Below are 121,896 nucleotides of genomic sequence, written 5' to 3'. Positions count from 1 at the left end.
GCATGAGTATCGTGTGTGGAGTTTCCTCAGGGTCTCGGGATTACCTTTCTCTGGGCAGGGAAGCAATGTTGGGTCATGCACATATGGGAAACGTCACACATGCTCAGTGATATGTTCTAAGTTGTGGCCATTTAGATACAAACACGGGGAAGGGGGACAGTCAACAAATATTTCAGGTGGACCTTCAAAGCGTGTACTGTGCGGAAACTGGCTGGATATTCTCCAGGTCAACACCAGATTTCTCCGAGTTGTGCCATGACTCCACTCCCTGCCCATTTCCCCATTAAAGGGAGGTGTTTCCCGCAATGTCAGCGGGAACGGCCACTTACATCAGTGGAAACACCCCCGACGTCAGTCGGCAGTCCTGGCTACGTCCCACAAGGGTAGGCTCCTGGAAGCCAGAGCCCACAAGTTCCCAGGTATGGTCATTAGGGCTACCATGTTATCCCCACTCTGGCCCTGGTAAGAATGTTGGAACAATGCACTTGGACCAACCAAAAGCATAATTGTACATTAAGAGAACATAAAGATCCTAAGTCCAGAAATTCAGGATGCTGATAAGAGTCAGATTGTTCTACATTTTGAAAATCATACTAGACATGGCAATGCAATAATAAGTGTTATCTCTACTGCCCCTTGAACTTTTGTACTGGGATCACCTATATTCCACAACATTATACTGAAGACGTTGTTTGCGTGTTCCAGACGTCTCATGCACTAATAAGACCAACTTTCCTTTTCTAAAGTTCCGGCTCTTTTACATCCTCCTCAACAATGAATGCATATTAAAGGGCCTTCAAAGTAAGAGGCAGGGAATCGCTCCCTGACCGGCTGGTGGTGATTATAACGCACTTGCACAGTGGCAAGCAGGAGATGTGTTCGCCAAGAGGCAGGGAATGGGGCAAATTCATAGGGGCATCCTGCTGAATCCCTCCATGCATTTTCAAGGGTAGAAACAATAAAGGGAGACACACTTCTCACATGCATTAAAGTGGCTGGAGTGTCCCTTAACAAAAGGCGTTATATAAGTACTATTTCTTGTCAGGAGTAGGATAAATATACCGAATTGTAGGGATTTCAGCTGTGAAAAGCCAGTGAGAAAAGCATACCTCCCAAGTGTCCCGCTGACTGGTCCAGGGACCTTCTAAATCAGCCATCATTTGCACTTAATGTCATCATATCTGGGAACCTCCAAGGGCAGGCTACACGCATTTGCCTTCTTTCCCGCCTAGCAGCTCCTAGACCTGGCCAAACTCATCTACTGGCTTTCAGAAGAGTTATATGGGGTCTACAAGACCCCCTAATTTATTTGAGTGGAAGCGTTTCCCTGCCACTGATTGGCTTCATGAAGCAGCCAAAAGTATTGTGAAAACACGACCATGGAGGCAATGGTGCGCTGCAGCTTCTCCTAGAAGTCATTTTTTTTCTCTACCAGATGCTTTGTAAGTACTTTAGCACCAATAACCAAAGTTATGGTGGGTAAAGGTGATGGAAAACCCTTCCACTTAAAATTAAGGGGGTAGTAGAAGCATTATTAAACACTCATCTACAGACACCAGACAAGATGTAAGTACTTTAATATCCATTCTTCATTTGGTGGGCTGTATGAGACGTTGGAATGTCCTTTTTATCAAGCAGAGGATGATCAGCCAGGAAACGCAGGTATACGGAGAATCATTATGGGTTTCAACAAAGGTGCAATGGAGGACAATCTACCTAAATAAATAATTCTGGTTTACACTGGTGAGACAACATACATAACTACAAACTCTCCGAGGTCTCTCATCGGTTTCTTCTTTCTCCATGCGAGGTAGCAGTGTTTGGCCAAGTCCCCCCCACCACCTGCAGCTTACCAGCTTTCCTCCCGCTCCTCACCCACTAAAGGCTGTCTGGAGCTAGCCTTATGCCTACATGCAGCTATGCTGCCCCCTACGCCCAGCATTGGGAAATTCTCATGAATGCCAATAAGACTTACTAGATCCGTCACCTTCCTCTTTCCTCTGAAGGTTTAATCACCTAACAACAGCACAGGTTTTTGGAATAGAAACTAAAAAAAGGCTTCTTGAAAGTCCCTGTAAGTGCCTGGCTTTGCATCATGTCACAAATTCTGTATGTAGCACAATTTTACACAATGAAAGTATTATTTCCGGGCATGAAGTAGTACAGGGGATGCTGTCGCTAGTGCTGCATTCAGTTGCGTGTAAGCAGAATACCTTTAAACCATTTGGTATTTTTCAGCCACAGGTACTCAGACCACCAGCACATAAAAAAGGATGTCTAAACGCTCCCATCGCAGACTCGTGCTCCCATACAGAGTCTGCGGCTCATCACTTGCTGACACCGTAATATGTAAAATCACAGGTGCGCTTTTATACTATCTCGACGTTCATAAAATAAGTACCCTTAGGACAAACTCCTGATCCATGTGTTATAGAACCTACCCTGATACTCTTAACCTCTTACTTACTCAGGATCTCCCCTACTTATTCTAACTGTAATGCTCACTAAAAACCCAACTGTTGAGAGAAGTATACAATCAATCATCTTAATATGCCATAACCAGCATTCTAATAAGAAACCACATTAGAGATCTCCAGGCCATTGACTTCTCAACTTGACCTTTGCTACAATCACAGCATTCTTACCCAAACATTCTCTCATCTTCTTTCCCATTCTCCCTCGAGCTCCTAATAGACTGTAAGCTCTAAAGAGCAGAGCCGCCTTCTTCTTCTCTACCAGTATGTGTTAAGTGTTTTCATGGTATTGTTAATTTCGGATATTATCCATTTTAATATTATTTTTAATTTTGTTTTCTTCTGTAAATGATATCGTAATAATGCTATGATGGATCTTGCCGGCGTTGTATAATCAAAATCTAATAATTCAGCTCTTATCTTTGGCTCTGATTATTTTTGGTGCTTCTGTTTGGTGGAAAGTCTGTCTCATCAATGTAGATGACCAGAGGCATGTGGCTTGTTAGGCAAACACAAGGTATATTATGTATTAAACAGAAATAAATGCAGTGACTGGAAAGCCTGGACGTTGGTCGAATCCACATGAGTCACAGAGCAAGCAGAGGTTACAGAAGCAGTACATAGCACTAGCAAGTTATTCCGATGGAATTTGTCCTTGTCACCCATCCCAGGCCATGCTGAGTAGCGAGGAGCCCAGGGGACCAGAGGAGGGATGAGGAGAGGCAGCTGTCTGAACCTTGTTCAAACCTGTTTATCTTCAACTCTACACTCAATCTTCTTATTCTTCCGGCTCCCCTGCCAAGTTTCCACTGGTTGCGCTTTACACACAAACTACTAACCCTTTCACAGCTGGCATTGTTACAGTGACGTCCTGTGTGTCCGCATAATGCACCAAGGTCAGGGCTGGACTAGGGATGACTAGGCGCCCCTAGCACTTTAAGGCCAGCTGCCACCAAATGATGTAAGTGTGGCCGCTGGCCGGATATGCGCTGCCTCATTTTACACTTCTATCCTCACGCAGGGCGCAGCTGGGCATATCCGCAGCACCATATCTGCAGCCAGAGTGGCAGATGGCGATATGTGGGGTGCTGTTGACCAGTAAGCCACTGGGCATGTGTCCAGTGTGCCAGATGGCCTGTCCAGGCCTGACAGAGATACTAACAGGAACACGCTATAAGACCAATGAGGTGGAAGTGAATCCCTCAACTGAAGACCTTGTAATGTAATAACAATTCATTGTGATAACAATTCCCATCGTAATTATAGAGAGTCAGAATATAGGCTTGTAGTAACCCTAAAACTTATATACTTATAGATACATAGAATTTGTAGATAAGAACCATTTAGCCCATCCTTTCCGGCTGCTTGTTTTCAGGTGCAAAGACTTTACTCAGTCCTTCAGTCTCGCCTAAGATTCAGGGTAGCCTTATGTCTATCCCATGCATATGTAAATTCCCTCACTGTATCAGCCTATACCACTTCTGCAGGGAGGCTGTTGCACTTATCCACCACTTATCCCACCCTTCAGACCATGTGACAGAAGAATGCACTCCATTAAGTTTGCCAGGAACCTACTGGCAAATAACGCCCGGCATGGTACACACATGTGCTGCTTTGCTCATTATAGAGGCTTGCTCCAGCTCTACGTGTTCCAGACGCATGCATCTTTCTACTTCCACTCTGTGTTTGGCGAACCCAAGCCCTCCATGCCAGAGAGAATGCTTCATGCATGGACGGCTTTCGCAGTGCTGTGCGAGGAGCGGGAGGCTCTCCCAAGGCTTTGCCGCGTGTCTTTCTCTATGTTGGTCCATGGAATGTCCAGATGTTTCAGCGTTGAAGTGTTAAATCACCAAACTCATCCATAAGCCCTGACCCTCAATGCCCCTCACTCTGCATCAAGCAAAATCCTTCCTACTCCCTCCTTCCTTAAGTGTCCCAGGCAGCTTGATACTAGGATCTCCGCTGCTACAACATGTATGTATCCTGGAGGACTCAATAGGTCCCTGTCCAATCTGGCCCTGCATGAATGTCATGTTGCCCCTCATTCTCTGATAGCCTCCTGTGCTCATTAAATGCCCATCGTACACTTTTTATGGTCTTAAGCTATTTCTCTCCAAAATATCCTGATGGACTTCTTAGAAAACTGTAATTGTTTAAAATACAAAAAATTTGTGTCTCAAGTGTCTCACGTACACAGAGTACATGTGGTGTTTATAAGAGCCCAGAAAAGAATCTGACAGCGATAATCTACACAGCCTGTTCTCCGGCGGATTCCGTGCAAACTTCTGTCCTGGGCTTTCTGCCTCCCCGAAAACAAAAAGTTTTTTTCTTCGGCAGCGTAAATAGCTAAGTACATCATTTTGAAGAACGTATTTTATTTATGCCATTTTATTTATAAAGGCATTCTCTGCGGTTTTTAGACATAGACTTTTATGGCTGTAGAACACACTGGATACACTCATTCTGAGTTCCACAAATAGAGGGACGTCAGGGAAGGAAAGAAGGATGGGGGGGATTTGCATCCAAAAGAGGGGCTTGTCTTTCTGTACAGGCAGATTTAAAGGGGCAGATTCCCATGCTGTATCACTAGTGAAGAATAAGTTACTTTAATATGTAAAATATGTATACATTGAACCTGTAAAAAAAATACATTTAAGTGGAGCTGCCACCCAGCTGGTGTGCCACTGCCACTGCTCAATCGGCTGGTTACAAAAGCGAGATCTTGTATCTCCCCAACCTTTCCATTTACAAAACAAGGGCTGTGCATGACTGGCACAGCTTCCCGATACTACTATAAAAAATAAGTCATATACCGGCGCTGCCCAAAAAAGATGGCGGCCATGAAGGGGGCGGCTGGGGGAACATAAATACGTCCCTGGCACAAGCAGCAGGAGACATCTTCAACATGCCAAAGAGCTGTGGGCAGGGGGGCAGAGAAAGGGGCAAATGCATATGGGAAGAATCTGCAGCGGAGACCATTAAACATTCGTTAAAGGGACCACTCAGCTATCCTATGCATTAAAGCGCTCATAATAGCTAGAGTGTCCTTTTAATTCATAGGGCTGCCATAAGCACACACTGTAATGATGTCTCTTTATGGCCCCTCCACTTACCCAGGCAGGGTTATAGGAACTACTTGGGCAGGTGGGCAGCACACACCATGCCGCGTATTCCTGTGTATTGTGTATAAGGGGATTGATTCACTCGCAGCGCAACTCTTTTATTTATTGTATGTTATCATATTTTATAATAATAACACTAAGCATTTAAACAGCACTTTACACAGTAGGTAGGTAACTAAACTGCCACACTGATACATAAATATATACGCAACCACATAGTACATCTTTATAAAAGTGTTATACATTTGAATTCTATTTTAACATATATTATATTTGTATTACAGTTTAGTATATATTATATTTGTATTACAGTTTAGTATATATTATATTTGTATTATAGTTTAGCATATATTGTCTTTGTATTATAGTTTAGCATATATTGTCTTTGTATTATAGTTTAGGATATATTGTGTTTGTATTATAGTTTAGCATATATTGTCTTTGTATTATAGTTTAGCACATATTGTCTTTGTATTATAGTTTAGCATGTACAGATTTTATATATTGACTGTTAATGCATTCTTTCTCACCAACATTCCTTTGCCACATACAGATCAGTGTGTGTTTGTGTGTATATGTGCTTGCATGGTCAGTATGCACTGTATTGCAGTCTATAGGGGCCATACTATGTGCTACAGACAGACACAATGGTGGCTTTTGTTCCAGAGAGAACAGGGGGGCTAACAATTAACCATTTAGCTGCTGGCTGAGCTATTTCACAGTAACTGGCAGGGATCGCTGCACATAATATCCATTAGCTCACCCTCAATAGCTGGGATGTCTGAGTCTGCTGGGGGCTGGAGAGGAGAGGAGGGGTGGAGGGGTGAAACAGACAGAGGGAGGGAGGGAATCCAGTGTGTTCAAAAAGTGTGCAGGGAAGAGCTAGCCGCACATCAGGGAGCCTCCAGCCCGCAGCCAACTTCAGGGAAGAACGAGTCCCTACCAGGAGTGAGGGCGCACTCAGCCTGGAACTGCAGACCTGTAAGTGTCACTCATACCTAGAGGGGGAAGAGATTCATACTGGGAATGGAGGGGGGGTAGATTCTGTGCTTTGGGGGTCTGTGTTTCATTACTGCCGGGTAATGGGTGGGTAAGGGGGGTTTGTTTAGTGACAGTCCTGTTAGTGATGCTGCACAGGTCATTGTGATGGAGGTGCCTTGGGTGCTGGCATCTGATCTGTTCACTGTCACTCTGCACACATGATCCAGGCTCTTCCATAAGAGATCCACTTTTTCCTCCAAGAAGCTTCTCTTCTTCTTGTGTTGTTGGAGTTCAACCCCACAAATACGTGGAATCTGACATTCCATGTTCTAATAGCTTGGTCTGCCAGAGGATCCCCAGCTCTGCCCATCACCCTCAGCCAGATGAAGGCTATTTGTTAGCTTTATAATACATAAACTTCAGGTCAAAGCTCTGGCGTAGACTGCTTAATGTGGAGCAATCAACAGGAACATTCTCTTAGTTCCCATGGTGACTGCTCCATATTTAGCACTGGACTGTTTATCCATAAAATTCCAGCCTGGAGCAGTTTGTTTATAACCCCTATCATGCTGAGCCAGCCATAGATACCTTGCAGGCAGTGTTAAATAATAAGTTATGAAGATTTTTTTTTAACTCCCCACAATGAAATCGTGTGCTTGTATGTACAAGTACAAATCTTGTTGGAACGGTGACAATTCCTATTATTACACAACAGAGCATTTTGTGTTTAAAAAACAACAGCATTGAGAGATGTGAAAATAGCATTTAATAGCAAAACATATAAAACTGCACATTTTCCCATTACTTTGTGTTTTAAAGGAAAAAACAGTTATATGGTGAGTTTGTGCAGCGCTGTATCTTCATAGCAGTCTGTAGAGATACTCAGCACTCATATATATATATATATATATATATATATATATAGTGCACAGTGTTATAGAATAAAGCTGAAAACTGAAAAATATAACTATTCTACAGTGCAACAATTTCATTCTGGGTCTACAAATGTATTTGGCATTATTATTATACGCCGCATTATGTACTGTTTAGAGATACTCAGCAGAGCTATAGGGTGCAGTAAGCCTGCCATGAGTCTATTATAATAGACTGGTGGGCTGTAGGATAGCCAGCTTGATATCCTTTGTACTAGATTGGAGGTCATTTGCTCCAGCTGTTCAGGGGGTGTCTGTCCAGCCAAATGCTGCTTGGGAGTGCATCATGGGAGTTGTAGTTCAGTGACACCCGGTATTAACCATTCCACTAACACTAAATGTTCAATATAAATCCTATGAGGCGCGTGAGAACTCAGTGTCATTGTACAGCCCACTGTGTTCATTATCTATATAATGAGTCCTGTAATCTCGGTCATACTCGGCACCATTAATCAGCGCAGAATGTTCCTAAATCATACGGTAACAATTCATGATCTCCTCATGTCCCTCCCTGGGCACACATACATGGACCTCTGGTTTCTCCATTAGGGTTACTCCCTGCCTCTGATGGATTTTCCTGCAAACTTGACTTTTTCCATGTTAACCGCCTCATTACTGAGAAATTCATAATGTATGCATGTGGCGTCTCCCATGGTTGAGGAACCGCAACTCCCATCACACTTAAGGCCCTGTTAATGATGGTAGCTGTAATGCCACATGTGCTAGAACCCCATCTTCTCAAATAGAGTCATGGCAGCAGGGTTAGGCATTCAAAGGGTTACAATGTTCCTTTATATGATGTTTGCGCCGCAGGAACAATGTACTTGGAAAAGAAATCAGACTTTGTACCAGAACAGCTTCTGTAATTCTCATCAGCTCGTAACGGCTACAAATTCTCTTTCGTGATTAAGAGTGCTGGTAGCCCGACACAGCTGGTAAACGATAACCACTAACTTGCTGGAGAAGTGGTTAACACAAGCAGAACTCATAGCAAGAACTAGCTAATTCCACAAGATTTTCTAGTATTTCTGTTAATATTAGTTAACTTTTTTTTTTTTTTTTAAATATATGTGTATTATAGAATGCTGAAGAATGCCTACGTTGTCTGGGGTGGAATAAGTTCTGGTTGTGGAGGTAGCATGCAGACTGTCAGACACCTTAGGGAGCATGATAACATTTATATTAAATATTTATATATTATAGTCATTACAGGTGTAAAGGAGTTAAAGTGATCTGACCTAACGAAACACATTTGGCCCGTTGAATTCAGGCAGGCAGAAAGGACAGACGGAGACTTTTATTTAAATACTTATTATTTGAGCTACATGGTTTTAAAAAAATGTCCTAATTTCCCCAAAATACATACCCATTTCCCGACACTGAAGATATCCCAGATGGCCCATCTGAAACAGAACCTCTATGATTTCCCCGTGTTGCTTGAAAGCTTACACAGGGGACTTTGAACACGATGTTGAATTTGTAGAGCTCATGGAGGAAAATAATGATCAATGACCACAGGGACCACCAAGATTAGTTATTTGATTATTCCTCCAGCATAACAACTCTCTGTACAGCAAGATTGCCACATTACCCATTGATACATAGTGTTATTACATGGTATAGTAAAAGATGTTTTCTTCATAAACTAAAATAAGTGTTTTTTTAATCTTTTAATTTTTCTCGATGCAGCATTTTGCAGATATTAACTCTTCTGTGCTGCTCAGACATCAATGCAGCCCTGCATTACACATATCCTATGTGTCCTCGATACCCCAAAATACAACACCCCCCATAATCTTATTATAGTATACTAACAGGGCCAGCCCTAGGGAAAGATGTGCTGAATGGTCCCTAAAAATGAGTACACGGAAGGCAGGAGATCTGTGCCGGTGATGGTGGTGTCTACATGTATGTAGCAGCTTGTGTATGTATATGATGCTCATTCCGGGTACATCAATATATATGAGTGTATGCATTAGTACACATATATAGTCACAGTCCTGTATGAGGGTGCCCATGTGAATATATAAGGCATATATGTGTGTTTCTGAGTTTTGTGTAGATATATACTTGTTACTCTTGATGTTTTTTGGGGGGTTAGATTAGAGGAGTCACTCTAATGAGATCTTCTTAATAAACATGTCATTAACATGTCATTATTACCAAGCACTCTGAAAAGTGACATCCTAAAGGCTGTCGTGTCTGCTGCTGCTGATTTACACCCATTGGTTACTTTGCTTTAGCATTGATAATGTCATTCTCTTTTGGGGCAAAACCTGCATAAGAAAAATACATCCCTGTCTTGACCTTGCCTCGTGTATTAATTTGTCCTTCCATAGCCACCATCTTACACCAGTGGGAGGAATGATCATTCAAATGTTCCTATAGAATGTTCAAAAATGACTGTCTAGAAGGGATGATCCTGGAGCAGGCAACCCCTGGGCCAATGATTTCACGAGTGCAGGCAGCTCTTAATGGGGCAGTTGGAGAAATTAGATAACTCTCTTAAAACTGGCCCAATTGTAATGCTGAGGCCCCAGCGCTCTACAGAAACAGTAGAGGAGAAGGTCCTCCTTGGCTCGGTGGGTCTATGGAATGGTTTGGAGCACTCCTCTAGGTCAGGCCTAAAGCAGCAACCCCATAAACACCACACTGACATTAGGTGTTGGCCTTTTGAGCACTATTGAAACACGTCTATAAAATTAAATGTAACCTACAAAGAAATGGTGAAGACTTGCTACGTGTTTAGGATAGTCTTGATGACACTACATGGAGCTTATGCCATTTTCCTTTCAGCTTGATGGGTGCCATCGAGCTAGAACCATAATGGCAGGCTTCAATGCATCGAGAACACACGTCGAGCAACTGCGAACGTGTGTGCATGCACAGTACACATAGCAGTTAGTGAACTAAACAAGGGGCATTTCATTTACTACAAACCCCCCACTCTTCTCCATATCAGGTTTCTCCACTAACTTTCACCTCCTTTCAGCAGCACTCCCTTTGCTTTCTCCCTTCCTCCACCCTTCTGTCTCTAACTTTTCAGGAAGCTGTTATGGGTCCCTGGAGGTCTTAAACCGGGCCTTAATTTATTGTTGGTCTGCCTGTTGACACCTGGTGCTGCTGAGCCACAAGCTGGACTCTCAGTAAACATGTTACTTGCACATTCTATGTTCTCTCCATAGAAACAAAATTATCTCTAATTACCCTCCAAGCGCTTAAAGTTCCCTTAACCTGTAAAGCACCCTGGGCAGAGGTCAGCAACCCCTTTATTAGTGTAATTGCAGAATCCTTTCTTAATGTGTTACTAAGATGAACTGATACATTAGGTAGAGAGAGGGCCCGGCTCGCAAGCTTACAATCTAGAGGGTATGGGGTAAAGAAAAGCATTAGGTATGGAGAAAGAAGAGGTGGTGAGGATGTTGATTGAGTGGCGGTAGTACTAGTGGTTCTAGCTAAAAAGTTGTACACTTCTCTGAAGAAGTGGGTTTTGAGATTTTTCTTTATTATTGAGAGGGACGGTGGAAGTAAGTCCTAGAGGTACCGGGCAGCACAAGTGAGGTCTTGTAAGCAAGAAAAGGAAGTTGCTATAAGCGAGGAGGAAAGCCTTAACCCACAGGAAGAAGATAAGGATTGAGTAGGGGACTATTTTTTATACAGGGTAGAAATGTATGGCAGGAGCAGTATTATGGAGGGCTTTATGTTATTACTATTATTATTATTTATTATTTTGTATAGCGAGCCAGTGGAGGGCTTCACAGAGTGTTGTGTAAGGAAGATAAGCCTAGCAGAAGCATATTCGAGAAATGCTAACCAGAAGATGAGAAAAGTGTTGCAATAGCCGAGGCGGGAAAGATAAGGAATGAACAAAGGTTTTTGTGGCTTCTTGAGTAAGGAGCAGGCGGATGTGAGAGATTTTTTAGGCGGAAACTGCAGGATCTGGTGAGGGACTGAATGTGAGGGATAAAGGAGAGGTTTGAGTCAAAGATGACCCCAACACATCGGGTATGGTTAGTGGGAGAGAAAGCCGAGTGGTTTATGGAAATAGACAAATCAGGCAGTGGAGTGAAGATAGAAGGAGTGAAGATAATCAGTTCAGTTTTAGATAGTTTAAGTTTCAGGGAGTGTTGTGGCATGCATGAAGAAATAGCAGACAAGCAGCTGTAATATGGGACATGAGAGAAGGAGAGAGATGGGGGAAGAAAGCTCTGGGTATCATCTGCATATAGATAATGCTGGAAAACAGATAGATGCGATGAGATGCAGAAGAGAGCAGTATCTCATATACCTATAGAAGAAAGCGAGTCAAGAAGAAGGTGGTGATTGGAAGTATCCAGGAGTATCTAAAGGGGGAAGTGACCATTGGCTGTACAAAAGTGCAGGTGTGAATATACACAGATACACTTACACATGGAGTCATGGATTTTGAAGGCATACAGTTAGTTGAACGATTATGCCAAAGAGGTGCTAATGATCATCAAATTAATATGTAGGTTGGAACACAATCATTAAATGAAAGAGAAACAGCTGTGTAGGAGGAAGAAAACCGCGTGAGGACAGTCAAATTCACTAACAAGGGAACACTGAGCACAGCAACAAGTTATACTATATGTGTATGTAGTGGTGATCCGGCTATTGTACCTCTTTCCTGGGCTTTGTTTAAAGACTGCCTGGTACCGCGGACATTTGCCCTCAATGGATCCAAGTATAAAGTGGATATAGAGGCAAAAAAGGTGATCATTGTTAACTTTACATATGCCGGTTTCGTATTAAACAGAATAGGCATGTGCCAGATTCATTTGTTACTGGAGTTATTAAACAGAATACAGGGATAGTCGCTGGATGTCGCCTGTAGGACTGGAACCGGAACTACCGTGTTTCTCACTCTTGGGGGAATCACAGGTGTCATTTATTTAACTTACATAGGTAAGTAGTTTGAGATATATAAAAATATATGCACCATATATAAATAAAAATATATGCACCTCTACATGATTTTCTATTTAAAACTATATGGCCTATGTCTACGCAGATAGAGGCAAATATATATAGTATAGTAGACTTTTACAAATTAGGCCCTTTCTGCACCAGTTCTGTTTTTGTTTGTAGGGTGGTGGACGTGGTCAGTGGAGTAACTTATCTTTATCGGGGGCTCCTTGACACTATGGAGGAGGCTGTTCAGAAAAAAAAAACGCATAAAGTTCACTTATTTATTATAATGTCGTTGATTTCCTGTGTTTTTAATTTGTGTCTGTTTCTCATAAACTGACAAAAGATGTTATCTTCCTTAGAGTTCAGCAGCTTGAAGCTTCATTTGCAACAAAAACATGGCTTTAAAATGTTTCAGTCTCTTAGTTATAACTGTTTTTGTGAAATGCGGCACATTTTTTTGTATTCACCCCTACGTTTTCTATAATCACCGTAAATTAAAGTAAAGCACCCTGTTCCGGGTTACCGTTAAACACCGCATTTTGGAATGTTCCTTCTGATAGCGTTTTCCCCGGGAAGCAAGTTCCTTCTCCGACGAGGCTAAATTGGCGCTTGGCACTAAAATGTGAATTTTACATTTTTTCATGGCGTTTCATAAATTTAGTCCGTAGTGCTGCAGGGTCAGGCCATCTGGATTCTGAATCTCCGCAAAGTACATTCTTTAATTGCCTCTGATCACAGATACCTCTGTGTCTGCCCCAGGCCTGAGCGCACTTACGGCTCCCCTATAATGTGACCGAGCCTGTGCCTTCTTGTTCCTGGGAGTGTCGTTGTATAACCATTATTATACTTTTTTTTTTTTTTTTTAAATGTATTTATTTTTTTTAGCTCAAAAATTCTATTACAGAGGAATCAATTGAAACAACTTTAACCCTCTACAGCAACGACTGCACTATGACACCTCAGCTATAAGGATCACTTTCCGGGGCACATATAAAGTGCTGCCCCACAGTATGCCGGCGAACTCACAGAAGGGAGTCAGTGACATCCGACATATTGCAGGACAGCACCTCATATGAACTGGAAAAAATGGCTGCTATATTCCTCACTATTTACGTTGGGCAATGCCCTAGGCCTGACTCAGGGCAGCGTCACCAACCACCCCTCCACGGCGGCCGTCCTCGCTGCAGAGTGCTGAAACATGATGTCATATGCCGGCTCTTAAAGGCGTCTACGCTTTTCAAATAGTCTATGGCGGTTGTTCTGGCTCTGTGCAGCCTCCATAGTGTAAATAGGACGGTTGCGGAGGTCCGACAATTCTTGCCACTCATTGGCTACTTGAAGTAGAACCCCACCTATGCATTTGCAAGGGGAACACCGTGGACCCTTTAAAGGGTATACTATACATTAAAGTGAATATGATGGCTGGAGTGTCTCTTTAAACCCAGCAAATGGTACAGAGCTTCTAATGGCCAGTTCCAGAAAGTTAATTATCTCACAGATGTCAATCAGGTATCCAGTCAAATATTATCAATAGATGGGACATACAGCTTTAAGGCTGCTAGGACTTTAACAGTCTTACTTGTAATAATACCCCAGGTCAGCTCTGGAATGGAAGCAGATTCCCGGGGGCTCCAGGCGGGTGTAACATTAGCCGGTTTTGTATGTTTTGTGGCTGATGGAGCATCGTGAGGGTTAGAGAGCAGTCTGCTGCCCCGCTATGAGCATGTTCTACAGCAATGCTTTGCAATCCATACATGACTGGGGAAGGACTGTGCAGAGATAGGAATAGAGAATAGGGAATAGGGGGAAAACAGAGGAACATATGGCAGTAATTATTACCATTATCCATCGAACTTTTCAACTCCCTCACTTTACTATGCAGGATGAAGGGTTAGCCCTGGTGAGCCTCTCCTGCAAGAAGGGACGAGCTGGCCCTGTATAATGCATAGTTAGTGTAGAGGCAATTATTGAGTCATCTCACTGATGGGAATCATCTCTTCTCACTGTATCACTGAACATAAGCAAGGGAATTTCAACCAGATAGTCAGCTTCTCTGTCACGTCCACAAGGAAGACTAAACGTTGGTCAAAGCAGCCCCTTCAGAGGATGTGGCAGAGGTGAGACGTCCTTTTACTTAGGACCCCTAAATCCCCGACTAACCAAACAGCACTCGGGGGTTTATGGGACATCTTCAAGTCTGGTACTTTGTGGGCTTTTTACACCAGAGTTGGAGATCTCTGCTTCTAGATTAATACACAGAGGGGATTTAAGAATGCATGAGTGTGGGATATACGTCTATACAGGACACAAGGCTGCAACGGAAATATAAACTGAATAGACGTGTCAAATGGTTCTTATTTGGTGATAAAGACCGTGGTTCTGGACATATTTTCATAACTCCCAAGTGTCCTTCTTTAAGAGTGTCAGTCTTTCTTTGCCCCCCAAACTCCTTCTGTCCCTCTTTCCTCATTTGATGTCTCTCTTTTGTAGGATCTCAGAATGTTTGCTGGTTATGAGAGTATCACAGGGTTCTAGAGCCCTAAAAGTCACATAATCTGTGTTTATAAACTAAATTGTGTAAACAAACTAATTTGTCTTTGATATAAACTGCTATCAATAGATGGCAAAGACCCATAAAAAGTCCTAATAAAGCCCTAAGGACACAATGAGCCTCTTTATGTGGATATTTGAGAATCCCGCCGGATTTATTACTGGTCTGAATCCCACTTCCCCATTACAGGGTTTCCTTCTGCTTGGGTTCAAGGCACAGGTCTGAGTAACCCTCCTCCCAAAACCTCATAAATGTCTGATCTCATGTACCAGTTATGTCTGTGGCCGGGGAGAGAATGGGGAACGAGATGAACAGATTAAAAGAAGTAGAGATGGAACAGAGGAACCGGTGCAGGCTGCGTAACCGGTATCCGGAAATGTATTAGACTGCAAATATATACAAATATATATTTATACACATACTGTATATATATATATATATATATATATATATATATATTTACTCACAGAGTCCATTGCACACCATTCCAAATATTCCAAGCCCGGTGCTAGTAACCAGCAGTTTCCATATAAAACACTTTCAAAAAGATGGTCAGCACTCTAGGTCTTTAAATTGACAATTTCATTTTATTCAAAGTCAAGTCGACGTTTCAGTCATTACTGACTTTCATCAGTAATATATATATATATATGCAATGTGGGACTCAGGCAGGGCAGGGGTTAAATGAATAGAAGTCTAGCAGTCATCAGCGAGTTGAGTGGCGAGTGTGGAGGCAATAGTCTGCAGCTCTCAGGAATTCAGGTGGATGTGCTGTGCAGTTTTTAGCATGGCAGCTTAGGGTCAATGCTGGGGTATCCCTTTACTTAAATGATGTCATTTGTGAATGACTTCACCTTGGAAATATTCAGCCCACACAGCACCCCCCCCTCCGCTCCGTACACAGAGGAGTCTGGGAGAGTCAGACAGGGAGGGGAGAAGGAGAGAGTCCTGGATGTCTTGGGGGAGGAAGTTACAGAGGAGTTTGTATTGCTGGATATTTACGCGCACTTCACATACAGCTGGATGAGATCCTGGACCCTCATAATGTGAAAACACGTTGGAACAACCAGCGGAATGTTCCTGCTGATTTGGACATTTCAAGATTATGGTCATAAGACCACTAATAATTATTACCCCCCCCCCCCGATAATAATTAGCACACACTTAATAACTTATCAAGTGACAATAAAATAAATCCACCAAAAACAACACAAAGTATCCCACACAAAAAAAAAATATTTAATTAATTGTTAAACAGGACATCCATCCGTTTTGTAGCAGGAACATTTCATTTCATTTAGAACATGGGGCCATAATCTAAAACTAGAGAATCAGAGGCTTAGATGTAATGTAAGGAAGTTTTACTTTACTGAGAGGGTGGTAGATACGTGGAATAGCTTCCTAACAGAAGTGGTAGAGGCTAATACATCAAGGGAATTTAAACATGCAAGGGGCAGACATATGACAATCCTGTTTCTAACAACTGATTAAGGTCTGAGTCTTTATATCAGGAAAAATGGGTGGACTAGACGGCCGAATGCTTCTTATTTGCCATTCAATTCTATGTTAAATTCTGTCTCCAACATTCTGGGGAATGCATCTTCTCCCATCTATTGACCCAGGGATCCAGGAGGCCAAATTCTTTCTCTTTATACCTCCTCCAGCTTTCATTTCCACTCTTTCCATGAGAAGCTCACTAACACTGTGATTCTTAGGCTAAGGTGACCATATTGTCCCCTTTAACCGGGGCCACCCATGAAAATGCAGCTAGCCGGTCATTGTTTTGTGTACCCGATCACACGCATGTACCGCTGTTAATAACATATATGAGTAACTGGTTGGCGGACTACTTTTGCAGTGTATATGTAACGCTCCTGTTGTCATCAGTATCATTTCTCTGTTTGATTGCAGGGCCCAAGGCCGTTAGAAGATGTTGGCAACACACGTGTTCCTTGTCTTTCTCTCCTTCTCCATGCCCACCCTGGGGCAGTATGATCACTGGCTCTACTACCCCGAATATCATGAGCCTCAAGCCCCCGAGCCTGTACCCACTCAGCCACCCAGCAGCCCTGCTAAGATCCATATCAGGCTGGCAGGGGAGAAGCGCAAGCACAACGAGGGGAGAGTGGAGGTTTACTACAACGGAGAGTGGGGAACCATTTGTGATGACGATTTCTCCCTGTACAATGCCCACATAGTGTGTAGAGAACTGGGCTACCTCGAGGCGGTGTCGTGGGCACCCAGCTCCAAGTATGGCAAAGGAGAAGGTGAGTAGGACGTCCCCCGAGGAACGTATGCACAGTATGTATATACATGAAGCTTCATGTTAGTGCTGCAACTGGCAGCCTGGAACCCTTTAGCTATTGTTAGACTGCAGTCCCCATGATGTTCTATAAATCACAGCTATTAGGTGCTGCAGTCCAATGAAAGGTAAAGGAGGACATGGTGACCCAGTACGCTACTCTTATATTTCTGGTGATGTCTTCACAGGCAGGATCTGGCTGGACAATGTACACTGCACGGGGCGAGAAAGGAGCATTGCGTCCTGCAGCTCCAACGGATGGGGGGTTACGGACTGCAAACACAGTGAGGATGTTGGAGTGCAGTGCAGTGATCGACGGCTCCCGGGATTCAAATTCAACAACGAACTGGTGGGACGCTTGGAGGTGAGGTGACGGGTGGGATCCAAAGAAGAAGGGGTTGGCAATGGACAGGGCGTAATAAGCAGGACTACATTTGCAATATACAAATCCGTAGAGCACTACAGATAAAACAAAGCAAGAATTCGGAGCATACTGTCACACCATACGGCCATATATTGCTTAGCCCTCCACTACGTCAAAGTACCCCAAATTTGGCGAGTCCTATCTCATGGCTATATTGCTAACCAAGGAGCTGAATCAGTGGGACTGCCCTGCATTGCATTTAACCCACTGAGACTCCTACAATTGCAAAGCTCTGCAGAGAAATTCACAATCAATATAAAGGTCTTATATCGGTCTGCTGCTTTCTGCCCCTACAACGAACAGATACCAGGGCATAATTTGGCAGAACACTGCATATACTAAACACATATTTGTAGACCATAATATACCTGCAGAGTGGGCACTTATATTAAGACCTGTAGCGCATTTTACATCATGTAAATATTGCAAGGTGGCAGGTTAATGCCACACTGCTGCCCCATGATAGTCCAAATATTGCAGATGTCCCCAGGTCCTCTAGGACTGCAGGGCCCCGTGTTACACCCCCAGGACGCGTCTAGACTCTCTGACATTAATCACTCGGTAATGTCAGCTTTTTCCGTTGAACACCCAGCTGTCACACACACCCTCTGTACACACTGCCTCTGTATCATCCACCCAACGTGCGCTCATCTGCCCTATCATTACCCGTCACATAGCCATAAAGCCCTGCTTCACGTTAATCATCATCATTAACATGACATATTCAGACTTGTACATGATGGAGGGAGCTAACTGTGTGTTGCGATTAAAGCTGCAGATGTTAATAGTGTGAGGGAGTTCAGTAAGTATGGGGTAAGCGTATGGCGAATCTAAGACAAAACCAAGGGCTGATTATGGTTTAATTCTTTACAGCAGGGATAGTGGGTAGACTAAATGGGCTTTTTACTCTAGTGCCTCACACTGTCAGTCTGCTCCTCACTCCAATATCTCACACCTCCAGTGTGCTCCTCGCTGCTGTATCTCACACACCCAGTGTGCTCCTCACCCCAGTATCTCACACACCTAGTGCGCTCCTCACCCCAGTATCTCACACACCCAGTGCGCTCCTCACCCCAGTATCTCACACACCCAGTGTGCTCCTCACCCCAGTATCTCACACACCTAGTGCGCTCCTCACCCCAGTATCTCACACACCTAGTGTGCTCCTCATCCCAGTATCTCACACACCTAGTGCGCTCCTCACCCCAGTATCTCACACACCTAGTGCGCTCCTCACCCCAGTATCTCACACACCCAGTGTGCTCCTCGCTGCTGTATCTCACACACCCAGTCTGCTCCTCACTCCAATATCTCACTCACCCAGTGTGCTCCTCACCCAAGTATCTCACACACCTAGTGCGCTCCTTACTCCAGTATCTCACACACCCAGTGTGCTCCTCACCCCAGTATCTCACACACCTAGTGTGCTCCTCACCCCAGTATCTCACACACCTAGTGTGCTCCTCACTCCAGTATCTCACACACCCAGTGTGCTCCTCACCCCAGTATCTCACACACCTAGTGTGCTCCTCACTCCAGTATCTCACACACCCAGTGCGCTCCTCACCCCAGTATCTCATTCACCCAGTGCGCTCCTCACCCCAGTATCTCCCACACCTAGTGTGCTCCTCACCCCAGTATCTCACACACCCAGTGCGCTCCTCACCCCAGTATCTCACTCACCCAGTGTGCTCCTCACCCAGTATCTCCCACACCTAGTGTGCTCCACATCTAGTGTGCACAATACTGTTTCATATTTCCTATCCCTGTCTATGCATGGCCTCCTCCTTCCTCTCCATGCCCAAGCTGAGCCTGGTCAGTATGCTTTGTTCCCAGTCTGTACAGACTGTTTGCTCTGTGCCCGCGCTGTGTCACTGTTGTGTGTGCCCATGCGTGGTTCTTTTACCCTGTGTGCAGACTTTAGTGTCTGGCGTGCCCAGAATGGTTGGTTTGGATGCCCTGGGAAGCTTCTGGTTCACAAGTTCACTGTCTGTTCTGCATGAAGGAGCCGTGTTTACTGAGTGTATGGTGACAGCTAAATGTGGACTAGCATTTACCAGACATCCCACAAACTATGTGTGCGTATCCGCACAGCAGCTGTGTGTATGTGTGTCCTTTAAAACACCTGCACGTTGTGCATTATGTACAGGCAGTAGGGTATTTTGAGAGCGCGACCATAGCTCTGCATAGAAATACGCAGTTATATCTGTGATAGAATTAATTACTGGTTATTCCAATAATATCCAAACTTGTTAGAAAACCTAACCTTCTGGGGTTTTTAAACTAAACTTGTTAAAGTTGTTGACATTTTTTATGGGGTATAGATGGAGCAATCTTCCATCAAACCTTGGTTATCTAAGGGTTAAGTGGATATTTATTTTAGTAGTACCTAATGGGTAAAATTATAAGTATGATCTACCACCTTATATATCTGAGTACTATTATTTTTATTATTAATTTTTAATTAATCCAGTCAGCCGAAATGTCCAAACGCGGGGTAAGAATATTACTTTCAGTGTTTGAATTTACATTAAAAAAAAATGTATATTTGAATGTTAATGAAAACAAATAGTGCTGAATGTTTAATTTGAATCCAATTTTTAAAATGGAAAAAAAATAAACAAAACCAAAACAACGAAAAAATCTTACATATTCTCTCACTGTGCTGGATACTCATAAGAATTATGTTACAACATTTTTGTTGACAGCTATTTTTCTTTATCTAGCGTGTAAAGTTAGTTGTAATTGAATATATGGGAGAACCAGTAGTCAATAGTTGGATATTTTTTATGGGATTAAATCAATCAGAAAAAGTTTTCGTTTTCTGTTAGTCTCTTATCCAGAAAAATGATGATTTACTACACTTTTAAGTGCTTGTGTGAAAACTTGATGTTGGATTTAACAAAACCTATCCATTACCCACTACAAACATTAGAAACCCACTTCATTTTATGACAGTACAGTGTGAGGTGAGAGGGAGGTTAGACAAACTGACAGCTCCTTTGGAAGAATCGTAGGCGCTGAGTGTTCTAAATTAGAGCTTTATGTCCTGAAGAAGGTAATTGGGAAGTAAAGTAGACGTTGCGTCTCCCATTGAATGCACATTTTTTTTTTGCCTTTTCACTTTTTCCGCCACTCTCCAGTAAGGGAGAGTGGGATTCCAGGCCTCGCACCTTTCATTCAGAAATGTCTTCCCAACCCCAAGTCAGTCCTCAGATTGTAGAAGAGCTTCCATGTTAGCACGCGTTAAAGCCGTATGGCTGTGCGTGTGCTCCATATTAGTCCCAGTCCTTTTAAATTGCTCTGACTTTAGTGTTGGCTCATGCTGGGTAACGTTCCATTTTTCCCTGGATAGATTTTGTTTCCAGACATAGCCTATTATTTCCACCCTACTTACATTTTCAGCGTGAGATATTAACCAGACCTGCATTACCCTAAGTTCCTCTAAGACATTTTAAATAATCTTAGTTTTAATAGTTATGGCACGTGCAGTGTAATGAAAGTTCCTTTGATTCCTTACTGGCTTCTGACCGTACCTCCACGCAGAGGAACCTCTTAGCACTAAAAGACTTTACCTTTAGTTAGAAATAGCAGATGATCTTTGAGTTGATGCAGCTTATTAAATTACTGCCCTGTGTGACTCCAGTGCCAGCCTTAAAATTTGGTAAAGGGCATTCAGGAACCACCTATCTATCTATTAGATATAGTGGGATAGCTATTGACTATTAGACGTCTTTCTGATGCCCTGATCTACTTATATTATCCATTTGTATTGGTCAGCGTTTAGACCGTTCCAGTTGTTCCCAACTCCCAGGCCCTGAGGAATGCAACCAAGTCAGGAATTCTGCCTAAAAAAGGGAATTTGATCATTATAAGTGCGATCTCGTTGCTCAATCTGCAGTATCCAGAAATGGTGGCCTGCTTGAGGCCATCAAGGCCACTAGACTGGGGATTGAACACATTGGTTTTCTACAAGTGTCATTAAAGTTCCAATGGGTTCTTTGAGTGCGAGTAGGGAGAGTTGTTCTGGAAAGCTGGTAGAGAATACATACAACAAGAAACCCTTTTAGATATTCCACTCTTATTAGTGCATTGACATTGGGTAAAATCCTGGCATGTGTAGGGTAACCAGCTAGCTGCTATTTTACTGGATGGCCAGAAATCTGCTTAAAATCTGCTTATGGCCGGGAAAACCCTATAGAAGCTATCAAACTGCCTGTCAGAAACCCCAAGGGTTAGCATTTCAGTGGTATGACTGGTCAAGTTAAATTCCCAAAATGTTTCTATAGAAACGTATCATTCTCACCCACGTTTACAAACTATCAGTTTCCCACAATGTGACAAGTAAAAAAAAGTTACAAGGGGAAATAAAACAGGTGGGCGATATATATATATATGTATCACATAGGATTTTAAAGCATGTTGTGAGGTTGCGCTGTGAGGATATGTTCTGGACAATATTCTTGCCCTACCCATACAATATAAGGTTTTATAGACATGTAGACATTTGATTAAAGGGTGCAGACCAGGAGGAGGTGGTATTACGTACCTCAAAGCTTAGATCGCTTCACTGAGAGGTATTTATTCATAGAGGTGGTGTGTAATTAGGACGGGGAGTCCACATATGGCGACCTTGGTGTGGAATTGGAAGGTCCCCAGTAGGCTCATCCCTGTAAATACATTTTAGAGGTAAGCGGTTAGAACATTTCTCTGATCCAGCTTGTAACATTACCGATCTACATCAAGGTTAAAAGCAGGGGTATTTTTATATGCCCCCCCCCCAACACCAACATATGGTTTTCTTTGGAAGTTTAGAGTTGGTAGGATAGTTGTAGTTTAACTTGCTTACTTCACCATTCGTAATGAAGAGCAAACACTAGCAGGCTACTCCAGCACGAAGAGCTGACAGAGCTGAGTTGGCCCTGCATAATGTATAATTTAATTGGTGAGGAGACTTTGAAGACATCCCACTGATTTAACTATACATTGTACAGGGACAGTCAAGCTCTCCCCGCTGCAAAAGCTCACTGGAGCCGGCCCTACATCATGTATAGTGAAGTCAAGAAGCTGAAACCAGGGCTCTCCTACAGACTCCCCGGACAACTCTACCTTTAGTAAGTACATATAGACTCTGATCTGTAGTCCAAACCATCTCCTTTAAACTTTAATATTGCAGAACAGGTAGTGTATTTTCTTATTTAAAAAGTGTACTTTGTTTCTGAAAAAAATGAAAAAGAAATGTCACCTTTTATTATTACAGCCAAATTTGTCATGTGTGTATATACTATACAAACCTCTTATATACACAATTAGCTGATAGAGATATAGAGCAATTAAATTAGAACTATATTAACCGGGATTAATTATAAAAAGTAACAGTACTGCAATGTAATAATATTTTTACTTCTAGTTAAGTGAAGTTATATGGAAATCCATACACACAGAACTCCATCTTTTGCGGTATGCAAAAATCTCTTTGTGATGAGAGCATTCCTAAGAAATGTAATTTTTTGGGAGGGGGGTTGTACTAGGTCTATCCTTAGCAATGAAAGTGTTAAAAAAACATCTGGATAACCCCCCCTTCCCTCGTCATGCCTCGCCCATTACACTGCTTTGGTCACGTAGAATGGAACATTTGGCGTGAGTCATTCGTGGTGTACATGAACGCCACCGTTAAAAGGTTTGGGGTAACTTGTAAATCTCGTTGTTTTTGAAAGAAAAACAAATTTTGTCCATTAAAATAACATGAAATGGATCAGAAATCTAGCACAGACGGTGTAAATGACTGTTGTAGCTGGAAACGGCTGGATTTTAGTGGAATATCTTCATAGCCGTACAGAGGCCCCTTATCACTCCTTTATCACTCCCATCACTCCTATGCTCCAATGGCACGTTGTGTTCACTAATCCAAGTTTAAGTTTAAAAGGCTATTTAAAAACCTTGTCACCAGAAACAGGGGCACAAAAGGGAACCGAAACCTTGGATTATTACATTTTAAAAAAACTCCAAAAAATGAATATAGTACTAGTAAAATTTAACCTTTATTAGTTTATTCGGGAAAAGAGAAAATACCAATGATGAGTAAAGTTCTTAACCTGGCGTCCTAGGGGGTTAATCATGTTATTTCTCAAGTCTCCCTGACGAAGATGTGTTTCCCTTTTGTGAAATGTGCATGGGGCTTTTATCCTTTTTAATTCATATCTATTATAGTTTAGAAATCAGAATGTGGAGATTAGATAAAGGACAACTTAAAATCTAATAGCACCAAGTTCATTACTGAGGAGATTGGAGGCGTGAGCAGGATATATGAATAGACAGGAGTTTAACCCAAGGTGAGACAGCCTGCAGGGAAGTGCCGATAAGCAAGGGGTTAAACTGCTGGGAGAAGGTCCAGAACTGTGGAAATGTATTTTATGTCTCCATATATGATTAACCCTAGGACTTCAGGTTAAGAACTTTACTCACCATTGGTTTTTGGTTTTTTTTAGAATAATTATAATATATATAAAATTTTAATAGTATTTTTCTTTTATTTTTTTTGAAAGTTAAAAGGCTAATTGATCGTTTGAAATGTCCTTATTTTCCATAAAAACAGCAAAGTTAGCCCAAACTTTTGAACAAAAGTGCATACGAGGGAGGCTGTGTGTAGGTTTTACAGAAGAGCTGACATTCTATCTTACTGCTTTATACTATAGCGGCCAAGACATTTTCATACGCGGATTTCATAGACGTACGCATTTTTTAACTACATACTCCTTAAAAAATAATTTCCGCACTGACACTGCTCACCCTGCCAGAGAGTTCATTAACATTATTGCTTATTCTGCCCTAAAGCCCTTTCTAATGTTCCTTTAATGACCCCCGGGGTCAGCGTGTCACGGCCCTTACAATTTACCTGTCTTGGCTTGAGGCTGTAAAAATTCTTCTGGCAGGGTTACCCAGAACACCTTCAATGGTTAATCTGAAGCGTGCCTAATAGGGTATTATACAATACCAGGGTTAACTTCAAGTTTAACTTTAAGTATGTGTCATAAGAAACTGTATCTAAGAGTACTTTGGGGAGAAAAAAAATATACTGGAGTTATGATGAAGTATTGTGCAATATATGGATAATATAAATTCAGTGGTGTTAGACGACCTTTAATGTTAGTGCATTACAGAGTCTGGCTGAGGATGATGGTAGTTAAGCAACAGCTTTTTGATGAAGCGATGGAGAGGTCTTGTGTCAGGGATTGGTTATTAATTGAATGCATTATAATTTGATGACAAAGCTCCCCCGTGTGGTCAGGCAGAGTAAGTGCAGTTAGAAATGGCATTAGTTCTTCCAGTCGTTTATCCTGCACCTCTCTTACCTCGCAGGAGTTGAACATTCAGGTAGAAGATGTGCGTATCCGTCCCATTCTGTCCGCCTATCGCAAGCGAGTGCCAGTGACGGAGGGGTACGTGGAAGTCAAGGAAGATGGCGTTTGGAGACAAGTATGTGACACCCACTGGAACAATAAAAACAATCGCGTCGTGTGTGGCATGTTTGGCTTCCCAGGAGAGAGAAAGTATAACCACAAGGTCTACAAGTAAGTACCTACTCAGTCTGCCTTTCTCTGCCCAACCAATTACACTCACGTGATGTTACCTAAAACCATGAAGAAATCATTGCCATGGTAGATTTAGTTATGATAACCTAGTTATGACATACTCAATATGAAATAATAATAATGATAATAATAATAAAAGCTTGCTTTTTGAGGTATTGAGTAATGACACTACATGAGTACTTTAGTTTTTGTCTTTGATTACTGCGCATAAATCAATTCCTCGAGCTATACCATAACCTCACAGAGTACATTTACAGAACATGTGCTCATAATCCCGTGTTTATTGTGAACGTTGCGGTTAAAAATAGGAAATTTGGAATCTGTGTACTTTGTGAAGAATTCTTTTATTGATCCAAAGCAGTTTCACACGTTTCCGGCAGCCTACATGTTTTCTTAGAGCGGATCTGATTTTTCCAGATGCTACATTTTACAGTTTAGTACACTAAAAATATACAATGGTGTTTGGAGATGAAAATAATATATATATATATATATATATATATATATATATATATATACAACCGTTCGAAAGTTTGGGGTCATTGTTTTTTGAAAGAAAAAGAAAAATGGATGAGAAATCCAGCGTTAACGGTGTTAATGTTGTAAATGATTATTGTAGTTGCAAACGGCTGATTTTCAATGGAATATCTATATAGGTATAGATATAGAGGCCCTTTATCACTCCCATCACTCCAATGGCACATTGTGTTTGCTGATCCAAGTTTAAGTTTAAAAAGCTAATTTATTGTTACAGAAAGTAATGTCCCAAATCTTTTGAACAGTAGTGTATATTATATTGTATATTATATATATATATATATATATATATAAATATATATATTATATATATATAATATTCTCCCATGTACACCACATTGTTAAGTTCCTGATTCTCATTGACTGTTTTTGGAAGCTTTTGTAAGAGATGGCCATTATTACAGAAAAATAATTGATATGGATTTGTCACTTTTTCATACATTTAATAACATATCGAAGCTCCCTTTCCTGTAGTTCATTTGGGCCAAGCGAGTAATGATTTCTATTCACTATCTCAGGATGTTTGCGTTGCGTAAGAAACACACGTATTGGCAGTACTTTCCAAACTGTACGGGAAACGAAGCCCACCTTTCTTCATGCCGCATCGGGGGCACTCTGTCTCCTGATCCCAAAACCAACGAGACCTGCCAAGACGGGGCCCCTGTCGTGGTGAGTTGCACCGCCGGAAGAGCCTTTGCCCCGGGTCCTGCCTCAGGCTTCAGGAAAGCATTCCGTCAAGAGGTAAGTGGGGACAAGAATGGGTTAAAATAAGACGCAAGGGGCTTTGCACTGTGGTTTGGGCAACGCCAAAAGTGGGATCTACATAATGTTTATTTATTGTTCCCACAGCAGCCGCTGGTGCGACTCAGGGGAGGCGCTAACATTGGAGAGGGACGTGTTGAGGTGTTGAAAAATGGAGAGTGGGGAACAGTTTGTGACGATCAATGGAACTTGGTGACGGCCAGTGTGGTCTGCAGGGAGCTTGGGTTTGGCAGTGCCAAGGAAGCCATTGCAGGGGCACGGATGGGCCAAGGTAAGGTCAAAGACTCCTGCCACTTTTGGGCATTTAACACAGCTGGCGTTACAGTCACATTATGATTTTGTGCTCTTAGGAATGGGCCTCATCCACATGAGTGAGATTCAGTGCACCGGGTTCGAGAAGTCGCTCACAGATTGTAAATTTAACGCCCTGTCCCCGTCCTGCAACCACGAGGAGGATGCCTCTGTGAGGTGCAACGTGCCAGCCATGGGCTTTCAGAACCAGGTGAGACCTACGCGGAGAGTCTGAATATGGCGTGCATCGGCCGGACACGCGTTCCCCGTAACCTGGATGTATTAAGAAATGCCGTTGACCAGTCTGTAAGAAAAATGACGCATTGCGAATATTTTCCATTGCAGGTGCGTCTCGGCGGAGGGCGTAATCCCTCTGAGGGGCGAGTAGAGGTGCTGATGGAGAGGAATGGCACCCTCCGCTGGGGGACAGTGTGCAGCGAGGACTGGGGCGTAATGGAGGCCATGATTGTGTGTCGCCAGCTGGGATTGGGTTTCGCCAGCCACGCTTTCCAGGTAAGCAAAGACCATTTACAAGGATAGTAAAGCTTGTGTGCCAGCAGGGCTTCCCTTAATTACAAAAAGAAAATATACCAGATAAACGTAGTGTGTGCTTAATAAGGGATGTTCTTTTTGCGGTGTGATGTGCGTACATTTGGGAGAAAATAATAAAAAAGTAAATGGCAAGTCCTGGGCAAAGAATTTAGGGTATGGGGGGGTATCTTAGCACATCATGCTGTTCAGGGGAAATTACAACAGATAAAACATTTTTTGTAGAAAATAAAGATTCTCTCTGCGAACAATAAACTAGACTTTTTTGTCTGGTTTTATTGGAACGTAAATCAGCAGAATAAATCACATGGTAAAAAAAATACAATTGTCGTGGAAGAGAAGAGTTATCGTTTGGCGTAAATTACAGCTGTTACGAGGATGAGAGAAAGGGGGTTATGTATGAAGAGCAATTCTGGTACAAAAAGTCTGTACCATAGAAACCAATGGAATGTGCGCCTCTTTTACCACTTTTATGTGTGAAGGACAATTCTGCTACAATTAATGCAGAAAAAGCTAATATTGCTGTTCGACCTCTGCCAGAATGTGGCAAAAAGGTTATTGGATCGTCAGCGGTTAGTAGGTTTAAAACCCGTGCTACGTGCAAGGATTACAGTGTAATGAGGCATGGATCCTAAGCAAGGGTACTTTGTCCTGGAAAGCCAGGTCTAATGGCAGCTTACATTATCATACTAAGATCTACTACTTCTGCTGGGATCCACTGGGATCTTTTCTTATTAATTTACCCTCTTTATGGTCTAGAATGTATGTGGCATTCGTGCATTGTCCTTTTTCTTGATGTAACAATGATTCCACTGTTCCTCTAGAAAAAGATAATTCTGGATAATGTCTGCATGCAGTATTGTGTCCCCAGTTAACACTTGGATAAGTGGGTTAGTGGGTTTACCCAACCCATAATTCTCCAGATGTAGAATCACTTCTCCCACCGTGCTTTACCCGCACCCTAAGAATAAAGAAGTGGATTGCCAAGCACCATAGGAGTTGTAGTTCTACAATAGTTGAAGAGCTACCTGCTGAGTAAAATGTTTGACAGTAGGGTTCCAAGCCCACCTTCAGTGGATAAGTGGGTCACTACATGATATCATCATGTAGGGCTATTTAGTGCACTTCTCACCCTTCCTATTGCTTTTGCAGGAGACATGGTATTGGCAGGGTGATGTCATGGCTGATGATGTCATTATGAGCGGGGTGAAGTGCTCTGGCACAGAGATGTCACTGTCACACTGCAAACACGATGGGGCCAACATTAACTGCCCAAGAGGTGGAGGACGGTTTGCTGCTGGAGTGTCTTGTGCGGAGAGTGAGTCAATTATACCTTTTTATTGGTTTTATACATCATGTATGGGATAGGAGTCCAGCGCTGCCTCTCTGTATTTGGTTTAGCGGGTAAGTTGAGCCTCCCTAGGCTCATCCCTGGGGCTCTCCATATTTTATCCCTTATGATAAATGTGAGGAGCAGGGTCAAGTAGGGGAAGCAAGGCTAGCGGTGCGTGGAGATGGGACCCCTTAGAATGGAACCTGCATTAAGTCTGATAGTAACCATCTCCACCCAGCACCTGGAAGCCTGCGTGAGTGCGACTACATACGCCACATTTACCTCTACGTCTTCAGCACTAATATCTTGGAGTAGCAGTCAGTAGGAAAAAGCCTGCTGCGGGCCCTGAGTATGGTTGGGCTGCAACTTTTGACCATCAATTTATTGTTAAACAGAGAAATTCTAGAACTTTTAGGAATGTGTGCCAGGCAATGTATTTGGCCGTCTCTTTTAGGTTTTCACACACATGTTCTACATCTACACACATGGACACATGCACAAGTTCAGTAATACCGCTGCAGAGCATGTCAATAACGTACAAAGAAACTTAATATTAAATCTCTACATAGCAAGACCATGGTTATAAAACCATCTTAAATAAAAGACAGACCCATTAACAGACATTGCATAAGGAAAAGCTGCAGGCACAGAGATTGGGGGTCGGGGGGGGGGAATTCCTGGTATCAAGAACAGATAGCGCATTAAAACAGCTAGGTCGGTGGAGTGCTGCAGGAATCCAGATGATCGGGCGTTTGAAAAGCACATGAAACAATATATCACTGCCTTAATTTAAGTGGTAACATATCTGCAGAGCTGTAGAGAGAATGTAATCCTAGATTCCAAATGTAGAGGATTTGGTTTAGAAGGGAAACAATGTTTCCTAGATCCATGGCAAACAATATAGCATGGTTTAGGACCATTAATTATTATTATCATTATTTGATATGGATATAGGAAGCACTGTTTCCCTTACAAACCAGATATTTGGCCAGTCTGTGATTCGGTCAGTTTGATATGACTTCATCTGGGCTTTCTTTAATGCAGCCATGTTGTCTGCGCAGCTGAGTGTTCTTGGACGCGTGTGGTTCTATGTAGACGGAAAATCTAAAAGGAGTTGTATGGACTGCCTTTGCAAACAGTGACGTATCCTGGCCCAGGCCAAACTACAGGAGGCAGTCCCTTGCCTGCAAAACTGGGGGACAGATCGCCCTCTTGGACAATTAGGCCCCCTGGTGTGCCGTTGCTCAATGGGCTGGTTACAAGGAAGATCTCTGATCTCCCCAACGAGTACTGTGCCTATTTGGTTTTCGGTTTGTAATGTGTTGTTCTGTTTACATTTACCCTCTCAGCTGCCCCTGATCTTGTATTAAATGCCCCTCTGGTGGAGCAGACCACATACCTGGAGGACAGGCCTATGTTCATGCTGCTGTGTGCCCACGAAGAACGCTGCCTTTCCTCCTCTGCTGACCGCACCAGTCCTACCACTGGCTTCCGTCGCCTGCTGCGTTTCAGTTCTCAGATACACAACAATGGACAGTCTGACTTCCGGCCCAAGAATGGGCGCCACTCATGGATATGGCACGACTGCCACCGGTGAGCACTAACCTAAACCAATGATAAAACATTTGGGGTTTACTCAGTAAAGTTAGTCACCACTCACTATGAATAGTGTAGATCCAACCAACCTCTCCTAGCAGAAGATCACTGGGTTGGTCTCTCAATGGTGAGGCCATTAAGTTGGAAATGCAGCTCTCCTCGGCAAAAGTGTTGAATAAACCCCATTATCTTCTTCGGAACTGGGTAATTGCCGTTATGTGGATCTAAGGGGACGATAGCTTGGATCTCACTCAACCAAGTTTCTTCTCTGGTTAAAAAATACCTCTGTCTCGGAAGTATCTGCATTCACCTCCCTTGTATTTGTGCCGGTTCAAAATTAGGTTTTCTAAATTCTAAATTTAAAATGTTAAGGCTTAAATATAGTACAAGTAGTGTTGCACCAGTCAGGTATCTAATATTTTTAGCCTCTAATTATATGTACCAGAAACCAATAAATGGAGTGTCCCAGACAGAAGGGGAACAGACCTAAAATAAAGACAACTCTGTGTAGTGGAAGTGACTTCACAGCTCTCAGATGGTACCGGTGTCTGTAAATAGGTGAAGTCAGGACTCAGGAGGTGTCTGGGTTCGAGAGGACATTGTGTACAGAGGGCTAGGAGACCGCATTATAAGGAGATGGTGGGCTACTCACAAGTGGAGTTGTTTGGCTAAACAGGAGCCGCGACTTTATATAATAATCCTCAGTGGATCCTACAGATCCAGGATTAATGAATAGTGGGAATATTTACATAGACAATGTCCTATAGCTTCTATATCACGGTAAGCCTTCAGTCGTGTTAACATTCTGCTGGGCTCAGTATTATAGTAACGCTCTCCTGTACGCTCCCATAGAATCAGTATTATAGTAACGCTCTCCTGTACGCTCCCACAGAATCAGTATTATAGTAACGCTCTCCTGTACGCTCCCACAGAATCAGTATTATAGTAACGCTCTCCTGTACGCTCCCATAGAATCAGTATTATAGTAACGCTCTCCTGTACGCTCCCATAGAATCAGTATTATAGTAACGCTCTCCTGTACGCTCCCACAGAATCAGTATTATAGTAACGCTCTCCTGTACGCTCCCATAGAATCAGTATTATAGTAACGCTCTCCTGTACCCTCCCACAGAATCAGTATTATAGTAACGCTCTCCTGTACGCTCCCACAGAATCAGTATTATAGTAACGCTCTCCTGTATGCTCCCATAGAATCAGTATTATAGTAACGCTCTCCTGTACCCTCCCACAGAATCAGTATTATAGTAACGCTCTCCTGTACCCTCCCACAGAATCAGTATCATAGTAACGCTCTCCTGTACGCTCCCATAGAATCAGTATTATAGTAACGCTCTCCTGTACGCTCCCATAGAATCAGTATTATAGTAACGCTCTCCTGTACGCTCCCATAGAATCAGTATTATAGTAACGCTCTCCTGTACGCTCCCACAGAATCAGTATTATAGTAACGCTCTCCTGTACGCTCCCATAGAATCAGTATTATAGTAACGCTCTCCTGTACGCTCCCATAGAATCAGTATTATAGTAACGCTCTCCTGTACCCTCCCATAGAATCAGTATTATAGTAACGCTCTCCTGTACCCTCCCATAGAATCAGTATTATAGTAACGCTCTCCTGTACCCTCCCACAGAATCAGTATTATAGTAACGCTCTCCTGTACGCTCCCATAGAATCAGTATTATAGTAACGCTCTCCTGTACCCTCCCATAGAATCAGTATTATAGTAACGCTCTCCTGTACCCTCCCATAGAATCAGTATTATAGTAACGCTCTCCTGTACGCTCCCACAGAATCAGTATTATAGTAACGCTCTCCTGTACGCTCCCATAGAATCAGTATTATAGTAACGCTCTCCTGTACGCTCCCACAGAATCAGTATCATAGTAACGCTCTCCTGTACGCTCCCACAGAATCAGTATTATAGTAACGCTCTCCTGTACGCTCCCATAGAATCAGTATTATAGTAACGCTCTCCTGTACGCTCCCATAGAATCAGTATTATAGTAACGCTCTCCTGTACCCTCCCATAGAATCAGTATTATAGTAACGCTCTCCTGTACGCTCCCATAGAATCAGTATTATAGTAACGCTCTCCTGTACCCTCCCATAGAATCAGTATTATAGTAACGCTCTCCTGTACGCTCCCATAGAATCAGTATTATAGTAACGCTCTCCTGTACGCTCCCATAGAATCAGTATTATAGTAACGCTCTCCTGTACCCTCCCATAGAATCAGTATTATAGTAACGCTCTCCTGTACGCTCCCATAGAATCAGTATTATAGTAACGCTCTCCTGTACGCTCCCATAGAATCAGTATTATAGTAACGCTCTCCTGTACGCTCCCACAGAATCAGTATTATAGTAACGCTCTCCTGTACGCTCCCATAGAATCAGTATTATAGTAACGCTCTCCTGTACCCTCCCATAGAATCAGTATTATAGTAACGCTCTCCTGTACGCTCCCATAGAATCAGTATTATAGTAACGCTCTCCTGTACGCTCCCACAGAATCAGTATTATAGTAACGCTCTCCTGTACCCTCCCATAGAATCAGTATTATAGTAACGCTCTCCTGTACCCTCCCACAGAATCAGTATTATAGTAACGCTCTCCTGTACCCTCCCATAGAATCAGTATTATAGTAACGCTCTCCTGTACGCTCCCACAGAATCAGTATTATAGTAACGCTCTCCTGTACGCTCCCATAGAATCAGTATTATAGTAACGCTCTCCTGTACCCTCCCATAGAATCAGTATTATAGTAACGCTCTCCTGTACCCTCCCATAGAATCAGTATTATAGTAACGCTCTCCTGTACGCTCCCATAGAATCAGTATTATAGTAACGCTCTCCTGTACGCTCCCATAGAATCAGTATTATAGTAACGCTCTCCTGTACCCTCCCATAGAATCAGTATTATAGTAACGCTCTCCTGTACCCTCCCATAGAATCAGTATTATAGTAACGCTCTCCTGTACCCTCCCATAGAATCAGTATTATAGTAACGCTCTCCTGTACGCTCCCACAGAATCAGTATTATAGTAACGCTCTCCTGTACGCTCCCATAGAATCAGTATTATAGTAACGCTCTCCTGTACCCTCCCATAGAATCAGTATTATAGTAACGCTCTCCTGTACGCTCCCATAGAATCAGTATTATAGTAACGCTCTCCTGTACGCTCCCATAGAATCAGTATTATAGTAACGCTCTCCTGTACCCTCCCATAGAATCAGTATTATAGTAACGCTCTCCTGTACGCTCCCACAGAATCAGTATTATAGTAACGCTCTCCTGTACGCTCCCATAGAATCAGTATTATAGTAACGCTCTCCTGTACCCTCCCATAGAATCAGTATTATAGTAACGCTCTCCTGTACGCTCCCATAGAATCAGTATTATAGTAACGCTCTCCTGTACGCTCCCATAGAATCAGTATTATAGTAACGCTCTCCTGTACGCTCCCACAGAATCAGTATTATAGTAACGCTCTCCTGTACGCTCCCATAGAATCAGTATTATAGTAACGCTCTCCTGTACGCTCCCACAGAATCAGTATTATAGTAACGCTCTCCTGTACGCTCCCATAGAATCAGTATTATAGTAACGCTCTCCTGTACGCTCCCATAGAATCAGTATTATAGTAACGCTCTCCTGTACGCTCCCGTCCGGTTAGTATTATAGTAACGCTCTCCTGTACGCTCCCATAGAATCAGTATTATAGTAACGCTCTCCTGTACGCTCCCATAGAATTAGTATTATAGTAACGCTCTCCTGTACGCTCCCATAGAATCAGTATTATAGTAACGCTCTCCTGTACCCTCCCATAGAATCAGTATTATAGTAACGCTCTCCTGTACGCTCCCACAGAGTCAGTATTATAGTAACGCTCTCCTGTACGCTGCCATAGAATCAGTATTATAGTAACTCTCTCCTGTACGCTCCCATAGAATCAGTATTATAGTAACGCTCTCCTGTACGCTCCCATAGAATCAGTATTATAGTAACGCTCTCCTGTACGCTCCCATAGAATCAGTATTATAGTAACGCTCTCCTGTACGCTCCCACAGAATCAGTATTATAGTAACGCTCTCCTGTACCCTCCCACAGAATCAGTATTATAGTAACGCTCTCCTGTACGCTCCCACAGAATCAGTATTATAGTAACGCTCTCCTGTACGCTCCCACAGAATCAGTATTATAGTAACGCTCTCCTGTACCCTCCCATAGAATCAGTATTATAGTAACGCTCTCCTGTACGCTCCCACAGAATCAGTATTATAGTAACGCTCTCCTGTACCCTCCCATAGAATCAGTATTATAGTAACGCTCTCCTGTACCCTCCCATAGAATCAGTATTATAGTAACGCTCTCCTGTACGCTCCCACAGAATCAGTATTATAGTAACGCTCTCCTGTACGCTCCCACAGAATCAGTATTATAGTAACGCTCTCCTGTACGCTCCCGTCCGGTTAGTATTATAGTAACGCTCTCCTGTACGCTCCCATAGAATCAGTATTATAGTAACGCTCTCCTGTACGCTCCCACAGAATCAGTAATATAGTAACGCTCTCCTGTACTCTCCCATAGAATCAGTATTATAGTAACGCTCTCCTGTACCCTCCCATAGAATCAGTATTATAGTAACGCTCTCCTGTACACTCCCGTCCGGTTAGTATTATAGTAACTCTCCCCTGTACAGTCGGAATGATAGTAATAGTCTCCTCTCTTCACCCACACAGTCACTACCACAGTATGGAGGTTTTCACCCACTACGACCTGCTGAGTCTAAATGGGACCAAGGTTGCAGAAGGTCACAAGGCCAGCTTCTGTCTAGAGGATTCAGAGTGTGAATCAGGTAAGAGAAACATTACTCATGTTCAGTGATGGTGAAAGAACATTATGAGATTCTGTTATATGCCACAAGAATGTATTTCTTTAAACCTTAAATACTTCTCTCTGCATTCCCATCCTCAAACCTTTCCAACTCTATTTCTATCCCACCTCCTATAGCCGGTTTTAAGCAACCTCACGTTAACTCTCCATCTTTATCCGCTTCACTTTATGTCTCTCATGCCTCACCTCCTTACTTTATTGATGTCCTCTGTGTACTCATATAATGCGCCATCCCAGCTTTAATAACCTCTTTTGTCTTCCACAAACCATCTCTCCAGAGACCCAGAAGCAGTATGTATGCGCCAATTTTGGGGAGCAAGGAATTAGTGTAGGCTGTTGGGACGTCTACAGACACGACATTGACTGCCAATGGATCGATGTCACAGATGTGGCTCCAGGGGATTACTTCTTCCAGGTACAGGAGGCTCCTCTCATTCCTCTATGGAATCTTTGAAGTATATAGTGTAATTTTCTAAGTGAAAAACACCTTTTAACATGTTTTTGGATGCTATTTAGGATTAAAAACAGGGGGGGTTAAAGATTAATCACATTTAAATGCAAATAATATTTGTTAGTAACTACACTTTCAATGTGAAAGGTTTGTAAAAGTGTAGCGGAGGAACAGCACCCTCTAGAGGTGGATAACATACTGCAGCTCAGTCCAATATAATGGGAGTCGTACTCAGGCTTTCTAACATTGTGTATTGCGTTCTTTTACATAGAAACATTTTGCATTTCTTGCTCGCTTTAGGTCATAATTAATCCCAATCAGGAAGTGGCAGAGTCCGACTTTACCAATAACATCATGAAGTGCCGCTGCAGATATGATGGCCAACGAATATGGATGTACAACTGCCATATAGGTGAGAGGCTGCAAACACACACGGTGCTAGGGCAGAGTAAAAGACGCACAACACAGCGCCAGGGTTAGGTAAAGACTGATCACGTTGTGTTGGGGCTGGGTAAAGACATACCACACGGCTTCAGACTCACCACGCGGTGCCAGGGACAATTAGGCAACCTGATAATCAGAGAAGTCGACCCTTGTGATAGACATGTTTCTTTCCCCCACGTATTATTTTATTTGATGTAGCTTACTTACCCGTACCTTTAATTAGCCCCTTGGTTTAATCGGAACCAAACATGAAACCCACACCAAAAGCATAGCATCAGCACCTATAGACCCTGTCTGTGAGAAGCAGGAGACAGGTCCATCATACACTTTGACAAGTAGCTTCTGACATGGTCACAAGAGATAGTAGTTCATAGGGGTACAGCTTCTACAAAGGCCAGTACAACCTACCTGGTCCCTTCATAACAACAGTATAGCGAAGTCAGACAGTTTAAAGACCGACTCTCCTGCTTTAGTGAATAAAGCCCAGGTTCTGCTCTGTATAGTAATGTCATTATCCGCTGTGCTTCTCTCTTAGGTGGATCATACAGCACTGAGACGGAAGAGAAGTTTGAGCATTACAGCGGGCTCATCAATAACCATCTTTCTACACGATAAAAAAAAATAATTAACCTCTTCTTTACCGGGAGGATAAAACTAGTATCAATTTGTTCCCACAACCAGCAGGGCCTTGGGGACAACCACTGCATGGTCCACGGCATTATCCCCTGCTTGTACCGCAGGAAACAGATGTGCAGTGGACTTTTCCAGCTCATTTTACATTCCCTCGACACCAAAGACAATGACCCAGATGTGATCAGCAGTTTGAATATGTGTTGGCTGCCTGCAGACACTCTGCCCTTTACATTTCCATTGTGTAACCGTTCATATATCTCCTGTTTAACTCCTTAAGGACAATGGGCGGTCCCTAAACCCATTGAAAACAATGCATTTTGAGCCTGTACATGTACGGGCTTTGTCATTAAGGGGTTAAATTTCTGGGCATTGTAGTTTCCCCAGGGAGACTTTGCAGCGGAAACAAAACCCTAATTTATTTGGGGCGGTTACGCAGGAGTTCATTCACACTCCCTGAATGTGCTGATTTCACAACCTCCAAGGAAAAAGCCATATAAAGGGGTAGAGCTGCCATCTTCTAACTATCGGTGTCATTACCGCGAGACAGTCTCATGACATAGTGCAACGGCAAATAACATGGTGCTAGCGAATCTCATCTACGGGAGGAATTATTAGGCCCATTCACATCATTGCTGGTCTTGCTCCCCTCTCCCTCTTTACTGCCTACTCACAAAATGGGTATCCACTTGGTCGTTGGTGCTATAAACCTCTTCCCTGCCCATGGTGCCCACGGCACTTTGCTATTATACAGATTACTGTTATATGCTGTGCTTTAAATATCATTTGTGTTTTAAATTGTCCTAGTTATCAATCTGGTCAAGATCTGTTTTGGATTGGGGGGGGCAGTACTGGGTTCTCATTGTAAGCCCCAGTTTGTAACATGTACCTCCTTTGTGTGTGGGGGGGCACATGCTGCTTATAAGTGTTGGAGCAGCCTCATGTCGCTAGAAGGTTGCTAGGTACATTGCAAGCCATACTTGTGTAGCACTCAGAGGGTTAAAGAGCCATTTCTCTGATATATCATGCTGCAGCGGTGCTCTTACCTGGTACAGAAGCCTCCTTGTACGTTTAGAAATAAATTATAACTTATTACTATTTTATCAGTTGTTCTGTTAATCACTTTGTGCCAATGTCAATCAATGTCAATGTCAATGCCGCCGGGGTGGCAATCATAGCAGGCAGACCCACCCATTCTGTGCATGCACAATACCCCTAGTGCTTTATTCACTAGTGACACGGTCCCTGAAGGCATCCATTCACACCAATGCTCTGCTAGTCTGATATACAGGCCAATGTGCCGGCAAGCCTAAAGGAGCAGAGCCAAGAGACATCATCAGACCTCAGTTAGCAGCGAAGATTATCATAAGAGAAGGCAGAAGACAGTCTTTTATATGTTAGATTCTTCTTTACAGAATTTAAGTCATATCTTTCCGACTATAATTCGTATTAACAAGCAAAAAAATTCAACTAAACTCATCCAGAAGGAAGAGAACAGATATAGGGCAATCCATGTTCCACAAATAAATTGTACAAAATATATAACTTGGTGCTCTTTCAAACACTATAACAAATCGTAATAAACTTCTTTCTCCATTTATACGGTTATTCCACCGGATTATTCAGCTATTTTGATGCAAAGTTTTAAAACGGATCGAATCCTCCTAGCAGCCAGTGGGGTCTTCAGGATGATTAAGTGGCTGCTAGACGATAAGACTACGTTTAAAGTTTTGCACCAAGATTCTCTTGCGTATAGAGTGGCATCCCTCCTGAGAGTAATGAGATTTTCTCATGAAACTAATTATATAGAATTTTGAAGCTATAACATGGACAATAACAGCAGCCTGACAAGGGAACACCGAAACAAACAGAGAGAAAGGATGAAGATATTGCATTCTAGCAGATGTGGAATGCTCTGCCACGCGCCCAGCACCACTTGCTGATAGATTTTCATGCATAGTTCTTCTTGCCTTCTTCCTAAATCAGGGACATGCCGGTCACTTCCCCATCTCTTACCCAACAAAGGATTTTAGAAGAAAGTGCTAAGCGAAACTAGATGCGTCTCTCTCCTTGTGAGCGGCCGAAGAAGTAACTCCCAGCCACGTGGCAGATCACTCCACCGCTGGAAGACGGTCTTGCGTCGGCAGCCCCAGGGCTCTGTTCAAAAGTCTCTTTGCAACAGAAACATCCGTTTGAGGTCTGTCCTTGGTGGGCAGCAAAATATCTGCAAAGAGAGAGAATGATGGGGTTTATGGCATGTATCCATGTGCGCTTCACTTATACAAGGCAGTCCTTAAAGAGAAGCGTCAGAGAAGCGTGAGAGAAAATCTCAGCCAAGGCATTCCATGAAATATACCCCCCGTTTCCCATGATCTCTCCGTAGATTGCGTTGTAACGCCTAGAAACCTACAATTTTTTTTCCACTGCAGGTAAGACCCATTCGGCCGTCTAATCTGCCCATTTTTTCCTGATGTAAAGACTCAGGCGTTCATCAGTCCTTGGTCTTCAGAATATATGAAGTTTTAAAGCTAATCTTCCTAGTTACTGGTGGAGTGTTCATGTTGATTAAGGGGTTAAAGACACTATTATAACAATACATGCAAATCCTCAACATTCTATATATACATTATGGTCCAGCTCGTTATAATCGACAGCTCAGCTTTGTTAAGGAAGAGGACGTGTTTAATTTATCTTTTACTCTGCCTCACCTCCTATTTCTTATAATAAAGGGAGAAATAGTTTCCAACAAAGGCTGCTTTCTCAGTGTACGTCTGTTATCACCAGCCTCGTATTTGCAGGGACTGTAGCGATAGCGGCTCTTGTGCTGCTAGTAAGATTTTTTACTACAAAGAACATCGTATGCGAACACAGTAAAGACCCGCAGCTTTCCACGTCTGTACAGATGTGTAGCAAACCCAGAAAGGTATTTAGTGGCCGCTGGGATCTGTGAGACTGGATGACAGATGGAAGCAGATGAGTGAATATTTGTGCCTCCGTCTCCCAGGCAGTTCCCTATATAAATACTATATAATATAATAATAGTTTTACTGTTTCACTGCCTTAAGTAAAGTGCTAAGCATAATTTTGAAGTGCGTGGTAGTGGATGCGGTGCAGAACAGGGCATGATTGCTAGGTGTACGAACCTCGATCTCACCCATGGGCACTTCCACTTCCACTTGCCCCCCTCCCTCCAATTTTTTTTTTTTATTTTTTTTTAAGATTTCAATTTTGCACATGAATCGATAAAAAGTGGACATTTTGAATAATTCATTTGTCCTATCCTCCCGGTCTGGACAACCCACACAAGGAGAGGAATAAATCTATTTCCACCTCTCCTGCCTCCGATTATCAGCGAGGGGCGGCAGCGTGCGCCTAGACGTCATACGGCGCGACATCACTCTGCACACGCACAGCATTGCCTTGCATGTCTCACCATGAGATCGCAGCGGAGCACAAGGCTAGCCCGGACAGCAATAATAATATATTCCTTATTTAGATCCCGAGTGTGGCCCTCATAAGCCCACCATTCTTGCCAGGAACCTTGTGTAAATGTAACAAAAAGTAAGCTGCTAGATGGCAGCTCACAGGCCGGGTTCTCGGCCCCCTTCGTGTCCGCATGTGTAAATATATATTTGTTACGGATGTGTACAACCGTTCCATTTAAATTACAGCTCTACATGATATGTTGGTGCTTAATACATAAAGGATAATCTTTTTAGGAGTCCCTGAAATGAAATCCAGCCTTACCTGCTTTCTCGTGCGCGACAATCTTAGACTGGCGGCTGCCTTGAGACAGAGGCCGGAACTTCATGGCGGAGTGCGTCCTGCAGGAGGCGGCATAAGCTGGGAACAAACAGGGGCAACGCAACCATTAAACCAAAGATTAGAGGCAAAATGAGCACCTCAAGTGCCAATATCCCTCATATTAAAGGGGCCGACCTGTTTTATTTCTCAACATATTGCGTAATACTCGGCTACGGAGACAGTCAAGACTCCGCTGGGCCAGACGCTTAACATTCTCACGATATAGAGTGAGGACTTAGTGCCGATTATGTGACTAACCAGGCGAAAAGACGATGAAAGAAAAGTATCAGGAAGTGAGAAAAGGGAAAAGACAGCTTCACAGCCATTCAGATTCACCCATAGCCACACAGTAACACACACACACACTGCTAAAACACTCAATGACCCATAGGCATTGCCTAAATGGGCCCAGGGGGTGTAGGCTGCCCCCAGCCAGCTCCTGCCTAGCAGGCTTCACTAGTGCCTTATGATCTTATGATCTGCATTAACAGATTCTAGTTATAACAAAAAATAACACGAAGTTGTTAAATTTGCCAAGTGAATTCATAGAGGCTAGGATAACGCTTTACCGTCTTCTGGGCTGGAGAATATTCCAAGGGCATGAGACTTATCAACCCACTGCAGGCGGAAACCTCGGTCTCTGGGAAAAGAAAATTAAAATTATCTGCAAAGTCTATTTACAGGCAATACATACAACTACATACCCTCGGCCACAATGCACAAACCTCAAAAGGTAACATAAAACAATACTAATAGCGCACTTGATAGATGGTTTTGAGAAAAATTGGGTAATGGGTTTATCGGACTTGAGAAACTCCTTGCATAGAACAGTTATGTGCGGGCGGATGATCCTCTTGCAAATTACCTGTACTCCACAAACGGTTCCATTAGATCGTCAGTACAGAGATCAGGCGAAAAACCATACACCTCAATAACATGGCCGAATCTTCCATGGTCGGTCTGAACCTCTGCAAACTCAGAGAAATCCCCAAGGAGAGGCTGAATATGCACCTCTTTCTCAGATAAATGGGTGCGGATCTAGTTAAAACAATACATCGTTACGACCTACAGCAGCAAACACGTTTACATCCGCCATAGTGTCCTGAACACTCAACTGCATTATATGCAGAGACCAGGGCTGTAAAAAGGGGCAATTTATTTTACACAGTGTACCGAAATATAGAAATACACAGAATTTCTTCAATATGAATTTAATGGCGCCAACTGGCACTACCCAAACATTACCACTAGGTGGCACCACAATATTAAGGATTTACAGTTGTCATAACTTTGTATAATCTGTAATTTGTGTTACAATCACACATCTAATGGTTCTCTACTCAATTCTAGCTACCCTGGGCTCATCTAGACCCTGCGCAAGATTTCACTAGGGGTTAGCTAGCGAACACATCCTTCTCACACCATCTCACCTCATTCAGGATCAGCTCAATTGTGTTATCTGGGTTTTCTGTTGCTGGTGGGCTTTTATAGCAGGCTGGACCCCCTCCTGTCACGTTATTTTCTTGTTTGCTTTTATACATTTCCAAAGCAGGTTTTTCTGTGGTCACCAGACACTCACCCACATCAGTTCTCGGCTCCGGAGTGTGGTCAGGGGATTCAGGTTTTAAGGGATCTGTTACAACGAGCCCAGTTTCTTGGTCCTCAACAATCTGCTTATTGTCTGTATTCTGTGAACCTTCAGTTTGCGTTGATGCATAATCAGTCGCTGCTAAACTCTTATATTTCTCAACGCCCACAAGGGATGGTTTAATGTCACTTCTGGTGCCATCTAACTCTGGCATTTGTTCCATGCAATCATCTAGCAGAGATCCTGCAGAACTGACCTCAACCAACAGCTTCACCTTCATTTCCGCATTTAAGCTCTGGCTCCTATTTTCAGCAATTCCTGAATCCACCTCCTGACCGTCATTTTCACCAGAACCCGACTTACATTTCCTTACTTCTTCCGATTCAACACTCTCAGCACTGAAACTCTCATTTTTCACCTGCTCAGTGTCCTCTGTCTTCTCTAATTCCGACCTCTCTTGCCTCTTTGCATTTCCCACCTCAGCTTCTGGTGACTTTTCATTGTTCTTTACATGTTCTGTATTCTTTATCTCTTCTTCTACACCTTCAATGTTCTCCAACCCACAACTGCTTGTTTGTACTGCCTCCAAACCACCAACACTACACTCTTCTTCCACTTTCTGTCCAGCTCCGAATTCACTACTATACTCCCCTTGATCCAATCCATCGCTCTTCTCTTTTCCATTTTTCTCCTCTCCGTGTCTGCTTCCCTTTCGTCCTTCTCCCCATCTCCCTACCTCTTCTAAATCCTCTCTTCTCCACTTTCTCTCTTTAATATCCTCACTCATGCCCCTTCCTCTTGCTCGTCTCCCGTTCATCCCCCACGGAACATATAAGGCCTTGTCTGGTCTCTCATTCTTTCGCTGTCTGTAGTTTGCTCTCCCTCTCCCCGCCTTGTTGTATGAATTGCCCCACCAACTCTGTCCGCGATTAGTTTCACGAGTGCCGGGTACAGAATCTCCTTCGGGCAAAGTCAGCCTGGAAATACGATGGGACATGGCAAGATTTACAACAATGTACTGAAATACAACAGATATATTACAAACACCATAACAACAGAGACTTAGTTGTTCTGGAAACCAAAGTTGATGCGTAAGAATTAAATCAGTGGTGCACAGCTCCACTCCATAGGGCTATAAGCAAAGCCATCATGTCAGAACATCCCATCTCCAGGACAGGCATCTCAAACATTAATTAGACTACTCATTTTCAGGCAAAGATACATAAAATTGCAGGCTTGTTTGTGGTCTTCAAGGACTGGACATGTGATGAATCTCATTTACAGTCTTAAACTACACATGTAAGGCACTATGCATTATATATGAGTAGACTTAAGTCAGGTTAAGTCACCAAAACCTTATATTTTTATTCCTGTACTCTTCTTGCACATGCACCGCAGTCTTCCCATGGAAAATAATGGAAGAGGCAGCCAATACCATGCATGTTAGTGGAAAACCACTTAAACACGCTTCCTACTTTCAGTAGAGCCAGCCGACATTAAATGCGTTTGAGTCTAAGCTAAATGAAACTCAATATGCAATTTCCTTAAATACATCGGTAGAATAGGCTACGGGATTCTACTAAACGTTCCATAGCATCATAACCTTCATATTCAGCTCTTGGACAATCTTACAATCACCTAAACAATGTTTCATTGTGCAGAACCTACATTTCCAGAAACAATATAATTAATTCCACAATCTTGCTTGCAGCAAGCAGAGCATGTCTACATCCTCTTGCTGAAGGGCACAGACAGGCAAGACATTTCGCAATAATATTTTATAATACACTCCTGATGCACACACTTGTTGGCACTACATACGCTTACCGTACATCCGCGTGGCAGATCACTGTGCGCCTCTGCCACCCCTCGCCTACCGAGAAGCTGCTTAGGGTTTTGCGGGACTCTGTGAGCCGATGGATAAGGAAGCGCAGGCGGCTGGAGACCGGTGGGAAGAGCAGAACCCTGCGGTAATACAAAGAGAGTCAGACCCATTAACATGCAGGAAAGACAGATGCTGGGTGGTAACCTGTAATACACAAAAAACACAACCAGCTTGTCTGCAGAAAATCTCGATCAGCTTAACCCCTTAAGGACAAAAAGGGCGTGACATGTTTAAAGTAACAATAAACTTTAATTTCGCCTTTAAGAAAACAATTGAGTAAACTTTACTTATATAAAAAGTAAGAGTAAAAAATCCACATTACTTACAGCAGATCACTGCCTGCTCCCTCTCTCCGACAGCACAGGCACCAGCAGTGTCCATGACGCACTGTTGGATCCTCGCTGTCGGAAGGGATGATCTGACAGCCAATAATGTCAGAGAGACAGCGGGAAGTAATCGTCGTCGAGAAACACTGTTTTTCGTATAAGGTTTGCACTGGCATAACTACAGGGGTTGTGCCTCTAGGGGGGCGGAGCGACCCCTTATTCCTGTCTCCTCATACCGATTCAAAATTGTTTAGAAAGTACCCTTCCGACTTGGACCGCACCGATCCAGGTCAGAAGGGACTTTTCTAAAGTATTTTGAGCCGGCACAGGAAGATGGGAATGTATCGCGGTCACATTACCTTGTGCGACCCTGCGGTGAAACCGAGACTGCTTGCACAGTGCAAGCAGCCGGAGAGAAAGCTGCAGGAGCAGTGAGAGGTAAGCAGGGGCATAAAACAAACATATGTATGTATGTATGTGAGCATGGCTGTGTACTTGTGTGCGTGTGTGTGAATATGGGTGTGTACTTGCGTGCGTGTGTGTGTGTGTGTGTGAGCATGGCTGTGTAATTTGTGTGAGTATGAGCATGTATGTGTAAGTGGGAAGAGTGTGTTAGAGAGTATGAGTAAGTGTGTATAATTTGTGTGTGTGTGTGGTATGTTGGAAGGGGCAAAGAAGGCACAGACAAGTTGTTTGGGGGCAATGATGGCACAGACCAGCTGTTGAAGTGCATCGTTCAGTAAGTGAGGTAACTTCTAGAACATCACACTAATTTAACGTATCATCACACAGGGCCACCTCAGCTCTATGCTATTGATGTAGAGGTTTTGTAGGGTTGGCGATTCATAAATCATGCAAACCTGCTCCTGAATTAAAGTAAACAAATGTCAAAAACTAGTGGTCATTTCTGTTTCAAACCATAAATACATGCAAGTTAACAGACTGCTCACTTTCTGCGGTCCCCCACGTGCTCAAAATGGTCCAGCTCTGCGGCCACCAGACCGTAGAAATCATTCTCCAAACTGGAGAGATACAACCCGTCCACGCAGTGCTCTTCCAGGATGCCGTTTACTTGCCACGAAGCTCTGAATAATTGTCCTACAGACAAAGTATCAAGAAATTAGTTATTAATGTTTATATATATATTGACACTGGATTGATACTGAGCTATTTTTTTTTTTTAATTTATTTATTTTACAGATCAAGCTTATGGAAACCGTAACCCGATCAACACATCAATATGGAAAAACATTTTTTTTTTTAAGTATAAAGAGTAGTAGCGGTAGTATGTCCGCAGCAATCAATGGAATGTTCCTGACGAGGAGACTATGCCGCCGGTTGCTACGGTAATAAGACCACTTTCCAAACTTTACACGAGGATCGCTTTTCATACATACCCTACAGCACGGGAGCTGCTATATTAATTTCTGGGACTTTAACGGATTTATTCACTAAAGCGGGAGTTTGCGGGGGACTTTCAGTCTTTACTCGCTATGCATTAAGAAGGGCCGCACCATGAGAGCTTCACTCCTAAGAAGCTCCATAATGCAGAACTGTAAACGGGGCTCTTGGCACCTAGGCCAGTGTCAGTTTTACAAGCCCTCGCTGACTTTATATCTATTCCTGGAAACAGAAATGGGCCCAGGGACCTCCGACCGGCTCGTGCCCCTTACCTTGAGGTGCAACTGCCCCTCTTACCCCATGGAAATTGGGATTCTGGTTTAATACATATGGTTAAAATATGCTATAAAACTATAACTATACAAACATCAATGTATGGGTGCAGAGACTGACAGAGCCCTGGGCTGCACATTAGTATAATACAGCATATAATGTAATGGTCACTATGGGTCTTCATTACTTCTGGACTGTTACTATCCAAATAATATTACACAAGGCGGGCCTGTCTCTTACAATTTGGAATCCCGCTCAGCCTATGCTTTCCTTCCCGCGCGGTCTCTTGCAGTTGGGCTGTCTCTTGTAACCACTGAAGCAAACTCCCAGCCCGTCTCTTCGCATGCAGAATCTTCCCGTCTCGCTCACGTGTCTATCATACCGCCGGTGACAGACCGGCGCTTCTGGGCTGCCTACCTCTCCCCCAGAGCCACTTCTGCACAGCGCCCTCTGCTGGCTCCTTCTTTTCCGTTTTTGGCGTGTTGATGCTACCGCAGCGACACCTAGTGGCTGCGAGAAGGAAAGCGCTTGAATGTTTTTTAATGGTTACTTATGGATAGAGTTAGAATCGGACAAATGCTGCCCAGAATTAATGTAAATCCATACACAGCATTCAGTCCTTTACATATTGCTGGGCATTATCTGTCCTGTAAGGTGTAGGCATCAAGTTTGAAATGGCAAAGGTGGCAATCCTGTTTGGACATGCCAGTATGCCACTATAGGTGCCAGTGAGTCCACAATACGTGTCAGTTTCCATCATTCTGTTGAGCTTTGTTTGTCTGCAACAATAGGGGAAGCTGCAGCGTCGTGTGGCACGGGGGCCACGTTGCAGACATTGTAGGCCACCAATGCAGGCTGCCACACTCTCGATCGTTCTTCTAATTTGCCATTTGCGTTTTTACACGCGGAAAGTCTACCCTGTTGCAGACCTTTGTATCTTCTGCAAAAAGTCATACCATACCATTAAGACTTCCTGTAATATTACTAAAATATTAAAAAGTATGGGTCCCAATACTGATCCCTGAGGTACCCCACTAGTGACACATCCTACCTCTAAATATAAACCATGAACTACCACCTTCTGCCTCCTATCACTCAACCACTGCCGTATCCATTCAACTATTCTGGCATCCACACCCAGAGTTTTGTATGGGCGACAGTGTCGACCGCTTAATGAAATCTAGTCTTTTTTCTTAGTTACCCAGTCAAAAAAAAGAAATTAAGTTAGTTTTCAGTCTGGAGGCAAATGTTAGGACCTGCAGGAGTGCAGCTTCCCCCAGAAGAGGGGGTGTGAGGAGGATCTAGGCATCTATATATGGGGGTCTAGTCTTTACTTATCAGACAAAAGTAAAGGAGATCAGTAATTTTCCCTGGAACGCAAATGGGAACGTGTGATCCTCAGTGTGCACCATACTGAACCACAGCAGGGAACTTAAGCCCAGATAACGCGGTGATAGCCCAAAACTGGTTCAGCTGGCACCTTCTGTTTTTAATAAAAACAACCCATCCTTATATTATAAATGACTGACAAAGGCCAGATCCGAGCCAAGCGGACGTACCCTCAAAGTCTATGCTTCGATGTAAGGGTGGCCTGGCTGAGGTTTGGGTGTAGTGACTGTCACACCATGCCGTGTAAAAGGATCCTGCTGATTCCAAAGAGTTTGAGAGAGAAATAATGGCTCCCTTTATGTGTCGCTGAGACACGCACATTGTGCTTTGTGTGCTCTCACAGGCTACATTGGGGGGAACAATATAAGTTACCCGTGTTCAGTGAAGCAAAACTGCCCCTGACAGCCGGTTCTCAGGACCCCCCAAATAATGGTTATCGTAACTTAACACTGAGCAGAAGAAGAGGAGATTAGGGAAGGGGGTGAACCGAGGGCTGTGTGTAGGCAAGACATCTGGAATGTCATGACCTTGACACAAAGGACATTGTATCTTACTGCCAGATTCTAATTCTGATACAGGAAATTGAAGTCGAGGTCTGAGGAAACTATCCAGTAACTCCAATAACAGGACCGATGGGGGTGCTTATACAGGGCTGGGTAAAATTTCGCCGCCGGGATTCTTATATATCATGCTTTTACCATTTAATAGGTCGTATAATATTATATATATAATAATATATTAATAGGTCATAGACGTGCAAGTCTGGAAAGCTAGACATATGTCCAAGCAGTTGGTTGTCCCAGCAAGTTGTCCGCTTTATTTGGGCCGCTTGCAGCCTTTGCTGTCACCGCCAGAACTTCACAAATCACCACGGGCATCAGTCAAGGGCCCAGTAATTTGGGGGGCACAGCCATGGCATTGCTCTGGATGTCTGGGATTTCCGGCAACCTTCATGCCCTACCAACGGCCCCTGGGGAACCCTCTGAGATCCCTAAGGCTTACTTAACTTTTTATCCTTACTATATTTGCCCAATAAATAATCAATTTCTCTCTTAGGTTAATATGGCTGTTGAGTACGGCTAATAACTGAGCCGCAAATATAGGGATGCCGTATAGTCCAAGCTCATTTTATTGATCGTTTTGCAGTGTTTTTCTAGGCTGGAGGTAAATGTGAGGTCTTGTCAGCTTCTCACGCAAGGAGAAGAGGCAGAGTAAGGAGAATCTAGGCATATATATATAATGATTGAATAAGTTGTATGACATCATTATCATGCCTATATATTGTGGGTAGGGCCACATGTGATGTAAAACTCTTCAGTGTTGGTGTCCATAAGGCACATAGGCTATTTACTTATTTTTTAAACATGGTCTTCAAGCTGAGGAAGCCCCTTGCCCCAGAGGGCCCACATCATCACAGCTAGGTTGGAGGAATAGCTTTGACTCTCCCCACTCTCCAACCCTTTCTGTTAGCTGGGGCTAGCCACATCCCCCACGCAAACGATATGAGCACAGTCACAAGCGACCGTAGCTTATTCACGATTCCTGTTCAACATTCACAGCCTGGAAGCAGCAGGAACGGTGCAGGAAATTAAAGCTCTAAACCTGCTCTCCCCCATTTCCTCATTCACTTTCCCCGGCAGGAGCTTCTCATCGGCTGCCAGGAGGAGCAGAGCGATCTCCGCGTATTGGCCTGGCTTTGCCGCTTATACTAGGATAAAGGCTAGACAGGTTCTGGCTCACAAAGGCCTGGAAACGGAACGACTGCTGTGCCCAAGCATTAAATGTGTTCTGGCATGGATACCATATACACAGCCGACATTCCACTTCTCCTGAGTCACCGTGTAAGACATTGGGGCAAATTTATTAAAAGGTGGAAAGTTCCTCTAATCCGCCACAGAACCTCAACAACACGACACACTGTTTAGGAACGGGTCGCCATGGCACTTTCACGGTAACTCTACATTAGAAGCGGCCCTGGGCTTTTATTGCATGTTCACCATTTTTATCCATAGGGGGGCCTTGCCAACCACGCACTATTGTTCCTTCACATACATGTTACACGTAAACAGAGTGGGTCATTTATATAAAAAAAGAGTATAAGTCAGATTTACTGGAAGTGTATACAATTCCCATCGTACAGCACCGCAGAATATGATGGTTTATCTATTTATCTGTATCCAGCTGCGTGTTTTTTTTCTATTCGATAATCTGCAAGTAGTTTACATAATAAAACTTAAGTTGGGTTTAATCTTTTTTTTTTTTCTTGCGTGTTGCAGCCGTACGATGAAACCGATTTATTTTCTAAATACACGGAGCACTCATCTTTGGCCTCAGATTCGGGTTACTATTCTGCCTCTCCCATGCAGGCTTCTACTCCCTCTGTATTAATCACTTTTAATGAATAGCCATATATGATGTTCGATAGCAAATCAAGATGGTAGCTTTGAGCCTTAAACTTAACTTTAACTTGGGTGATACAATATTTATCAACTATGATATGCTCAATATAATGTTCAAGCGCATTAAAGCTGATTTACAATACTTCCCTTTTGACGTATAGGGGATTCTACTTAATTATTGGGGCGCAATTGGAGGCAAAACTCCATCCATGAAAATTTTATTTGATGGTACTGGATTCTAGGACGACGGGTGCTGGGCTGAAAACGCTGTATGATATTTCGGAATATTCTGTATAGTTTCACCATTACAAAATCACTCTGTCTTATTCATAATATTTTTAACTCAAGAATAAAAGACAAGCAGTGTGTCCCTATAAATAATGTTTATTCATAATAAATCCAATACATAAAAGCACATAGTTTGTTACAGTGAGTTAATATACAGAAGATAGGTGGTTCCAGAGGAAGGAATAACGGGATTATACTCAACACCAGAAACCAGCAATTACCATACACTGTAGATCTAATAACATTTCTTGGTGATAGGTTTTCATGGTGTGCCACGAAGCAAAAAGATAGAGGTGGTATGAACTATTTGTTGGCAGAGGCACGTTATAGGATCTAGGATGCCGAGGATGCCCTTGAATTAGGATATGTGCTAAATCTTTTTATACACACACAGAGGGCAGAGTGAGAAACTCATAACATGTTATATTTTCACCGACTTTGTCAAAAACAATATAATAATACTATCGGTAGTACCAAAATTCAATCCTGCAAATCAAAGTCTGTCCCTTGGTGACTGTGATGCACACATGATCAATGCAAGGAGGAAAATGATACTATTTCCACTAATTATAGGGAGTAAAAATAAACAGTAAAGAGGTTATATACAAAAAGGACTATCGAGGAGGTGACCCATGTACAAGAAAGAAAGACAGTGCACCTTAACGGAGGTGGGGACACAGAGGATTTCCTAGTTTAATACAGCGAAGATACGAAGGTAGTAACCTAATCAGGGCACTGGCTGGGTCAAGAAAGATCAAGAAGAAATATACATTGGAGAATGGCAAACAATATTTCTTACGGTAGGGGCTCTCCATCAATTTGATGTATCTGAGGCATTTAAATGCCCGTGGGGTTCATTTTTCAAATGCATGGGGGGGGGGTCCTGCTTGAAGGAGTCAATAGTCAGACCATGAAGGATGGCAGCTGCTGCAGTGCTTCTACTTCAGAGAAATGTTTTTATTTATGAAGATACATTCTTCTCTATAGGGGGTGTCAGGGACAATAAACTGTCCATTTAAAAAAAGAAAATAAAAAGGTCGCATGAGGCAAATATTGGAAGTCAAGATTCTTCCCATGCAGTAACACCAATTCGGTCATCCAATTTCTAACTAGGTAAACTAACAAGAGAGGGTACACTGGGAAGCAGCCAAAGACTCCAAATACGTAACTCAGAATTAGCAAACCCCAATCCCCTCATGATGAGGTTCCTCCTTATTCCTGCCCCGGTCCTGGAGGGAATGGATGTCCCGTAAGTATAAGAAGATGTTGCTCGGCCACTCAGACGGTGGTGACAGGGTCTGGGAACAGGTTGGCACAGGTAGACGGCTGCCATCCGTTGCAGCATAAAGGTTTCATCAAAGGATGCCTGAGGATACAGGAATGGCGAGCGGAGGAATGATGGAAGGACAGTCCGTGGAGCGGAAAAAGTTATATACAAACAGAAGGACCGACGACCTAGGAAAGAGAAAGTCACTGCATGTCAGATGCCATCATTTCACCATGTGAATAAAGTGTTGACAGGAGAACATTGTGTGCTTGAATTTATGTCTATTTTAGATTAGTCTTCAGTCTGCTGTCCAAGCCTTACTTCTACCAAAAACTACATTAGTAACAATTGCCAGGTTATCAAAATATGGCAGATCAATAAACAGTTAAAATTCCTCCAGAGTACATGGATTTGTGTTCTGAGAGAATAAACAGCACTTACTCTATTACACGCCAAAGCCGTGTTCCCATCATAGAAGCTCTCTCTGGCTAGAATATAATGACTACCCCGCAAAGCACAAATATGTCACATAGTAATTTAACAAATCATTGATACAAATAACACCAATAAAAAAAAAAAAAAAAAAAAAAAAAAGAAACAGCTCTGGAAAAACCCTTTAGACTTTGGGAGCCAGAATGGACTCACGGGGGCCGGAACATGTGCCTACAAAGAGATTGGGTCAGCAGTAAAGGTTTTGCAGGAAGGGGACGCTAGTTACCTGCAGAGTCCTATCTTCCGGTCAGGCTTCGGTCCTCATAGATGGTTATCTCGATCTATAGATTATGCTTGTTAGGGAATAGGCGTGTTACTGGAAGGCACAGACCTTATACCAATGTATTGCTATAATGATATAAAATTAAAATGCATTTCTATTCTATAGAGCAGAGGTGGACCAAGTGGGTCATCCAGCTGTTTGCGGATAATGTTCAGCAAAGGTTCTTTGTACTTTATAGCCATGCCGAGTATGTTCGACTTAAAACTACACAGACAGCAGTCCTAGCCTTAATTTACAGTACCCAAGAACTTGGTTCACAACGTATGCCTTCATAGTAGGCGACAGCTTCCATGGAGGTTCTATGCTTCTGAAAATTATAGTTATCAGATATTTTACCACTCTGCCCCACACACACACAATAACCCACTGATCCTTATAACCACATACCGCCACAGACGGTGCTGTGAAAAAAAACTGTCTTTATAGACGAAAAGGCCCTGCCAGTAGATTTCAGATTAGCAGCACTGTCTGTAACAAGATCTTGTGTACAAAGGATACCACTCGGAGACCCCGCTCTATCGGGTCGGTCAGGAGCAGGCCCTGAGGAGCGTAGATCTTCTCATTCTGCTCCTGGATATACTTGGCAACTTTCTTCAGGACCTGGAGACAGAGAATGAAAACAAGGGACTGCAGATTACAATTACTGCAAGGAAATTGGACAGCACTACCCATACATCGATGTTGATATACACCAACGTCCCCATGAACGTTTGGACATGAAATCAACAATGCGGGCTATAGAAGATTCCAACGCCTTATGATTAGACTCGCTTGAGCCGGATGCCTGGCTTGGTTCTTCTCTTGTGAAACACGGAGCCTTTGGATCCTGAGAGCAAGTCTGGCTTAACCTCCTCACCCACCTCTAACTACGGCCACGTACAAGATATTAATAGAGTCATGGTGACCACCATGCTAGACAAGCACAATTAGGTCACAGTCACAGGTACCGACGTGAATCAGCACCATCACCTCCATGCAAACATGCCACGCGGGTCAGCAACATCTAAGCTCTCAAGAATGGGCACTCCATTTCCACCCTGCTGCCTACTGGAATTGAGTGGACATTTCTAAAATATGTAAAAATAGAGATACAAATGCAGATTTATTTTGTAATTGCTATTTTTATCTTACAATTTAACGTAATTACAACTTATGCTTGGCGAAGCGCGGCCTCTCCAGACTATACCTCCGCAAGACGAATGGGAAGAGAACAGAAGCCCTCGTTACCTTCACTAGAACCATTGAGTGTGGGTCCATTGGTTTATTTCTGAATCGCTTGTTAAAATGTTTAACGATCTTTCATCTCGGCAAATACTAAATCTGAGTATTAAATTATTTTCACAGGTAACAGCCCTCCAATGGGTAAGCTCATAAAATATGTAACCAACCTCAAGCGAAAGCCCCTATTTTCCATTCATTTTAAAATATTTTCTCCATATTTATCATGTCATGACTTGCAAAGACGTTATTTTATTCATATAAAAAAAATGTAATAAATTGTGACATGTTGGTGTTGTTTTTTTTATTCTGAACTTGAGAGTCTGCTTACAGAGCAAGCACTTAAATGTTTTTCCACTGCTGGGGGACAGAGTAAAAATTGTGTGATCTACTCACTTCTTAATCGCTTTTAAAAAGCTACTTTATACGAGAGCAGCTTGATTTACAGAGTGTGGAAGGATAATGGCGTAATGGAGAATAAGCATTACATTGTGGGAAAAGGGGACGGGGGGGAATAAGTGGAAATGGAAGATATCTATTATAAATATCGTCAAGCCAAACTGTTTATTTTCGCTTCATAATCGCATTACTATGTACAAATATATTCAAGGTCAATATAAGGTCCTTTCTGGAGAACTATTTATCCGGCGGACTGAACAAACAAGAAGAAGCCAGGGTTTAATATTAGAGGAAAACTCATCTTGGCGTCAACACAGAAAAGGGAATTTACAGAATGTACATTTTTAATAGACAGTTATAATTCCTGTTATTGTACCAAATATCTGTATAACATTGCTATACAGACAGGTTTTAATCATCTCAATGCCTTTATCGTTGATAGGGCAAGTGATCTTGCCCTGTTTTTGTTTCCAGTGAAATAAATCATTAAAAGGAATATGAACCAAAGTCTTTGCAGAAAGAATAAACTAGACGATCTTCTTTCAGGATCATGAAAATGAATGGCATTTTACCCCCGAATCCTACATTTATAAAATGTAAAAAAAGTTAAAAAATAAATAAAAAAAGATCTAAAAACCCCAAACCTTTTATGCCAACAATATAAAAAAATATCTGTAAAATATGATAATATGTAAAAGATGCATGTGGTCCTCTTCAAAAATATATATACGTGGGACAGGACTAATCAGGAGAGGGTGACGGTAAATTGGGTCATTGACCAGCGCCACGCTCACAGAATAGAAGTTAAAGCACAGCTGCAAAAAATAGGCTTTTTATCTATTATCCCTATTATGTATTTCTAGGATTGTAAAGGAAGGCCCTACTTCTCCTGAACAAAATAATGTATAATTTGTGCGGGTTTATCAAATATGGAAAAAGGGGAATCATCGTTTAACAAACATATGGCAAAAAAATGACAAAAACTCTGGTTATGAAAACGCCAGGGACGGACGGGGTTAACACCCAAAACCACATATAGTACTCAGAACTACCTATAATACTGAAAGGAGCGACTGTCTCCTTTTTAACTATGGAACCAAGATTGAAGAGATGATAGCGCCGATGATTCAAGGAAGAATTTGACTTTGACCATGGAAGCAGCTCTATAAAAATAAGCACCTGATGGGACACTTTTTGTTCATTGCGCAGATGATGGGAGCCGTTGGGTTGGATGAAGGTGTAACGAGAAACTCGAACCCTAACCATTGTTCTGACAAACTGCCTCCCTCCAGCTAGTCCGGCTTGGATTATAGAACATCATTAACACTTTCCATACTCATTTTTCTCCCACAATTATCAGAGGCAAGATTTGTCTACCGGCTGCAGAAGAACTCCCATTATACCCAGCCAGCAATTGCCAAGTGCAGTTCTGCTTTATCAGTCCAAAATAGTTCATCTTACTGTATGAGAACCTCATACAAGGTTATAAGTACAATTCATTAACCTCCTCTTGTCTCGCCTAACCCATGGCACACTGCATTGAACTTTAAGTATACGTACAGACCGCCCCTGGTTTAGCAATACTGCAGTTCTGTAATGCTGTCAATCACAAAAACGGTCTTAGAAGTCATTAAAAAGGGACTACTCAGAGGAGCAGAAAACCAAGCAAAACATAATAATCATGCAGATCCTGATAAACAAGAAGGTAAAGCGTTGTTGTACGGTTCAAATTTGTTTTTCTTTGAATTCTGAACAAGGAAAAAAATTAAGAGAAAAGAAGGTAAAGCGGATCTGCTTTCCCCAAACCCTACATGTCTATGCAGAAATGTATACCGTGTTAGAAACTTGTGTTGTATGAGAAGCATGGGATCAGATCACTTGCTGGGACAGTCTCATCAAAAAAGAATGTATACTTTGAGTACTTTAATATGACTTCTTTAAAACTTCAATAACTTCCCTTTAGGAGAAGCTGCAGCTTCAAAGGTCCCCTTCTCCGTGGTCTGGCAATTCTTGCCACCGACTGACTACTTGGAACAGTCAATCAGTAGCAGGAAACCGCTCGATTTGAAATCAAAGATAATTTTCCATTAATGTGCACATGGTGGGGGTCTTATAGGACCCCTCCCTCCGTGACATTAGCCTAGGCAGCCCCCAAGCTGACCGGCAGTAAGGATAACAAGTGGCAGGAGATGTTTGCTACATGTAGCTTTTAATTTAATCTATACTTAAATACACACAGTGGTTTCTCATACACTAGTGTAAATATACCAATAATCCGTTCGGTTCACGTATTAACCCACTAACCGCCAAAATGTTATGGCGGTTTCCACTCAGTTAAGCCAAATAAGAGACGCTCCTTTAAAGCAAACCACGGCGCCAGGTGAGGCTTGTCTCAAGAGATCACTGAGGCTTAACAGCCAGCAAAGAAAGGGTTAATAGAAGAAACTTTTTTTATTTCTTTTCTGGATTCTCTCGCTCAGAATAAGCGTGCGGACTATGGAAATTTCCACCCCTGCGAATGAACCTTAGATTATCAACATAGCCGTGTGTTATGGAGAAGGCATCGAGAGGCAAACATGACTGGGGGTTTGTGGTTTCTCGCTGACAAAATCTGTGTGTTTACATGTTGAACATTTTATAATCTCTCCATTTTCTTTCACCCCCTCTCTCATTATCCTTTTCTTTATCCCATCTCTCCCCTTTTCTCATTATCTGTTTCTCCCCTTCTCTATCATCTCTTTCCTCTTTATCTCATCTTTCTTCCTTTGCTTTATCATCTTCCCCATTTTTTCCCCGTCTGTGCTCTTATCTCTCACCTTTCTTCTCATCTCTCCTCTTTCTCATTATCTACCTAGCTCTCCTCTTTCTCATTATCTCCCCTATATTCCTTTATTTTCTTGCTATGTCTACCTTTCCCTTTTCCGCCAATCACTCACCTTCCTCATGTCTGTGGTGGAAGCGCAAAGCCTTTGTATCACTGCTCTATCACAGTGCATGAGGCTTCTGTGCTGAGCGCTGGGACGTGATGTCATATCTCAGCGCTCAGCATCAATATCCAGTGAAAGAGATCTGTATGAACAGACTTTGCGCTCCTTCCAATTGGGGGCTGGTTAGTGGGAGATCCATTATCTCCCCAACTAGGACCAGCTCCTCCAGCCGCAGGCAGTCCAGTCCGCCTCCGGAAAGAACGGACTCCGGGCTGTCCGCAACCTTGTCGCTCGCCACAACAGAGGCCTTGGCGTGCCTGTTGAGGCCATAGGTGTACTCAACCGGGGGTCATCATACAGATTTGTCAGTCATAAGGCCCATAGCTGAGCGCTTCATAGGATGAAACCAGCAGTGGGTTCTATGGAAGGAGATACCTTCCTGCAGGCCATCCGCACAGAAAATGGCACATGCACACTACCAAGGGCATTATTAAGGGTTAACCAACTTTATTGAGCAGAAAGGAGGTGATGTGTAAATAAAGAAAATGTCCAATTTTATTAACAGTAGGTTTGTGTGTCTGCTCCATAGACCTCTCACAGAGGTGAATTCATCCAAATAGTTTGCTCCCTCCGACCACTTAGGCAGAGCTGTCCAACAGCCCAATATTTACAGTCCGCTTCAGGTGGGGTTGAGGACACATGCCGTCTCCACGTAACCCCTTTGGTGCAGGGCAGAAGCGGGCATCCGCATCTCTATCGAAGCTTCAGTGAAGCTTGCGGCAGGGAGAAAGTTTGATGCTGGCCAGCCCTGCCTGTATAAATAATCCAGGATCTGTCTGTACATTGCAAAGCATTTCATCTGAAAGCTGGTGAAAGGTCTCAATTCATTCCCCCCCCCCCAAAAAAAAATTAAAAACCTCATCTAAACACAGCTGACCGGGGATAAAAACGAGCTGTTTTATATCTGGACTCTGCTTTTATACATAAACCAGCAAACTGAACCATTTGCTTGCCCGTAACATAGGCCTGGACAACCTCTGCTTCTCTGGCTCCAGACCATCCACATGGATGAACTCTTCATTTGTGCCCCCACCAATCCACTAGCCAGTACTATCATGCAGCCCCCAATAATATAATATCTATCTGTATGTGTATATATATGTGTGTATATATATATATATATATATATATATATATATATATATATATATATATATATATATATATATATATATATATATATATATATAAAACCTGGCAGTCACTCACCTTTTCATAATGCGTTTCCATGCACAGGAATATGGTGTACGCTGTGAGACAGGCAAGACACCCTTCTAGGTAGGACTGGCCACCAAGCTTCTCAGCCTCCGCAAACAAGTTATTCAATGTCCGCACAGTCTCCTCAAATTGCTGCCTATCAATCTGAGAACAGAAAAAAGAAAACGAAAAGCATTGTTTACACTGTCTGCATGAACACTTACAATTCTCTGCAACCTCAATGACAATATGTCCAAGTACAGGATGAGAAGGATCATCATCCAGAAGAGCGTTCCTCTGAAGTTTCACATGCACTCATGACCCTATCTGAACATGCTTGTTTCACCTCTTACGTTCTATTATAAAGCCCTCTTCTGTCTTCCAAGACAGCCTTGCATTGTCCTTAACCCCAATCTCAGACCCCATCTGAGATCCTAGGAGGCAATCATGGTTATGATCTGTCTGAAGGTCCACTATAATAGAGCCAGAACTGAATTTTCAGGGCAACAATTAACATAATTAACGGTACATAAACGAGTACCGAGGAAACCCCAACTTCTGGCGGGATTAGAGGTAGTAATTGCGTTGGCTATACTTCATTATTCCAAATATACAGAATATAGGCACACATACTCCTTAACCAACTCCACACACCATGTCCTAGGTCACACACCCAGCCACCACCCATGTATAACTCATCAAACCAGCCACTTTGCTTTCAGGTTAAGATTAGCCAAGGAAATCAAGTCTACTTAGGGTTTCGTACAGAAAAATGAGTTTTATGCACGGGATATGGAGAAGCCCCGAGGCAGAGTGAAGAGAGCAACTTGGAATGCAGAGGGATAGGAGGGAGGCAGGCGAAAATTACCGCACAAAAGAATAACAGACATCGCACAATCATTCTCACAAGGAGTAATTCCCAATGACTAATGGGCCAGACCTTCACAATACCAACATAGGTCAATGAAAACATTAATTTATTGGGTAGGGAAGGCGCTATTTGCAACACAAACAAGGAGGGGGCTGCATAGGACTATGAGAATACACAGGCCAAGCGGTTTTCCGCCATCAAATTCTTTGTAGGAATGATCTTGACTGATTAAGTATGTCAGAAACTGTAGCTCAATTAAACTCAGGCAAAACACTGGATTCCCGTCACAGATAAACATATCCAATTCCTAAACCATCACAGAATGTTGGGAACGCAGAGACTTTCCTGACTTAATTACAGCTTAGTACGTCTCTAGATTTGGAGTTCAAAGAAAACCAAACATTAAACGTTAATTTTCAACATTAATCATACAACATGACAACCTACCCTTTTGTAGCACGACAACATGAAAGCACAACAACCAGATCTGTTAAGGAGGTAAAGAGAAAAGACAAGTGCGCCCAGCGACAAACGGTAACCGCAGCCAGGGGCTTCCAGCATGCCCTGTAACGCCTGCAATCTCATTACTTCTTGGTTTGTGTGATGTGGGCCTTCATCAGGATAATACTCCTCGGTCCATGACATTCTAGGAACTAGGACTGGGTTATGATGTCATAACCTTGTGCCTTTGGTACCAGCGTGGGCTGGCAAGAAGGTGAGGTAGCAGATAAATAAATACTAATGGAAGCTCATATCCCCCATGAATCCAGAGCCATTAAACCCTCTGTATCTCCATTCCCTCAGGAGGTACGTAGAGTGGTTGGTGAAGGTGGGATGGCAATAAAGAAGCCCCAATAATTAGTGATCTAAAATACTATACTAGTAGGGTGATAATGGCTGCAGCTCTACAGTAATTCAAATAATGGTGCCCAGGAGCAGTACTGGCGTTATTTATAGAGGAGAAATATTACAGAAACATTTTCCATATTTCAGTGAAATAGAAATTCTTCTTCCAACCACATAAAATGTCGCACATAATAAATGCCATACTCTCAGCTTTCACTCACTATCACAAACCTCTTGCAGATCATTTCTACGGTGACTGGTTATGACTTGGAATACGGTTAACTTGCTGGCAAAAAAAAAAAAAAAAAAAAGTAGAAGTTTGGATAGAGAGGAGCCCACAGAATGTCCACCTCCGGGATATCCACCAGCGAGATCCCAACTCAGCCCAACCTGGAAGAAAACTTGCTAGCGTGACAAAGCTTTCCCAACGCTCATTAAAAAGACAAAAGCTTTGCATAGAAATGTTTGATGTCATTTAATGAAACATTCAAGTTCACCTCTCACTCATTCCAAAGGAAAAGAGCTGCCATTGCCCCAAGGAGTTTCTGACCACTTCTCAACCTGCAATGACAACTCTCGACCGCCGAGTTACACGGCATCGATGAACTCGACTTGATATTTATGTCTAACTATTCAAAATAATTCAAACGAAGTTATTTAGTCTGTTACAAAAGTTGTGTGTTCACCAACTTGTCCCCGTAATATACATTTTCTCCTTTCCCCGTACCCGGCTATCTGCAATGGAGGGCATGTGTTGGGGACAAAAACCTTCTGGCATGTGATATACTTGCCTCCACTCGGGGGCTTGCGCAGGATTGGGGAATGCTGCGGATCTGCAGCTTCTACCTCAGACAAGTCTTTTTTTTTTTTTGAAGAATGCATTATTAATATACTCAGAGTACATTAACATGCATTATTCTTTAGTAGGGCCGTCGGGGACATTAAACCATCCCTTTAATTCTGGTTACTCGCTGATATTTATTATAGGAGGTTAGTAATGAAAAGGTTTTACATGGTGGGGTTCGGGCAGTAAATAAATACAGTTTACAGACACCAGCAAGACAATATTTTTACAGGAACGCCATGTAGGTAATACAAGCTATTAAAAAGAGTGTAGGCAAGAATTTGGTTATTCAGACCAAGGGCCATCTAAGGTCTTACACTACAGTAGGAGATGAGAAGCCAGTAGGTTCTTTTAGAAACTCACACCCAGTAGGTAGGACGTATTATTTAGAGGCCAGCTTCTTAGTTTTACAAGCTAACATGGGACAAATTCCACAACGATTAATATAAAAGACACCACGTATACAAGATAAGCCCCAGCAGTAAAATCCTAGGATCCGTGGCTACCCGACACCGAGGTTTTGTCCGGCTTAACTTACACCGACATGTAACACGGTCACGCGGGCGAGGAGAACCCTCTCGTTGGCTACTGGTTACAATCCCGTCTCTTTAACACAATGACAGGTCTGTGGAAGCTTTGCTTTCAGCGCACACAGATAGAGCGGGGCAGCACACAAGCCACGATTGTGTCAATTCTTTAGCTAGGTTTCTTGGAAAGGACTCGGAAGCTATCAGATTTCAGCCCGTTATGAACTTTCTGCAAGCTGTCTTAATTCGGAACGGACTCGGATCCGCCGAGCGACATCATTTCGGCTCTAATCAGATGCAAATGGTTGCTTTAATACAAAGAACGCAACAGGGAGTGAAGAATCTGCCCGCTACTTCCATGGAGACGTAATAATAGTCTGAATAATATGATCAAAGAGCATTTTAGAAAAGTATGTTAATTAATTGGAATTTCTGTCCTCGGTTGGAAATCAAGATGATTCAACCATCTGCCTGAAACAGGGGCTTATGTTACTGGAAAAGAGAAACATCACTTTCTCTTGTGTGTTAACCCCTTGAATGCATAAAGGATCTTTAAAAAAAAGAAACCAATGGTTTCACCTGAACGTGTCCCCAAGGAGCCGGGGCAGGGAAAGAAGGAAAATGCATGGGGGGGGGTATGTATCCCTACCTGCACTTACAAGGGGGAGAAAACTATTTTAAAGGGACAGTCAGCCTTTATATGTATTAAAGTTCATATAATGGATGAAGTGTCCCATTAAAAAATAACCTGCTGTCATCATGGTTTAAACATCCCATAGATGCAAATGTATTTGGGGAGGGGGGTCCGCATTTGCCATTTACTCCACTGCCAGCGATCCGCCACGCAGGCGATGGGTGGCTAAACACCTCCGGATTTGATAAGAAGGAGAAACTTCTTAAGGAGCCTCACAGCCTGAATTCTATACATTGGAAACGAACCAGCTGAGCTTCTGTGATGAGACCTTAATGAAGGACTTGTTTGGGGAATAAATAAATTATACTTGAAAAAAAAGTTTCCAAGCTCTCTATCTCATAAAAGTCCAAAGCTGGCAGAGATTCCAACCTCTGGGTGATTTATTTCAAAATTACAGTGACCAAGAACAAGTTTTATGGTTGGTTTAAGGAACCAAAAAGGTTCCACATAAGGACCCCAAAAAAGGTATCACATAAGGGCCCCAATTCACTAGGACCATGTGGGAAGAATAAGGAACTTTCAACAAACTCAACTAGAGAGATTTATCACCAGCCGTTAATAAAACATATTTTAATTTGACAAAAGACCTCGCAACCCAAAAGCACACACTGTCTCCTGTAACACCACATGTCCTCGCAGTGAATCCAGAGCATTTTATTGTATTTCTCTTCTGGAAACATACCCGGTTCTCCAGCTCAGAGGGAAACTTTGTCTGGAACTGACACAAGGTGCCATTGGTGTAGTCCCTTTGGATAAAGACCTTCCCAGCCACGGCTGCCTGTGGTCTCATAGCCATGAGGGGGAACAACCTGAGCAAAAGAAAAGGATACAGGCATTAAAAACATTGAACACGATACATGGCTGCATAGAAATTGGCGTCCAAACAGGTAGCTTCTCAGCTGATGGAGAATGATCGGTATCACAATTCTTAACCGATTCTTCACTTTGGTTCCATCGAGTGTCAGAGCGGCTGCTGCTGTGATTTCTCAGTCAGCGAGCCCAGATGTGGAGCCATACAGATCAATAAGTCCATATGGGCACATATATGAATGTGGCTACCAAAGTCTTTTTAAACATTAATCTTGTTATTCCAATCAATTTTCCCCCCAAAAAAATTTTCAATCTTTTTTTTTTTTATATATATATATATATATATATATATATATATATATATATATATAGTTTTAAATATTGATAATTAAATTGACTGTTTTTTAGCTTTTTCCGATTCTGCCTTTTCTTTGTTTCTTCTCTCTTGCTTCTGGCGCATATGGAATATCTTGAAACAATTTTAATACCTGCCTTTTATATACATCCAGCTCTTTCCGATTATATGCTGGATTTAATCTGGCTACCCAGACACTCCAGAATGAAATGTATTTTAACGAAGAGGGGCACATTTAAAGAAATGTAAAGCATCAGTAAGACTCGTCTGTCACAATCTCCATCCGGCACGCTATATATCTATACCTATGTTCTTTGCACACTAAAAAGTAAGAATTCCCACACAAAAGTGAGTAGAATGTAATTGCCGTCCCTGACAGAATCCGACGGCAGGTAAGATCCATCCGGCCCGTCTAGTCTAACCGTTTTCCTGATGTAAAGAGTCGGACGTTAATCAGCCCTTGGTCTTTTTTCTGATTCAGGATGGCTTCATGTCCACCCCATGTATATTTCAATTCTCTCACTGTATTTGCCGCTGCCACTTCTACATAATGCTTCCAGAAACCCAGACTCAGAGAACTCATACATAAACGGAACACACTTGTAATTAAAAGGCAAGGAGAGAGAGAGAGAATGTGTGTATGTATGTATAGGGATATGTGTGTGTGTGTGTGTGGGGGGGGGGTGTACACACACACACACACACACACACACACACACACACACACACACACACACACACACACACACACACACACACACACACACACACACACACACACACACACACACACACACACACACACACACACACACACACACACGTATTTCGGGTTAGTTATATACGCACACATATAAATAATGAATACCCCAGGTCTGGCATGAAACCGATGCTCCTAGTAGATATATATCTGCATAAACCCGAAATAGACCCCTTCAAAACATCGCCCCGAACGCTCACATGTAACCATTAACAGCCATAAAAACACCGATCCAAAAGACTCACCCGCTTCCGTCTGCGAGAGCCACCGGTGCTTTACGTCAGCCGTAAAGAGAGCGGAGGGCTGGGAAATGGGCACGTGATCGTGTATCACGTGACCGAGCGCTCGGCATTGCTAGCGCGTGATTTCTGCTTGGTGTTGCGAGTCGCCGGGACGAGTTTATCGTGCTGCGCGGTATATCGGCGATACGTGCTGGTTTATCGCACGTATATCCGTATAGTGTGAGCTGCACCGATCGGCTGTGCTGATAGACATGTTGAGGGCGCCCCTCCTGCCCCTGGGGGGGGGGCACACAGACATTCCACGGTTTATGCAGCTTCCCCGTGTTGAATTATATATCCGGTAACCGGGTAACGTTTAGGATTATTAGGTCATCCCCCAATGCAATACATTCATATTCTCTGCAGTAATGATATCTGCGCATTCCAATAGGTGCTCGTCTCAGTGTTGAGGACTACAACTCTCAGCAGTCTCATCAGTGTTCCGGCTGAGAGTGATGGGGAATTGAAGGGCCGCAGACCTACAGTGAATATTAGTTTGAGACAATTTTCTCGGTTGCCATGGCAGCGGCCTACAGGTTCCCTGCAAGAGTCATGAAAATGTTAGTTAAGCAATCCTACCGGTAACATCTATAATAATGAAAAGGCGGTATGATGTAGGTTGAGACCAGGTCTAAAGTGAGACATAATGTAAGTGGCAAGAAGAGTGGGTATAAAATGTGCATTGTCCATATATTTCGTCAGATCTACTTTATTTACTGTTATATATCGCTAACATATAGGTACTGAAAAAACAGCAGCCAACAGGGCAGGCTGGGGGCAGCAAGACGTAACAGTCAGGAATGGGGTAACACAGGGCAGACATGGAGGGAAAGATGTAATAGAGGGCAAGGCGGCGGAAGGGCAGGGGTATCAGGGCAAGGGGTAGCATAGGGGAGGGGGTAAAATAGGGCAACACAGAGTGCAGGGGGTAGTACTGCAGGTATAGAAGGCAGGGGTGTAACAGGGCAAACCGCAAATCACCAGAAGGCACCTGGTTAAATCAACATGGTTTATATATATATATATAGTGTTTTGTATTATTAAATATTATTATTATGCTTAAATATTGAGCAGCATCTATTCGTCGCCTTTGGTGTTTGGAGACTCGCCCCAATGTATGTAAATACTGTATATGTGTATAGCTCATTTGTTCAGTAGAGGGGAGACACTTCAAAAGGACAGAGAGTTATGGGGGGGTAAACCGTTGTACAAAAATGTATCTGGTTTGTAGCGCGCAGGGGCCAGACTCTGCACTTTTGTTATAATTTATACATTTTACTCAACCTTTTTAAAAAGATGAGCGCCTTTAAAGGCAATAGTAAGTTTATAACAAGTTTCTTCTTGCGGGTGTTGCAATATATACAAGGATGATCAATTTTCAGTAAAAGCATACGGCGTAACAAAGCCATTATGTCATCATCGCAGCGCAGTTCCGTATAGTCCTGCGTTCGGATGAAGTGCAGAGCCGCTTCCTGCCCCCCAACATTCCACAGACCCCCTTCTGCTATCTGAAACATATGGCTACACAGACCTTCCAGATCATCTCTTCTGGTCCACTGTGCTATCTGTCAAATAAATACTTTGTTTTACAAATTGCCCATACCCTTCTGCTACCCTCAGGAGAAACATCATCATCACTCCATAAAAAATAAACAGGACTTGTTCTGTTAACCAAGAAGTCAGCTGAGTATTATTCATGCTTCCTGAGATAAATTATTTTGGCTTTCAAGGGGTCTGCCATGGGGTGAGGAAAGTAAAACAGACTTATTTGGATAGCCTAACCCTGGAAGGGTCCATGGGGACTCAGCAACAGGCTTTCTGGCAGACATTTCACTAAGTGCCCTGTATAGGCACCTCTCTGACCCTCATTAGCCCTACCGGTGGCACTGGTTGCCCCTGGAAGGTCTTCACTTATCTCGCAAGCTGATAAGATCTTCTAAAGAGCAGTTATAGTCAACATTTTCTTCTCTAGTTGTTCTCTAGTTGTCCTGCAACTACAACACCCATGATCCTTCTGAAAATTGTGCCCAGACAACCCGATGAGAGGATCATGAGAAGCCTAGTTGATCCAGCGCTTACCAGTTAGTAACATCTGCCCTAGAAGGACCCAAGGGAGGCACAGAAGATACAATATAAATGCAAAATTAACAATCTATCATTTACAACTAAAGCTACAATACAGGAGTCTTCTCTGACTTCCAAAACTGCAGAAGGAAGCTAAGGCAGGGCAGTGCTGCCAGCTGTCCCCTTCATGCTGCCATCCACAAGTCTGAGCTCAAGGATATTAAGTCATATGCCGCCTTTTAAGGATATATATATATATACACACACACATATATATAATATGGAACCCAATTTATGGATTTCTTTTTTGGAACAGCCATCTTAATTTGCCATTCTCCAGATTAGCAGAATTACACTTACCCTTTTATTAAAGTACCAGTAAAGTCCATTAAAATTCTGAAAAACAAACTTTTCATAGACGTAAGGTATGTTTCATTGTTATTTTCTGTGACCTTACCAGCCCCTCTAAGGGTCGGAGAACTTGAGAGGCTTAAGAAATGAATAATGCTTGTCTGGACACCATTCGCCACAGATTGCACCTTTCCAGAGGTGAAATAGCATCGTACTCCAAAAGCATTTTCTCTTATCGTAAAACAAAAGCTATAGGTAGTTTTAATAAATTAACGTAATCCTGCTAATATGCTTATTTCACTATTGTCACACTTCAGCTGTTCTAGCTTCTCTTGTATCTTCCAGATATTTCATCTTGGAGAATTCTCAGTAAGATGGATACCTAAAGACCGAAGAAAATACGTCTGTTCCCATTTATGTTTTTTTTTTCTTTTAAGACATTTGCTGTTTTTTTCCACTGGATACAGAGTTTTTGGTATCCCCTGGAGCAAGGAGTGACACAATGAGACCTCTGTCACCCTCTCGCTCTGCCGCCAGCCCACGCCTGGATTTTGTTTTGTTAGGAACCTTAAACTCTGAGAATTGGGTGACCTTCAAGCTCCAGGTCCTGAGTGTACTCTGCTGATAAAACCCTTATCAGGACAACTGTTAACCTTTGACCTCCTCTCTCACAATGTCTGAGAAGCCAAAGTTGAAGAAATAATAGGAATAAGAGAGATTTCCACCACCTACACCTTTTATCAACTTTGGTCCACCTCCTATCTCACTAATTAGTTACTCCCTATGACACTAAATAAATATTTGTTACAATTGTTACTTGAAGGGACAATCAACCTTCAGCAGCAAATATGCTCAAGAAAATATATTGATTATATTTTCATTATTTGCGAGGTTCTCTGGCAAAAGCAATCTGGAACCTCCTCTAAGTTCCTGTAATATAGACATGGAAGGCTAATTGACTTGAATGGTAGTAACTAGGTTCACACAGCTGGAGAGGGTGCTTTCTTGGTTTGTTCAGGGATCATGTAATGATGATCATGGTGTAAACCTTTAAGAGGCTTTGAAGAAAATGGTGTTTTATACAAAAACAGGGTTTTCTACCACTTAAGGGTATACTCCAGCCACCATATGCACTATTTGGCCTCTTTGCCTCACCCAACCTCTGTGGCTTGCTTGGGATGTGTCCTCTCCTGCTTGTTGCTGCTCTTTATATTCTCCTCTAGCTAGCTCCAGCATCATCTCGTCTTTATCATGGGTAGATTGCTCCATTATTATTAGTACCCTATTGAGCAATAAGGCTCTACGTGGGACTTCAGCTCAATGGGCTCGATAGGATCTCTGTTCTCCCTTGTAACAACCCGATTAATTCCACATAGACCTTTGTTACATTGGTCCTTCTCGATGCACGGTCTTCAGAGGCTGGGACACAGCGGCATGACATCATGTCCTAGCGTTCAGCAGGAAAAGGACACATTGAAGTGAATTCCCATAGCGACATTCCACAACAGGCATTTAGATTAAAAACAGGTGGATAAATGGAGAGGAGGCCTCAACACAGCTTATTGGGAGGAGCGGTAACATGTTGTGTTACTCCACTGGTAACCCTGTTTGCACCTGTTTTTCTTTTATTACCAATGCTTGCCTGTGATGTCTGTCTTCAAATATTTACACAAAAGATTGGGGGAAATGATCACTATTTTGTGCCCAAGCAACTCTTATGACTTTTAAATCTCAATCAGTCCTCTTGGACTGATGTGCAGCAGGGCCAATTCATGAGGGGTCAGGCTTTATGGTGAAGTATTTATGGCCAAGGGGGATGCAAAGACTGCTTTTGATTTTGTCTTTGCTGTCACCTAGAAAATGTTCTGTGGCCTGTAAAGAATGTTGGATACACAATCATAAAGACTTATTTGAAGAACGCCAACATTTGTTTCATAACACTGTTGTGATTTACAATAAGGCATTAACGTATCATAATAAGTGTCTTGTATTGCAGGTGGGATTCAGCATCTTGGGTGAGCCGAGAAGTCCTTATCTGTAATTTAGTTTTACGTTAGAGCTTCTTTCTTGTGAAGCTCATTTGTTACACGTTAGAAATCTCCCTTCTTCATTTCCAGATGCAGGATATACACATCCCATTAGTAATGTGCTATCAAACAGGACGTCAGGACAAGGGGAATGGATGGCTTAAAATAAAGCCAACTTCTCCAACAAGATGCATCTGTTCCTTATCATTGCTGGGGGCCAGTGCTGTGTTATGGAGGTGAGATCACAGTTGATGCCAAACCAGAGTCTTGAGTTGAGATATGCACACTGGAACTAATCAAATAACAGCTTTGAAACACCTGAAACTAATTTAACCCCTATTTTACCAAAAAGAGGTTCAAGACCCATTTGCAGTAGAGTTCACCATGGCAGGAAAGCAGGAAGTGGTTGTTAAGGGTTTAAAAGGAACTAAAAGCTTGCAAGCAGGGCCATCCTTATCCTTAATGTATCGGTTTGTCTTAGTCTGTCTATTCTACTTTTGTCACGTCTCTTGAATATATGTATTGTAATAAGCGCTGCTAAATATTTGCACTATATCAATGAAAGATAATATTTTCCACTGGTCATTTTCATTGTCTTGGTGAGATGGCCCAACAATGTGATGGTCCATGTCCGCGCAGACTTAACATGCAGCAGGGCTCACTGTTATGCCAGCTGTGCCTGTTATTCCATGCATACTAGAGACAGCTGTTTCCTTCATTGAAGTGGGCACGGGAGAGGAACCCCAGAATGGAAGGACTGTCTTCATTTGGAGCCTAAATACTACAGGAAGGTTAGGAGAATGCCTGCTAAAGAACATGGAACGCTGTATGCCGTGGAATACTTGGAACAACTGGCAAATCAGAATAATACTACTTATAGGAGAAGGCTACCGATAGGGTTTCCCTTTTGCTCTGATTTTTGCTCAATGTCCAAATCTTTTTCATGTGTTTTACTTGTAATTCCATAAAGAGCCACTAGGGTGTCTAGGCACTACGGTATTCACAGGTTAGCTGGATTCTTTCTGTGTTCTTTTTATGGATTTCTATGCCTTTCCTTTCCGTTTTTGGGTAAGGCTGCATGTACAATGTATATTATTATATTTATACAAAGGAATTTTGCATATTTTCATCCACAGAAGTACTTTTTTGACTTTACTATTGGGACTATTTTGTCAAAATTTGACAAATTCTTTATAAATGACCACAATCTTGTATTATTTTACACCAGTTTTGAGCCTTCGAGATTTTTTATTACTGTCTATGTGTGATGCCCCTACATTTGCAAGATATAAGGTCACATTTTGCCCCAAAGATTACTTGCGCCAATGGATGGCAGTGATCTGAACTTTTTTCTAGAGTGCCGTGTCCAGTTTTAATTATTATCTCCAACATTAGTGGAATACAAGAACAAAAGAGCTTCCAAAATGCTAGAATCACACCTACTTCAAGTTCTGTTTAGTTGATCTTAGTTTCATGGTGATGGTGAGGACAGGTGTCAGAATCACTGGCAGACAGAATGGGAGCAGATAATTTATTGTATAAATAAATCTCACACAGGAATCATCTATAATGCGTCTGTTTAGTGTGAGGGTGGCTAATGGTACCTTAATCAGAATGCTGATCCCTTAAACGGGAAACAGAACCAGGGAGGTGAATGGAGAAGAAGAAAACCTTTAAACAGACACGGGGCTGCGGATTTCTGTCTAACAAACATTGTGTTTGTGCTGACAAAAGGTCTGGCAACTTAGCTATGGGGAGCCTATATGCTATTAACAAGTATGGCACTAACCCGGACTACAACTCCCATCACCGGATAAGAGGCATTGCTCCGTATTCCTTCTGATGGAATACGGAGCAATGCCTCTTATCCGGTCACACATTCTAGACCTGGTTCCTTCATGTTCTAGACCTGGTTCCTTCATGTTCTAGACCTGGTTCCTTCATGTTCTAGACCTGGTTCCTTCATGTTCTACTCTGATTTACTCATACCTAAGCTTCCTACTTGGAGAATTTCAAGCTGGCATATGGCAGCTGACATTCCTGCTTCATTATAGGCGACTTAATTAATAATATGGCTACCTCCTGACTAGTTATGGTTTCCATAATGGCCATAATTGGAATTGTTTGGTTTCCACCATTAGTCAGTCACTACAGCATAATCTATGTGATATACTATTATCTGAAGAGTCTTGGGGTCAGCATGATCAGAAATAAACACGTGCCTTCTCAAGAAGCTTATACATCAGGGCACACCTATAGTCATGGAATGAATTGAAAGGACTTTTGGAGTGTGTCAGGCGGTGGTTTGGATCCCAGATGACAGATCCTTGGGTCATTTAGTTAAGGCAAAATATGGTAGGAATGGTCCGGCCTGTGATTACAACAGTCTAGAAATATTTTAGGCATATGGAAAATGACATTATAATGGGGTCAGGTCAGTGAGGTGTTGGGACTGTGTCTTATCACATAGCTTATCACAAAGAGGGGGGTGTAAAAACTCAAAAGTAGTTAAAAAAAAGGGACAGCAAAGAAGAAACGGGGCAATGAGAGACGTACAGAGTGAAACCGAGAACAATGCAGAGAGAGATGCTTGTGACAGTGATGAGTCCATGAAAAAGGAAAATTCAGGGCAATTAATATAATGCAGGGGAAAGTGTCTGGCTGAAGTATGGCTGAACACTAAAAGGGACATCAACAACAGCAGACAAGAGTAAACACGTGGTTCTATCACCATAGCACCCAGCAGGGACATTCCTTGTGCAGATAAAACCACTTTTAATGGGGGGGGGGGAGCTGAGGTTTGACCTCAATTTTCCAGGCAATGGAGCAGCTTGGCCACACCCCCTACTCCCCACCTACTCTCTGCCCACTTCCCTCCCACTCCCCACCCACTAAGGACTTTATTATTATTATTATTTATTGTTTTATATAGCGCCATCAAATTCCGTAGAGCTGTACGGGTAGACAAGACAATACAAGAAGCATGTAACATAACAAACTGACTAACAGAGACAACAGGTGAGGAGGGCCCTGCTCAAACAAGCTTACAGTCTAGAGGGACTTCTGTCGTTAGCTCCACCCATATGTGTGACGTTTATCCCACCTTCAGGAAGTCTCTCCCCCAGAAGAGGGAGAGCTCTGATTAAGCTACTATGCCAATACTGAGTCCGTGTCTTATGGCCAGTGATGTATACTGGCCTAGGCCCGACTAGCTCTAGGGTGGTAGGTCCCGGGGGTGGTAATTCCCCCCTGGTTTTGTAGATCGCCCTCTGTGGTAATCAAGTCCACCCCCGGTTTCCTGTAGCTCAATGGGCCGGTTAGAGGGGGATCATTGATCTCCTCAACCAACCTAATTACATTATGGAGGCTGTGCCGGCTCAGCACACCCTCCAAAGACTTCATTAAAAGTCACTATGCATTTTTAAGACACAGGCAGCGGAATATGACATCATATCCTGGTGCCCCGTTTCAAAAAGGTGCGCTGTGACTTTTTTTGGATGCCGTCCATGGAGGAAGAGGCGACTGTGGACCCTGGGGCCCCAAGGGTAATTACATTACCGCTTAAGATGTATAGCGCCTTCTAAAGCAGTCAATAAAGGCTGTGCTGATTTGGTACAGCCTCCATGGCGTAAATGGGCCAGTTACAGGGTAGGCCTTCTATCATCCCGTTTGGCTGTAAGGACACTACTGCCCCCCTAGACCTGCAGCCGGCCCAGAATACGTCACTGCAGCTGGATGTCCCTGTTTTCAAGCACTAGCCTCCTGATTGAGATGCCTGTCCCTGGTTACTACTTATCCCATGAAGTATCCCTGAACCAGAAGGCAAATTATATTTGGCATTTTGCTTTAAATGCCATAAGCCATGTGCATTAGTCATTGTCACTTTAAACCCTCAGGCAATCTACTTAATTGAGTACAATCCTTAAAGAGAAATATTATTCTTGGAGCATTAAATACAGTGCTGTATACAGTAATATCCTGATAATGTGCTGTTAGATCATCTTACATTGGATACAAACCCAGCACTGTCTGAGCCTGTCCTGATAATCTGCACTCACATCCCCTTACATTACATACAATCCCAGCGCTGTCTGAGCCTGTCCTGATAATCTGCAGTCACATCCCCTTACATTACATACAAACCCAGCACTGTCTGAGCCTGTCCTGATAATCTGCACTCACATCTCCTTACATTACATACAAACCCAGCACTGTCTGAGCCTGTCCTGATAATCTACAGTCACATCCCCTTACATTACATACAAACCCAGCACTGTCTGAGCCTGTCCTGATAATCTGCAGTCACATCCCCTTACATTACATACAAACCCAGCACTGTCTGAGCCTGTCCTGATAATCTGCAGTCACATCCCCTTACATTACATACAAACCCAGCGCTGTCTGAGCCTGTCCTGATAATCTGCACTCACATCACTTTACATTACACATAAACCCAGCGCTGTGAGCCTGTCCTTTATGTTTATCTTCATTCGTAGACATTGTTGAAAACGATTACCAGATTTCCCGAAACAAATGTTTTCTGAAATCTTTTCTGAATAGAGCGAAAGACATCCAGACAGCAACAGAAAGTAAACTCATTCTGTCTGCTGTGTTAGAGGAAGATTTATGGGCTGCGATACTTTCTGCATTAGAAGGGAAGTGGTTCTGGCACAATGGACGTGCTTGTGTACAGATGACTCCTGAGCACCAAGAACTAAGTCGTCCAAATTCCAATAACGTCAAAGGTTTCTGCAAACGTGACACGATATATACCTAGAATCAGCCTAAAATAAACCGGTTCTAATAGCTTTTAAATAACGAAGCGATCATCCTTTCTAATCCTTTGTATAAAAAAGTTGACTTATTCAATTAAAAAATGTCTGCAGAAGACAAACTTCCATAGCCTAGAATTATAACAAAATAAATTAGACAGACGCCCCAAATTCAGACTTGTCGGGGTCAGTAAAAACGAGTTCGATTCAGCGGGATCTCTGTTTTACCCTCTGGCAATCTCGGTTTACCCGTCAGACCTCGTCTTGCTTGTGTAACACTTGGGAAGGAGGGGGTTAACCATCTCTGGCCCCAGAGATAAGTACTGAATTAACATGTGGTTCCAATAAGTGTGATGTTTACATGAAACTGATCTGTTTATTGTGTGGAGCTTAACTTATGTTCCCTGCAAAAATAACATTGTTCCATTGCGGGGCGTAAGACTGGTGATACAGCTAACTCTTAATACATACTTTTAATGATTTTAATGATTATAATGTATATATGTATATATGTATATATATATATATATATATATATATATATATATATATATATATATATATATATATAATACACCTATTTTATATGAATCCATAGAAGAACCAAGACTCCATGTGAAAGCAATCACTGGGTAATTAGGGGACGCTGGATGTATTGATTGCAATGAGTGTGATCATTGCCCTCCTGGCAACTAATATTGGTCTTGTGTGGCACCATCAAGCTCCACCAAACCCCCTGTAGGGAGAAGGTGCTGCATGGATCATGCAATAATGTAAGATATAATCAGAACAATTATACAAATGCTCGGGTTGGGACACTGTAATGTATGATACAAACGTAGAATTTGCTGGCATCTGGTCTGCCTGTTTTTCTTGATACCAAGACTCCAGACGTTAATCAGTCCTTGGCATCGTGGATGGTTTCATTAATGGTGTAAAGGACCCGCTAGCACCAGTGTTTTAAAAGCTTGTGAATAACTGGTGAATATACCTTAATTGCGTAACTGCACACCAGGGCAAATGATCTTCACACACCATTATTCTATGTGCAAAGGGTGGTAATGATAAGGAGTTGTCATGTCCCATGTAGTGAGGAGCATCCTAGACTAGGTAGCATTAGCACACCTAGGAAGTATCTAGGTAACTTTCCACCCTCTCCTGGCAACGGAGCAGCTTTGTCCACACCCAATTCCCCCAGTAGCATGCAAGGGGGGCAGTCCATCCCTAGTACCACTCATTAGGGGGATGCCACCAGGCTGGCATTCGGTATGCACCCAGGGCTGGACTGGCCTACCAGCAAACTGGTAGATTTCCCGGCGGACCAGTGGCCAGCCAGGCTGCACTGCGGCAGCAAAGATGTCAATGCGGCCCAACGGCTGGCTAACATGGGCAGCAGCTTACGTCAATGTGTGGCTCAATATATAGTGATAGGAGTTATGCTGTACCACCATCAATGTCTGACTCAGTATATAATGATAGCAGTTATGCTGTACAATATCTGTTTAGTAAATTTTATTTATTTAAATTTATTAAAACTAATTTTTTCAGATTTCTATGTTTTTCCAGTTGACATACAGTTTACAAATTTGTGAAGAAGATATTCTAGCCAACAATATTTTTATTGTGGGTGTCTTTACATTTAAAATTGGGGAGGGTGCCACATACATCATCCGCCCCGCGTGCCCAATACTCTAGGTACGCCCAGCTCATTTAAGGCTTTTTAGTGCTAGCCCCACCCAACACATACTTAGCCCGACCCCAACACGTGGTTAGCCCTGCGTCCACAGCATGGCTAACCCCACATCATGAAGCCATTCCATTAGAAGAGGGAAACCTGTGGGTAGCCTACCTTGCACAGTTCCCAGGTCTAAAGCTATAAACTCAACTCATCTACTGTGATCTCCAAAATAAATATTAATGCTAAAATATTGTGGGAAACTATATTCAAAAATATAATTCAGAGGAATACCCGTAACATGCAGAATGACATATTCAACCTAAAATACATATCAGAAAAACCAAACCTAGTTCAAAGCCCTTCCCCCAACAAGGAAACATATAGAAACTATATGACTATAATGCCTTCTTCTTTAACATGTTCACCCTAATAAACAACTAACAGAGGTTAGCATAAGCGAAATAAGGAGTCTTTAGTTGATGTTAATGCTTTTCATGGGGCCAACATAAAAGATTTTTGGACCTCACTGTCTTGAAATGTATCCAATGCTTACGTAATGTTACAGATTTTTCCTATGCTGGTCGAATAAAATGTAACAACTTCAACTATAGACTCTAAATCCATTTATGGTCCGGCGTATTAGGACAGGGACATCACATTCTGAACTAGCCTCACAGCCTTCTTGAAGTGCTTTAATTTTCAAACTTGCTTAAATTGTCTCACTTCTGCTGGGAGGCCATTCCATGTATCTACCACTCTGTATCAGTGAAGTACAAATAATTTCTTAGGGTCTAGGGATTTATTATGCCTGCATACTAAAATTGCTGGACATGGTGAGGCCATAAAGAAAAAAAATGTAAAATAAATTATATTTAGTATAGCAGCAGTTAGTATCTGTTAGATAACCATTATACAAGAATCAGTCTCCATGTCTCTATTATACATTTAATATGCTGTTTTAATTCATTATTATTATTATCATTATTCCCCTGGGCATTCAGACACACATAAGTTAGCTATAACTCCAGCAACGTAAGAAAAAGGGCGATTAGGGTGTGAATGGAAGCACATTAACATAAGGAACATGAATAGGGACCTAAGGGGGAGGCTGACATAGAGTGGGGTGAGAGAGGAGTGTTAAAGTGATGTGAGAGAAGAGCCCATAATGACAGTAAAGTGAGAAGTAAAGTTCGAGGAGGGAGAGAGGAATTGTAACACCAGCCAGGAGGGAAGAGACAGAGAGGAGGAGTGAGATAGATCCAAGGAGGATAGAGGAGGAGTGAGAAGAAGAGGAGGGTCTCCAAAGAGCTCATTGGGTCTCCGAGCGTCTCTCCTGGCTGAGTCTCTGCTCCCTGCTCCGGGCTGATACACATATCCCAGCATACAGCCCCACAGCTATACACCGCTTTATAGCTCGCGTTATTGTCTGAGCATTTAGTGGGATTTTAAAGAAGAAAAAACTTTCAAAATATAGATTATTTAAAAGCAAGGTGGTTGTGTAAGGTTTGAGACGCAATGTTGCCTGGTGGGAACATTTGGCTTCTTGTGGTGCTTTGGGTCACTCCTTGCCACCTCTCTCGGGTGTCCCAGCCAAGTGATTATGACTACGTAAGTTTTCAACCAGAGCTGGGACGTCAGTATCAGAGTGGAAGGTTCTACTCTCGACCGGCGCAATGTGTGGACATTCCTCAGGACCTTCCGCTATGCCATGGAGTGGGATACAACAAGATGGTGCTGCCAAACCTTCTGGACCACGAGACCATGGTGGAGGTGAAATACCAAGCCAGTAGCTGGGTGCCATTACTCAGCAAGAACTGCCACCCAGGCACCCAAGTCTTCTTGTGCTCTCTGTTTGCCCCGGTGTGCCTTGACCGGCCCATATACCCATGCCGCTGGCTGTGCGAGGCGGTCAGAGACGGTTGCGAACCTGTCATGCAGTACTTTGGTTTCCCTTGGCCAGAAATGCTTCGCTGTGACCAGTTCCCACGAGATGACGTCTGTATCGCAGTAACATCGCCCAATGCCACCCAGGCCCCGCGCCCTCGGAGTAAGTATAAATTTCATGCTTAAACATCACGTATCACTAACTGTATGTCACTGTCATTTTCTGTCTATTTTTACTTCACTGAGAATGTGGTAGATAAGTGGAACATTCTCCCAGCACAGGTGATAGAGGCTAATACAGCAAGGGAATTTAAACATGCATGGAATGGGCTATCAAACGGAGCGTTGTGGCTTCAACTCTCTCACTTCACTTTCCATTATAAAGGGCCAACACTGCCAGGTTTCCCCAGCAAGAAGGGCTAAACTAACCCTGTATAATGCGTAATCCAATGTGTACGGAGACTGAAGAAATTTTACTGATTTAACTATACATTTTACAGGGCAGCCAAGCTCTTCATGCAGCAGAATGAGCCCTGAGGGGGGTTCTTCATAATGAATAGTACAGTCAAGGAGTAGAAACCATAACTATCCTTTTAGTGAATAGACCCCTATTAGTTTATGGCTAACAATGCTCCCCCCTCTCTTAGAATCCCCATAGTTTGTACTTTTACCTAAATGCTGGTCAACAAACACTATAATCATGTGAATACACCCGCTGACCCCCTTTTCATCAGGGCTCCCTTTGTGACTATTGACAAATTTTGTGACCCTTGTCTTTCCTGCTCTGCGACTCTCATTCTCCTCTCTGATTACTTCGCCTTCCCCAGCCACTCGAGAAAAGAGAGAGAATGAAGAGGAGGTAAAGCCAAGCGAGGATAGATGTTTTAATGGAAAGCTTCTAGCTCCCTATATATACATACAGCCACCATATCACAGTCCACACCGTCTTCACTCATTCTATAGAAGGCTATACCAGTAACATGTAGAAATTATATATAAATGACATATATTTTCCTAAAATCACACTTGGCGAGAACCATAGGATCCATACTATCCGGTGTATATATATATATATATATATATATATATATGTGTGTATATATGTTATGGGCACATAGTCTCATTGGGGCCAAGAGTTCACCCACTTTCCCCGCACCACCTGGGTATTAAAACTACAAGTACTTTAAAGCTATGAATACTTAAAATTCCTTTTGTGACCCAGTTAGACTGATACTGTTAAATAATTAACCGTTTAAAAACCCAGCGGTACACAAAGCAATGTGTTGTCATCGTCCCCCTTGACACCCAAAGGGTTAATGGTGAGGTCTGGCCCTGTGACTGGGGTAAAGTGCAGGTCCTGTCACGGCCAAGGGCCGTAATTCATTCTGTGACATGAATCTAATGAAAGCTTCACAATGCACCAAACATTCACAGAAATACCAGTAAAAGCCTCCAGGTTCTTATAGAAATCCGGAGCTGTTATATTGGGTCGCTTCCTGGGTGCGGGACTTTTTACAGCTCCCCGCATTATTTACAGTCGACATAAAAGATTTAATAAAAGACGGTAATTTCATGATATCGGAATATATGAACAGCTGAAATCCCTGGCTGAATACAGGTGACTTCATTCAGAACATCTTTGCCTCCTGACATATAATGTTCATTAAAGGGTTAATACCTAAAGTCCCCAGATTTGATTATAGGGGGATCAGTAGCCATGAAGACGTTTCTACTAAGCATGGATTAAGGAATAACTCTTATGGTGATTCTAGCGCATGAAAAAAGCCTCCGATGCTCCAGTGGCTGGCTAAGATTGATGGGAGTTGTTCTCGAAATCTGAAGCGCCAAGGCATGACATACTACTCTGGCACTCAAAGGGTTATGCCGATCTGATTTTTTTTGGTTAATATTTTTAATTCTCCACAAACCCAGTTGCTTTGGAATTACTATTATTGTGTGAAACCACCTAAACAGGGAGGTTGTTTTTTGTATCCACTACTTTACACATCCGATCTATTTTTTTATTTTTTGGGGGCTTAAACACATCCTATGTATTTAATCTCTTCCGAATGTGCAGTTTTGCTATTAGTACTTTTTTTTTTTTAACGCTTGGTGGAATTCTTTATCCCCTGGAGACCGTTATTCACCCCTGCTGTGCTCACGTTACTCATTCCATTCACTATAAATCAAGAATGAAAGGGGGGGGTATATTTCACAGTAAGAAATGTTTCAGATCAAGAGGTCATTCTCTGAAGCATGTCATATAAAGACCAAACGGACAATGGACTCAGGGCACAGTAGTGGAGAGGCAGGGATAGAACTTTTCCTAAAGTCTATGCGGGATATAAAGTTTCCTAGTACAGTTGGGTCAATTCCGAGAGATATTTAAATGTTTTCATTCCATACTATAAATATTATTATACTATATATATTATTATATATAGTATGAAATAACACCATCTATCGCAGATCAGCTAAACATTGGAATCCTAAACCACTGAGCAATTCCACGCAGTGTGACATCATATATAACGCTCTACACGGGGATGGAGTGTCACAATCTGCCCACGCTGCGCATGAACTTAAGTCAGCTCACATACGGGGCTAGACTGGTGATGACGAGGCGGCTCCGGCACTTTAAGGACAGCGGCCGTCTGGTGACATTAGTGCAGCTGACGGCTGGCTATGTGCCGCCACACACTATGCTTTTATGCTCATGTAGCGCGGGGCTGAGCCGGTAGCCACACACATTGCAGCACCCAAGTGCCTGTCATCCAGTAGCCCACCAGGCATATGAACCGACACAAGCAGGTCATTGGTCAATTATGAAAAGTGATCTTAACCCGCATTATGTGGCCCTTGCGGCACCCCCCTGATGAGTGCCTTCCCCCTCTTTAGGTACCCTACTGCTTAACTGCATAATATCCCCCGATTGTGCCCTTCCTGTGCTTATTTACCCCTCGGCCCAGGTCCCACCAAGTTGTTAGGCATGCCTTAGCCGATGCTCCGATATTGTGATCCATATCCCAGCCCCCCAGCAAGCACACTATTTAAACACCTTATCTTCATAAGCCTAGCAGGATAAACATTTACATTCTAATGGGAAGGGATTGTTAGTGGAGAGGTGAGAAGAGGGTTTTACCACTTACCACAGAGGTCATATCCTCAAAGCTCAGCTAACTACTTAGGGGCAGTTTTTTTAACCTCTGGAGTACTTCGCAATCTTCTCTGCTATTATAAATTAACTTTTTTTTAAATTATAAGTCTTCTTGTCCCAATACTCGTAAGATCTTGAATTGGCTCAAACCTCACCGAAGCGATGAAAGCTCAGGTTTTCAACAGGAAAAAAAAAAGACATTGGACAATTTTACTTTTACCCTTAATTAGACAGATCAGAATATCCCAACATGTGGTTCTCGGGATTCTTCTGGTCTGATCTTCAAAACTCCAATAGTTATTACTTAATTCATTGGAAACGGTTATAACAGCAAGTAGGTACTTAGTAGAGAAAAGCTGTCCATCGGGGGTTGGTGGGTTGGAGAATTTGGGTGCTTAGGAAAGGTTCCAAATTCCGAAATGATGCCATCTCCTTGATTAGAAAGGAGACGGTGACTGGTTTGGCTGCATGGTAGAAGACACTACTAAGGACTGCTGGTACCATATAGCAGTTTGTATAATGTAGCGATGATATAGTGAACTTTATTATCTGTATACTGAAAATAGCAGAGGAAGTGAAAAGCCGCCAGTGAATGCTCTATAAATCAGAGTTTGGGAACCACTTCATGAATTGACAGAACATGAACGAGCACCTATAGAAAAAAACATGGTGAAAAATATGAGGGGTTTTTTTATCTACAACTCACTGTTTAGTAAATAACCCCCCACGGCCCCTCCAATGCAGTGTGATGGTTCTCCTACTTTGAATAGTTTTATTCCAAAAAGAAATATTCTTGGGCCAGCCCTATAGTTCCTAGTGTTCTAGGTAAACTTTGTTTCCAGCTCCCATTCCTGTAGGTACTTGATTGATAGCACAGGTAAAAACCCCATGGTGGTTCTCCGTGCCAGCTGGGTGCCCAATGCAGCTGCACTACCTATATGATAGGGCTGGCCCTGTGTAGATCTTGGTTATTTTTATATTCCTCGGTGTGGAGTTTTGTCCAAAGATTCTAAGTTTCTTTTGAGGAAATAGAAAGTTTTGTGTGCATTGAATCGAACTACCCCCTGTTGCCTACCCGTCGGACTGAAGTTTCCTTGTGGCATCTACCTTACTTTATGTGATGTACCCGCAGCATCAGTGACATCACAGCAATTTAGTGCATTGCATTTTTGGGAGCACCAATAGAGCACCCTTTGCACATTTAGCAGAGTTACCAATAGTATGGTTGACTCTGGAGTAAGAGCTCAGATCTCTTTCTTGCCACCTGGTGGTTCATGGATGGCCGGTAAACTTTAACAGATTTCATGCAGTGTTACACTTGGCCACCGGAGAAAGCTTATGCTCCAAGATGGCTTTGGGGACCCTCAGTGGTATGTAACATCAAACTCATCATCTCCATCTACAGCACTGATCTGTGTCTCAGGCAGATTCTCAGGGTCTTCTCCAGCTGACTCTTTCATACTCTACTCTGATTTAACGATATCCGAGTATCCCGATGGGTGCTTTTCCCGCTGGTACATGAGCTTTGAAATCCCTCCTCGGATGCTGGTCACGGTTCAAAATACATTTATTTCTTAGCAAGTAACCATCTTTCTATGAAACATAGTTAGATTGCCACCATTTATGGGTCCCTGCAATGGAATCTTTTGGATAGAATATTAAGCGCTCGGTATTCGGAAACAGGGCCGGTTTATTTAGTACGTTCGAATAATACTGATGACAAAAGAACAAACAATTAAAAAATAAAAATAAACAACTTAAAAGTAAGCCAGGTGATCCGAAACCAGAAGGCTCATGATGGGTGGGCTACAAAGTTCGAATGCGTTGACACATTCTGGGTCACTATGTGCAGCACAGCTGTCTTCTTACGCGTTAGGGATTAAGTGGAGCAGGAAGCCCCTCGGAGCCCCATTAGCATATCACAGTGTGACGGAGGGGATCTCACAGGCTCCATGCCAGGGTGATACTTTGTAACAAATTAGCAAGGGGGCTAACAAATGCATGACATCACTGACTGTGACACCGTACCCCTATTTGTAAATAGAACTCTCCAAGGTGCCCCCCATATGTTAAAACTCCTTATTATCAAAGGGAACTATGGGGTGGAGGCACTTAGCAAAAGGAGGGAGCAAACATTTAGTCAACTAGGTATAAACTATAGATTAAAATGTTACAGTTTTGGGCAACAATCTGATTGCACAAGATACATAGAATCTGACGGTAGATAAAAAGCGTTCGGCCCGTCTCGTCTGCCCATTTTTCCTGATGTAAAGACTCGGCCCTTTATCAGCCCTTGTCTCATCTTAGACTCAGGATAGGCTATTCCTATTAATTAGATAAAGAGATCAAAGAGAGCCCGGTCACTGGCCAGTCAAATGTAATGTATTCTAGAAAAGCAGAACTTCTCCTTCCGTTAGGTATTCTATTTTAAATTGTCCGTATTACGGTATCTGATGTGTTCGCTTCTTCTTGCAGAGACCGAGGTGTGTCCTCAATGTGACAGCGAGATCAAGGCTGACACCCTGTACGAGCACATGTGCGCCAGCGAATTTGGTAAGAGATTCTAGGTTTTTGGGAGGTATCTGCATTTACGTGGCATCTCCTTTTACAGAGGCCAAAGGCAACTTTTAGCACTTTAAGACAGCCAGCAGCCACATTTTATTCCAGATCAACAGATGAGGAATGGATCTAAATCCTCTCCATTTGAGGGTCTACTTGCTGACCAGCTATGGTTTGTAAAGAAGCATATTTAATAAACTAAAATGATCCTAAAACGTTTATGTTGTCTGAACTGTTACTGTTACAAATTATTGGACTGCCATTGGGCAGCTGCATGTTACTCACCTGAAACCCAGAGAAACATCTTAGCCTTATTTGCATGGGTCAGGGTGGTTCCTAACCCGTATGATGAGACATAACAAGATCCAAAGAGGTGTATATAGATGGAACCCTGTGCTATGTATAAGGGAGCAGGCACATGCAAGCAAGGAAACCCTTTTTATTTTAGTATGCCGACAATGAAAAAAACGACGGCAGGAGGCGTCACATAGAATTTGATCGTAGATAAGGACCATTTGGCCTATCTAGTCTGACCCTTTTTCCTGATGTAGAGACTTCAAACCTTAATCAGTCCTTGGTCCTGTCTTAGATTCAGGATATCTATATGCGTATAACATACGTATTTACATTCCCTCCTTGTTTTAGCCTCTACCACCTACTGGAAGGCTGTTCCACTCAGTAATGTAAAAATGTATTATTCACCATTTATTATTCTTCTATAGGGTACATATTTGCCACTGAAAAGACCTGCTAGTTCTAATCTTTCACAGAATCAGTACAGAGAGAGAGAAGAGAATTCTAACCCAAAGAGCTTACTCTTTGTACATTTATTTACATAGAGAGGGAGCTCTTCCTTCCGGAGGGCTGTTCTATTTATCTACCACCCTCTCAGTAAAAACACGTATAGATACATGCACACACCTATACAATTGTTTCCCTACCATAAGCCATGTTCTCTCTTGCTTTTGCTTTCCATAACTTCTCATTCACTCGCCTCGTCAATCCCCCTCCCTAAGCATTAGAAAAGGATTAAAACAGCAGGAATCTGGCCTCACTCGGATCAAAATCTGACCACGGGAGCTGGCAATTCAGCATCAGGGATAAAAAGGGCAACCGGAGGGCATATTTAACCACTTACTTACTGATTAAAAAAATGCTGAGCGCCTCGGCACATTAAAATAAATGATTCATATAATCTGGAATAATTCTATTTCGGTAAATGTGCTGCATAAAATACAGACCAAGCACCCTTTGAGTCTGCCCTGATAATCTGAAGTTCAGAGGGCATCCTAAATTAGTTTAAAAGAAACGCTGAATTTCAGATCTTCGCTTGTTTACTAAGTAACTATGAAGCTATCATTAGGATCAAAGGAAAGATAGGGCAATCGGTGCTTTGGTATTAGTTTCATGTTTGTCCTCGGTGGTGGGCCTCCTTAAGCCATTTATGATAATGTATAAAGGTGCGAAGAAGGGGCGCTATCATTGGGGGGGGGGATCATTAGCCTGACAAGAGTAATTTAGGGTTCATGATTAAATTACAAAATATGGAGCCTTAAATATTTACAACAAAGCTATTTGAAACACAGTTTGTAAATAACAGACATATACAGAAATGTATGTTCTTAATATAATATGATGATTTGATAAATTAAAATGTAGTAGCACTGATTCAACACGCCACTGGAATCTATTCATAATTAACCCTTGCTATATCTCTCTGAAATGCGCAGCCCTTTTTTTGGGGGGGTGGATTTGTGGAGTAAATTGAGTTTTAGATGCCGTGTTCTAACAAATTAAATTGTTGGAAACCACTCAGAGACATGAAGCAATCGCCATAGCAACCAATGGAATGTTTCTGCCGATTGCCCACTGGAGAAAACCAGAGCCGTCAAGAGCATTCTGCTGCTGATTGGACTGTTCCTTTGGTTGCTATAGTGATGCTTTCAAACTTTGCACCTTTTACACATAGTTCCCATAGTTATGTTAAGGTCATTACACAAACATTCACAGATTGTGTATGTTACTGCTCTGCCTTGTGTATCTCTTAAACCTATGGGGGAAACCAATTTTTACTTGACTGACTGGGTGGTTGATAAGTGGACATCCTCCCAGCAGAAGTGGTAGAGCGTAACACACGGTAAGGGAGTTTAAACATGCGCAGGTTCTAAGACGAGACCAAGAACTGATTAATATTTGAGTCTATAGAGCAGGAAAACAGTTAGACTAGATGGGCCGAATGGTTCTTATCCGTCATCTATGTTTCTATGTGTGTAACATGGCACATCTAGGTTTACCAATCATTCTCTGATCTCCTCTTTTTTCATGCAGCTCTTAAAGTCACAATACGAGACGTAAAGAAGGACGGTGGAGACCGCAAGCTGGTGCTCCGTAAGAAGAAGGCATTAAAGAAAGGGCCAATCCAGAAGAAGGACTGGGGGGATCTCGTTTTGTACTTGAAGAACGGGGCAAATTGTCCTTGTCACCAGCTGGATCAGTTGAGTGGACAATTCCTACTCCTTGGACGAAAGTTGAAGAACCAACACATCCTCACTGCCGTACATAAGTGGGACAAGAGCAACCGAGAGTTCAACCGCTTCATGCGCAAAGTCAAAAAAAGCAAGTGCCCCAAACCTCACTCTGTCTTTATGTGAGATTCATTCCCTTTCAAAGACAGTGTGTTGTGTCCCAGTGCTGCCCCATCTCAATCCCTGGAGCTGGGACTCTTGAACAGAGCAAGGCACCGAGAAGATGGCGAAGGGGACACGAGCTTTACCCTTTGAAATATTGCAGATTTTGGGAGCAACTGCAGCTGAGAGTAAAGGGACTGAGCAGCACAAAGCTACAGAAACGGCACACAGGGATGCTGTGCTTATTAACTCACTCATCCATAAAGTGTAGACTTTTGTTTAACTACAGCCTCTAAAAACCTCTCATTCCTTCCAATATTCACTCACTTAGCAAAATAGCATCTATGCCAACTGTTTTTCATTTACGGACCAAGCAAAGACATGCAATCTGGAAAAAACATATTGTACATTAATCCCTGACTATGTCATAGCTGCCAACAGTCCTAACAATAGAGCTTGGAGTGATGGCAGCTCTGCACGTGCACGTTCCAAGTTGGGCGTTGCATATGCTGAAAAAGAGACAGAGAGAGAGATGGCGTGTTGCTTGTGCAGAACACCCAGTAAAAATCATGATGTCTCTTCAGCAGGATAATGTCATAGTGACATCACACGTTTTGTAGGCAGAATCATTATGTCACGTTGAGTATCTTGGGAAAGTGAACCCCAAAAGTTAGTTTGCATGTTAATAGGGGTAGCTAAGACACGTACCGAGATGGCTGATTATGGGACCATCAAGAAAAGGTGCAGGTCAACATGTTGGCTACGTATATGGTCTAAAGAGAATGTTACGGTGTCACTGTCACCAAGTATAAACTTAACATTGATAAAAAGAGTAATGCTGCCTACAAAGTGTGTTAACAGAAATGTGCGATAAAATACTTTTCTTCATTTCCTGTAACTCATTAGGCAGGCTTACAAATTCTCAGCTCATATTCCTGATTAATTGTTCATTTGAGAAAACAAATAAATTGCTGTATTTTCTTGAATATAATACTTTTTTTTTTTGGAAGGAAAAATAGACGGAAAGTTACATAGATGGTATTTGCTAAATATTCAACAAATCTCTTGTAAATCAGATATATTTTGGCAAAAAAAAAATCATATTTTCTATATTCTAAAGCATACAGTGACCTGTGTTTACTGTGGTGTTTATGGGTGTTCCGTGGCAGCACTTTGATGTATTAAAAGGAAAATATATTAAAAAGTGCTGAGCCATATTAAACTGTTAGCAGAGCAAACAGACAGTTGGACTTTCTTTGGGTGACAGGTTTATTTTAACAGCCTTGGCTTCTCATTCATACACTTCACATCTTGAATGAATTGGGCATTAATTAAGATATTGCGCAGGAAATTCCATTCTTCCTTCTAGTCCTCTAGACATACAGTATATTTCACATTGGCATTGGATTTGTGTCCAAAGTGCCTACAGGCACTGATACCACCAGGGGGGCAGATGAAGATCAGGTGGGGCTCTGGGCGAACACTGTTACAAGAAGCCACTCCAAAAAAGTTTGGATAAAGTGGATTTGATGAAGACAACGGGCTACTTCAGTAATCCCAGATTTCCTGTGCGTTGTTACTTATTCTTTTTTATATTAATCAACACGCGTGGTACACACAGGCTGTCCTACAGCTGTTGTGCGATGACAATTCCAATTATACACCATGAGGACAATGCCCCCCACCCAGCACAGGAGTTCCAGAACACCCGGAGGTTCTACCTGTCCGTGGACACTTCTCTGGATTCATATATTTGGTGTTCAGGCTGCGTAAGGCGGTCCCTTGTTTAATAATGAATTCAACTATTTCAAGCAATAAACCCTATGAACGCATGCTTTTATTCATCCGACGCAATTAATTTGAACACGTTTCATTACTTTACATGATCTATCGGCTGTACCTGGAGGGAAGCTGTTTGCATTCACTAACGCGAAAACATATTACATGGCTGCTCTCACCCCTTTCCACGTTTCCGACAGCTACATATGAAGTTCATGTTCATGTACTTTGAAAGCATTCTCCGTGTTCTCGCTGGCAGGGGTAGAAAGGGGTAGATTTGTGACCCTACATTATTTGCCCCATAGTCTTCCATAAGCCTTGTTCTCAGCCACGCAAGTCTGCTGAACATGAAGAGGGGACAAGCTGCTCTGCAGAGTGTTTCACATGGAAAACAATGTACAGCGCAGTTGGGGAGTCTTCAGGGTTTTGGCCAAAAGAAACAAGCATGCAAAAAATAAATAAATCATAGTCTGTTTCTTATACTCTCCACATTTCGCAATGCAACCTATTCCACTAACTTCCCGAATTGCTCCATATAACCCCCTGCACTGTGAGAGGATGTGTGTAGGACGCTGGCTGCATGTTGTGTACACTGCGGGGTGTGTGTAGTACACTAGCTGAACCCTGTATACACTGGGATGTGTGTCAAATACTGGCAGTGTGTTCTGTACATTAATAATATTCAGATGTGTCCTGGCAGGAGGGAGAGTGCAGGAATATTTCTGCTGTGAGCCATGCTCTTCAGCCCTTGCATTCCTCAACTAATTAATATGGTGAGCTAACCCTTTCTATACAGAGAGAGCCATATCACTAGAGAGGAGATCCGTATGCTACAAAACACATAAATAAAAACAGAAAAAAAAGGTACCGACACATAGATCGGCTCCGTACAACAATCTATCTGGTATAATATGCTTGTGGCACACAAATCTTAGAGTGGACTCAAACTAGGGTGATGTGAATGCCCTTGTGGGACATCATTCAATGGTCCTTGTGTTCATGGGTAGTCCTACTTAGACTTGGGCATCGGTGGAAAGTTTGTGTTGGTTTTCGTGTTTGCGAGGTAAAAGTTTTCTTTACAAGAAATAAACACGTAGAAGTTGTTGAATTAAAATGGCGCGAAGGTTGAGGAACGAGACGGTTGAGCAAGGATGCTTTGATTGTAGGAAGGGTAATGTGGAGGAGTCAGTGGAGTGGAGCTCTTAAAGCTGAGAGGAATAAATGGTTTCGGGACTAAGATGATAGATTTAAGATTGCATGAAATGGTGGGTTTTATTGAGTATTTAAAGTTAACATAATTAGGGAAGAGTCTGACAGAACAGGGAAGTGATAGAGTGAATGGAAAGAAGTGATAACGGTTGAGGAGCGGACCAAGTTGTGGGCAGATATATGGGATACATGCAGCTTTGGCTTTGGACATAAGAGGCAGACGGAAGGTGAGAGGATTCACAGATTCAAAAGACAATATCGAAGTAGGTTCACTTGGCCTTTTATCTCTGTACCCGACGACAACAGAAAGAAGGCAACCAGATGGTTTTGGAAAATTACGTTTTTCTGATCTTTCTAGTCTTGCGATGTCTCTCAGCACCACGGACAGTGCGAATCTAATATTGCCAATTAGCAGCTGGGCAACACACATTCCCCCTGACCACTAAGCACACATTCAGACTTAATTCACTATTAAAAAAGGTTTTCTTTGAATTTAGTGATTGGTAAATGCTATGTTTCTACCTTCTAAAATATAACAGCTTGTACTCCTTTGGACCAAAGGCTTCTGTACTTCTAAAGGATGTGTCTGAAGGACCCGGGAAGGATACCAGGAACAATGACCAGGGATCTCTGCTACAGACCTTTTATTCAATTATGATTAAGAAAAAGTCATACGAGACCCACAAGGTTAATATCTGAGATAACATACACCAAGATACACTAAGAAGTCAGAATCATATCTTATGGAGGCTGTACCTCAGGTTTGAAGGCACCTTAGTGTACAGAAGCCACAAATTAACAAACATTGGAGATATTTCCTAATCCTCCTATATGAAGTCCAGCGAATCAAACGGCAAAAAGTAATATTGAAGGGCAGAATATAATTACTGCTATTATGATGTATTTATATGAAAGGTCTGCCACACTAGACACAAAGTCTTTTGACACACACAGATACCCAAAATGTATAAAATACATTTTAATTTAGCTGAGGCTCCAAGACAAAAATTTAGTTGTAGGTTAGTTGCAGTGAGATGAAAGTGTGTAGTCTAATGGGCCTCGATACGACATTGGTTAACTCCATTCAGCTTTCATTAATGCTCCCAGACCAACTCCAAAAGGGTTAAACTACCCACTGCATGCATTACGAGCTCACATACCAGCAATGTACCCTTTTGCTCAAACTTTGCCCCCAATTAAAGACTTCCTGGCTGTTTCTTCACTCAGGTGTCGCAATCCCCCCTCCTTAGACCATGAGCTGAAAGCATTGCTGCGAATCCCACAGGAATATTCCTTCCCGTCAAAATTCTCAAAACACAGATAATAACGTCCAGGCAAAATCCAGCACTCGCGGCGCACCGGCACGCCAGAATACATACAAACTCTACGATTCCACAATAGCTGCCAGAATAATTAAAAGCCAACAACGGCCAGAAATCTCTTTATTATGCACGGCTGCGGTTCACCTTTTTGCATTCCTTGAGATACCGCAATAATCTGTTCCAGGCGCACATCTAACTCCATTTATCACTATTAACCCTTTAACAGGGACAATCAGGGTAGTGACTGATCATAGATGGACTGCAATTAACCCTGCATTCCTTATAAGCAGTAGACCCTCCCGCAGAATCCTCTATGAAGTGTTCGTGATTTTCAGGAGGTCCTGCTTGATCACAGGATTGGAGGGAAGACCAAGGAGGAAGATTTCACAGCGTTAAGGAGATATTCTTCCGGCATGTCACGGTAACCCCCTGAGGCTCAGGACACATTGGAGTAGGGTTGAGTTTGGGAGGAGGCCATGATGGATTCAATGGGGGCACAGGGTGACTGGGAAACCCTGTCTTGGTCTGCCCTAATCAGAATTCCATCGACTAGCCGGCTATGGGGCTTTACATGGCCAGAAACCGGGACCTAGCCGCAAATTCATGGCTAGGAACCGCGGCAATGCCCACCGATATGTGGACCTGAGTTGGTACGGACATCTGTTATCCCACCATGTTGCTCTTTTGGGGTTATACTGGGCTTGTGGTGGGTCACAATCGGAGGCGGTTACAAAGAGGAAGCTCATTTGGGAAACCTGGTTTCATTACCCATCCTTAGAACCGGGTTTACTCAGCCGCGGTTCTGGAACTCTGGCCCGGCTACTGTACAGAGTATTCCTGGGGACATTCCCAGCGCTGCCGCTTAGGGTCCCAACGATGAATCAAGTTGTTTTTTCGAACATAATCATACCTGGGAACTCTCTGGTTCTTCGCATCAACATCCGAATCCTTCGGGTCGTGAGAGCGGGGTCTTGATACGCAGCGCTCCCCGTCCGTTTCCCCTTTAAATAACTCACTGTCCTTTTCAGGACAGAACATGCGCTGAATACACAAAGCTACGGCTAGCTACAGCGCCACTGCAGCTTCGCTGCAGCGGCATCCCCCTTCTACAACACTGGTTCCGTCTGGCGCTAAAGGGGCTAACCGCAGAACTCTACAAAAATAGTGTGTATTCAGGGAAAAATGGAGTGTCAGTGGATCTGAGTGGGCCCCAAACTAAAATTTATGTTCCTTTTAATGATATCCCTTAAATCTTTCTTCAGTAGGAGCTGAACATAACATGCTGTGTCTGTTCAGAACAAAACCCCTCCAGTAATTTGTACCAGACATTAAAAAATAAAACCCAGTGGTTGGTATGGTGACAAGATAATTTCTTGTCCATAATCCTTAGTACCGGAGTGCAAGCAAAGAAACTGAAAACAGAACTCTTTTTATTCGTTCCTTTTCCATTCTGATGGCAACAATGACCTATAACCTACCACCGTCCTTCTTTAATCCTACGTGACTACATAACAAAAGTAAGTCACCAGAATCAGGAATCAGCACTCACTCCCCACAGGAACTCAGGTGCTTAGCTGTGCCGGGAAGGGCCAGCTCCCCAGTAAATCAAAATAGAAAAAGGCTCCAGGCACTCAAGGGTTCCATCAGACAGATTTATTGAAGGAAACGGACAACAACGTTTCGACCTCACAGTGAGGTCTTTATCAAGTTGACCACACAAGTAACAAAAGTAAGCATTGTTACAGAATATATGAATTGGCTAAATATGGTTTGATTAAAGAATTATTTTAGGGAATAGTGTGGTTCTTTGAGAGTGCTCAAAACGTTACCTATAATGTAGGCCATGGAACCAGCGAAGCTAAGTGAAACGGGCCTTGACTGGGTGAGGCGGTGGTTTTAGGATAATCGGGTTAAGGGATATTGGTAAGGGGACTTTGGGAGGTCCTATTTAACGAGGTCCCTCCATTTTATGACCGTCACCTTTAATTAGTTTTTCTTACCTGATTTTCCCACCCTCCATCCCTGTTATTAGTAGGATGATTGAAGGTCTTCTCATCAGTGTCACAGTGGCGGGGCTGGTCAGTGTAAGGTGGGGGTGGAATACTGGTTGGTTATCAGGAAATAGTATGTTTCTGGTTTGGTTGGTGTCCGTGGTTTCAAGCTGGTCGGTGGCTCAGAACCTGGTGTGGGAAAGGTGCGTCTCGGTAGGCTCTTTCCCGACTGGTTTTGTTGTCAATGGGGCGTCATTGTCAAGGGGATGATTGGAAAACAATGGGGAATGTATGCACTATATTACTTGTGGTGTTAATTCTGACAATGACTTTATTGTGTTAATAATTGATTGTGTTTGTTTCCCACACATATGAAAATCTGTGGCCAAGTTTTTTATCCAAAACAGTTTGTGTCCGTGTGTTTACTTGGTGGGTTATGGTATTGGATATCCGGGGGCCCACAAAATCGACGATTCCTCAGTCATGCTATATTAAGTATTAAGTAAATATTAAGTAAGTGTTGTATTCACCAAAGAAGGCAAAACAAGAACTTTTCATCTTGATTTTATGTAGTCAGCCTTTGACCTCATCTTGTGTTGGCTGCAAGGTGTCCAGAAATCACCAGGCCATGATGACTTTACAGACAGTATGGTCGCCGGTCCTGACAGTCGGAGCTGTCACTCACCATTATCCGTCTACTGTCGAGGAACAAGTTGTGTATGACACACGGTGCGTTCTATGTGATGTTTTGCCTAGGGCTGTAGAGGTTAAACTGTGTTATGTATAGTGCTTTACCTGCTTTGCCTTACTGTTTAGTTTGTTTTTAATGGTTTCTCTCTAACTGGTTTCCTTTTGTTCCTGTTCATGTACTGGGGTAGCGGTTATGCTATCTCTAACAGCAACACTGTTATTCAGGTCTTTAATGTGCGCCTACCACCCCTATGTTCAGTGACAATAAGTTTCGCTGGGATTGTCGATTTTATGACTGCTTAGATCTCTAACCTTGAAAAAAAACGACCTCCCTACCCACCCACCAGTCCTGAAATAAAGACACAATAGCCAATTTGAGGCCTGCAAAAATGGCACTTGCTCATACAACGGGGAAAGGAGGATGTTGAGAGGCAGCTCCAGGCCCAGGCAAGCAGTCATGTCCCGCTTCCCTGTGGGTCCAGGGGAGCCCTTAATCCCAACCATTGCATCCACCATGCAAAAAATAGGTTTTCTCTGATGCCATTTACCAATGGCTGAATGTCACTAGAGTAAGACAGCACCTCCTAAAGACTTCGGTCAAGAATGAAGAAGCACGAGAAGGAGCAGCGGGAGAGAAGTCTGTGTCATATTACCTAGAGTGCCATTTTTTTGCTAGAGGTTTTATAGACACCCTCTGTAGCTCCCATGAAGGGTATTCCGCAAATTAGATTTCGGCTTGACTTCCAGTGCCGTGCCACTGATATACTCTTGGCACACCAGGCATGTTCCTTGAGCTCTTCTTACTTTCTGATGTCTGTACAGTTATAAATTAAATTACATCACAGTGTACGGTATATGTTGTTAAGCATTCATAAGGAGTGATTCTGTGCATGGTTTGAAAAAAATGTCTTACCACTATAGAAACTCGTATTATAAAACATCTTAGAAATAGCTCAACGATTGCGAAAAATCAAAACAAAACACACACAAAAAAGACACACACACAAAAAACAAATAGAAATTTTGACAAACAGCACTTTTCTACTTGGCCACTAGATGTCAGTAGCGTTCCACATTAACTTTAGAGCACCACTCATCCAAAATGTGGAAAATATTCTAGTAGATTTTGAGGGGTAGGTATAAAAACTATTGAAAACGAAACACAAGATAGTTTTAATAAGTACCTTTACTATGCTCAAATGTGTAGCTGAACTGTAAGGTTCCTGTATTTTCCTCTATACATTGCACTAGAAAATGCACAGATCAAAAGTTTTCTTAGTTAAAGCTTTGATTTTATATCTTTGTAAGTGGCGGTTGTACGTAACCTACTTTTATACCAACAAATATCGCGCACAAGAACAGCCTGGTGTGCACTGGATTATACCCAAGACGGTACATAAAAATATAATAAGATGAATCCAGGGATGGAGTTATAATATAAATAATAATATTCCAGGGAACTGCCACAAACGACTCTCTGTAAAATTAGGTTGTTATAAAGCTTCAGTGAAAATTTGATTAAGTGGAAAATTGGAGGATTTTGAAAAATTCATACCCACATTGAAACACAAGCTTTAATTTTGGTAAATCACACTACTGGGGGCAGAACTTAACTCATACAGGTAAGAAAAGGAAAAGAAGCATAGGTATTCATAATTTTTTAATCCTTTTGAGTTTATTTGTAGCATAAAAGTTGTTATTTCATTACAAACCATAACAAAAACTAACTTTTTTTATTTTAGGGAGTCAGTAAAAGAGGTACAGCCATAGAGACCTATACAAAACGAACACAGAAAATAGGCAGAACCATTAACATTTTTGGGAGTCATGGTTTCCTGGGTTCTCGGGTTGTTGGCAGTGTATGTTTCCAAGAAACCTATATAATGTGCTGCAGGGTCTGCTACTGTCAAAAACTGATTGTGACAAGAATAGTATCGTAATAGTGTCAGGTTGGTTTCTGAACTGGATACTCATTGACTTGCTAGCATTGCAACAGAGATATTCGGCCAAAGCATTGACAGATTTTCGCCTACTGTGATGATTGCATCCAAGTTGTTTTTTAGGGTCAACCTGACAAAGGTTGAAGTTGAAGGACCATTGTGTCTTTTCCTGCCAACCACCATGCTGCATACCTCCAAACTGTCAATTTTTCTCAGGACAGTCCATTTCCAAGGCACTGTCACGTAGATCACATCATTTTTTAAGAGCCCGAGGTTGTGCTCTTCCGTCTTCTTCTGTTGTGCGTTAATCAAAATGTGAAGAAAGTGATCGGTGATCCAGACTGTGGAAGCAAAAAAAAAAAGGTGCATCATGAGGGGATCCAAGGTGAACGCAACGTGCTTATCAACCCGTGCAAAGTGAAAAAAGAAGTGAGCCCACCAAACACTCATCACAGTGCCGAGTGCCCCAGTAGGTCCATGCTAGGGGACGCTATAACACCTCGGCTCTCCTGACGCCATCCCCAGCCCTAAGGCCAGGGGACCAAGCTTTAGTCCCAACACCACCCTTCCTCTAAGCACACCGCCTGATTATACCGCTCATGGAGACATCAGTGACCAAAAGAGGAACCTCAGCGGATAAAGTGCTGCGGGACAACTCAAAACTACTAGATATTTTACCCTTCATACCAGAAAATAACCCATGATCTCATTGGAATGGAACCTGTCAGAAAAATATGTTCAAACCCTTCTACTGGCAGGTTCTCCAAAGAAACTTTAAAGTTTTTGACAACGGAATTTAATACAAGGCCCACAACCGAAATCATCTAGATTCTAAACTGATAAACTTACATGGAATGGAATGCAGCACTAAGAGAATACAGACGTGAATAAGAATAATAACGATCATCTTAACTAAAATTAAAAAGCACCATTCTACCTCTATTCGTATTCGTTATTGCATTGTTATGCTGTTTTGTTCTTTTTCTTATTATACATATGAATAATTGAGTGCTTTTTATTTACTGAATACTTTGTAGATTTTTGATTACATAAACCAAGGTGAATTGTCCTACTCCGTTACACGTGTCGTTTGAGAGGAGTGACGAGGACAATCGGCTTTTGTCAGGCTCCCATGTCATGCATGATTCCCACACGCTTTGTGATTTTTTTCATGTCACTGCAAATAACGTCATTGACTAAGGCTTTTGGCACACGTCTTGATTCTCGGCATGTTTCTGGTACACACTTGAGCGCTCCTGTCATTATCTAAAAGACACCGACACTGCCATTTAGCTGATACAAGGTGTTCCCTGTTAACAATTACGCAGTTACACTTCCCTATAACAAGACTGGAAGTAGGCGACAGGTGGGGACAGAGACAGGCTGACGAGGTCAAAAAAGTTTGGCTAATCTTGGTTACTCCCTTGATTTCCTACATTTGAAAGCATCCTCTGGGATTTTACCGGAACTCGGAGGAAGATGCATCACTAAAACACATGTTTAGTCTCTAGATTGGCTGAAACACTAAAAAATCTACAAGAGTTCAGCTTTTTTTACGTGCCATTTTTTCTTAGGTTTCTGTAGAATTAAGGAGCTTCTTCAGAACGTGCCGAAGAATTTTACCGGTTGTCTCCAGAATGCAGGAGCTTCTTCGGAACAGACTTTATACTTTTACCAGCTTTTCTGTGGAATAAAGAGATTCTTCAGGACATATGTCATAATTTTTAGAAGAATAATTTAATAATAGTGATAATTTATTACATTGTAGCACTTTTAGTGCACTAAAACCTACTGCTCTGAGGCCTGCTGTGATCAGATACATAGGACATCCTAAGGAGAAGATCAAAAAAATCTGGTATACCCTCTAGATATGAGAGAGATCGGGGAATTCTTTTTTAATTGTATTGACAAATGGTACATTGTCAATATGAATGTTTTTGTTAATTTTACAGCCCCCCTACTGTTAGTATTAGTGCTACTGAATCCGCTGACGCTCTATAAATTAATGTAGTGTAAAATAAATGCAGTACTCCGTTAGTCAATCAATAAACCACATAAAAAGTCTCAATAAAGATCTGCCCCAGCCGCCCAACCCCAAAAGCTCCCCTCTTGACCATTTAAAATATTGTGAATCACGGGAATTTGGTTGATAGTATAATTTTCTGCCGATGCTGCAGATATTTATACCTCTCTAGTCTCACCGGTCCAAGCAGCTTGTTAAAGATAATCCAGTTATCTCGTATATAGGGAGTCGTGATTTTGCTGCCAAGGTTATAAACAAAACACTGTGCATTGGCTTCCTGAAGACTATTTGCTGGTCAGCGGTTTATTTTTAGATGGAGTCTAGGAGCGATATAATGTAAATACGCTGTGATTTATGACAAGGCACTTACTGCACTGTCTGTGAATTCAACAATGCAGCCGCAGCACAGACCTCCATCAACTGTACATCTCCCCGGGCTGATCAGGAAACATCACAGGATCTCTTCAACCGGTCTTCATCTGTCTCACACGAGGCAGGTAACCTATAGAAGTAACCTATAGAGAAGGCAAGAAAATAACGTTTTTTAATGGGTTATCCTGATCTGCACAGATCCCGGTGTTTCAAAGATTGACAGTCTCATAGATGCATGAACCTCAAATGATATTAAGATCCCTGATCCTACATTTTAATTGTTCCACACACTAAATAAATCCATGTAATGATGTTTATAGGTTATATATATATATATATATATATATATATATATATATATATATATATATATATATATATATATATATATATATACACCGTATTTGCTCGATTATAAGACGACCCTGATTATAAGACGACCCCCCAAATCTGAATATTAATTTAGGAAAAAAAGAAAAAGCCTGAATATAAGACGACCCTATAGGTTTTATTTTGGTTTTATTTCCTTCTATTTTCCAACCTGCCCCCCAGTTATTCACATCTGCCCCAGAAATGCCTTATACCCCCTATATGCCACTGTGCCCCATGATATGCCTTTTAACCCTCTAAATGCCACTGTGCCCCATGATATGCCTTTTAACCCTATATGACACTGTGCCCCATGATATGCCTTTTGACCCCCTATGTGCCACTCTGCCTCCAGAAATGCCTTATACCCCTATATGCCACTCTGGCATTTAGAGGGTTAAAAGGCATATTATGGGGAAGAGTGGCATATAGGGAGGGTTAAGGCATTCAGGAGGCAGAGTGGCGTACAGAGGGTTAAAAAGGCATTTCTGGAGGCAGAGTGGCATTAAGGGGGTTAAAAGGCATTTCACAGAGCACTCTGCCTCCAGAAATGCCTTATTCCCCCCCCCGTTTAACACTCCCTCCCCCGCCCCCCCCCAAACTTACCGGTGCTTCTGACTCCCCTGTCACGTAGCCGGGGCAGCGTGTAGATCCCACGCACTTCCGCTGCAGCCGGAAGGAAGCGTGGCTAGCAGCGGGGGTTGTCTGCGTCCATCGCGCAGACCTTCCCCGACTGTCAGCGATCAGAGTTCCCCGCACCGTTATGCAGTGAAGGCCAAAGTGGTCCCAGTGGTCATAGGAGCACTCGGGGCTGTGACTCCTAAGCTGGGGGAATGGCTCCAACAGATTCCAGGAAAAACATCAGAACACTCTGTCCAGGAGAGTGCAGCGCTTGAAACAGAAGAGAAGGGAATTGTGTATATACATTGTAAACCCAACCTACCTTATGCATATGAGAGCAGTCACATTAATTTCCTCTTGAAGGACTTCCATGATTATTATTACCTTTTAAGTCACCTTCCTCCTGTTTTTAAGTTGGAGTTTTTGGTCAGTGGACATGTGATTTAGCCAATACGGAAAAGGTGTAGAATACATTTCAGGACTTCAGAGGTCTCTTATGAAGAGTCCTCTGGGGTCCTTAAAGCTTATGTGACATATTTTTCTGTGTTGGCTAAATAATAAACTTTAATGAAAGACTCCTCTTGGACCAATATAGCTATATCAATTTGTCTTATTCTCTGTTGATTTGGCCAGGCCACCTTTGTGAGGATGGGGTATGGAGAAGGGATATCTATTCGATAATGGTAGTTGTACCATATTTCAGTCTCTCTGTTAAACTAAATGCCTTTAAAACAATTAGACACATTGCACAAACTAGAGGTAGTTTTGATAAATGAATTAAGGTTTGCTAAACGCTGTTAAGGCTACAGCTACCATATCCTATCTTGTTTTCTGTTATATTTGTATTGTGTGTAGGGCATCTAGCAAGGTGTGCTAAATAGGCTTTAGTTAGTTGAAGAAGAACAGTTGGCAAACTTACATGCGTGTCCTAAGTTCTTGTTTTCCCGTGTAAGGACATCGACGCCATTTGTGACATCATTAGTTATAATTACATTGCACACTGCATCATGTGTGACGCAATTGGTATCACATTCTGATATCTAAGAGACTTCCGAGTCGTGAGAACTAGCTTCACAAATAACAAAGTATCATGGGTAGGTACATTTCTGTGTAAAATACTAACAAATGATAAAGTTACTGCTTACGACAACCACAGGTAAATAACTAAAGGATATACGTAATATATGGTGGAAGTTCCCCTTTAAGAATTAAATGAACCAAGGTGAGGGCCACAAAAAAACGAAAAAATTCTGTTATATGGTTAAAGGCAATCATATACCTACATTCTACGTTATGCTGTACAAGTTGTCTAAATAGCTTTGCCTAGATGACTTTCCCCATGGTGTTTTTAAGCGCTGTACCCAAACATTTTACCGTTATTTGAGAAACTGATAAAATACGTCACATCTGTAAATCCGATGCGACATTTTCCCAAAAGACACTGCTTCTGAGCTCTGAGAGATTAGGGTGGCTCTCCACGAGTGGAACACACTGTACATTTCTACAGAGCTTAGGGCTGTGTTTTTGTTACAATATTTTCGTGCGTCTCTCCTATTTTAATAAGCATTTGCAATAAGGCTGGAAGCGCATCCTGAACTCCAAGTACGTTGATTCAGTGGTCTTCAAAGAAGCCATGACTAAGACTTGAGCGTGAGTGAGCGGAGGAGACACGTCACAAACATAGATCGCTAGATCAGATATCTGGGGTACACCGAGGATAGCGCTCTCTGATTCGGATATTTGGGTTTCTTTAGGAGATTTGCTTTATGATTCAGTGCAGGGATTAGTGAGTAGGCGGCCAAGTGATAGACTTAAAAAAGGATGTGAGGCTATAACTAATCGACCGGGTAGGAATAAAATCCACACCTCCCGCTCCCATTCCTTGTCACTTCCTCTTGGGAACCAAATGTAACAAATAAATATTTGGCCATTCAGAAGTACACAAACACTCGATACTCTAACAGCTTCATGTCTAGGTCTCTAAATACTGAGTGACAGGTCAGCCCGTCCACGAAACAATAATAATCAGTTACAAGGGATTTTAATAAAATGGATTTGTGATTGTGGAGGACTAACACAGTAAACCAATGGCCTAACAGTGGCCCCATCCGACCCCACTTTACACGAGGGGGTCTGTGGCTGTAAGGGTCCCTCCGCCATCCTGACCTCTAGAGAGAGGAGTCAGCAGCAAGATGTTAAAAGTTGTGCCACCGCCAGCATGCCGATCTCTCAGCCAGCTGCCTCTTGGCACAATATGACATCATATTCCAGCGCTCTCTGCCTCCAATAATCTGTACTACTTCTCAAGTGTCCCTCTTTATTTAGGACTTTCCTCTGGTGCTCTCCTTTTCCGGGAACAAAGAATGTTCGCTGGGTATGAGTGCGTCACAGTGTTCTACAGACATAAAAGACACAAAAATAATGTGTAACGACAGAGAATGGGTTTATACTTAATAATAAAATATATTATGTTTCTCCTAAAACCCTTACTCTCTCCTACAAATTGTCTCTGTAAAGTCCCGAGACGTGGCGTATGAGCACTCCTGGTACTCATTTCTGTTAATAATTAAAGATACATTCACACATTACTGTAGTTGTCTGCCACTGTAAAAGTTCTTGGTATTGGAATGTGTAAAGATTGCAGAAACACTACTGACACCGAGGACATGTATAGTATATATTTCCAGATGGGGGCTGGCCGTCTGGCACCTGGCTAATGCCCAGTGACGCTGCTGGCCATCGGTGCCCCATCTAGAGCAGCAGATCGGGGGGCTGTAATGTGTGTCCGCCAGCTTCAGTATGCCGGTTGCAAACTATGTGAGCATGAAATCATAACGTGCAGCTGCACATATACAGCCGATGGTCACACTTATGTCATCAGGCGGTCGCTGGCCTTAAAGTGCCAGGGCTGCCTCGTACGGCAATGTATATTTCTATGTAAATGTGTAGTTGTGTGGGTGTCTCCATAGATATATAAACTAATTAAACCTTGCTTATTATATATACAGTGTATGTATGTATGTATATATATATATTATACAGTATTTATATATATATATATTGCACTCTTTGTCCTTATAACACAGTATGCACGCAATCTGATCCCACAGCCTGTAAATTGCATGAGGAAGAAATTCCATCCCAGGTTACTATTAGTCAGAGGGTTTCCCCCATCCTGCCCCACGTCACACGTGTGCAAACACTTTGCCGGTATTGCAGACCAGAGGGGGTGTCCGGCTGGTCTAAACCGCCCTGCAATCTCCTGCTTACTCTATGACTCTTACATGAGCAATTAGCTTATACCTTTATCCCCAGACCGCACTTACGCCGTATCCCCCACCCTTTCGCTGTTTTATTATTAGAACCTTTAGAAGTTTTGGATACGTTAATGTTCACGCTAATACTGCATCGGACACCGGCCTTCCGGGCATTTGCCCGATGGTCAGTCCAGGCCGGCACAACAGACAGAAATGAGCTAAGCAGAGCCTCATCCTTATGATCATCTGAAACATTTTTTTCTTATAGTTAACCATTTTTATTATTCTTTATAATTTACCATTTTAAATCATTTTTAGGCTGCATTATTTATGTGAACACACATGGTTAAACACACAATGATCTGGACTAGTTTGGTCCAAGTAGTAAGTCATATACTTTTTTCCTATTGATTTAGAGCCCAACCCAACTGGTGTAAGAGAGGCAGACTAACGCTGCAGTTCTTATTTGTCTTTCTTGGGAGGTGTCAGTGTGTGGGTGTCCCTTCCCATCTCTCTCCTGATAATGAGCGTAAAGTGCAGTGATTTGTAGTATCTTAATAGCCTTGTAAAGGAGAGGGATAACTATACCGGGACTTTAACAGCGGCGTATTCTGTTTCTTCCGTATCACTGGAGGCAGATCACCCTGTTGGGCACACACCATGGGGAACCAGTATATTCCATACTGATAATATGCAATAAAACTGATAAAATAGTATGTATTAATATTATGAATGCATTAAAATATTCTGATATCAAACACTGTAGCAGAGATGTTCAGCGAAGGTCCTTAAAAGCCATTGTCAAACCCAGTTTTTAGCATAACACAGTGCATTGCATACTTCCCAACTGCCCAGTCTTTCATGGGACAGTACTGCTGACCAGCCCCACTATCCAGCTTTTGTAGGCAGTGGGGATGAAGGCCTAGTTGGGGACATCCTCTGATCTCCACTGACCATCACTGGGGAGCCTCGAAGTCCAAATACAACAGCCTTTTTTCTACAGTATAATGGTGCTGTTAATAGTCACAGAATGGTTATCTGATGGATACATCAGTCTAGGGGGAAAAAAAGTACATGATGTTAATGTGGACCATTAGTCTTCTCACCATTACTGGACCTAAATTAAATACAAGATGTTGTGAAGGTTAATACAGTTACTATTATGTTGCACATTAATGCGAAATATATCTGTGGTAATATGAGCCAACATTGTAAGGATTTAATATGAGTTGATCTTATATAAGATAACTGACCGGGAGAAGTTAAAACACACAAATATGTAGAAGTTATAAATATTCCTTATTTCGGATATGGTTAAAATCAGATCTGGATTGTGATTGGCTACTTGGTGTATTCAGAAGACAACTATAATCTACTTAGAATCATGACCACGATCCATAAGGAGTACTAAATACTAGCGGAACCAGCTTTCTGCTCTGAAGAGGGATAACTCCTCTAAGCTGAGCTTGAAGAATTGTTATATTACTCTATTGATACATAAATAAAGAGTTTCTATGCATTCCATTTCAACTTTAGTATGTTTTAGACAATGAGTATTGTGCATTGCATGCAGTAGCCGTGTCTGAATACTGATAATGGCTAATTCTCCCTATATGAGTACACCTTATTTTGACACTAGATGACTTCTTTTGTACGTTGAATATTCCTGTTGGCCCCATTGACCTCTATAATAACGTTGAGTTTCTCTTTGAACCCCATAGATACAATGAGTGTCTATGTATATCTTTATTGGCCTCCGGAGGCTTTTAAGGATTATACCGAAACAAGAACTGGGTGGTGCGGCAGGGAGACCGCCAGACTCTCGCATGGCGTCTGTCAGGGACAATAATCTTCCCTGGGACAATAGAGGACAGAGCTGTAACAGGAAATGTAGAGAGAGCCTAACCTTCCTCTCTTTGTTTTACACCTCGGAGAACGGGAAGGAGACCAACTCCTTGCCACATGCAGCCCAGACTGATGGGGAGACCATCTTCATGACAAAGTTATTAATAAACACTAAATATGACAGGAGAAAATAATGGTCTGCCCCAAATTGTTGACGCTCTCCTACCTTTGGTATCGTTCCAGAAGTTATCTTCTGCCAGCTATTTTTTGTGGTGGGCTTTAATGCCCTCCGCATAGAGTTTATTGCTCAGAGCATAATGTTTACAGGGCTTTGCCAAGTCTTTTGATGCCATTGCCATGTTTTCTCATGAAAACATTTTGGAATTGGCTTGGTGGGCCTCAAAAAAGTCTAGATTAGTTAGGCTGCTCCTAAATGCGGAGACATTGTAAGGTATGGATAGGATTCTATTAAACAGCTGCCTTTAATTGGTTGATTGTAGCGAAGGCACCTGCCTGCGACCAATACAGCCCCGTATTAAACCCTGCTAGAAAACCGTCAGAAAACAAAGAAAAAACGAACACCAAGAATGTACACGAATATTCACCCTAAAAGAAACGGAGGAATATTTGTGGAATATGAAGGGTTTTTTTTCCTTCGTATTCCGCCCAAGTCTAGTGTCCACTGTGGCCCTATACTCTGGCACCTTTTGTTCAACGGAGAAGCATAAGTACCTCTGGCTATTCTTTGTAGCTCACTGTACTACTTGTGATCGGATACAGTAGACACCTCCACTGATTCCTCATCTCCCCGAGCCGGTCAGGAGAGATCAGAGGATCTCCCCAGCCAGCCAACGCTTCCCACTGCCTGCAAAAGTGGGTCCGCTAAATACAAAAAGTCAGCACTGTCCCACAAAAACTGTGACTATTGGGAGCTATGCCTTGACAGGCGATGGTGACAGAGGACGCCTGAATTGGTAGTAAGCGCAGGTTGTTACATTTTGGGAGATTCAGCTGATCATCCTTGAAGTTCTATGTTACTGCTGTATTAATAAAACTCCGATTGTTGCGCTGAGTATCTGTGTTGGGCCCTTTCGGTGCAGCGAAAGCAAGATATCATTTGGATAAATAAGAAAAAAAAAGTGCTATATTCCATATGAATGGTGTGCGTCTTTTTATCCTGTAACATTTTGTTTCGGCACATAAGATTCTGTTTTGGAAATTTTCACTAATGTGGGACTCGTACGCCTTTCTGTGTTTGTTCCTTTGGAGTTCGCTGTAACCAGATTGTGCAGAATTGTTTGGCGGGTACAGACTTTGTCTGGAAATCCAAATGAATCACGCGTTTGTTTTGTTTTCGGAGGAGTGACCAGCTACACAAATGTTGTACGTCAGCGTCCCTCACAAGAGCTGTTGACTAGAGTTGGGGACACTGACTGCAAACACGCTGCGTGTTTAACTTGATAAGAGGAATATCACACTTGTAGAGTCACTACGGGGTAAAAGAAGGTTATCCAGCCTGGTTGAGCTGGGAAATATTTCACATAGGTTTCGCTTTTTAGATCATGTAGACTGGGTAAGGGAACAAGATGGCTCGATTATCATATATATTTTCGAAAGGCATCCCTTGTTAAAGGGGCCACTGGCAGAAGAGTGAACACAGTTGAGAGCGCATACACAACATTCAGCGACAAACATAAATAATCACATGAATGTACGCGTTCATTTATCCTTTCCTCGAGACACAAAAAGACGTATCCACAATGGACAACTTCGTGTTTTCACTTCACTTGCGACTCTGACCACAATGCAGGTGTGATGTCACCCTCTGGGAGATGTGATGGCCCAGGTATTCTACATGTGAATTCACAATGGTATTCACAATGCCCAATCCAACACCGCACATGCTAACGCCATATAATGTAGGGTCGGCAAGCAGCTGGGACATAGCCTTGGCTAATCTTGGGATTTTTGGCAGGCGTACTGGTAGCTCTCCAGCTGTTCTTAAATTCTTATAAAAAATGTCTGTTCCCCAACATCTAAGCGGCGTGCTGCCACCACATTACAGTACGTATATATTTTAGATTTGGACCCTAGGTAAACATCTGAAATGTATAGCCTTAGTCTTCATTACGCACAAGAGAGTGACATTTGTGGAGAGTGCTGCGGGGATCCGGAGCTCTGAGTAACGCGCTGTATAATCTCTGCAGCTGGATTACTTCCCTGGGTTGTTCGTCATGCTTTTGTTAACAAGCTGGTTCTTGTTAATGCTAACAGACAGAAACATTTCAGCACCACTTCCCACGGTTATTACGCAACATCAGGATACAGAGATCCCGGAACTTATTACAAAGCATAGGTCAGCTGCCACATTATTGCCAGGATCATAGAAAATGGATGAGATCTTCCTAGCGGTTGATGTTCAGGGCTAGTATCTGACAATGATAACTTTCAGAGGGTCATGCCAGGCCAGATTTGCCTAACAATATTTTTATTTATTAATATAGATCCATCATATTCAGTGTTTAATAGGTGCCAACTGCCAGATGTTTATTTTTGTATCTAATTTAAAATAATCTCTGCAGATTATCAGGACAGGCTCAGACAGCGCTGGGTTTGTATGTAATGTAAGGAGATGTGAGTGCAGATTATCAGGACAGGCTCAGACAGCGCTGGGTTTGTATGTAATGTAAGGAGATGTGAGTGCAGATTATCAGGACAGGCTCAGACAGCGCTGGGTTTGTATGTAATGTAAGGAGATGTGACTGCAGATTATCAGGACAGGCTCAGACAGCGCTGGGTTTGTATGTAATGTAAGGGGATGTGACTGCAGATTATCAGGACAGGCTCAGGCAGCGCTGGGTTTGTATGTAATGTAAGGAGATGTGACTGCAGATTATCAGGACAGGCTCAGACAGCGCTGGGTTTGTATGTAATGTAAGGAGATGTGACTGTAGATTATCAGGACAGGCTCAGACAGCGCTGGGTTTGTATCTAATAAGACATCACATTGTGCTATTTATGACTATGTGTGTGTGTGTGTGCATGCATGTATATATACATGTGGGAGAATAAGCATGTAAACACGTCTGAAAACGAGTTTACGTACATATGTATGTATGTATGTATGTATGTTAAGAGGTGGGCAACCTGGCCAGTGACTTGACTCAGCAAAGTCTCTAAAGGCTTAAAAATACCGGTAATCAGGAACATATCCGTTTCTAGTTTCCTACAACATGCTCTGTCTCCTTAATGCCCTAATGTCCCTCTTTTCTGGGAGCTGGGAATGGTTGCCAGGTATATGTGTATCCCAGTGTTCACACCTCTAACGGTACAAAAAGAGCAGAAAATCTATTTATAAATTAAATGTGTACATACATTTCTAAGAAGTTAGCTATTTATAGTTAAATAAATAGCTATCCGCAGGTCACGTCGCCTCCAGTCTCTGTATAACACTGTTGGGAGGTATGAGCCTGCAGCCTTGTTTCTCACTAATATAAAAATACCGGTGGATTCTTCACCACCGTATGATTTGTGAGCGTAGGCTGGGACCAACCTGGATAGCAGTAGAATTATTATTATTTTATATCACCATAAATTTTTAAATAACAATAAAAACATAGAAACAGACAATTCGATGGCTGATAAAAACCAATCGGCCCAACCTGCTTTTTGAGTCGTTGGTCTTATCTTGGATTCAGGATAGCCATATGCGTATCCTATGCATGTTTAAATTCCTTTAGCATGTTAACCTCTACCACTTCTGCTAGGGGGCTGTTCCACTTATATAGCACAAAACATAGCAAGGCGATACATGATTGTGTCTTTTTTTTCCGCCCCACTTCTATTACTGCTCTCCCTTTTGGTGAGTGTTTCATGAGTCTTCCATGTTATTGAAGGGTCTTCTGGCCCCGTTAAGGGGGGGGGTTAGTATGTGTCCCCTTATGAACGCCTCTTTCATGGCACACAGATACCTTTTATGGTTCGGGGATTTCCAGCTCTATGGAACTATTTTAAATGAAGGAAGCACATTCTTTCACACAAATAACCCGACATTAATCTGGCGGCGAAGGGGTGAATGCAGTAGCCCCGGGCCACACACAGCTGGGAAGAGCTAATTTGGGCACTTAGTAAACATTAAAAAAGGAAAAACAAACAAATCTATAAATAGAGCAGAAAGAATGTGAATAATTTGATGGAATCGACTTGAACTTGTATTTGGGACCTTAAATTACGACATGATGGAGAACATACGATTCTCACAACCTACTAAGATGTCCTTGGAGGGGCAGTAGAGTTTCTTGGCTCATAAAGCATATATAATAAAAATAAAAAAAAATAAAAATCCATTGCGGGACCATAAATGACCAATAGGGAAGGCCCAGGCCGGAGGTGCTTGTCAGCATCCTACTTTCCTATTGGGAGAGCTGGCAACATTGTTGCAATTGGTTCTCTCTCCCTTCCCAAAGTGGGTACAGTTCAAACCTTTCCCACCAGCCATCCCCCTGTTATGGGTGTTGGTAGAACTTTTCCCAGACTGGCCATCTGGCACAGTAGGCAAATGCCCGGTGGGCCACTGGCTGACAGCACCCCATACTCCATATATCAAGCCACAGGCCATACTTATACAGTTCATGCTCCTGGTGCTGGCCCAAAAGGACTTGGCTTGGTGCGTCCTGATCGGTATGGGAAGGACTAGGACTCTTGGTTCATGTGTGTGGAGTAACTGGCTACCGGGACATAAGGCTCAGCAGCTGACGTCGGGTTCTTTCAAGAGTTATGTTTTATGTCCAGCTGGTCATTGGCCTAAACATCAAGAATGCCAACGTAAAGTGTGTATACATAATATATAATAGTCAATATTCAAACACGGGCCATTGGAACACAGGCGTGATGGGAATGATAAGGGAGTGATAAAGGAGTGATGGGAGTGATAAAGGGCCTCTGTTCATCTATGATGATATTCCCTTAAAAATCAGCCGTTACCAGCTACAACAGTCATTTACATTAACCCCGTCCGCGCTGGATTCCTGATCCATTTCATGTTATTTTAAATGGACGAAACGTGCTTTTCTTTAAAAAAAAACAAGTAAATATCTAAATGACCCCAAACTGGGGTGTATATTTGCAGATTTTCTGTAATATCACATATACAATAAAGATTACATTAAAATGCTATACACTGTTATGTAAATTGTGTATGTAAATGTATTGGAATAGGCTTTAGGCGAATCTGGTCTAGAGTTATATTAGGAACTTCAGGAAAGAACACGGATACGGCAAATTTCACATATTTAACCCAATTAAAAGAATTGGCAGCTACGCTTACATTTTTAATCCTTCTCAAATTCCACATTCCTACTATATTATTTCTAGGTGATGTGGTAGATATATTTCATGGAATCGAAACTACTTAAAGGCAAATACCAGGTTCTGACGGAGCATCCAGGCTGAAGTATTAAGAACGCCAAACCCGTGCTACTTATCTTCATACATCTGTATCACAGCGGAAAACCTGCAAGGAACAGGAAGACAAGGAGAGTAATAAGTAAGCATCGTCCTGGTATTGATGGAAAAAGTTCTGGAGGAGCTGCTGGACCACAAGGAGTAGTTCTCTGCATGCGCAATAATCAATGTTCTGCACATGAGCAATAATCATGGCCGTTCAGCAATTCTACTGAATATGTTGGCACTTTCTAAACAAATGAGACACTTTATTAAAAAATACTATATAAATAATAATCATCATCATCATCTTCATGATATATTCTGTTCTTATCATACCGTGGAGGAACATGGCTGGCGGTAATCTGGCTTTTTTTGGTGGGGGGGCAGGACTCCAAAGTGTCCATTTTTGGATGACTATGAGGTTAAATCTTGGTGGGGGGCAGGAAATAGCATTCAGGAGATGATTGAGGTTTCACCTTTTTATTTAAGGGGTAGAGTTTCGGGCTGGAGCGTCCAGCAGAAGGCTTTCAGAGATCGGGTTTCACTTCTCCGCCACCTTGATTGTTTGTGATAATGAAGGCTTCGCGTCCTTTTGTTGTGGCTACAATGTGAGTTTCTATAGTGGCTGCGCACAGTCACACCCGGTGATACCGGCTCAATGGACGATGTTATCAAGCCTTTCAATCAGTTTACAGGGCAACCAATCCCGGTTAAACAAACCACCCTGGGATCCTACGCACCAGAGGCGTTCACAATCCATATCCTTACTCGTCGGATAGCTGTATGCCCATCCCATGCATGTTTAACTTGCCTCACTGCATTAGCCACTAGCACTTCTGCTGGAAGGCTGTTCCATATATCCACCACTCTCCCAGCAAAGTAAATAGCCCTTACATTACATGTTAGCCTCTGACCCTCTAGTTTTAGACAATCACCTGTTCTAACATTTTTGAAATAAACTTCCCTTCTATCACATCTTCTCTCCTCCATGCCGTAGATATTGAGATCTCTTGGTCTTTCCTGATCATTTTTATCCTGCAATCTGAAAAGTAGCCTTTTTACGTCATTTCTCAACATGCATAACCTGGAGAAGACAAGAGAGAGATGGGATATGATAGAAAAATCTAAATACTTTAAAGATTTAACACATTACTAGTTGGAAGAGATGTTAGGACAAGTTTTGCTAAATTAAGGGATTCAGGAGCCTGGAGCGGAACAGTTTGATGGGTACGGTTATAAATTAGATGATGGGCACGGTTACAGGGTTATAAATTAGATGATGGGTACGGTTACAGGGTTATAAATTAGATGATGGGTACGGTTACAGGGTTATAAATTAGATGATGGGTACGGTTACAGGGTTATAAATTAGATGATGGGTACGGTTACAGGGTTATAAATTAGATGATGGGTACGGTTACAGGGTTATAAATTAGATGATGGGCACGGTTACAGGGTTATAAATTAGATGATGGGTACGGTTACAGGGTTATAAATTAGATGATGGGCACAGTTAGAGTTATAAATTAGATGATGGGCATGGTTACAGGGTTATAAATTAGATGATGGGCACAGTTAGCGTTATAAATTAGATGATGGGCACGGTTACAGTTATAAATTAGATGATGGGCACAGTTAGAGTTATAAATTAGATGATGGGCACAGTTAGCGTTATAAATTAGATGATGGGCACGGTTACAGAGTTATAAATTAGATGATGGGCACAGTTAGAGTTATAAATTAGATGATGGGCACAGTTAGCGTTATAAATTAGATGATGGGCACGGTTACAGGGTTATAAATTAGATGATGGGTACGGTTACAGGGTTATAAATTAGATGATGGGCACGGTTACAGGGTTATAAATTAGATGATGGGTACGGTTACAGGGTTATAAATTAGATGATGGGTACGGTTACAGGGTTATAAATTAGATGATGGGTACGGTTACAGGGTTATAAATTAGATGATGGGTACGGTTACAGGGTTATAAATTAGATGATGGGTACGGTTACAGGGTTATAAATTAGATGATGGGCACGGTTACAGGGTTATAAATTAGATGATGGGTACGGTTACAGGGTTATAAATTAGATGATGGGCACAGTTAGAGTTATAAATTAGATGATGGGCATGGTTACAGGGTTATAAATTAGATGATGGGCACAGTTAGCGTTATAAATTAGATGATGGGCACGGTTACAGTTATAAATTAGATGATGGGCACAGTTAGAGTTATAAATTAGATGATGGGCACAGTTAGCGTTATAAATTAGATGATGGGCACGGTTACAGAGTTATAAATTAGATGATGGGCACAGTTAGAGTTATAAATTAGATGATGGGCACAGTTAGCGTTATAAATTAGATGATGGGCACGGTTACAGGGTTATAAATTAGATGATGGGCACAGTTAGCGTTATAAATTAGATGATGGGCACGGTTACAGAGTTATAAATTAGATGATGGGCATGGTACAGATGGCAGCAGACTCGAAGATCTTTATCCCGACGTTCTATTTAGAGATCGTCCTCAATTTCCTTTAGATTCTAAACTCTAGTGGTCAGGACCCTGACTTCCCATTACTGGTCATCTGTCAATATATCATTATCATGTAGAACTCCCACTGCGTAAGGCACCGGGGACTTTGCTGGCAGCGTATAATATAATGGCTTCCTTCCATCGACTTTCCATTCCCTTACTTCACGTATCGAATCAAACCCTTATCATTTGCTGCGAAATATAAACTTGGGACACTCTTGAGCTTCACGTTTGCCGAGCACCTCGTGTTAGGTAAATTCAGTTGATATGATGGCGTTCCTTCGGTATAACAAAGATATGCTGTACTCTGTATTATCTCCCTCATTCCCATCCTGTAGAGAGTCAACATTTGTTAGGACATCAAGTCTTTACTAAACAGATGTGCTTCACTTTACCAGATGTTGTTCTAGAACGATAGCCCAAAACGATGAGCTGGAACCGATCGTTATGCTGATCGGGCATTAATCAAACCAACTGCCCTAATCCGTCTTTTTATCTTACCTCCAATTCAAAGGGTAGGGATAGGGATTCTACCTATAGATTTGGGCAGATGTCCAGTACAGTAAAAACAAACAAACTAATATCTAGGGTAAGTGAAGGGTAAAAAAAAAAAAAAAAGCAATCACTATAGCAACCAATAAAATGCCCCCCCCCATTGGGTCACTTTTACCAATGAGTGCCAGAATTGCTTGTTATGTATAAATGTGACACTCGACAAGAATTGTTTGGTCTATTGTCGCTGTGCATTCTTTCACCTGATCAGGCGCCCGTCTAACACTTTCCTCAATTCCTGCTCTACAATAATCATAGAAACGTAGATTATTCTGGCAGATAAGGACCCTTTGGCCCATCCAGTCTGCCCATTTTCCTGAAGCATAGACTAAGACCCTTAATCAGTCCTTGGTCTTGTCTGAGATTGAGGATAGATTTATGCCCATTCCATGAATGTTTAAATTCCCTTACTATATTAGACTACCACCTCTGATGGGAGGCTGTTCCATTTATCTACTACCCTCTCAGTAAAGTAAAACTTCTTTATTTTATATTTAAACCTCTGACCCTCTAGTTTTAGATGATGACCTCTTGTTTTAACATTGCTCTTCTGAAATTAACTTCCCCCCTGTACGTTATTAAATCTTTTAACTATTTAAATGGTTCTCTCTCTTCTCTCCTCTGAATTCCCTTAGTCATTCCTGATATTTATCTTGCAAACCATTTACAATTTTAGAAATCCTTGGGACTCTCTCCAATGTACCAATATCCTTCTGGAGATGGGGTCTCTAGATCTGTACCCAATACTTTAGGTCAGGGATCTGTAAGCTGGCAGAACCCCCCCCCCCCCCTCTTCCTACCACTAACGCCACTAGCACCCTGCAATGCTTTTTCAGGGGGTTTATTGCATCACCTTCATCAGTTGCAATATAAGTTACCTGAATTATTCCACATTTGAATTGACTGCAAAACATTTAACCCCTCATATGATAAACTCATTAATACATTAAAGAACCAAGGCAATGTTTGTTGTATAAAAAAAGTTATTCAATTTATTAATATTCATCATACAAATAAATAGCTTAACGCGTTCCATTGTACAGCACCAGATCACATGAAAGTCATATTCTTCATGAAATGTCCAGTCCTCTACACCCATCTCACTGCCTTGGCACCACTGGCACAAACAGGCTGTCTACCCCGTCTCCTGCTAAGGGGTTGTGCAGGGCACCGGTCCCTGCTGCAGTCCCAAATTCAGGTATCTGTAGAGCGCTGCCAGATCATCTTCCAAGACATCAGCTCTCTCATGGCACTCCTCTGCTGTCCTGGAAATAGATTGCAAGCTCTTTGGAACAGTCTCCCAGGAGCACTACTTTTTGTTGCCCTGTGATTTCAACGAGGGCCTGTGGCCAGCACATCTTTCTCCTGCCCCATCAGCTGCTGCCCTGCGATTAGATTGCAAGCTCTTTGGAACAGTCTCTCAAGGGCATCACTCTTTTCACCCTGGGATAATTTCATGAACTCACCAGGGTAGTCACGGTGTCTTCAGACGTGATTGTGAAAGCCCTCTGGGTCAGTATCTCAGTACTGGAATGTAAGCTCTGCAGACCAGTTGAAGATTGCATTTCTCCAGATCAGTCTATCAGGTTTACTGTTTTCAGGTATTGGATTGTCAGCTCTGCGGGACAGGCACTCAGATCACTTTGAGAGGGAGTTTCCTGAGTTTAAGGAACTGCATGATCTTGTCTCGGGTTCTCTGCTTCAGAGCCAGCAAAGCCCTCGCTTTCTCCTCATTGTCCTGGTCTATGCAGAAGATGATCCGGGCCCTGTCCTCGGCCTTCTTATCCCCGGTTTTCTTAAACAGCTTCTGCAGGGAGTACTGGTCCACTCCCTCAAAGATATTAGCCACAGCCTTCTTGCGGGAGGCCGTGTCGAAGTGGTAGCCATGCACGGAGGGACTGACTCTCAGAGACGTGGACATGGTGACTGTGTTTGCAGGCGATATCAGCTCTCAGGCGTACGGGAAGCGCAGGAGCTAATGGTGTGGAAGCTGCGTCTTCCTCTATTTATATGCAGGCTGCCGGTCTACGTCATATCTTGGGTCCCGCCCCATGGGAGGAGCCACAATCAGCTGTTTGTCAGGGCACATTCCTCACTCGTGCTTTCGGAGCTGAAGCGCAGCATAGCGGAGCTGTCTGCCCATGCAAATAACTGCATAGAAGAGTAAGCCCTTTGGGTTAGAAATCTGTACTGGGTAAGATTAGATCTAGCAGTTCTATAGATAAATAATAAATAGTAAATTATAATTTTTTACTGTAATGAGAGCATGGTGCATAAGTGGAACAGCCTTCCAGTAGAAGTGGTAGAGGCTAAAACAAGTAAGGAATTTAAAAAAGTATGGGATATGCCTATAGATATTCTGAATTTAAGACAAGACCAAGAACTGATTAAGGTCTGATTCTATATATCGGGAATAACAGGCAGACTAGACGGGCCGAACAGGTTTTATCAGATGTTAAATTCTATGTTTCTAAATAACAAACGGTAAATAATAAAGCAGAATAATAATATTTAAATAGCGGGGCGAATGTGGTAAATTGTACCAGCTTCAAACAACAGAGGCAGTTCTGCAAAACCAGAAAGCCAGAGGAGATACGGAAATTCAACAAATATTAGTCAAAAAATATTATTAACACAATTAAATAATCTGGGCGCACTAAAATCCTAATTAATAAACTATGAGTATATGAGCTCTTACAGTTTCTATTGGATTATATAGCACCATCATATACTGCAACGCTGTACAAAGGGATGCATGTTTTGAACTGAACCACAAAGAAATAATAAAAATAAATAACACAGGGATTGGGATTCTGTGTTTTTGGGGAGGAAAAACGGGGTCACCATGATAAACGCTGCTTGAATTTCATAGTTTGCTTTAGTGACCTATCATACACTATACCAGCACATCTTCACACGTGTTATTGTATGTTGTGTGTTTTAATGGTTAATTCTCACTGCCCCCCAATTGAATTTGCAGGCGCTGTATAAGTACATGTGGTGTACGGTGGATGTTATACACCACGAGGGCCGGGCTGGGAATGAAAAGCAGCCCTGGAAACATTTGGAGATCAGCCCCATATGGTTTATCTCGCGGTCGCGCTCTTATACCCACACGCACCCCTTATACATACCCGAGTCACACTATTTGCCGTACAAATAAGTGTAAAACATTCTTTTATCACATTATTTGTATTAAAATGCCAGAAAGCAAAAGGCCCTAATAAGTGAAATACATTACACATAATGGAATCAAAGCGTTTGTTACTGCATACATTTTTTAATGAAAAAGTTCCATTTTATTCAGTGGAACAAAACAGTGATCACGTTATTCTGCACGATATTCTTGTAAGAAACTTAATGTTAATACCACCACAGCTGTTCTAGCGCCGCCTCATCCAATGAATACCTCATCCCAGATACATTATTCATTATTCATTATTCATATTTAAAAAAAGTTCATGGTGCACAGTGGTCTGCGGTATGTTTGTGTAAAAGGTCCTCTCTTAAGGGGGAAGGACTGTGAAACCAACGGGAATAATGAAATCAGTTCTTACAATTAAATTGGGTTTCACTCTGAAGATCCCAACCACCATTCAAGTTTCTGTGATGAATCCTTTGTGATATGCAGATTGAAATAAGAGTAAATAACACAATACCCTTACTATTTCTCTCACTGATTTCTGGGCCTAGAAAGTTTTGTCCTCTGAAGTGACTACAAATTCAGGAGGGCGTTTTATCTCTGGATAAGTAAACATTAAATAAATCAATTTATTACTACAGTAAGTACAGTGCACACACTAGGACAGCCTCTGCCACACCGACACCCAGACACACACCAGGACAGCCTCTGCCACACTGAAACCCAGACACACACACACCAGGACAGGCTCTGCCACACCAACAGCCAAACAGACACCAGGACAGGCTCTGCCACACCGACACCCAAACACACACCAGGACAGGCTCTGCCACACTGATACCCAGACACACACACAAACACCAGGACAGGCTCTGCCACACCAACACCCAAACACACACCAGGACAGGCTCAAGTCCGACCCTGTACCCCATAGCGAGGCAGTCCCTTTTTTGTGTGTTCGGTCTGTGGCCCTGAACATGTGTACATTAGACACACATCTGGACGTGTACTCAGTGCCTTTTCTCCGGCATCAGAACCCCCCATCACTTGCTATGCCGGTCGAAGGCTTAAATATGCGTGACCGGGATGTGAAATGGCTAAGTAATGTAGGGATCGGCCTCCTCGTCACGTTTAGTTTAAGTGACTCCTTTGTCTTATGCAGAAGATTGGGCATGGAACGTGTGCTAGAACATTGTGTGGGGTGTGAGAGTGGAAAGGAGGGGAGAACGTTAAATATAGAACAAAGAGCTGTGTCAGGATGCTGCCCATATACCGTGTTTATATAATGCAAGGGATGTGAGCTGATGTGTTTAACGAGAACACTGATCCACGAGAACATCAACAATAACATGGCTTGGGATATACTCACGTACGAGGGCACTGTAACCCTTACACCGCCAGCCAGCGCAGCATACAGACCCGGGTCTATTCCAACATCTGTATTATGGTAATGTGCGTGTGTTATACGCAGGGCAACATATTATACACAGATCGCTATGTACCGTATCAGAAAGCTGCATGTTCCTGTATTATACACCGAGCGGCGTATACCTGTATAAATTACACACCGAGCGGCGTATACCTGTATAAATTACACACCGAGCGGCGTATACCTGTATAAATTACGCACCGAGCGGTGTATACCTGTATAAATTACGCACCGAGCGGCGTATACCTGTATAAATTACACACCGAGCGGCGTATACCTGTATAAATTACGCACCGAGCGGTGTATACCTGTATAAATTACGCACCGAGCGGCGTGTACCTTTATTAATTCCACGTAGAGCGGCGTGTATCTATGTTAATTCCACGTAGAGCGGCGTGTATCTATGTTAATTCCACGTAGAGCGGCGTGTATCTGTATTACACACAAAGTGGTGTGTATTTGCATTAATTACCTGCAGAGCGGTGTGTATCTGTATTAATTACACACCAAGCAGCGTGTATATCTGTATTACGCGGCATGTATCTGTATTACGCACTGAGCGGCGTATATCTGTATTACGCGGCGTGTATCTGTATTACGCACTGAGCGGCGTGTATCTGTATTACGCACTGAGCGGCGTGTATCTGTATTACGCACTGAGCGGCGTGTATCTGTATTACGCGGCGTGTATCTGTATTACGCACTGAGCGGCGTGTATCTGTATTACGTGGCGTGTATCTATATTACGTGCCAAGCGGCGGGTTTCTGTATTATACACGCAGAGCAGAGTGTATCTGTATTACACGCTTATACACAGAGTACTATGCATCTATTTTACATTTACATTCCATTCATTTATATAGCGCCAGCAGATTCCGGAGCGCTGTTACAAAAGGGACAGTGAAAATATTTAACAAACACCATTTAAACAGAAAGAGAAAAAATGTGGATTCTTCTGTTTTTTTCATGAACAGTTAAAAACAAGCATTACTAATACATATTATATATTAGTATACAGTAATTATATTACTCTGCCGGTATTGTAATTACGTTACGTTGGCAGATCCAAAGGAAAATCTTTTCCGGTAGCAGCTGCGACACGCGTTGCTTGCAAATCAGTTCTAAACGGGTGATACCGATGACCCCGGAGATCTGTTCGGTGTAGAGAACCAACATAACTGGAAACAATTAGATATTTTTTGATAACTTTTTAGTATTATAGTCACCGAGGTTCAAAAATGCAAATCGATAAAGTTCAATGTACTATTGTTGGTGTTCTTCTGGACCGACGTTAACGGGCACTTGGATACATTTGGTGACACGGCCATACCCTCTCCGGCAGTGAAGGGGTTACGATGTGTGCACAGGAAACACCCAAAAGACCTTGGATAGAAGAGGCTTCCTGTATTGCATTGTGGATGGAGACGCCAGACTCGGAGGGGGAGACAGACTATAAGCAAGCGAGAATACTCCTTCACTTATCACCTCTAGGACTGCATGTACCAAAATACAATAAAAAAAGCTTTGCACCTCTAGGACCTGACCGAGCCATAAAAGGACTGGAAGAGTGAGCTCTAGGACAGGGCAGCTCATTGTGATAGGCACGTATAGGCAGACTTCTAGGACTCGCTTCTTGGACCTCATTTTGGGGTATTGCTCTAATTTTCCTCCTCGGCTGCAATAACAGTAATATTCGATGGAGTCGCTCACGTTCCAGTGTCTTTTGGTGTGTAATGAAACACCGCCATATTGTGTGGGGCGAGCCTGGGACCCCGGGCAACTCCCAGCTTTCTAAAAGGTTTTGGCCTAAAGAGCATGCAATCCTTTCTGGCAAACAGCCTGTCCAAGCCATGGGCCTCCAAGAGGATCTGGGCCTTGGACATCTTCCCAGATGATAAAATGGATAACCCCGGGGAATGTATATTGTATACCCATTGCAAGTTTTCTCCCAGTTACTACACGTGAACTCATGCGCGGTTCATGCTGCAAACAATAGAGTATTACCATAGCAACCCCAAAAAGGTTCCTGCTGACTGGACCATTCCAATTGTTGCCATGGGGATAAACCACTTGTTTTTTTTAAACTTTCCACCAGAATTGCTTTTATGCCATACGTGAAAGTGTGAAAGTGCTTTGGTATGGATGTCACATTTATTCCATTATCTTTTATTTATGTAGCGCCAAAACTTTCCGCAGCAATTCTTACAATCCATACATTCAAAGTACTGACAGACAAACCGAAACATAAGTACTGACAGACAAACCGAAACGTCTCAGTATGCATAAAAATAAAAGGTTTGCGGTATAAAGAGTCCCTTTAAAGGCCCTCATAGCTACAGCCCTGAACAAGAAATGAGTAAAAAACCTTCTGTATATGGAGTGATGGCTTTTACAAATCATATATATTTCTCTTTATAATAAAAGCTATACAGTAATAAAACACTCTTGGTGTGTGCCTATATGAGTACGTGCTCGTGTTTACGTGGCGGTAACTGAGTGTACAGTCATCTGTCATCATTCGCTTCTCTGAACTGATTTCGAGTCTCCTGTTTACGTTAAAAAAACTTTGTAAAATAATGTGTTGAAAAAGAGAGAACTTGGGACGGATCCAATAAGGAAAATAAGCTAGCTGTAGCTTTCTTACTTCTGACAATGCGTTATGATGGACCAGCCCTGGTGATCTCCACCTGCATGATTTAGGAAGATGTCCAGGCTACTAAAAATCTGATTACATCTGTAAAACTTAAGCGGTTATTGGGTTTTTAAACATTTCCATTACTGAATTGAATTGGACAATAACCCTACTGGTCTTGAATATGACACAGTGATTGAGACTCAAACTTTAATCAGTCCTTGGTCTCATCTTAGATTTAATATAGCTTAATGCCTATTCCAAGCATGTTTAAATTCCCTAATTGTGTTAACCACTTCTGCTGGTGGGTTTTTCCACTTATCTACCACCCTCTCAGTAAAGTAAAGGTTGGATCTACTATGTAGCATGGTGTCATGGTACACTTTGGCTCCCATAAGCATATGGTGCAAAACACTAAATGTGGAAAATTTGGCAGGAATACCTCATTGGTTTTCCACTAAAAAATATTTTATGAGAGATGTACTGGGTTTATTCTCCTGATTTTGGATATGACTACAGATCCTTTAATAGAAGAAGGAGAAGAAGGAAAACGAGAAGAAGGAAAACGAGAAGAAGAAAAACGAGAAGAAGGAGAAGGGGCCACTTTAAGGACCAATAGGCCAGGGGCTTGGAAGTATATTTGTTACTCATCTGTGTTGGAAATGGTTTCAGTGCATTAATACAATACAATACAATCCGATACACTTGCAGGGCTCTTCCATTCACACAGTGATAAAAATGTTTCTCTTGCCCATGTCTTAGATCAAAACATTCCATGAGTTGGCAAAACTCTGCTCTCGATTCCTAGAACTCCCCCCTCAGGGGACACTTCCCTAATCTGTCACTAACGCGTATCTCTGTTCTGGATATTACAGGATTCTCCCTGAGCATAGGATTATTACAGTTTCTCATTCACAAAAGTCCATATGATGCAAAAAACATGAATCCACATTAATGTTCGCTTGTGATGTGGGGAGAGCTAGAGTAAACTGAACGTTCACAAGAAACAGACAAAGCTGTGAGAATTATCATATATCTTTCTTTTGGGATGGGGTAATTCATCGATCTTCTGGCCTAATGCCAAGGGTTATAAAGCCAGAGGTGGTTTTTTTATGCCATGGGGTTAATGCACTTGACACTTTGAGTCTCTGAGGTGTCCACTTATTTATCTTAAATGCACCTTTTGTTGGGTTTTGCATTTGTCACTATTTAGTTGTTTTTTTCACCATTTTCCCAGTGCGATGCACCCAATGATGAAGGGGGCCACATCGTTCCCTTTCAGTTCTTGGCTTGTCCTTTCCAGAGGAAAGCCAGTAAAGCCCTGTGGTTTCATGAGTTCACCAGGGAAGATCCAAGCCTCACACTGGCCTTCTAGCCGAGGTGCTAGAGAAATGTTTTGGGCTTTTTAGCTTCTCTGAGGCTTTCTGGTCAAAGTTGAGAGGGTAAGAAAACTAAGGCTCGGTCAACTGTGGTTCGTCATTGCATCTTGCACGAGACACTTGGATACGCATTTGTTTTCTATTGACCTACACCTTGGGCGTCACAAAATTTCCTTCTTGTGAATTGTGCTGCAGGAAGGTTACTTTCATTCTTTACATCATGGTTAATGATAAATTCCCTTCTTGAGAACTGCTACAGGAAGGCCGCTTTCAGACTTAACATCAGAGTATAAGGTGCAGACTAAGCGTAATGCTGAATTCTAGTACGGTGTAATATTTCAATACTGCCACCCTGTGGTCATTAATATAATAAACCTGTATGTGAGTGCTTGAAAATACACTCACTGGCAACTTTATTATGTACACCTCTTCCATTGCTTGTTAACAAAAAATTGCTAATCAGCCAATCACATGGCAGCAACTTGTGGTCAAGACAACTTGCTGATGTTCAAACCGAGCATCAGAATGGGGAAGAAAGGGGATTTAAGTCACTTTGAATGTGGCATGGTGGTTGTTGGTGCCAGACGGACTGGTCTGAGGATTTCAGAAACTGCTGATCTACTGGGATTTTCACGCACAGCCATCTCTACGGTTTACAGAGAATGGTCTGAAAAAGAGAAAATATCCAGTGAGCGGCAGTCGTGTGGATGAAAATGCCTTGTTGATGTCAGAGGAGAATGGGCAGACTGGTTCCAGATCACAGAAAGGCAACAGTAACTCAAATAAGCACTCGTTACAACCAAGGTATGCAGATTACCATCTTTGAACGCACAACATGTCGAACCTTGAAGCAGATGGGCTACAGCAGCAGAAGACCACACCGGGTGCCGCTCCTGTCAGCCAAGAACAGGAAACTGAGGTTACAATTCTCACAGGCTCACCAATATCCGACAATGGAAGACTGGAAGAACGTTGCCTGGTCTGAGTCTCGATTCCAGCTGCAACATTCAGATGGCAGGGTCAGACTTTGATGTAAACAACATGAAAGCATGGATCCATCCTGCCTTGTATCAAAGGTTCAGGCTGGTGGGGATGCAATGGTGTGGAGGACATTTTCTTGGCACACTTTGGGCCCCTTAGTACCAATTGAGCATTGTTTAAATGTCACAGCCTACCTGAGTATTGTTGCTGTCCATATCCATCCCTTTACGACCACACTGTAACCATCTTGTGATGGTTACTTAAAGCAGGATAATGCGCCATGTCACAAAGCTCACATCATCTTAAACTGGTTTCTCGAACATGACAATGAGTTCACTGAACTCCAATGGCCTCCTGTGAAGGCTGCCCACAAGATTTTGGAGTGTGTCTGTGCGAATGAGGCATGATGCAAGTGTGAATCACTGTAAGCTGAGTCAATGTAACATGAGGACTACACATAGGTGCCTAAAGTGGGCCAACACGTGCCTTAGGGGGCTACCATGTCTTCTAGGAAGCCATCTTGGATATGAACTGCCTGCACCGAAAAGCTGTGTATGGCTGGGCAGGCTGGCAAGAGCACCAATGCGACAGGAAAAAAAATCAAAGCAGAACAAGTGACAGAAAGACTTTAATAAATTACATGACATTTAAACTCATATTTTACCACATAATGTGGGGGACTTGCCATTTTTGATCCAGGTCTCATGGCAAGTTTTTTCTTGGACAATGACTTATGGTAGCATTAAGATGCTCTGATGATGTAATTAATACAATTTAGTAGCCTTTGGGTTATCTAACAAAGTAAATAATCTATTTAGGGTTATCTCAGCTGTTCTCTGCTGTATTGCTCTTTAAGAGGCCCTCTTTACAGGTATCCCTAACACTCTTTAAGAACACCATGGCCTGTGAGCCCCCTGTGCCCCTCTCTTGCACCTTTATGACCTCTTTCTCTTTTACGGGCTGGCTCATCCTTGCCCGTGCCCCGGCGGCTGTCACAAATTTGGAGACAATGCGGATGTGAAGGGAGCGTAGCTCAGTAAGAGCAATAATGCACTGGTTAAAGGCTGCTAGGAGGTCAGGGTCTTCTGATCTCTGAATGTACCCGGCCAGATTAGGAACTTTCTTAATCCGCTCTATGAAGTCCTGGTGTGCGGGAGGCATGTACTGACGCATCTTCAGGAGGAAGTCAGCTACGGTAAAAGCAGAGGAATCATTGATGAAATGAGGGTGCACTGCGGTAACCATTACCGCGT

The 121,896-nt window shown here is 42.5% G+C and overlaps 5 protein-coding genes across 5 annotated transcripts in view; 2 read left to right on the top strand and 3 right to left on the bottom strand.

Moving 5' to 3' along the window:
* The first annotated feature begins 305 nt into the window (after positions 1–305).
* Positions 306–36,806, top strand: LOC149275887 (lysyl oxidase homolog 2). The gene is made up of 15 exons (XM_089504196.1): positions 306–419; positions 13,264–13,291; positions 16,966–17,263; positions 17,487–17,658; positions 25,078–25,289; positions 26,366–26,588; positions 26,697–26,880; positions 26,960–27,111; positions 27,246–27,413; positions 28,602–28,767; positions 30,132–30,375; positions 35,143–35,258; positions 35,575–35,711; positions 36,048–36,159; positions 36,727–36,806. The coding sequence occupies exons 1-15, from the start codon at positions 306–308 to the stop codon at positions 36,804–36,806; spliced, it is 2,406 nt and encodes an 801-aa protein (XP_089360322.1).
* Positions 36,807–38,932: 2,126 nt separating this feature from the next.
* Positions 38,933–49,337, bottom strand: LOC149275886 (R3H and coiled-coil domain-containing protein 1-like). The gene is made up of 8 exons (XM_089504194.1): positions 49,289–49,337; positions 45,375–45,522; positions 44,041–44,178; positions 42,056–43,190; positions 41,491–41,663; positions 41,195–41,265; positions 40,569–40,664; positions 38,933–39,045 (listed from the first exon to the last, which is right to left on the bottom strand). Exons 1-8 carry the CDS (start codon positions 49,335–49,337, stop codon positions 38,933–38,935), a joined length of 1,923 nt encoding a protein of 640 aa, XP_089360320.1.
* Positions 49,338–52,169: 2,832 nt separating this feature from the next.
* LOC149275885 (golgin subfamily A member 7-like) lies at positions 52,170–62,589 on the bottom strand. Its single transcript, XM_089504177.1, has 4 exons — positions 62,482–62,589; positions 58,030–58,182; positions 52,715–52,816; positions 52,170–52,214 (listed from the first exon to the last, which is right to left on the bottom strand). Exons 1-4 carry the CDS (start codon positions 62,587–62,589, stop codon positions 52,170–52,172), a joined length of 408 nt encoding a protein of 135 aa, XP_089360303.1.
* Positions 62,590–76,412: 13,823 nt separating this feature from the next.
* LOC149275884 (secreted frizzled-related protein 1-like) lies at positions 76,413–85,148 on the top strand. Its single transcript, XM_089504193.1, has 3 exons — positions 76,413–76,944; positions 82,414–82,491; positions 84,826–85,148. Exons 1-3 carry the CDS (start codon positions 76,413–76,415, stop codon positions 85,146–85,148), a joined length of 933 nt encoding a protein of 310 aa, XP_089360319.1.
* Positions 85,149–121,468: 36,320 nt separating this feature from the next.
* The window catches only part of LOC149275883 (indoleamine 2,3-dioxygenase 2-like), an 8,673-nt gene continuing 8,245 nt past the window's right edge, over positions 121,469–121,896 (bottom strand). Inside the window, exon 10 of the mRNA XM_089504192.1 lies at positions 121,469–121,833. Coding sequence (XP_089360318.1) covers positions 121,469–121,833 — 365 coding nt within the window. The remainder of the gene's footprint in view (positions 121,834–121,896) is intronic.

This window comes from Sceloporus occidentalis, unplaced genomic scaffold (assembly GCF_023333645.1).
Source record: "Sceloporus occidentalis isolate IW3139 unplaced genomic scaffold, rSceOcc1.0.p SCAF_259, whole genome shotgun sequence".
NCBI classification, from domain to species: domain Eukaryota; kingdom Metazoa; phylum Chordata; class Lepidosauria; order Squamata; family Phrynosomatidae; genus Sceloporus; species Sceloporus occidentalis.
Note: the sequence above shows the minus strand (reverse complement) of the source record. Positions and strands in the feature narration are given on the sequence as shown.

Coding starts and splice junctions, on each gene's coding strand:
- LOC149275885 (XM_089504177.1), bottom strand. CDS start 62,589: ATGAGACCACAGGCAGCCGTGGCTGGGAAGGTCTTTATCCAAAGGGAC. Junction 58,183..62,481: donor CCTCTGAGCTGGAGAACCGG/GTATGTTTCCAG, acceptor TTCTGTTCTCAG/ATTGATAGGCAGCAATTTGA. Junction 52,817..58,029: donor TGGAAACGCATTATGAAAAG/GTGAGTGACTGC, acceptor CTCTGTCTCCAG/GTCCTGAAGAAAGTTGCCAA.
- LOC149275884 (XM_089504193.1), top strand. CDS start 76,413: ATGTTGCCTGGTGGGAACATTTGGCTTCTTGTGGTGCTTTGGGTCACT. Junction 76,945..82,413: donor CCAGGCCCCGCGCCCTCGGA/GTAAGTATAAAT, acceptor TTCTTCTTGCAG/AGACCGAGGTGTGTCCTCAA. Junction 82,492..84,825: donor CATGTGCGCCAGCGAATTTG/GTAAGAGATTCT, acceptor TTTTTCATGCAG/CTCTTAAAGTCACAATACGA.
- LOC149275887 (XM_089504196.1), top strand. CDS start 306: ATGTCAGCGGGAACGGCCACTTACATCAGTGGAAACACCCCCGACGTC. Junction 27,112..27,245: donor CCATGGGCTTTCAGAACCAG/GTGAGACCTACG, acceptor TTTCCATTGCAG/GTGCGTCTCGGCGGAGGGCG. Junction 27,414..28,601: donor TCGCCAGCCACGCTTTCCAG/GTAAGCAAAGAC, acceptor TTGCTTTTGCAG/GAGACATGGTATTGGCAGGG.
- LOC149275886 (XM_089504194.1), bottom strand. CDS start 49,337: ATGTCTTACACGGTGACTCAGGAGAAGTGGAATGTCGGCTGTGTATAT. Junction 45,523..49,288: donor GAATGTCGGCTGTGTATATG/GTATCCATGCCA, acceptor CTTTGTCTGTAG/GACAATTATTCAGAGCTTCG. Junction 44,179..45,374: donor CACGTGGGGGACCGCAGAAA/GTGAGCAGTCTG, acceptor GTATTACCGCAG/GGTTCTGCTCTTCCCACCGG.